Here is a 144,179-nt window from a genome sequence, read left to right on the forward strand (position 1 = left end):
CTTCTTCTTCCTATCCAAATGTCTGGTAAAAAAAAGGGTTTCATGAGCTGGGGAAGAAGGGACTAAGCCTCATCTCCCAGAATTAATGGAGGGCTAGCATTACCACTGCTGTCTAAGATCAAATTAGGACATGTCCCTTTACCATAACAGAACATGCAAATGTTCCTAAGATCTTGGGAGTTGTAGGTCTTTCCAAACTTCCCCAAATATTGGTGATCCTTCAGTGGCAATCTGCCATAGAGAAAAACGTTTTTCTGTGGAAGATTTGCAAGGCCACGTGCAAGGGGCTATGCCTAGGCACTGAGGCCCTTCCAAAGGCCCATATATCTTTGGGGAAATGAGCTGGCAAAGAAGGTAGCTGGCTGTTCTTGCGACAAGAGCTGTGAGAGATGCAAGGGGCAGTTCTAGTCTACCAGCCGTGATGATTCATCTGCCCGTGCCAAGTGGGGTGGTGAGGTCCTGGAACGTGACAGCCACATGCTTCTCCTGAATCAAGGGCAGAGCGCTTACGTACATTTTCCACTCTCACAGCTGCAGTGAGAAACTCTAACAAAGTGTGATTTTGGCATTCTGAAGTTTAGGTGTGAAATACTAGGTTGAGGTGATCAGCACTGCCCTGAGCTTCTTTTTCACATTCATCTCTGAATTTCTGCCCTTTCCTCCCTACTGTGCCTTTCTGCCAACACTTGCATATTCTCTGTCTCCTTTTCCCCTCCATGTCATTGCTGCTTTTCAGGTTTTGTTAGTATGTCCACAGTATATGTAAAACATATACTCTTTAGACATACAAAAATAGTTTTGTAGAAAGAGCTTGCAAACTCTTCTGCAAATATTGTTACATATCTTAATTTTTCTGTAATTACATGTGAAAATGTTTGTAGAATTGGATCAAAAAAAAAAAGATAGCAGTAGGGTTTGTTTGGTTTTTTAGTGTTTTAATATCCATATATTTCACACCCTGTTTTGGACTGCAGCTTTTCCTGTTGTGCTGTATTGTTTTGGTTCTCCACAGCTTCCCCCTGAAAGTCACCTGATACTGGTTACCAGTACATGGCCTGAGGAAGACTTTGATAGGCCCAGCTGCACTAGAAAACTTGAACAAGATGTTTAGGTCTCATAGGTAACTTGTTTTTGTCCCCAGAATATTTTTTTTGACAATATTGAAACAGGAAGACGCAGGGGGATTCCCCCACCCTGCTGCCCTAAAAACTGAAACCTCTAACTGGGGGCACTACAGTTCAGGGTAACATCCACAGCCTATCAGCAAGACAAAGTTGGAGAGAGAGAGAAAATATGAATCCAGCTGCTATATACATTTTCAAAAGATGTACATGCCAGTAAGCTTGCTTTTTGCCACCTCCCCTGGCTCCATTAATTGGTCTAACTACCAACTCCCTGTTGTAAACCACCTCTGTTTACAAACTTTGCCTCACTCACAGCCTTACACCGTCCTGGCTTTGTAAGAAGCTTTGTCAGTGATGGTTTGACGGTGCTTGTGCCATCTGGTGGTGAAAGGTTATTTTTCATCCTAAACATGCAAAGAAAGGCTCCTAGAAATAAATGGAGAAAACTTTTACAAATCATTCCATTGATGCCTCTGCAAAAACAGGACACAAACTAAACCGGTTCCACTCTGACTGCAGGTTAAAAAGTCATGCAAAGTATTTGCTCTGTGTTGTGCTTGGTTCCACTGAAGATTTAGTATCTCATTTGCCTCTTGCCTCCAGACAACGCAAGTGCATGGATTTTTGGCATTATTTCATTCAGTTGGTATCACAGGAGCCCAATATATATCACTCCTACATTTAGAAATATTCTTTCTAGCTGAAGTAGCTTTTATTCTGTGTATTTTCTTGGCAGTTTCTTCTGCCTTTCTTGTGTACCTGGACAGATACATAGGCATTGCGCTGACTTCTGACCCATCCTAATTATCTTAAAACTGTGTTGCTCAGATATGAGTCAAGGCCAGAGAGAACACAGCATGGTAGGAGACTTTTACTCTCCAGGGAAAATTCCAAAATCCACCTCTATGGCTCTGTAAGATATTGCTGCATCGTGACTTATTTGGCTCAGCAGACAGGCTACAGTTTCCTCACATAAGTAAAACAAGCCTCACACAAACATATCCAGAAATGTGAGATATCTGAGAGCACAGGTCTTCTGGCTTTTAACACTGAGGGTTTGAAGAAGATTCATGAGAACATTTGCTCCTCCAATTTCTATTGAAGAAGGACTGGTAAAATACAGACCATCCCTTTTGGAGGATACTTGCCTAACCTGATCTTTAACACTTTCAGTTCAGGAGATGCCACAATATCTCATCTTTCTTACCAGATAGGATGTAGATAAAGCTGTAGAGCATCATTGACTTGGGCCTATCTTACTCTTCCTGACCGCTAGTCAGGTAGATCATCTACTGTATCTGCTCTGCTCTAGGAAACCTATCAGTGATAGGACTCATTCAGCTGCACAGCCACACTAAAACTGTTTTGTTTAATGGTCAAATAGCAAGGTTTCAACATGTATTTCTTCAGTGTGCATGCCATTTCAGAGATCTGTTCCCATCCTCTTACTGCCCCTTCTGTTGTACTGGCACAGCTATTTATGCAGCCATAGCATAAACTGGATAGAGGGATCTGACACACCTGAAAAATAATGCATTTTTTCTGCAGGTTATTTTTCAACAAAATTAGTTCCCCAAGCTAATCCTGAGTAGCTATGCAGTGACTGGGCCAGGACACCCCTGGGATGGTGGCATACAGGTAGAAAGGGGAAAAGACGGGATCTGCTTCAGCTGGCTTAGGCAGAGGTGCTACTGAAGGTGATGTTTACAGAAAGCTTGGCTGATTGCACAGCTCACAACTGCCAAGAGAGATGCCACATTCCCATTCTCCTTTTATCTCCACTGCTGGCTGCAAGCTCTGGTAGCCTTACCAGGTGAGAGCTCTTTTGGAAGCAGTTGGGTGCTAGACAGACCCAGCCATCTTGCATAGTTAGGTGATGCAGCCGAGCCCATCAAATTCTGAAAAGAATGATGTGAGCCCATCTAATGTCCTAATGAAGCAATGGTCTTACCATGAGTTGTGCATTCCCAGCCAAGTATCCTGACCTTCCTTTGAGCTGGCTTTGGCTCATTTGACCACAGATTTAGCCAGCTCAGTAGCAGGATGTTTTCCTTTATTTGCTGCTAGCAAGTCAGCTTGGTTTATCATAGTCAGATGAGCACAGGAGACATCACAAGGGAAGCAGCAGGAACACACAGCTGGGAGCAGAGAGTTGGAGATGGAAATGGGGCCCAGAAATAACCTCTTTTGAAGGGAGGCTGCTGTTCAGTGGTCTCTCCCTCACCTCCTAACCACACCCTGAATGTCCTACGATTACCTTTGGTACCAGTCACCTGGGCTGATAAACCCTGCAGGACCTCCTGTAATAGCATCTCACTAGAAAATTATGTTCTGCTCATAACTAGGTCCACATTTCCAGAAGTTAGAATTAAAGACTACACATTACCACTGATACTTACTTTAGTTAGCCCTATCCAACTTTCCTTGTGTTGCAAGGGAGCTGAAGACTCTCTTTGCAAGGCAAGTTGGGTTGATTCTACCAATGAAGACACTTCTGATGGTAATTTGCAGAGCCGTTCTGTTTTATAGCTCATTTACTCTGTACTTAAAGCTGAACCTGTTCTCTTCTGTGAAAGCTTCTTTGGAAATGCACATCTTGATATCTGCAGAGGGCACACCTCAGCTGTGTTCCACTTGCACAGCTGCTTAACGGAATTTTCTTTGTGATAAATACACACATTTTACTGCAGCAACTCTTTTTCTCCTTGTACAAGACCAACAAGAAGGAAGACCCCCTTTCATCTCGCAGCTAATCTTTGCATCACTTTCAAAGCTTTCTCCCACACAATTCCAAAACTATGATCTTGATATTCCTTTGCCTATTAGCATCCATGATTTGCTATTGCTATCAGAACTTTGATCGAGCAAATAATGTTGCTCCAGTTCAAGACATCACTTCCCTCAGCTGCTGGCTCTAATTTCTGGCAGCCAAAAGTGACTGCCCCTGTACCACAATAAGCAGGAGAGATCACCTGCCCACATCTCAGGAGGTTCAGTTCACAGCCTGGCCTGTTAAACTGCTGCTTAAGTGGTTGCATCCAAGGGAGAGCATGGCATGGGCACACATTCCTCTTTGCTTACACAGACTGGAAAGGACTATAGTCTCTGGAAGAGGAGAAGCCACAAGTAGCTCGGGAACAGTACAGTTTCACATCATTGTCTGTGTGCACACTGAATGTGAGTCAGTGTCCTTTTGATCCATGCAGCCGTAAAATTATTTTATGCAAGTCTAAAATGATTACTACAATAAAACTAAGGAAGCTTTATAGTTTAATTTACATTTTAGACATATCAGCTCTCCATTTTTACTAGGTTTTCTCAGTTTCCCGTTTTCAATGCAAGCAATCCCTCTTTAGGGTCCATTGTCTCCAGCAGCTGCACCACAGTCCCGGCAAGTTACTTTTGCAGAAAAGTCTTTCCAGAAATTTGTTTCATTCCATGCATTCCTAGCCCCCAAATCCTAAATCGTGCCAGTCAATAAGGATGTCACATCCTAGCATAATTTCTTTAGATGTTTTGTGCATATTGACTTATGTAAATTTTTAAAAGGAAATTCCTGACAGCAGGGGACTGCTTATCTCACATTTACACAGTTATGAAAACACTGAGAATACTTAATTATGAGATATTTAAATACTGGCTTGGTCAGGGACAAGCAACAGCAATTAGAAAATTATCCAGCCTTTAAAAAAAAATCCCAAAGATTTCCCATTTGTATGACACACTGTGAATTACTATCAGCTCTCAGATGAGTAAAGCTCTCTTTCAGGGAGCAGAAACAGCTATCTAGCACAGACTGCTGGTTCAGCAAAACGGAGCAGGTTGAAAAATGGGACCAACATACAAACTTTCCAAAGATCTTCCCTTTATACAGGGGATAGGGGGAATAGATATTTGCTGGACGCAGGCAACAACCCACTAAGGGTGAGAGCCAGCCATTCCCCCCAGACTTCAAGACCACTTACAGGCACATACCTATGTTGTGGAGTGCTTTAGAAACTCTTTGAGGACTTCCATTTGAGAGGTTTGTAGCTGTAAATGAAAATAGGACTTTCTCACCATTTCGTTTGTGTGTTTGTGAAACCTGCCCCTTCGAAAACTGCTTTTTGAGGCTGGGCATATAGAAGGCAGGCAGATATTACATCTGAATTGGTCTATCAGCTTACTGCCACTGAAAAAGGTACCCCCTCTGTTTCCCATTCCTGTTTCAAGCCATGTGGTGTCACTCTTCCCCCTTGTGCCAGCTCTGAAACTTGCCTGCCTGCACAATAGGGCAATCAACTTGCTAACTGAAGCAGAAAGTGCTCTACTATTGAGCCCAGCAGAGGGTCAGATGGCTGTCTGAGCTCGCACAAATCAAGGGGCAGGAGCATGTGCCAAAAGTGTGTGTGTGGAGGCAGGAGGAGCAGCACATCACCCTTTCAGCAGTATTGTGCTGTTCAGCTGACTCTGCCATCTCATATAACAGCACGCTATGCATGTCTTTCACCTAAATCAATGTTAGTTTCACAAAATTTGTGTTTCATGCTACCTGTATTTAAATTTCTATCTTCATCATCCAAGATGATGTTTGAATAACATGCAAGTACAGGTAGTTATGCAATATTGCATCTAGTTCTATAAAAACAACTTACTGTGGGTACCAAATGCCTCCAGCTCGTTGTCATCCTCCCAAGTGTCTATCCACTATGCTGTGGCTTGGACATCATGGGGTTGCAGGCTGAACCACCACCCTGCCTTTGGTGTAGAGTTAGAAGAATTAAGGTGTACACCTCCACCCCAAAGGCAAATGCATAAATCCATAAATTGAAATACCCTCTTTCAGGAGGTTTGCTTGGGCTTTGTTTCAGAAAGTCTGCTGCCTCTCTCCCTTTCTTTTTTCTTTTTTTTTTTTTTTTTTTTTTTACCTGCAGACCAAAGTCGTATGCAAACTGCACCTGAAGAAAAGCTTAAGAAGTGGGTCTCTGGGGAATGATACTTGCTAAAAAAAGCATGGGTACACTATTAATTGTGGTTACAACAGTTTTCTCACACTGAGGAAAATGAGATCATGTGTTTTCAGAAATAAATCAGAATTGCCTAAAGGACGTATGACCACCGTTGTCGATTCCTCCTTCTAACTGGATTAACATATAGCAAACCAAGTTTTGACTAAACACAAGAAATGCATTTAACAAGTAAACCAGTCTCGATCCCAGAATACCTTAGCATCATCTTTGCACTCCCTGAAGAGCAGCTTGTTGCTAAATTATTTCTGATAGACTGTTTAATTTATGACAAATTTTGTGCTTTTTATTTTGTAACAGTTGATATTCTGTAATATGAGGGGCTTTTTCCATTCAGCTCAAGGATAGAAACCTGCATGGAATCAACACATACACATGTAGATAAGCTACAAGATCTTAATGAAAGTTTTTAATATGCAACTCCAATGTATTGCAAGACAAAAACCAAGTCAGTCACTGTAGTTAGATACACAACAAAAAACTCTCTTTTTCCCCAGAGGTTAAGGATAAAAACATTAGGGAAGGAAGCAGAATAAGGGTGCTCTGTTTCTTTGTTAAACAGCATATCTAATTTATTTTGGAGACCAAAAAGATTTAAAACTTGTCAGCCCAAACTAAGGTATCTTACTCCAAAGCTATCTAAACTATGCATCTTTATTTCTGGAAATGCTGAGCACATGCCATTCTCCATTAGCTGTAACAGAAAGGGAAGAAGTTCACCACTGACAAATCTGGACCTGTTCTTCAGATACCTAATTGTGGAGTTAAACATGTAAACTTAGACCTTCTATTTAAAATTCTGCCTAGATGTATATGTGCTGTATATTACTCTGTTTTCCCCAATTCACTGTCTCACTTTTTATTTATTTAACCTACACAGCCACCTCTGTTCTGGGAGTCCCAGGAGTCATGATGATTCCATGGGCTTTGCCCAGTGAGAACACATCTCTACTTTCTTATGAAGCAGAGGCTGAGAAGCAAACTTGTTTAAAATACAACTGTTTTCTGTGCCAAGCTCCTTAAAAATTACATTCTTACACTGGGCTTCAACCAGAAACCTCCTCCCTGCACTTCCTGGATGTGATAGAGCCACTACAGTTCTAAAAATAATCCTGGTCATTTATGACACACTGCTAGTGCATCCTGCATGTGTTAGTTACCCAGAAGGCTGTGGTAGGACTTTTAGGGAGCTTGTTAAATATAATCATGTGGCTTCAAATGAAAGACTTATATTCACATTCCAATGAAGTCACTAACAAATGAGAATGTATCTTTGCAATACTAATTCTCAAGCAACCTTCGATCCATCCCACTACTCACTTCTAAATATGGAGTTTATTTGCATTGCACTATGTTTAATTTGTCCATGTCCATTCCTGCCTTTCCATTATAAAAACAACATATTGTGCCTATTAGGTACTGAGCTACTACAGCAGGGAAGGCACACGCAACTCCAGAGCTGGAAAATTACCTCTTAATTCAGGTTAACTTGACTCCTCCTATATTTTAAGCATTTACTTTTTTTTTTTTTTTCCTAGATAGGACAGTTAAGAGAACCTAAGTAAAAAAAAAAAAACAAGCAACATTCAGGTCAATATATTCATGTGAGCTGTGGATACAATTTCTGTCTCAATTCCAGAATTCCCTAAAATATGGCATAATTATACTTTATATAGAAGGGGCAGACTGAAACAGGAAAAGGAGCCTTCCTATGCACCTACTGAAGGGAAGTGCCAAAGACTATGTTATGAGAGCAACAGTAGTTTGCAACTAGAAACAAAGAGGGATTGCATTTCCCCTTGCATTAGTTGTTGTTGAACCACAGATTGTAACTATGACCCTCTGGGCTTAGGTTGGATGCCCTAGAGCAGGGCTGACTGGACGCTGCAGTTGTACAGGGTGATGGAATATGCTTTACTTTAAAACCATGCATTAGACCTTTCAGCCACTGAAGGAAGATATAAGCATTATCCAATTAAGTCAGACCAAAACATAGACGGTATCTTCAGTGAGACAAGGACTGTAGGGAGAGGTGGTATGTTTTTATTAGACCAACTGATATAGTTGAAAAAAACAGACCAGCTTTGAGGCACACAAACCCTCCTTCACTAGTTGCAGCATCACTGGGTGACCGGGAGGCAGAACAACAGCTCCCTTCTCCCAGGAAGGTTAAACCATCTCTGGGGAACCGAGGCTCACAGAGATTTTTAGAATGTCTGAATCCAGCTATTTACTTTTCTTGCATGGCATTTATATTACCAAGTATTATTGAAAGCTAACTGAAACTAAATTTGTCAACTACTACAGCACAGTAAGAATTCATACAGTTCAGCTCTTGCATTCTTTGCAATACCTGTTTGGAGATAAACCTCTCCCCTGTGCTAAGCCTGCCTTTTGTTTGTTTTTTTTTTTAATGCATCTGTTTTAGAATGGGATCTCTTATTACCCAAGATTATATCAGCTCCTGCTGATGATTTTTCACTTCATATTATTAATCTTCTGTAGTTGACACCCCAGTCATCTTCACAGCAACTGAGTGAGCTTTCAAACAGAAGGCTGAACCTGCTATCAGGGAGATAGCAAGCAGCAGGAAGAAAATGAATTTGTATGGAGCAGAGACCTGGTGCTTGTGCACATGTACCTGATTATAACAGTAAAAGAGAAACAAGCAGAAATAACTGCATCTTTACAGTTAGAAGAATGAAGTTCTTCTGCAAGAGAAACCACAACCTCAACACTTAGCCATTTGTTTTGTTTACTCAGCACCCCTCTTCTTTGTGTTCTCACTAAACAGGGAAGCTGGGTTGGGAATGGTTACTGAAATTTTTTTTAAAAGCAAACAGAACTCGTATGTCTGCAGTCCCAAATCTGCCACTTTTAAAATCTAGGTAAGACACTGACTGTGTAATGGGGAGCAGAAGAGACATCTTGGGAGAAAATTCTGTCATGAAAGGCAAACTGAGGAATAGCAAGTAAGGCCTCTGAACTCCAGCAAACTGCAGGTCTTGCATTTGTTGCTAAAAACAAGGAGATAAAAAGCTCTCTTGCCTATCAAAGTGAGCCACCTTTTCCCCTTCCTCAGTATGCTAATGAATTTCAGGAGCATGGCACTGGATGTTTCTGCATCATTGCTAAACACTAGCAGTGTGCCAGCGTTTAGCAGCACAGCATTGCTCAAGAGCAAGTCCCTTCTCGAGAGCCCAACTGTATAAATATATAAAGCCAGCTAAGAAATACTTACACCATTTCCTTTTGGTAGATTTTACAGAAGATATGCGACAAACTAGATTTGGGGTAGAAACTAGCTGTACTCCAAAATGCTTTAAAAACACTCTTCTGAAGCTCCTCCTGCATAAGGCACTATCGAATTTCAGATTTTTATCTTAAAAGTTTGACAAATACCTTACCAGCATTGACTGCCACTAACATTTTCAAATAAATTAAATAAAAACTATGGATAGCCCAAACAAGGCTTTAATGTTGCTTTAGCCCAGGGCCACCACTGGGCATTCATTTCATGGAATGAGACAGAGACAGGATATATTCCTGCTGAACTGAAACTCTGTCTTGAAGGTAGACTTCTTGGAAGACAAACAGCCTTTTCATATATTTAAAAGCAGCAAACTACTATCCTTCAACCTCAAGCCTGAGAGAGTAACTGTTCACCGACAGAAAAACTCCTCTGGCACAGCGTTCCCAGAGCCTGTAGTAACTTAGCGAATCGTACAAAAACAGATACAACATCTGTCAAACATGTGCTGAGTTACTAATGCTAGAGCAAACAAAAAGCCTTGAATGGCTGAGTATCTGTGTGTAGAAGTGAAGGCATACTTCCTATTTCTTCTGGGAAAATAAGAAAACCTGGTCAAACCAGCTAAAGTATCTCCAGGGACAGGGTTAACAAAGGTAACTTCCTACTACCCACTCATATTTTAATCAGAATCATCTGCATTTGCTCTGATTGTTAAATGTCACCCTAGTATCTAACACTAGCATTTCCAGGGGAAATTAATGGTGCATTAATGGTACCATTTTAAAGACAACAATGCTAACAAACAGCAAACCACCTGATAACAGAATAGAGCCTAGGTCCAGCTTGTCACCACAATGAAGTGAAAATGAAGTGAAAACAAAGCAGAAACTATATGCCATGGTTTGTACAGTTTTGCTCCAGCTGTGATGGCACACACAGGATGATGACTACACAGTGTTAAAGATGCCAAGTCTCTCATTTTTCTTTCATAAATGCCAAAACTTAATGAAACAGATAATTAGCAGGAAAACATACATTAAAGTGACACAGTAAACATCAGAACAAGCAAATTTCTATGGGATAAGTAGCATTAATTTTTATAAAACACAGGATTTAAAAGTTCGGCAAAGTACATTACTACAGTGCTTGCAGTAAACACAAACAGTCCAAACAAAGTCTCTCTCACCCCTTCCTCCTCTTGATCTACTGAAGAAAGATTAAATCCCACTAACTCTCCATATACTTGTCTGTAAAGGAAGCAGCTGGCTGGTGCCAGTTACCCTGTTCCAATGTACTACTTGTAACTCCGTTTTGCTCCCATCCTCCTCCCCACCGTCCAAAAAGCATTGGGACTTCTAAGAGTGGTGAGTGGGAAGGGAAGCATGCAGCATAAGGGAAAAAACAGACAGAATAGCAGAGAAAATAGAAACAGCATAAGGAATAACACAGAATAGAAAAAAGGAATAGCATAAGGCTATAAGGCTATAAGGCTAAAGCATAACCTCTAACCCAGGGCCCTTTGTATAGGGCAGAGATGGAAATGGAGAACATGCAGAGACTGGAGCATTCAGGAAGGATTTAGGTGAGAGAAAGAAGGTAGTGAAGGAAAGCACACAGGCAGCTTACAAGCATGCATGCGCACCCATAGGTGTGTGCATGTATTTGCACAGTGAAAGAGAAGTCGGACCATGCAGCCTTCCTCATCTGTATCAAGAATTCAGCCTCAAAGCAAACTCCTTGAAATTACATTTATGTAAGCAAAAACGGAAGTGGCACCATTTTGTATAGTAAATGCCTAGACCATTAAAGTGTAGACAATTCAATCAGAAGAAAAAGACAAGAACAACCGTTCTCCCATTCAATAAGCAGAGATTAGTCAAGTGATTAAAACTGAATTTCCACCCAATATACGGTATCCAAAGAAACAATCGGTACAAAGAGATCTATTTATCCCATGATTATACAAGTCTTCTGCATTTAGTATTTTGAACCATACGACACAGAAAAAGTTCAAGATATTTTATTTGTTAGACACAACAGGTATATCTCAAAGGAGAGCTATTGAACATACGGAAAATCATGTCACTCAAGTGACCTTCAGGACTTGCACATTCCAGCAACAGACTATTTATAATACATCGTCTTACATCATTTTCTTAGTTTTCTCTTGCAGATCTGCTCCTCTCCTTAAGGAGTCTTGTGCATTATCAGACATTTCTGTTCTGTTCATTCTGCCACTCTATATTTACATCAGTCCCACCTCAAGTCTTGTTGTCATACAGGCTTCTGTCATTTTACTTCTAACTGTAAGAATGTCTTCACGGTATGTCTACATTTTAGAAGAACTTGTGCACAGCACAAATTAGTGCAAATGTCTTTCTCAGTGCACATACTGAAGGATATGCATCCAGAGATTGTCCTGTTCTGACCATATCTTTTGGCAGTCCAGGCTGTATTTTTAAACTAATTATAGATTTATAAAAATGCATAAAAAAAATCCTTGAACCTGTACAATGTCTAAGACACAGCTGGTAAAGACGTAAAATTATTCAGATATTTCTTACTCTGAAAAGATATAGAGTATTACAGTGTAAACTTAGTTTGCACAGAGAAATAACTTGTTTTAAAACCAAGAATTCTGTAACAGAATAAATAATTTACAAGCTTGAAAAGATCTGCATTGTTTCTTACACATCAAAGACTTACTGTTTCCATTGTAGAAAAGTTTAGAGGAACTAAATATCTTACCATTCCTGTTGGTGTTTGGAAAATCCAAACACCTGTTTTTATTCAGGTAATTCCCCTCTTTAAATCTGCTAAAGGTAAATGAAGATAAAATAAACCCAAAATGTAAGGATTAAGATACTGCAAATGAATTCTAACCTTGTCAATCTAGTGAACATACACTTTCACCTGATTTACTGAAAGCAGAGTGAGTGAGTGAGTGTGTGTGTGTTTTAAACAGACCAGTACTCCTCCCTCCTTCCATGTTGTCAAAATCAGTGCTTGATACTGGCATAAATTAGTTTTGCAAAGTATTCCCAAATTAAGGCAGAAGTAGCTGCCACCTCACATACTTTAGTCACTTTGAGAAGGTCCTAAGAGGACTATCTGTTGAATAAACATTGCCTACCCAGAACTGTCTGGACAACCCTGCCTTCCCTCCAGAATGATGATGACCGTCAAATCTGCAGATCTCATGGAATGAAACCCTTGGGAAAGGATGTGGGAGCGAGGTGGGGTTGAATACAGGAGAGAGAAGACTGTAACACTGAGATCACCCTTCACATCCATTACAGATGGTGAGCTTTCTGAAGATTTCTCTGAGAATAGCTTCAGAATGGGTGTCTGCATATGTTGGCTGCAAAATATTGGCAATTACCACAAATTCAGAGATTTTATTAGGCTCACAAGTACTTACAAGATCTCATGAAAATCCTTGGTTTTGGCATAAAGAAAATTATAAAGCAATAACAAGTTTTTTAAATACTAATGACTTCATTAATGTCCTGACAGATCAAAAGAAGAATTTACAATGAACTGTTTAGACCTGATTTTCTGCTTTTCCACAGCTTGGCCTGTGGCTTCAAGTTTTCCAATGTATCCTCTAGTCTCACTCCGCTAGTAATTTTATCTAATACCTTCAGCTGAAATTTATAAATGTATTTAAGCCAAACATGTACATAAGAAAGCATACAAGAATTAGGAATGAGTTTGGTGGCCCTTTTTAAAACAACTAAACAAAGCATGTTTCCTCTTCATCATTCACCAGACAAAAAGGAGCAAGCATCTTTACATACCAGAATATCTGCATAAAAGTGTCTCCAAGTTTCTTCATAACAGTAATACTGGCATGAGCACAAGGGCAAGATTCCCTCTCTCTATTATAAGAGTAGCCATAATGTTCTCATTTAATATGCAAATATTGTAGCTACTTCTGCAAAATTTCCATAGCAATTTTAAGTGTGCCATTTTCTTTAAGTTAACCTTTAATGAAAACATTCGGATGGACCGAGATGGCAAAACCCCAGCATCTTACATAATTCAATTTGCTGTGTTTAGTTATAGAATAATGGTCCTGGCAGTTAAACCAAAAACAGTTCTAACTGAATGAAGCAATTTTGTGCATTCTAAAATCAATGCATTTAAATGTTTGCTCTCCCTCACAATGTTATTAATCTCCAGAAAACCTTGCTTTATGGACGCTGAACCAATTTACTCTTACTGCCTTCCTGCTCACTAAGCTTGAAGTGGGTATAAGCTAAAATACCTAACAATGTGCACAGAATTCCAAAGCCTTGATTTACAGACAATGGATCCTTAAATAAGAGGCACCCTCCCAGGAGGGTGATGCAGAACTTGAAATGTCCAAACATGTTGTATCTAGACATCTGTTAAGGATAATAGCAAGTATAACATTTTGTAAATAGGAACACTTTGGAACTTCACTAATTATGTCCAAAGCATGCAATGTTATGTCACATTCATGCAACTTTCTAGTATCTCCGCAGCTCTGAGAATTAGCCTCCATGTGAAACTTTCCACCCATCATGCACTCTCCATCATGCACTACAAACTAACTGACACCAACACTTCCTCAAGGCAGCCAAAGTATGGGTGAACATTCTTTATAGGTATGAAGGTCATGTTAGTAAGCTAGCTGTACTTCTTTATACAAACCATAAGCAGAGAAACAAAATATGCCAAGACAGGAACATGCTTTTCCAGTTTCAATATATAAGATAAATCAGGTAGGTAACCAACTAATTTTCCCACAGTAAATCAGTCAGAATGAACGCTAACATAATTCATCTGGAAACGAGAAGCAACTAATATTACAAAGGATACGTGACAGGTGACGTATTTCCAATGATCCAGTAAATGGACAAGTTTACCATAAAGGCTATTATACCAGACAGCAGTACCATTATCTGTGGATTAATGGACACTGTCAGTAATCCAACATACTTTTGGCCGTCTGTAGATACATTCCAAGTTATTTATTTTGGTTCCTTTACCTTCATCAAAGGCAAAACATCATCCAAGAAAAACAAATTGAGAACAAAAGCAAGTTTCAAATCACTGCAAACACAGGTGATATCTATGAGCAGCTCAGGGTATGATGTCCATAAATATATACTGATAGAACTACAACCTTCTCTCTCTTACCATCTATGTACATTTAAGAGTGGCTTGAAAAATTTAGCTACGCATTCACATGCAGAAGGTGTATTCTTTACCTTTCAGGCAAAATCTTATTTATGGTCACAAAAAACCCTCTGTATCAGAAAAGATATCTAATTTTATTATTGTAAATACTTGCTATTCTGTTCATAAACTTCAGCACTACTAGAAATGACCTTGCACCCATCACTGACTGGCATGATCAGCAGTGGTTGAGAATATGCCACTGGCTCGTTTTTGGTGACATCAAGGACGGAAAGATAAGGAGAGAAATTACAGCCCTCTTAGTTAAAGTAAACTAGTAATTCTGGAGAATAATCAATGTTAGCATCTTCCCAAAGAAGAGAAGCTGAGAGTATCAGAAGCGAGCATGCTTATCTCTTTTCTGAGTGGACAGAAAGAGCTGGAACCTGGGCATTTATATATTTTTAATTTAATATACTAGGACAAGCTTCTGGGTTTTGTCAAGTTTTCCTGTTGTTCAGATGCCCTCTAAACAGAAACAAAAATAAGGACATATATCAGTTGACAGAAACTCGTCTAAGAGAAGGGGGGACAAAAATAAGGAGTTTTTTCTCTTTCCACGTACCCTTCTCATCTCATTATAGTCAATGCTTGTACAAAGAATCTGTTTTGCAAAGAAACAAGATTTAATATCAAATATTAAATGTAAATTCATCAATAATAATGATCAAAAAAACCAAAACAAAACAATAGAAGTCTTACCACAGCAGAAATCGTCCAGGGCCCAAATACGCCCCCTTCTCCAAAGACTGGCTCAAAGAAGGGTATGATGCAGAACAACATAGCAGAGGACATTGGTGCCTGATAGTACAGCAACTGCATAGAGTTTACCTGCAACTCATGCTGCTTAGCTCCTACCCACTAAAATCAAAAGAGAAAGTTGTTAAACATGAGGGAAAAAATACCCCCCCCCAACCTCTTGAGCAAAATCAAACTGGTCACTAATATATCACGTGTGCAATATTACATGACAAAAGGACTGTTGAGCCTTATCTTCCGCCTTTGCCTAACCAGAGGCCTATGTGTTTGTTCGACTTCGGTGAGCACCCAAGTAGTGAAGTGCAGTCATGTAAGGTGGAAAGAGAATGCAGTTAAGACTTCCTTCCAGCTAAATGCCTAGCACCTAAACCTTCTTTTTTTCCTATAGTCTGGGAATAAGGACCAAAAAAAAAAAAAAAAAAAAATAGAACTGGGAAAAAATGACAGCTCCCTTTTATTCTTGCAGCAAATTCTGGGTCTTATCTACCATAAAGCTGAATACATTTGCATAAGCAGAGCAAGCAATATTGCAGGGACTACCCTTCATCCAATCTTCTTTATATGTTGCATTATTAATAAGCATGCTATTTATTTCATATTATGATTGAACGTATCAATTTAAGAGATATTAAACCAGCACATATTTGAACACAGCATAATTCATGCTGCTTTTCAAAGTAATAAATTTACTTTCACAAAACTTTGCAATTTATTCTTAGGAATACTTCCAGAGCTATATTAAAAAAAAAGAAAAAAGACTATGAAACATGGTGACTTTTGTTTCTCTCTTCTTGTATTTCCTCCACACAGAAGCTAACAAAAACAGTAACCATTTGTCTTACTTTTCAGTTCATTCCAAAGTTACTGAATTTCATTTCAGTATTGATTATAACTTGGATTTCCAGTATAGCACACTTTAAGAGTAAGCATTAGTTATGTATAGTTATGAGATAACTGTTACAAGCAAAAAGGATGCATCTTAGTATTCCACTGCAGAATAAGCCTAACATTAATATTTCACAAACTATCAGTACAAATTTATGAGTAACAGGGCATCCAGTGTACACAACATAAATCTGCTAAGTTTTCTGAACGCTTACAGGTAAATTTCACTCAAGTGCCAACATTTCTACAGTACACATGCTATTCCATCATCTGAAGTTATTCTGCAGCCTCTCTCTCCTCCTTAGCCCCAAAACAGGACAAGAGGCACCTTGCATACTACAGGTCAAAGAGCCTTGCTTCTTTCAGAGGCACAGTATATCTATTGCAAAGAAATTCAGGCTAAATTTGATGACGACTGTCACATCAACATGAAAGGGGGCTCTAACCTGGGAAGCTTTTAAAGTCAGGGTAGCTAATGAGCTGCACATGGCAGTACAATGCTGGGCTAAGGTAACCTTTGAACATACCTAGCTTTCTTTTAACTGTAACCAAACAGAAAGGTTATATCAGGTCTGTATTTGGCACTGGTGCAGCCGCTATAGAAATACCTCAGACTGTCGAGTTTGAAACAGAAGAAGGATGGAAACACCTCAAGGATAAGCCATGAGAAATACTGAAGGGCTGGAAAAACATGCTTGACAGGGATAGGTCCAACCAAACAGAAAGGTTGTACTGCATCTATAGGTGGCACTTGGTTTCCTCTATGGAAACACCCGACTGCTGCGTCCCAAATTGAAGGGGGATGCCGATAAAATGGCAATAGCCGGTGCCCGTCGGATCCCCGTCCCCCCCAGGGGAAGGGAGGGAGCCGTTACCCACCACTTGGTAGAGCGACGTGACGAGGACGCCGAGGGCGGCGAACACCATCCCCAGGAGGCTGAACTTCACGTCGTAGTACGAGTTGAGGAAGACGCCCAGGGTGATGGGGAGCTGCAAAGCCGAGGCGGCGTCAGGCCCCGAGGGCCCCCACGGCCGGGCCCCCCCCGGCGCCCCCCGGGCCCCCCCGGCGCCCTCCTCACCAGCGTGAGCTTGATGCGCAGGGGGAAGGTCTTGCCGTAGGCCAGGCTCTGGATGAGCACGATGACCGGCGTGGTCATGGCCTTGGCCAGCTGGTAGGTGCCGACGGTGTTGCTCTGCAGGGAGAGGTTGGTGAAGACCACAAAGCCGCAGAAGCTGAGCGCCAGCGGCAGCACCTGGCGCGGCCGCAGGCTCTTGGGGGCGAAGGCGCCGAGCGCCTGGCACAGGTAGAGGCCGAGCCAGGTGACGGCGAAGTGCACCAGCGTGAGGCTGAGGTTGGGGAAGCCCAGCCGCACGTACAGCCACTTGTTCAGGAAGACGATGCAGATGGAGGCGGCCAGGTTCACCAGCAGCCCCGCCGCCAGCCGGCCCTGCGCCCCCGCCCAGCCCATGGCGCCGCCGCCGCCGCCGCCTGCCCGCGCAGGGCAGCGGCCACCCGCGCCGCCGCCGCCCGCTCGCCGAGGCCCCGCCGCCGCCGCGCACGCACGCGCGGGAGCGCGCACGCAGCGTTTGACGGCCGCCGCGCGCCCCGCCCAGGGGCGGAGCGCGGGGCAGCCCCGCCTCGGGAAGCCAACGCGGAGGCCCCGCCCCCGGGCCCCGCCGCGGCGGCCCGCACGCGCGCAGCCGCCGCCCCGCGGCGCCCCGCGCCTCTGTGCACGCGCACGGAAACTTTCCGAAGGAAACGCGGCACGTCGAAGGCGCGAGCGTCAGGGTACGACCCCCCCTTTTTCCACGTTCAGGACGACACCATCATCTGTTTCCATGTAAGAACAGTCGCACAAAGGGTGCTTTCAAGAGCCCTTTTTGAGCAGCTGCTGGGAGCCCTCGGTTTTTGTTCTTCCTTGGATTCTGCTTTTCTGCAGCCCCTTGTGCCCGCGCTCTTCTCCCCCCCTTTCCATGCATGTCCTCCGGCAGCCTCACCTCATGGTACCCTTGCACCTTCTCTGCTGAATGCGTCCAGGCTCCAGGCAGCACTTGGGGATGTAACAGAGATTAAGGAGGTTCATACGAGCACCACATTCATCTAATGACACAAGGCTGCTGTTTGCAGAGCACTTTTATTAGAAAAAGAACATTAGGGAAAGGCTGTATAACAAATATCCTCTCTCAAGTTTCAGTCAGAATTCTTCAAAAGTGAAATGTGAGGGTGTTTTTTGTTTTGTTTTACAAACATCCAAACATTTTTAACTGATTTACATTTATTTTTATTCTTTTTAGAGCCAGAACGTCAGGACTTCATGTTCTGAAGATTCTGTCACTATCTAGAATGAAATTCTATGATTGAATTTCATATCCTAAAGGATCAAGATCCTGGTCCAGGAGCATCAGAGAAGATTCCCTCAGCTTCTGTAGAAGCTTTCGGAGTTCTTCTTTTGAAAATACCTGAGAATAAAAATACATAACAAAAGGTATAGTTATTTGCAATGTATAGCACCAATTTAAAAAGTAAATGGTGGTTAATTAAGTTACTCGGTGTTTTGGATTTTTTTTTGTTTTCTTTTAAGACAGTGTCAGTAACCTGACATTTCAGAATGGCTTTCAGTAAGGACTGGAAGCTAGTGGTGGTACTCAAAACCTGCAAGTAGTTCTCAATAACTACTAGAAGAATCATTGGGAATCATCCAAGTTTTATTTTCTGGTTATTACTGTCAGGAATCTTAAGCCAATCCATGCAAATGCATCACAGTCTTTTTCTTAGCCTTGGTGGATTTTTTTTTCAGATTTCTAATCCTTGGGTTTTTTTTTTTTTAATTAAATATTACTACTTTAAGTGATTTTGTTTTGGGTTGTTTTTCAGGTGTTTGGGCAGAGGGGAGGTTAGATAAACCAACTGCTCAGAAACACAACCTGCTTATAAAGTTTTCTGACATGTAATGAAAAAAAACAATTACAATTCAACTTATTTCAATTCAATAGCCCCCTCCAAAAATCAGTAACTGCAATACTCAGAACTACTTGTCACAAATTTATCAACTTCAAGAGGGCAGCAGCGTCAGAGTTAACTCTGATTCTGTAAGTCAGTGTACAAGAAAATCCTTTGCTACTACAGGGATGGGGACAGATTAAGACATTTAAGTTTAGGAACATACAGTGTCTTCCTCTCTATATAATTTTTTTTTCCTCCAGAGTCCAGCCACAGAACTTTTAATTTGAACTTAAGCTGTCTAGAGTTCTCAGTAACTCACCATATAAAGCTTGTGTCGCTCAGAAGAGACTGTGTCAGCCAGCCTTAGGCACTCCTGGTATTGTCCAGTACTATGTAACACTGTATGCAGTAAAAAGCACATCATTGGCAGACACAGCTTTCGCAGCAAAATCATCTGATGTGTTCGTTCAGGGTCGTCCTCAGCATCCTTATCATAGTAAAATATATATTAGTGTATGAACATTTCCTTCAAAAAGCAACACAGTATTATCTCCACATAGCAGTAGTGTCAGAGGCAAAAATTGGACTAGCAAGCCTATAGATCTGATTGATACAGCAACTAAAGGGGAAGAAACCTGTAAGGGGTCACAGCAAGACAGAGTGAATTACAGTTGAACAGACAGCAGCACACTGAACTAGAAGACGACCACAAAGGTACAACTGCATAAAATCCAGCTCTTTGTGGTCTATGCTGTGATATAAAAATTCATTTACCTCTCTAACATCAACCATCCATCCTCCATCAACAAACAGCAACACATTGTACATTTTCTCTTTCACATCAGCTGTAAGAGCATCCAAGAGACCTTTCCAAATACCATAGTCCATCTGGCAAAGAAACAAAAAAATTATGTACTGCAGAACAGGATAATTTCCAAGATCTGTTTTAACATAGTATTTTCACCCTAGCGTACACCAGTTTGGCACAACTCTAGTTCAAAAGAAAATCTTCAGCCAATGGCTAAAACCTAAAAGCCAACTGCTAACAGCCATTTACATGCTTGCTTAATTCCCTGTAAAAAGTGTGTCAAACAGGTTGTTCAGAAGCAAAGCCATTAGAGCATTAGCCATTTTAAATGACTTATTCTGCCATGGTTATAAAACAAATACTTGTCTAAACTGAATACAGCATATTTATACTAACCAGATATATAAAAAGAACTTTTTTGGGGGGGGGGGGTAGGGGTGGTAGTGGGGTGGGGGAAGAGGGAGGAGCATTTAATTTCTTTTTAGAAAGGAAAAATAAGACTGCCTCTTAATCGCAAATGATTTATAATAGACAACAGCGTGAAATTTTACCTACCTCATACTTCTTTTCTTTATGTTCATGGGCCACTTTCTCAGTGAAACTTGCTTGAGGTAACAAAGAAGGCTTCTGTGGAGCTGAGTTCATGTGTTTAAACCAGTCATTGAAGGTTTCATGGGCTTCCTGGATTGCATTAGAAAAAGTGTTTGGATGTTTTGGACTCATTTATGTAACTATAAGAATTTCATTAAATGCACAGAAGCCCATGTCCTTTCAAATATAGAAAGAACCTCACTATTTTGTAAAAATCTCAACTACAGGGCATCCAGCAATCAGAAGTTAAATCAAACGGATAAGGCTTAAAATTTCACCATTAAGGCAAAGCCAGCATTATTTCTAAGTAATAACTTGGAATACAGCATGTTTGAAACTCACCAGATATGCCCGAATACATAAGTGTTCTCTTATAGCATTGTCATCTTCAGCTGGAAGCGGAGTATCCATTCCCTGTTCTTCCCATTGGTTATATATTTCTGCTATAGAGTCTTGGGGAATCTTCACAAACACATCTTTTGCAGCTTCATGTTTCTTGGATGCTATAAGAACATGAGTTGAGTATCAACGGCTTTGCAATTTCCATAGTTTATTTATAAAAACTGACAAACTATCACAATTAAGCCATTATGAGGTTAAAAAAAAAAAAAAAAGATAGATCATACCCTGCTCTCTTTACTATATTACCCATACTTTTTAATGGACTAGATTCAAAATTAATTCATATCTAATGCCAAGAGTCAATGAGAACAAAACCAGCATTTAAAAAGTTTACAAAATAGTATCTATGAAGTTTAGTACCCAAGAACTTCCTCATGATTGCATTGCTTTGTTTAAGTGCTTCTGCCCTCTGTGCAGGATCAAATACAAGCCAGTCAATTACATCTATTTTCAAACGATCCGCCTGTAAAAGCCAACATATTTATTAGATTCAGTAACACTTCAAGCATACAGCTGATGTTAAATACACTAAATCTGGTCATTGAAATACATGAGTTCGAGATCTTTGCATAGTATTATGAAACACTAATAAGAGACAGCTTTAATCACAACTTTAGTATGAAAAGATTAGGAAAAAATCTCTCCAGTCTAGATTCATCTAAAAATCCATTTTTAAGTATACCCAATATTTTCAGACCAAGGGACCAGTATCAACTCTCAAGAATTTTTATGGATTACTGTGCATCTGCCTCAAACTCTACTATGAATACGTTGTAAAAAACCCATAGTTTAATAGAAAGCTTACTACAATCTCAGGAGTACCATCAGTCTGTAACCACAGTTTGCTAACTGTTGCACTACATAAACTGCCTATTTGGCTTAGAAAGGCTGAAAGAGTTTGACTTTTCACTGAACAGGGAAAAAAAAAATTCAAGTTTGCAAACTATCCCTTCCTTTTTAAACAGTACTTTGGAGAAGAAATGCTAACTGCTAACAATCTCTCATCACTGAAATACTGAATTGCATCCAACTGACATTCAACGGTGACAATTCGTCAATTAAGGCAACAAAAGTAGTAGCTAGAGTGTGTGCCTCAAGCATGTAATAAGGTACATCTGAGATCCAAAAGACTAATCCTCATTGTAATTAGAAGCTACAATAATATCCTACTCTCAGCTGCAACATATTTTTGTCATGGTCATCTCATGCGCATCATCTCTACTTATTGTTTGCCTACAGACACACTGCAGTGTGACACAGTACAGCCCAGAAGGCCAAGGAGATGTAGAAACAGAAGCTATGAATTCATTCCTGGTCACTTGGTCACACAGAAAGGGTGTTTCCTTGGCACATAATAAAAATAACAATAATAATAAAAAATACACAGAAAAAAAAATCACTTATGGTAAAGGAATCTGTACTCACAATCCTGCCAGCTGCAGTATCTGCCCTACAAGATGTACTCACCTCTGTTGTTCCCGTATCTAACATATGATCATGGTGACTGAATTCACCAGCATCCTTCTTGCGGATGTTTTCAACAACAGTTTTTGTAATGGTTGCAACATCCAGACCTAGGTTAAGAGAGAATTACGTAACAGTGATCATGAATTTAAACTTGCCACAAAGTGAATTTCAGAGTTCGGTTGTTGATCATATTTCTTACTGCTAGCAATTCTTACAGGTCTGTTCATACTCACATTGCCAGACTGAATTATAGGCTTTTGATATACATAATTTATTGCAGGCATTTAGAAGAGTGATATCTAAGATTTTAAAGAGAATATCAAACATGGGGAAGAGTAATAAAAAATAACTAATAAGCTTTTCAGTCTGTGCCAGGGGACCAGTATGTATGTATGTTTGTATACACATACACACACACACACACACATAGACATATACATATGCATTTGCTAAGCCCACTAATTCCTATAATCTTCAAGTAAAAGGAAAGAATGTTGGCTATAACAAAGACGTATCAGAAGTTCAGAACAGTCTTTTAAAGATTCTGAAACACTAACTTATACCTCTGAAATCTTAGCTAAGTTTTTACAAGGAAATGGCTAAAAATAACTGAAGAAAAGCTAGACGGTGAAGGCTGCAGTAACAATTTCTTTGTGAGTTTTGAGTGGCAGAGAGGCCTTGTCAAACAAGGGCAAAGTGAGCTACTTCATTAGGAGTCCCTTTGAATTTGATGTATAGGCCTGGAAGGGAGATTACAAGTAATGCAAACCACCACAGTGCCTGAGAAAGAACACCGTAAACATGCCAAAAAAATTAACACATTCATAATTTTATCAAATCCAAAAAAAAGTGCATATTTTTGCCATTAGTTCCCTGAACTAAATAATATGGTTATGTAAAACTTCAGAGCACACATTTGAGACAGGTAGCTGGCTTTTACTTCCTGTTCTGTTTCGACATGGTGCAGAGGCAAAAGTAATATTTACTTTAATTTAAAAATAAGAATTGCAACTCCAGGTTGTAGTTAGAAAACATAATACACCTACTCAAAAAAAGTGATCCGCAAACTAATTTTATTTAATTGAAAAGTGAAGAGAGACAGGATGGAAACAATTCAGTATCATCCTCAGAGCTAGTTTTGCGTTAAAGACTACTGAATGACAACATAACCCAGGATAAATAATTGACACTTAGAATATCAGCATATCTCACCTGCTTCTTTTGCTAATTCAAGACAGTGGTGGCGCTGATCGCTTTCAGTAACATCTTCTAAAAATAAAGCATATTGAGCAACAGCTAGCTCTGGGGGCAAGTGGCTAACATAAAATGCTATTAAATCTGTGTGCTTCTCTGATATCATTCGCTGCAGAATAAAAAGCAAGTATTAAAAATCCATACTACATCCCCGTATGTAATCACGTAAGTTATGAATATTAAGCAACATGTAACAAACATTTCTGATTATTTTGTTCTCATATAAAAAAGATTCCACTGAATTCTCAGCTTCTAAACAGGGATCAATAAAACTGGCTCTTATTTAAGCATTGCTAACAGAAACTCTCTATATGCAGGCAAACTTCCAGGCATCTCTTAAGACGACAGCATTAACTACATCATAGCTCTGTCAATCTTCTAGTTTTTAAAGTGTCCTTTTCTTCCCCCTTCCTCCCCCTTTAAAGTACCTCAGAGAAAGCAAAATACACTTGAAATCTTACCTGAATGTAGGTCTTTAGGACTTCAACAGAAACTTCCTCCTTATCACAAACAAACAAAAATTCATTTTTAAATGAGATTGTTTTTGGCAAACTATCATACTTTGCAGATTATCACTACTACACAGGCACAAGGTTTTCTGCTCATCCATGCTTCAGTAATCAACAAATTCAAACAGCCTCAGCTGGGAAAACTGCTTTTCTTGAAGAACAATTTAGGAAAAAAAAAAAAAAAAAAAGAGAGAGATGTCTTCTGATTAAAATAGTTAGTGTTCCAAGGATTTTATTTTTCAGCAACTAGATGTAGTTCTTACTCTACAGTCTAACTGGAAAGTTAGTTTTTGTGCCATATAGTTGCTAACAGATAAACTTATGATGGCTTTTTTGTTAATCCTTCCAGCTTACCGTATTTTTTTTTTCACTTGAGAAATCAAGAGTCAGGAGAACAGATGACTACTGCAGTGTGCTACGTGCCCTATTTTATCACACAAAATTTTTATGTTCCTATATACAGGAGTGATGGGGAGAGACTCCTGATACCGTCTGGCTCACCTGTTACTGCCAAGTATAGTCCAAGCAACTGAGACTGCTTTAGCTAAGAATCAAGCATTTGTTACTGTGAAGAACTATTATTTTAGCTTGATATGGATATCTTGCATCTATGCAGACTTGTATTTATGCCAGGGCAAGTGGTGAGAGCGATACCACTCCTGCTAAGTTCTAAAAATTAAAAACAACATTAAATGAAGTCTATTTAGAGCCCTTGTTCAGCCTACAAGATGGTATCCCTTGCTGCAGTTAACAGTCAGCTGAGAATCTAAAGCCATTGTCAGACGCTGCAATGTATGAGTCATAGTTCACAAAATAAGCAAGGTTCCAGCCCATCTTAAGACTTTTAACTGATGTAACAACTGCTGACTTTCAGTCCTATAAGTTTATGTACTGCTTTCATATTCCCTAAAGAGGTTATTTAGAAATAGAATGGAACATGTTCAGCAACAGCCAACTTTGATTTTCATCCGCAATTTGGTTTCAGTCCTGATCTACTGTAATCAGCCATACTCAGTCTATAAGCTGAACAGTGCTAAAACCATCCAAGTGGATTTTTGCCAAATTCCCATAACCATCCCTAATACCAAGTGTTTTAAACATTCAATAAAAACAAGCTCACATTCTGAGATCTACTGGTAAATTCACCTATTCTCAAGGTTACAGAGGCAGTAATCAACAGCTACGCATCTTCCCACAGTGGAATTCATCTAGGAGATTCCACCTTTTTTGCCCACCCCCCACCCCAACATATGCTAACAACTAACAACTCGTTCTACGCTTCTCCAGCTTGAAGACCTACTCTATCCAATTGTGATTCTGGCTAAAAAAGGCCCCCCTAATTAGCTAAATGAGAAGTGACTGAGAGAAGTTCAAACAAGGGAGCAAAGCAATGATTTTAGACATGGAGAAAGAGCGTAATACCTTTGAGCTGTGCTCTCATCAGTTAATGCAAACACACACTTGCTTTTGGCAGAAACAGGTTATGTTCAGAAACTCATTTGATATATAACTGCTTCTAAATCTGAAGGTAGCAGAAATGGAGATCATCTAATTATCTGTGATTGCCTCAGAAAGGAGTTATTGCAGCTACATGACCCATCTGCTTACTTATCACAAAGAGGCTAGGTAGCCAATTAACTGTACTTAGGATATATTTGGAGAAAATTTGAAAGCTTCAGCTGGCACCGAAAGGAGCCAGTTACCTCAAACTGAAGCATTTATGAGCTCACAGCAATAGGTACAACTCCAAGAACTGTGTCTAAGATCAGGTTATATACAAAGCATCTTGGCTGCTATGAATGCCTAACCTTGAATTCTGAGTCCTTCTCAATAGAGAGCTTATGACTGGAATACACCGTCCTTGGAAAAAAAATTTCAGTCAGTACAAGCCGAATTGGAGAGGAGGATGAGGCTCTTTTCTAATTTTGTCTGTTGCTTTTAGGCTTCAAGATCAGCAAATACACTATTTAAGCATACAGCTCCTCATCAGCCTAGTAGTAGTTTAGCATCATTGAATGCAGTTTATTTTATTTATTTACATGCATGCATTTCTAATCCAATGAGTGGATACTGCTATGGCAGCAAATCAAATACAACTGAACTTACTTTAGTCTGCAGGCCCAAAGTGCGGAAAAACAGAATAAGATGTGTCATGAAACGAAAGAGGTGTCCCGGGAGCACACTTCTGTCTTTTGAAAGCCATCTGTTGAATTCTTCCATCAAACCTGTAGTCAGCAAGTAAATGTTTATATTAGCCACCTCATGGGAAAGGCAGAAAAATGCCTAAGAAATTTTTCAAAACTATATGTCTATTCAACAAATGTATTTTAGCCTTAAAAGTCCAATAAAGCAAAACAGCATCAGTTTTGGAAAGATTTTGCTGTTTGGTTTAAACATCTGCAGCGCGTATTTTGTCACTTCTCAGAAGAAGTTACAGCGATGTTCTCACATACATTCCAACACATTTGCATGGTTTCACAACTGCTTTGAGAACTACTTTGTATGTCAAACTGCAGAAAGTCACTGTAATTCTTGAATAAAGTAGTAAGCAGTTTAGTTTTTAGGTGGAGTTTGCCTACTTTGCACTCCTAAAACCCTTTCACTTTTAAGCTTCTGGAAAGGTCACTAGAAATAATGTAGTCAGTTGACATTTAAAGATCACTTAAGAAAAAGCTCACCATCTACATCTCCTAGTATAATGAATTTCTGAATTACATGGTAGTGTTCTTGATTCTCCTCTATCACTCTCTGCAGAGGGAAAAAGAAAGTTCAAACTTTGAATAAAAATCTTGTAGTTTAATGTATAAAGAAAGAAAATTTACAAATAAAGCAAAACTTCGTTAGGGAAAAAAGCTATATTATTTCAAAGGGTATTCTGCACAAAGCACAGGAGAAAATGAACCTGCTATCCGACTGTCAAATTACAAGAAGAATATTGACAAACTGAAAGAAAGAACCAGAATACAGATCTACGGAGTTAGTACTACCATGTAAGAAATCTAAAGCTAATGACTTTTTTGCTTTGGAGAATAAATAATGTTGTTACAGAAAATGGATTCTATAAAGTCACAGAAGAAGCAACATGTGTATAAATCCTTGAAGACAAGCCCTGTGAAATTTCTTTAAGGTGGAAGAGAAGTTTTTCTGTAGAGGAATTAATGCATGAAATACGATACAAATGCACCTTTAAATTTCCTACATGGTGAGGATAGCACTAGAAAGGCAGCTGGGTGTATCAGTGGCTAACTGCACTGGTCTGTAAGTTGCCTGTCAAATTAACAATATGAAGAATGCTATTTGTCTCTTTTGTCAAATAAAAATCAAGCTTCAATTTAATCATTACAGAATTATCAGATGAGTCACATATATTCCATCTTAAATGTGTTAAAAGTAATGCAGAAACACAGTCTGCTTAACCAAATAGTCTCCTAAATGCTCAGAGAATTGAAATATACTCACAAACCTCCTATAAAGAAAATTGCATACAATCAATCTTTAAACATTTTTATTTAAGTGTTAAATAGAGGATTTATTTTTTCTGCTTTGTATGTCTGACAGCACTTCATAGTCAGCTATTTCTTTAGCACAGCCAGCTAGTTTGGCAGATCCAGGACAAGACAAGATCTGTGCCTTTTCATCATTAAAAGGTGGCAGCATATGGAAAAGTCAGTTATAATTAAGAAAGTACACATTACAGAAAACCTCCAACAGATCCTTCCCTGTGCGTATTTGCATGATCATTCCATTAAATACTGGAGTAAAAAGTACAACCTAACGGATAGTTAAAAATTGTGAACACTGAGGAGAAACACTGTAATTAACATATACCTTTTTGTCTGTTGCCTGAAGTTCTTCAAAAACCTTTTCTGAAGTCCAACTTCAAAATAAGAGAGAAAGAAGAAGGAACAAAAAAATTTAGCTTGAATATCATGAAAAGGTCACATGGATATTTCCTTGAATATAGGAACATAAATGTTACTTAAAACTTACTTTGTTTCTAAATAATCTCTAGGGAGTTCTTCCATCTCCTCTACAGTTATTACCGAAGTAAGGATTTCCTGCTCTACGAGGGTGTCCACCATGACTCTGAAATATGCCCAAACAGTATCTTCCCACGTATCACAAACTGGAAGAAGCTACATATTTAAAAGAGCAAAAATTAATCAGAGATAGAGAAATATCAGAATTTGAACACAGCAATTGTAATTTAGGATCAGATTTCCAGGCCTCAAAAGAGGCTAATACCTTGAACAGCAGCCTTTGCTTTTTTAACCCAGGATGCCAAAAATCTGTTCACTGCATAATGCTCTAGTTCCTTGGTTATTTTAAAGTCAAAGGTAGTCAAAAGAAATAGCCCTATGTTCCTTACACATGTGGCACCATTCTGACCCCATACCCAGTCTGACACCACTTACCAGCTTAGAAAACCCATCCAGATGAGACCTATTCACTTTTCTGCCAGGTCATTTTTCAACAGGATCGCTTTGCCTTATTGGTTAATGTCATGGCTGCACAAGTCACAGTGCAATGGGGAATGGTGAAGGGTAGCAGCACCACCTTGAAGTTTTTGAATGATCTTATTGTATTCAGAAACTAAAAGCATACCAACACAATGAAACCGTTTGTTTGGATGTTTAATTCTCATTGTACCTCTAAAATAGAAAACAGGAGGTTTGAAAATCTCAGTTTGAAAGATAACTGATCAAGCTCCCAAGACAGCCTATATATAATGTAATTAGTAACTCCCTTTGAAAAAAAATCTAAACCTTTACATACACTTCTCTGAATTGGGCTAGACTCTTTCAGCAGTGAAACCCTGGGACAAGAAGTTCCAGGGACAACACTACAGTTCGTGAAAAGTTTCTCTTACAGTAATTTTAAATTGGATAAACTTCTTTTGACAGAACAGAGGGACATTTAATGAAGGTAAACTTCTTCTCTATTCCATATTTCTGTATAATTTTACTAAGCCTTCTTTTCTTCTATAAAAGAACTACCACATTTTAGACTTCAATGAACAAAACTGAAAGTGTTCCCTATCCCCCACCTTCCTATTTTCAGAATTAACTTTACTTCTACTGTATCATTCCAAGATAGAAAAAAAACCCAAAAACAAACACACAAAAAACCCCCAAACAAGCTCCTCATGTAGGAGCTTACCACTGACAAATATAAAAGCACAGAAATGTTTCCAATATTATTGTATGGAATTTTCCTCATGCTTCTTAATAAAAATCCCTAGGTAGGAATGGGAGACCTCAAAACACATTTGGAGAATTAGTAGTAGTAAAAAGAGATAACTACTTAAAGATATTTGACAGAAAAATAAAACCTACTGACAGTGAAATCTGGTTACAGAATAATCTTTGCATACGCCAACTGGTCTAACACTTGAGACTTAAAACTAGACAAAACACTGACAAATAAAAATACTCTGCATAGGCAGGAAAGTGACTATAGGAGCTCTTAAATAATACTGAAATAGGGAAGAACTAAAACAACAAAATTTGAAATGGTTTTACTGACAGCTAGCAATAATAACAAAGGTCTATCAAGTATATTTAATTAAGGTGTGACAATCCTATAGAGATAATGCCTGCTAAAGAAATATTGTTTACTAGATTTTTTTTAAAAGTACATTAATTGCAATATTTCTGCTATTACTGTCACATACAAGAAAGAAAACGCACGACTACCAAATATCACTAATAGGAGGCTTGACATACCTGTTTGAGATTTCCACTGAGTGCTGCATAGATTGCTCTCTCATATCTATTGAACTGCTCCTAAAATAAACATTTAAAAATAAAACTTCGAGTGAAAAAAAAAAAAAGCTTTTTTTTTTTTTCTATTCACTTTAAATTTTATTAGACATTAATCCACAACAAAGTGTTCCATCTAACAGTTTCCAAGAACTGGAAAACCACAGCAACAGTGGCATACATCAGGAGCCAACATAAGAATAGCAAATGGCTTCCCCTTCAACAACATCCCCTTACAGCTCATCTGAAAATTTTGTACTGACCTGGAAAGAAAGCAACGTTTTTCCTTCCTCATTCAATTAAGTCAAGATGAAAGTCAAATACTTAGTGTCAGCAGTTTCAATTTCACCCCCCCCCCCAAAAAAAAGTCAGCTTTAAGACATTTCCTAAGCCTTAAAAATTGGTGCTGATTATGCAGATTTTTCACTTCAATACATAAATATATTTATTTCAAGAGAAGTCCTCTTAAAAAACACTGATAGCAAATCCTATATGCAGCAAACACAAAGGATAGGTTTACTTAAAAGCATGCTACTTAAGTTTAAAAAAAGCTAAATTTGTACATTAATACCAAGCAATTCAACATTATTTTACCTCTTCAGCCATACGCCAACAACTTATTTTCCAAATGCACCTGTATGGATTCCCTTGAACAGGTTCCAGCTCTTTTCCTACATGCAAAGGATATTTTAAAAAGCAGCTGCTATTTAAAAAAAGAGAAATCACTAAGTAGTTAAAGCCTGTTTCCTGTTATTAACCCAATCTTCAATCCCTTTGGAAGTCTTCCCAAAGGATCTCGATACTTCTGACTAGATTACAAGGTGTCTTTTCAAGGAAGTTTGGGAAAAACACATTTTAAATTATGGTATTTTAAAGCTTAGCTGCTATTTAGCCTTGAAAAAAATCCATGTTTTTGACCACAACGCACCTACAACATTCACATTTAGAAAACCCAATGTTAGCAAGTACAAGATTCTTAATAGGTGTATGAGCTTCTAATAAATGCCAGATCATTGCTTCAGTGCTGCTATTTTCCATGCCTCTGTACAAGGGCATGCGCCACAGAAAAAAAGGCATGACAGCAGGTTAAGTAGGCATATGCAAAGCAAGGCTAGGACACTTGCAAAGCATTCAGGTAAAATAAAAGGATGTAGCAAAGCATTATGCCCTCCAACCCCAACTGTGCATAGCATTTAGACAAGTTTTTAAATTCTTTGCCAAATCCTGCAAAGTCAGAAGCAATGTACTGTGTTACAAATAGGACTGTGGGCAAGAAACCTTGGAACCAAGGAAGAAAGGTAATTTAACACTTTCCAAGTAGCTTGAAAGTATACCTTTTTCTTGCATTTAAATTTGCTAAACTTTAGTCCTACTACACCTTTCTCAAGTTCTCTGATACTAGATAAAGAGTTCAACTTTTGTAAGTCTAAGCAACAAAATGTTTGCTAGGTGGTACAAGTCAAATGTGGAAAAAATACATAATGAAACATTATATGGAGACGGAGAAGATCGTCTGGAATTCCCCGACATTTATTTCCTAGTCACTATACTTGCTTCTCAAAAAGAAAGCGTGAAGTTGCATGTTAGGCGGATTCAGTGAACGCACACCCTCAACTAAAACTTTTTCATATTAGTTTTTACATATGTTGATCAGATATGATAAAAATATTTAGACACATAAAAGGCCTTTCAGATGCAAAGAATTATTCCTCTTTGCCAGAGCCAGCTATCAAGAGAAAGCTGTCTGTCCTATTCTTACATCTACTTCAAAGTGCACTTGCGACAGATACCTCCATTTATGTTAGGATCATGATACAATTTCCATCCTTCCAAAGTTGCAGCTCTCCAGGCCTGACCACATCGTTTGCACAAGCGCTGTGCCTGAAAAATAATGGATTTTCTCACCAACCGATTTCAAGGTAGCAAAAGCACCATCTTTTCTTTTAATAATTTAAACACTATTGAAACAGTTAATGTATGCAGAGACACTATTATGCAAAAAAATAAGCATACAAAGAATCCAAAAATAACTAAAAAGTTTCAAAGTAAATAAAATTTCAGTGTTTTCTTCACTAAATGTTTTCGTTTCTCAGTCAATAGGTACTGTAGTATGTTTCTCATATTGCTATCATCTCTGCTAGTTTAAACAGCTGTTCCGCATCCTTCTGATAAGTTTAGTTTAAGACATCACCTTGCTGTTTAGATGTATAATCCATCTTTTCATGCAGCCATCTATTCTTCCAGTTGACATAGGTTTCCAAATCCCTCATGTATTTCTAAAAATCCCCTTTTCCATAATGGTGTTCAATAGTCTACTCACTAGCACAAATGGGTTTATTCAAAGCTATTTTGAATAGTATAGATTGCAGAACAGAAACCATACAAGAAAAAAAAAAAGGCTTGCTTACAAAGTTCTCTCAATCCAACACTCCTGCGAAAAGAAATCAGGTAAATATTATCTAATTAGTCTGACTGGTATCATTCCAGCACTGACAAAACAGTATGAACAATGAGAGAAACTAAAATATGTGATCTTCACTTGTTTAGTCAAACTGCGCTCTCTTCATACTGGAAAGGTTGCAGACATTCAGACATTTTGGGAGTAGTGACAAAAAGTGAATTTAAAGTACCGACAAGCAAGTTGATCTAGTTTACGTGCCGTGTATTACTTACTGCAAGGTAAATGAACTGAGATTCCTCCTTAGTTCAGAGCAAACACTAATCACCTTACCTTACTCTTTCAGTAGTGAGTAAACCACACCTCCAGACATGCCATTATAACTGTTTGTACAATAAAGTGATAAAAATAAACATGTCTTTTTTGCCCCCAATGTGATTAGCTCCCTTCAGATCACATACCTAAGGGGACATTAGAGGAGCAGAACAAGTTGCTCAAACTAACACTATTCCTAAGGAAAGCGTACATCAAACATCTCTTTCCAGTTAAAATTCCAAGCATGTTCCATTCTAATATATCAAGAAAAAAGTCTGTATGATAATCAATTGATTATTAGAGATGCAATTAGGAAGTTCTTTGAAACATCCCATGTGTTTGTCTGGCAGTACTTTTAGTGTCTAGCCACTACAGTAAGAAGTTACATTGTCAAAGTAGTAAAATAAAAGTGCTAATTTTTTACTGTAACATCTGTTTTACACTTGAAGTTACTTAACTGAAGGCAGAATATTTTTACTGATATAGCTGGCCAGCATTGTCAGTACTGATAAGAAATTGAAAACCACAAGCCAAATTTAAATAGAAATTTTAGTGCACAGCTTGGCTTTAATAGCAAGATCTAAATAAGCTAAACTAGTTAACTAAGATACTATAACTTTCTGTGACTTACCTCATCTGTCATTCCTGCTCTGATCAGAGTGAAGAGATACTTCAATAGCCTCCCATCATCTTCTCGATCCAAATCATCGAGTGGCAGTTTCTGTCTTATAGGAGCATCTGGATCCTCCAAGTAAAAAAAAAAAATAATAATAATAATAAAAAATAAAAATAAAATAATAATAATAAAATCACCATTCACCCACAGGATACATACCTGTCTTTTCAGTGATCTCCTGCCCTGCTTTATAATTTGGAGTCATTTTTTCAGGTTGGCAAACAATCTGTAAGCCCTACATTATGTCTAGCATGACACTTCCCTGTCTTTCCTCTTTCATTTCTTTTATGCCTCTTCTGTCACTGCTCCATCAGAGGGAGCAATTCCAGTCCCTCACTTATTTCACTACCTTGTCTTTGCCCAAAACTTCTCATCTTCCAGCTCTTTTGACCTTTAAACATCCTTTCCCCTTCTGCCTCTCCAGCTACCAAACTGAGAAGCCTATTCACAACAGCTGTCATACTGGACAGTCCTTTCTTTCCTTCACTTCCCTCCTATTAGCTTTTACTATAGTAGCTCTCAGAGGACCTCAAGAGGATTTGGTTTCATTGTACTGCTTACTGTACAAAGACAGCATGCCCTTACCTTCAAGGGCTTCCAATCAGTATTATAAGCGTTTCTGCTTAGCGATAGAGTCTGTTTCAGATATAAAAAGTACCAACGAAGCCATTTACTTCACTGTGGTGAATACACCACAGGTACTTGTGCTAGTGAAAATTAGTGACTGCTGAAAGAAAAGAGAAGTCTACATATCCCAAAAGGAACTTCAGAGGTTTCCTGGTTCCTTAAGTTTAATCCACTGCTAATTCCTTCATAACATGTTCAAGCTTCCAATTAAAACCAGTTTCTTTCTTTCATCATCATAATAAAAAGGCAGTTCTAGAATCTCATTCACCTGGAAGATTTAATAATTACAAAATTAACTATAATTATTCTGAAACTTCCACCTTCAGCATTCTCACTGACTGACATCATCTTGCCAGCTAGTTCCTCATGGCCTCACAATTTCTGTACTAATTTTCATCTTTTTGCAACAGAGTATTTTGTAATTTTTAGACATTATTAATAAATTTGGTTGAAGGCTGTGGAAATAATATATATGCTCTCTCTAATCCAATTTATACCTGTTTTGAAACCAAACCTGATTTTTAAATAATACTTACCAACTCTGTTACCAGAGCCCGAGAACTTCCAATGTATGTACTTAACTGTCTCTGCTTTAGGATATGTAATGTGTTCTCCCTAAAAGCAGCAAAATATTTTTGAGTAAAGACATTTTTATTTAAAAAGGATCTTTTAATAAGACACAATATTAAGAGATATTTTTGGCTGAGTAGAATAAGGTTTCAGAAGAGAGATGCTTTGGTTTATACTGCAAACAACAGGCTGTGATACTGTTGTGTAAATGTAAAATTCCAGTAGAAGCAGAATATTGGAGTCAATTCACATAGCTTTTGTTTTCTTTCAAAAGCATCCATTATTTCAATCATTATATATTTAAACTATGAATTGATTTTTCATGAACAAAATTTCCCATTAACATTCACTGTACAGTCAGTCTAGGACAGTGAATTCAACTTAGGATGAACACGATTCCAGAAACCTACATTCACTGGCCCTTAAAACTGGGTTTATTGTAGGCCTCTAGAATCAAAGGTGGGCTTTAGTCTTTTCTGCCTTGAAACCCACCACTGATAACAAAGGTGATAATAATGGTTACTAGTGAAGGATCAATGACACAAAGTAATGACGACAACTTGAACAGGCAAGAATTAAAGCCAGACAAAGAACTGACCACCTTAGAAACATGTAAGATGAATGGTTTACCCAGTGTAAATAACAGGCTGATTAGCACGTGACCATCTATCATCTTTCATTATGCCTTATTAAGAAAACCAAACCTGCACCCAAGTTAGAGATTAAATTAAGTTGCTTTGTTGTTTTTTTCCCCTCTGTCCTCTCCTCCCAAAAGCTATAATTGACTTTTGAGAAGAGCCACTTCAGCAGATGGGGGGGGGGGAAACCACTCAATTTTTACATCTAAGAATTTAAAGAAACAGAAATGAATGAACTGTCTGACTTCTAAAAAGCCACTTTTTAAAGAGTGATTCTGTGAATAGGTCTGAGAATTTTACACTTGAAGGAAGCACATATATAATCAAAGAAAGCCTGAACTCACCAATATACAGATTTTGCATAAAACTCAATATTATCAGAGAAGTCCCCAATTTCATCCTTGGCAATGCTCTCTAGCCAATCTACCACCAGCTGGAATAAAATTAAATTGCATTTTTAAAACAAACCTATAACAAGTAATATTTTAACTGCCTTCCTCCCATCTCTGAATCTACGTGTTAACTACGTGACCAAAGATGTACACATCTTGAGACCATGCCACTCATTTTAAGTATCCAGTACGAATGTTGTTTAGGTGCTTAATCTCTATTTCTCACTAGATGCTGCAGTTACTACAGTGCTACTTATCAGCTTTTTAATCACCCATCATCAGTAACAAAGCTCCCAGTGACAATAACTTTCAGCCTTCTGTCCTCTCCAAGTCAGCCTGAAAAACGTATCTGATCTTTAGAAACTGAAGAGCATTACTTTTATGCATAAGCAGAGTAACATGCTTAGGTGAATACAAAGAAATAAGTATTAGAAACAGCTTAATAAAGTGCACAGAGCTCATATTTGCTATGACTTACATAGCACAGAAGTGTTACAAACATTAAGTGTCTACTTATCTACTTCCATCCTTTTTTAAAAAAATTTTAGTCATACCTGGCTTTGTCGAACAAGTGAATCTTTCTGAAACAAGTTGCCTACAGTTGTCTTTTCACTAGCATTTAAAACCTATTTGAGAAAAAGCTGATTATTACTTCACGGAAAAGAAAACTTTCTACAAAAACATGAATGACAAACTGGACACATACTAACTAATGAATTTTCTACAAGTTCAGAATGCTGCCTTTCACCCTCCCCCTCGTCCCTTTTTTTAAACCGATGACATTATACATCTGTTACATTTGGATGTTCTTTTACAGCATGTGAAACTAAAAACTGTGAGACAGACTGAGAATATAATTCAAATGAATGGCCACAGACAGATTCTACATAGCATATTCATTGATTCCACTGACTGTACTCATATTACTTCAAATCTCATTTATTCTTGTATACTTAAGAAAAAAATAAAAGAAAAAAGGCATTTTCCAAGACCTTAATGCACCCTTAACATGAACAATTGAAAACAAACACCCCCCCCCATCCTTCTATCTGCTCTCCCACATTAAGTTAGTTCTCATTAAAGTTGCAACAAAAAGAACAGACAATGCATTTTCAAAACAAACAAAAAAATCCCAAACCACCCCCTGGCAATTTAGCAGCAGGAATCCTAGTGAAAGCTATTTTGTGACTGAGAAGAAAACAACCACAATCACAAATTTTACAAAGGCAGAGTGACTTGCCTTATTGTTTTATCTTCCTAAACATACTCTGGCAGCAAATGTTGGAAGCACTATTGGCATAGACAAGAAGACTACTGCTAAACCAAGAATACAAAATTTCAGGTTTCTCTCAAGATAAATCATAATCAGGATTGCTAAGTGCTAGACAGCTTGAGATCAAATGTACTTCTTTTAGGAAGAGCAAAATTATGTCTGTCCCATGAAAATATTATCACTATTGATACTTTCTTTTTTTTTAAAGTGGTTACTTCCAGTGGATCTTCCAGGTGTATGGAGAAAGCTTAAGGAGATATAAACAATACTTTTTAAAAAATTTCACACTAATATTTTCCATTTAGAACTGAATATTTAGGTAAACTAACTTCTCACAATATATACAGTTGTTTAATGTTTACCTCAATAGAAATCAAATCAGTCTTATTTTTGTTTACATTCTTTTACCTTTAAATTTTGAAAGCTTGAAAGATTGGAATTGTAGAATAAAATGCAAGCATTAGCTTTAAAATAGATTGCTTAAGAAAAACTTTAGTTTTTCCTGCCCCCAAAGCTTACTGTAATTTCACATGCTGTTTCATCTTCCAGTGCAGATTGTATTCTGTCTCTAGAAATAAAATTGCAAACCATAATGGTTAAAACAAAGCTAGTAAAATCCAGCAGAATGCATAATATTCATTATTTCAATCTGACATGCAAGTGAAGTGCTTAAAGATACCTTTACATTATTACTTTTTTTAACTTTTGCATTTTCATAGAAGTAGGATTGTTTGCAACTTTCATTTCCATAAACAGATAATAAATAGGCATGATTATCAGCACCTAGTTCCATAAACAAATAATAAACAGGTATTTAATTGCTTTGCTCAAGATTCATAATTTCATAAACAATAAATCCAAGAAGAAAGCTCAGTGCAAAAATATAGCATGTGCTTTTCAAAGGATTTACCTATAAAGTGAGGACAACAGTCTCCATGTTACCATCTCCTGCTTGAGAAGCCACAGGACACTGGCAGTTTTTGAAAACTTTTGCTGTCCAGGAGTTGCTCGATAAACTATTTTCCCCAGTATATTCACCTGATGCAAGTAAATTTACACATGGTTAGCATTGCCCACCATCATTTTTTTCTAAGCTGTCACAGTAATCTTTTCATTATCCTGAATGTTCCCTCAACACCCAAGTTCAATTTCTGTCTTTTCGCAATAGGCAGGTGATACTCCAAACCATAAATTCCCTTAAGAACTAAAAATATTGTAACACAGCTAGAGGCCATAAAAAAAGACTGCACCTTTGTTTTGCAAGGCACTGTTCAAGCTCAGGACAAAAACAGCTTATACTGATCAACTGGAGGAAAAAAAAAAATAGGAGGGGGAGTGAAGGCAACCAGTGAAAAAAGTATGTGTTTCCATACACATCAATATCAAATGCAAAGTGAGTCCTACTGCTATTTGTGACAGCATCAGTGCTGTGAGGCACATTATCAGTGCCAGAAAAATGCCCTTTCTTTCCTTTTTAGCTCTGGTAAATGAGGAAATCCAGCTGTTAGTTACCGTTTCTTTTTGGTGAAGCTGTAAATAGTGTGATGTCACCTTTTCTAACTTTTATTATGAAGAAAACTTAGGCAATATGGTCATCTCAACCAGTAGCTAGTTCCAGAGCTCCTACTACTTCCAAAAACAGTCCCAGACTCTTGCATGTTAGGGATAGCCAATTTGTCAGGCATCAATTCACTCACCAGTTCTCAAGTGGAAGGTGAGGAACAGATCAGGGGGAGAGGGGGTATACTATCAAAGCCTTATGAGCAGAGGTAAAAATGCTTCTGTTCGCTTCTTCTATCTCCCTGAAAATACGAAAGAGTTCATGTCTGTTAGGAGCTTCTGGACTGACCTCAGTGCACAGCTGAGAGGCAGCATGAGCGCTCAGGGCTATCCTCAACCCCTTCCCAGAGCCCCTTTAGCACCACCTAAGCCAGTCCTTGGGGCAGTATCCCTCACTCTACTTCTAGCAGGTCCTTGGTAACACATATTCAACCCTCCCTGACCCCACCAAATATTCCAGATGACTTAAAACAATCACTCTATATTCCATGATCTTGTAGATGGTATTCTTCTCAATATTCACAAACAAGAGGAATCACAGAAACCTCCTGTTCCCTTTCAGCTTTGAAGTTCCACCATTTCACATAATAATTGAATTCACATTTACATTCCTTCTCTTTTCTCCTTCCCACTTGGGAACAGGACTATGGTACGCACTTCATTAAAGACCTCAGCATTCTCCACCTCAGCCCCCAAATCAGACAAATTTGTACAGAACACAGCTCACAGCCTTCTACCCAGAATTCATTTTCTCAACATGGACACAGGTGCAAAGTCTCTTAACAGCAACAAAAAAAAATTATCTGCCCTCCTCTCTCTTTTGTGATCAACGCTGTTATTGATAGAAGCATATTAACTCCTTTTCAAACTGCCAACTCCTGTCACTAACAATCAACAGCACATCAAATCAAAAAGTGTGTCTAAAAGCGGAGATGCCTGAAATCTCCTGTTGAAGCCTCTATGGCCAGCTTATTCGGTATGTATTATGGTGGTTTTATTGCTTTCTAGTACAACGACTATATTTATTTATACCTGAGAGAAATGTAAGTACTTTTTATCCAATTCACCTCTATCAACAAAAATATCTGTACTTCTGCTCATGTTTATCATCACTTAGCACTTGCAGCACAAGGGCAGCCTAACTACGCTTCAGAATTTAGCAAGCTACACAATGGGCACTTCTGTGCCAAAGGAGCACATGAGGAAAGACGGATGCTTTTCAATTCTAGCATTCAATGACTCACAAGACTGCAACCAGCTGGAAGATTTAAAGTATCTATGTTTAGCACTGTGACTTCTCAGCTTAAAGAAAAACAGCAATACAACTTAAAGAAGGCAATGAAAATTAAAAAAAGGCAAACGATTTACCTGGTTGTTACAAATACTTTCATACTCATCCACAAGTTCAAAAATGGTAGTTGATGTATGCTTCAAGAAGGAATGCAGAAAATCTGAGTACATACTCATAGTAGCTAGAATATATTTAAGCAGAAAGAAATTTAAGCCATGTTGGTAAAAAACAAAACAAAACACCCTCCCCAAAACAACAAGAAAAAAACACTACACTACAAAAACCCCTTCTGATGACAAAATAGCTTGTCATCAATAAAACTAAATGCAGACAATGAGGATATGAACTATTTATATCCAATTAAGCCATAAGCACTTACCAGCTAAGAAAGTAAGTTACGCAGAAGCTACATGGCAAGCTTTGTGCAAGTCAAATAATCATACAATTTTTGCTATAAAACTGTCCTCTGAGAAAGTTTTAAAAGATAAACTCCTTTATGTATCTCCATGAAACTAATGAAGTGTCTTACATTACCAAAGCATCTATCGACATCTATTGATTGTCTATTGACATCAGGTTCCCCAGAACACACCAACTGGAAAAACTCCAGTAACTGGAAGAAATACTTCCTGAACTTTTGCAAGTACACTGTTCTTGTCATAGAAGTATATCAGCAAAATAATACATAAAAATAAGAAAATAATTATATACGTTTATATATTCTACAAATAAAAGATGTGGTTAATTATTGTGAAAACTTCAAACCATCTTACCAGCTTCCCCAGGATCGTCCTCACGCAACAGTACAGCACTCATAGTTACATCTTCTGTCATATTAGACAGGTCCAGATTTGTAAACATTCCTGTCTGCTGAGGTGACAGCGCCATTGTCCAGTTACTTTCATCCAACTAAAAGCATAACAACAACATAAGGAAAATAAACAGCAATCTCAGACTCCTATAAGCCTCACTCCATTTTTTTTCATTCTATAAACAACTATTTTTGGTATAGAGTTTAAAAAACTCTGAAATGAATAAAGAACTGCCCTGAAATAAGACATAACTGTCTTTAACAAACACCTCTGAAAATGTCAGTTTGAAAATTGACAGGAAAAGGAAATTCTCAATTAATTTATTCAGGAAGTAATTAACCTAGAAGTTAATTCAGTAAAACCTTGAATTTTAAAACACGGTGTATCACTTTTTACTTCAAAACAAATGCATCACTCTATCCTTTCACATTCTATTCTGTGAAACCTTTACTAATTAATGTTGTCCAAAGTGAAAGGAGGCCAAATAATGCTGACTAGGTTGTAAAGCATCTGTGAAAAATTAAACAAAATAGTTAAAATCTGAATCAGAATCATTCACTACAGGCTTTCAATATTCTTGGTGAATTGCCTTAAAACTATTTTATTAAACAAAGCAATACATCTTTAAAATAAGAGAAGGTGTTCAGGAATATTAAATGGGGAAGTACAGACATACCTATACTTTCTTTGGCTATTTCAGGGGAGGTATCTGCTAACATATCTGACATCAAAGCAGCACACTGGCCAAGACAGGAGAGACTGCACAGACAGGGCAGCTTCCTATAGCTGTTGCCATGGCAGCAATTAATACCATATAGAAGGACCTAGAATTGTGCCACTAGTGGATTCTTTTTTCTGACTGTTAAGACAGTCCTGCCCAAACTGGTAAGAACAGGGAACTCGACAATGTTGCTGTAGCAGTGGCTTAAATATACCCCCCAAAATGCGGGCATGCACCTATTATTCTTCTTTTTGTGGCACAGTTTCTACCCACAGTATTCCCCTAGCCTGATTATTGCCCTCTAGCCCACCAGAACAGAATGCTGTAGCACTCTGAACTGCCCAGAACACAAGGCTAAAAGTAACGAGAAACTCAATTCCAGTAAAATCGCATCAGGGCTCTGTGGGAAATACAAAAAGGTCTGACGAGTGTTCTTATCTGCCAGCAGGTAAACTCCCATAAGGCATAATTTTAAGTCCTTTTTCCATCACTCTCCTGTGAAAATGGTTGCCTAGTCCTCAGTTTCTCCCTGATAATCCAAACAGGATTCTTTATACCCAAATCAGAGCACTAAACGCTAAGCTAATACAACCACCACTCACAAAACACTAGTTACAAAATATCAAGAGGCTCTGAAGCAGAAGAAAATCCCCACTACTAAGAGGTGTATACATGGTGATCATGGGTCTCTAGGTCCCAAAACCTTACAATTTAAAGAAACTAATAGGCTGTAAATAAACTTCTCCAGAAGGGAGAAGGAATTAGGATGCAGGCCCAAAACCACATCTTAACTTGTTTTGAGTCAGTTTAAAAATAAACGGAGATAAAACATTTTAGAAGTTCCTCCTGATGATTTCTCTAATCAATGTTTTTCCAAAGATGTTACAGTAAGAAGATAAATAATGCCATCTGAAAAGCCATCAGAGGAGCTTGCTCTTTGCAGTTCATATTTTGACACGAAGCCTAGTACTGGAGAGCGCTAAAATGAGAAAAATTCTAAAGATTTAATTTGCTGATATAAAACACTTCTGTGTTTGAGGAATCTGTAAACAAGCAAAGTCAAGATTTTTGCAGTCACAATCTGATGTGACAGGACTAGCTTAACATATATGGTATATTTAAGAAGTCCTTAAAATCCTGTTTATACCTCATTGCATCATCTTGAAGAACAGAGAGAACACCACAGTAATACAGCAAGCCTGAACCACCCAGTTTCTTTTTGGTGCAAACAACACTGAAACACTGTAGACTTGTAACTTCTTACAAGTTTTACATGAGCAAAAGAGAAAAACATGCTCTAACCATCTTACCATTGACAGACTGCCAAAAAGTCCAGGAGTCTGTAGAATTTGAGGAGATCTCCCTTCTGTTCCCAGGACAGCAGACATATCTGGCAGCTTTGCGGAGCTTCGAGTTAGTGCGGTAACTGAAAGAGAGAGACCTTTTTCTGAAAAGAAAATGTACTTAAGGCAACTGCGCTCTATCAAGGCACTCCAAAAGAAATCTTTTAACTGAGATTGAAGTATTTATGAAATCCTGCTCATAGCCACAGAAGAAACAGACAAACCAATCTGATGGAGAAGTAGGCCTGTTCCTGTCCATCATTATTTCACTCCATCCCAAGGCTTGTACCAAACCCACAAGTGCTAATTATAAAGGAAAAACAAGTCTTAACACCAACGACAATTAAAAATAAGGAGATTCATTATCAGTAATGTAACTTCATAGTCTACAGATCTATTTATGCTAGGGGTATACAAACACCCTATTAACCAAGTCTGCAGCATACTCAAGCTCCAATTTTCCAACTAGGGTACATATTTATATAAAGGCAGATTGCAACCACTGTCATTTCAGTTCTTCCTCAAGTGCAGCAGCATTCCAGGTATAAGTCTGAAGCACAGGGAACACCAAGTTGGACATGAATGTATATACAGACAGCATATCTCAAATACCTTTGGTTATTTAAGAGTTCCTTGGTACATTCACATCATGAGTTTGCACAGTACTATATCTCCAGTCACTCTTGGAAATTGGTCTCCAAACCCTTAAAGCAAATGGCAAACCACAAGTCTGCTCTATCAAGCACTACATCTGTTCCAGATACTCCTGCACAATGACACTGTGGCTAGTGCTCCCAGGGATATTTGGCAGATGTTAAAAATGGAGATGCTTCTTGGAAAGATGACAGATCCACCATCCTACGACAACAGGGAAACTCCAACATCAAAGACATTCACACAGCCCAAAGACCACAGAATCTGCTTCAAGAGTAGTTCCTTTGGATCTCTTATCAACACAAACAGCCTGGGGAGCCATCTAAAAGAAATGGCTGTATCAAGACAGTGACAATCATATCAGGAGCCATGTCCACTGTGGCAAAGAGGGAATGACAGAGCCTCAAAGTGTGAGGAATGGGCATGTCTCTTCGCTTCAGCCATGACTAGTGAGGAAGGTACTAAGAGGACAGAAGATCTTTTCCCATGTTTAGTGTCAAGTCAATGTGAAGAACTTGCAGTTCCATTGTCAGAGCTGTCAATGCTGACACACAAGAAGCCCGTGCTTGTGAAGAAGGCTGATGCTAACAGCATTCATCTTTGCTACTGGCCAGCAGAACTGAAGTCACCAGATATTACAATAAACGAAGACACACAGGGGCTACACAGAACTTGCCAGGCAGGAACCATGAGACATCAAGAAGAATCAATCTCTCTGGAAGAGAGAAACTTATCTCTTTGCACCAGCACAAGTTCAGGAACAATGCCTAACACACTCCCAAAACATGTCAGCTAATGCAGAACAGTGGCGTTGAGATGGTCAGATTTCAGGGTAATCCACCCCTAGCCACCATGTGTGGTTCCACAGCCTTTGCATGAAGCGAATCTTGTAATTTTTTCTCCTGCTAAGAGAGACGGAGGTCTGAATGACCTGATGCAACCAATAAATACACCTGGTAGAAGGCTCAGTCAACAGAATTAACCTGCCACAAAAAGAATGAAGATGGAAAAGCATCTGTAGCGACACTACAAAACAGTGAATCTTGAAGAATTAAAAGCTATTACAAAAACAAAAGGCGGCTGCGAAGACAAGGGAAATGGCACAAACTAATCCATTGACTAGCAAAGCAAGAATCAGACGGTTTCAATGTGACATTTGAGAGAAACTGAAATGGTATTTCACATACTCTTGTGCTAAACAAAAAAAAGTGAAGCCCCAATGCATTCTAAAAATTGAAAGGCAAAAATCCATTGGCATTATGCAACAGCATGCATGTATAGTGTATGAACAGGTACGCTGACTGTTACTAGGTGTTTTGTACACCACAAAACAGTTGAGGTTGGAAGGGACTTCTGGAGATTGTCTAGTCCAACCCCTTGCTCAAAGCAGGGTCAATCAGAGCAGGTTGCTCAGGACCTTGTCAAGTGGGGTTCTGAATATTTCCAAGGATGGAGACTCCACAACCTGCCTGGGCAACTTGTTCCAGTATTCAATTGTCCTTACAGCAAAAAGTTTTTTTTATGTTTAAACAGAATTACCTGTATCATAGTTTGTGCCCATTGTCTTTCTACTGGAGACCACTAAGAAGAGTCTTGATCTATCTTCTTTACTTCCTCCCATCAGGTATTTATACACATTGATAAGGCTTCAGGACGAACAATCCCAGCTCCCTCAGCCTCTCCTTGTATGCCAGATGCTCCAATCCCTTAATCATCTTCATAGCTCTTCACTGGACCCACTCCAGTATACCCATGTCTTTTTTGTTATGAATTATTATCAATTATGAAGTCCAAGCATATTATTCATTTAACTAAATGTTAAAGAAAAGGAAATCTTACATGGCTGGCGAAGCAATGAACCAGGAGTTCGGGAAATGAACTGGCCTCTGGGTGTCATGTTTCCAATAGTGTCATCCAGGGATGTAAGAACTGATTAATAAAACAGGTTAAGAAACACTCCTAAACACACTTCCAGCTCTACCCAGAATGATTGTGAATACTTGGAGAGAAACAGTCTTTGTTGTAGCAAAAACACTATAAGGAATACACACCTTGTCCTTCAAGCTTAGCAAGGCTAAAGCAGAAAGTTCCATTCAATAAGCCCAAATTAGGTCATGAAATATTTCACCAGAAACTTAAAAGCTAGAGAGCTAGTAGGGATACACCAAAGCAAAGTTCAGAAACAAGAGCATGACTGGTCTAGGACACCTTGCTTCTCATAGCTGCTTGGTTCAAGGAGACTATCTCCCCTTGCAAGGAGCTGCTGTATCCTACATAACTCATAACCAGCAAATCTGAGACTGTATACATAAAACAACAAGAACAAAAAAAGCTCTCTTGCTCTGTATTCCAGGATACTGATGACTTCAACAAAAAGGTCTCTGTTGCTCTACTTTGCCTCTTCCTCTCAGTTAACTAATTTCAATGTCCTATGCATGGTTTACTAAGAAGTAGTGCAAACGTTTCATTGCCCTAAGTTATGTCAGTGTCCAAGAGCATCATGATTCTGAAGGACAACAATAATCATGGCCAATATCTTGCTAGTTTTATTCTGCTTACAAAAAGCAGAAGCATGAGAAGATTTACTGGATTCCTTTGCTATCATAATCAGAAAAAAATCATTACATTAGCTGCCAAACTGTACAATATTTTTTACTATTATAAATAAGTTTAAAAAATTTCTGTACAAAATTTATATCTATGCATATGCACTTCTCTTTATATTACTGCGGATGGGAAGCTAAGATACACCAAACAAACAAAATACACATAAAAAAAAAATACAGGTTAAAGAGCATAAGAATGTAAAATTAAGATATAATGGAGCGAAGAAAGCTCAAGAATGGAGTCAGCTATAGCTTACATAGATCTCTACACTGAGCTCAACCCAAGTTCATAAGTCTATGAAAACAGTAAAACACCATGCTACGTAAATATGCCAGCATAGATTTAGAAGGGAGGTAATGCACATGCACCTGTATTTAGCCCACAACCCAAATAATCAATGCAAATACAGTCAAAAATCAATTGTATGTGTCAGTCAATGTACCTGTATATTGTGAACATTAGCAAGCAAAAATTAAACATAAGAAGATAAAAAAAGCCTATACAGAAAAAGGATACTAGAAACTCTTTTCTGGGAGCTTTGTTTTCGACCGAGTCTGGCCATCTCTGTATCACGGGGGGATGACATGTCTCCAAAATCATTTCTATAAAACAGCAATATAGACACAAAGTAAACAAATGGATCCAAGCAAAACAAAATAAGATTATGATGTTACTTTCTTCTGGCTAACCCTTTCTTTCAAATACTAGTAACTTCATATCTTGATTCAAAAGTCCAGCTGACAAGGAAACAACATTCTCAAAAACAGACGTTTGAACTGGAAGGCCTATACCTACCCAGTACAAAAAAACCCAACCAACCAACCAACCAAAAAAAAAAAAAAAAAAAAAAAAAACCCTTTACCCTTTACAAAACAAACAAACAAGCAAACATAAGACACACTTTCTGAGCACTTGCTTCTTATTCTGCCGGAGAAAGAGACAACTAAAGATATAAAGCAATTAATCCTTTAGTACTGAAAACATTGCGCAAAAGGCACAAAAGCGCTGTAAATCTTCATCCAAATCTTATGTAAACATAGCCTAATACTATTCCACTATTAACTCTGAGACATCAGGAAAAACAAGTTGCTTCAGATTATTCCATCTTTAAAGATGGATTAAGATATTTTTTGTGCAACTCCACAACTGACAAACTGAAAACAAAGCTATATTAAGTCATTGCTGCTTTTAGTATAGCTATCCAATTTCTTATACAGAACATCTAGTATTGCTCATCAGCTCAGGAAAATTAGATTAGTTGGCCTGAAAATCCATACTTCACTCCTCCTACACCACAGTAGAGCCCTTCTTTAAATAGAAATTTAAAAAAAGCAAGAAAGATCCACAACAGTATGAAATTCACAATTTAAACTGAAAGAATAAGACGATCCCACTACTTTTTTTTCTTCAGACACACCAAATCACCACAGATTGAGAAAGTCCACATGCATTACAGAATGGAAAGAATTTAGTTAACAATAATTAAAATGCAAATGAGAAGCTGTGATGAGTGGTTTTTAAAGAGCGCAGCTGTGGCTGTCTAAGCAGACCTATCTGTAGAACACCTTGCAAAGGCCCCACTCAATAGTTTCTGTCTAAATAACAATTTCAGTTTAAGCCATACTTCAGAAAAAAAAAAAAAAAAGCTGGATTTAAAACTCTCAAGTGATATAAAAATCTTCCATAGCCCTAAAAAGCTGTTCCACTAGTTGATAATAACTACACCCCCTCCAGCTGATGTTAGATGGACATGCATTTCCAACACACCTACTCCGCTATATTAAAATCTTTCCTACACTGCAAGTCTTCCTCATACATTTCTCACTATACTGTGAACAAATCCCATCTATCTTTTCTAGTATATGAGAACACATTCCTCGATACTATAGGGGGGTATAATATATTGCTTAAATGCAGCCTGCTTCTGTAGTCTTAAAAAAGTTTCCCAATCTGTCTACAGCTTTCTTACTACGTAAATTAGGTTTCCGGGCGGGACACGCCACTCCTGTAGTTGTCTTACTCCCAGGACCCCGAGCAGGCTCGGTCACAGCCCCGCTCTTGCCGCGATTTCCGCAGAGGGCCCGGCGGCCGGCGGGGAGCAAACGCCGCCCCGGCGGCGCCCGGCAGACACGGACGGGAAAGAGAGGCCGCGGCAGCTCCGCCTGAGGCGGCGCGCGGCCGGCGCCCCCCGCGTGCCCCCCGCCACCCACCTCTCCATAACGGCCGCCGGCGCGAGCCGACTCGAGCGCTCCCGCCGCCGCGGCCCGGAAGGGAAAAGCGGCACTTCCGCCCCAGCCAAGCGGCGCTGGCGGGCTGCGCATGCGTCACGCGGGGCGGGTCGGCCGGGCTGCGCAGGCGCGGCCCCGGGGGGGGGGGGGCGGCAGCCCCGCTGGCTGGGGGGCGGCCGGGCCGGGCAGGGACCGGCGCTGCCGCCCGCGGGGCGCCCCCGAGCTGCGGTGAGGCTGCCTTGCCGCTAGCTCACCGGGCCGCGGCATCCTGGATAAGCAGGGCGGGGGAGGGGGGTGTCAAAACAAAACACGACACGTTTCATGCCACCTAAGTTATCTCCTTCCGTAGAGCCATGGCTAATGAGAGATTCCTAAAACAACGTTTGTCTCCCAGGCTTTGCGTTATCGTGGGCGGCCTAAGTGACAACTGCGTGAAGACAAGGCTGCCTGTTTCCCCTTCCTCTCCCTGCCTAACTTGGACTATTAGGCCAACTTTGAGAGGCAAAGATGTAACTGCCCTTAGGGATGGTTCAGACCTTACCTCTGTGGGTAGGTTAACGAAGCTGTGAGGTCAGCTGTGCATAACCACTTCTCCTCCTCAGCATGGCTTCACAAACTTTATAAAGACAAGTATTTTTTTTTCTACTACGGTAATACAAATGCCTGGATGCTGCGGGTAATAGTTCATTTAAATGTGCTCTAGTACAACAAAAACTACTCAACTGACATTGCTAGCATGGACAGACAGTGCCCCAAAATCCTTGTGAGTACTCAACTGTACGTGGAACTACAATTACAAGGGATTTTGAACAAATCAGGCATTTAAATTCCTCATACAGTAACTAGCGAGTGATGCATCTGAAAACAAGAGCAGCAGGCCTGTTAAGACGGCTTGCACAGTTAAGCTACTTATAAAACGCAGCGGCCAGTCTTGGTTTCTCCCCAAAGGCACTGGAGAGCCTAACCTAAGGAGGCCCCTCAGGAAGAAGGAAGCTGACAGTCCAGGCGAAGATCAGCTGTCCTGGGACAGAGGCAGCCTGCAGACCCTTAGAGAGTAATGAGTCACCCAGGAACTGGAGTTTTGGATAGGTTAAAAAAAAAAAAAGCAAGCCTCACTGAAGTTGTATCATGTAGACTCTCATATCAGGCAACACCCTTTGCTACAGTGCAAGACCTACAGAATATTAAGGAACTATTACTGCAGTTTGATACTACTAGACATGTAATACATTTTACTTCCCAAGAGCTCTTCGCAGGACAGGGTAGCATTACTATGTCCATACTGCAGTGGGAGACTCAGAGCAGAGCAGAGCACAAATTCATACCTGGTCCAATTCTCTGCGTTGCCACCAGCTCAAACTCTCAGGCCAGCCCTTTCTCAAGGCAGAAGGGACAAGAGAGAATGAGCAAACCTGCGGCAGCACATAAAGGAAGCAAAGCAACACAGAACCTAAGAGATGGGAACAAAGCAAAAGAAGCAAGACTCGGGCTGAAGGGGGCAGGTTTCTTTGTTTTAAAACAACAGTGAAAGAAAATAAAAGATTTGGAGGCCTTGAGAAAACTTGTCTTAGTATACAACTTCTTTAATGCAGGCTGGGGGAACCAGCTTAATCTTCAACTTGGCTCCAGAAAGAATAATACCTCCCCCCGCTCCCCCAAACCAAGGAACTATTGTCATGCTTCATGTATATGCAACAGGAGGAAAAGAAAAAAAGACAGGGAGAAAATAAAGCAAAAACAGTCTCTCATGCAAGCATCTCACACTCCCAAGGAGTGGAAGGGAATGTGAATTTACCAGTCCGTTCTTACCTATAACGTTCCTTTAGCCTGATATATACAGAAGACCCTGAATTTGTTATATTTATTATTAATATTAAAATTTATAAATCCATCTTGAATTTCACATATTTACATCAACACTGATCCTAACTGCAGCCATGTAGTCCAATTCTCAAGAGGGGTGGTAATGCTCCACAGTTAAAGGCAGGACTAAGGAAAAAAACCTCAGTAGCCAGCACTGCTAACAGAATCATACCAGGTTTATCACCAATGCCCAAGTGGCCTCTCTGCCTGAACACTATAAGGGTATTAGAATACTAGCTTTAAAAAAAACACTTAATAGGGTTTACTAGATATACTAGGTTAAAGTTGACTAACTTAAAGCTCAAATTACCCTTTATAAAGTATGTTTCAATATAGTCACTTCATTGAAAAGAATTACCACAATGTATTGCAAAGATGCAAACATGACATTTGCATATACAAAATTCAACAGCCTTAACTCATAACTATCAAAAGTAATAACATAAAAAAAATTGTGTAAAGTATGATGGCAAAAATTGTACATTAGCTGAGCTTTCTTAAGTACAAAGAAAACCATGGAACCTACATTATGTCTTGTTTCATCTTATGAGAATGAAAGAAATCTCATGTTTTAACCCATCTTCTCCTAGTTCAAACATTCCTGGAAGTGTCAAATTCTTCACAATTTCTTTTTTACGCATAAACTTTTTTTTTCTCCCAATCTCAAGGTTGAAAGTGTGCATATGCTTGCTTGTATTAAAATGCAATGTTGACTCTCAATGAAGGCTGTCTGGGGGACTCATGCTAAATGGATTCTGACTCCTTTGCCTACTCCTTTCAATGGAGCTCGGTTGAATAAAACTTTATTAAAAAGGCAAAAATAATAGACAAGTGTCGTTTTATTTGTGTCTGAAAATCATGACAGCAGTGCCAAGGGACTTTGCTTTATTTGGCACTTCACAGGCAGTGAGCCCCACTTAGCAGAGCTGGGATTTCCGATGTAAATTTTTATACTCAGAATGTGACTGAAGTTACCAAATCCTCCCTGCTAGGTCTAAAAATAAAAGGTAAAAATACCAATTATTATGAAAAGAAAGTACACTGACCAAAGGAGGAATGAGAATTTCCACTGTAATTGCAGTCTGAATTCAAGATTGGAGAAAACATCCCAAAGGTTTACGGTAGCAAAACAAACAAACAAACAAAACAAAAAACCCACCAAACTCAAAACATTTTAATGAATTACAATTTCTTTCAAATGAGATAGTCTACCCCAGCCACAATGCTGAAGGGGTAAAAAAAACAAACAAACAACCCCCCCCCCCAAAAAAAAAAAAAAACAAAAAAAACTGGTGGCAGTGAACTTTCTTGAAACATTAAAGCTGTAGAACTTACTGTTAGACACGACTAATATTTTTTGAGGCTGAAGTGACTGAGTACTGATTAAAGTGCTTTCTTTTGTTGCGTACAGTGGAATTATGAAGGCATTCCTCTCTCCATTCACCCTCTGCTTGATGATTCAAAATTCTGAAGATGTTTGTTTTACCCTTCCTTTTTTAAACTCTCTGAAAATATTTATGTTTGAAGTCCAAATATTGCAACACTGAGAACAAAATAAGAATACAAAACATAACACTGCTTATACTTTCAGACTGAGAATAATATAAAGAAAAAAAGAAAAGAAAAAAAGAAGTTGAGTACCATTCCAGAGTTTTACTTTGTATAACAGAAGTTAAATTAGGTTTTAAGAATCAAGTTGTTCACAAAACTCTCAAAAATGAAAGCATAGGGTGCTTGAGACTCAGAAATAAGATTAAGATTTGATTAAGAGTTCTGCTTGTCTAACATTGCTTTAGAGAATTACAGACAGCTGTACTTCATTACATATTTGAACAACTTCTGCTTTATTTTTTATTCTCCTTCCCATACACAGGCTAAATAAAAAAGCTATAGATTAAAGTATAGCTTGATGCTGCTGAGGCAGAAGCTTTACCCTGGACAAAAAGCTTCTTGTCTACACTGATGCTTAGCTGCATCTTCATATTACAACTCAAAAATTAAGAAAAGTTACAGATAACTGCACTACTACTATTGACAACTTAGGTCTAGAAATAACTTTCTCTTGTTAAGTTTAAACTGAAGCCTACCTAGAAATAGTTCACTGTTGTGGCAGAATTTCTCCCCCGCCTTAAATTATTCTCCAAATTGGCAAGGACTAGAAAACTTTGGAAAAATCCATCGTTTACTTCACCCACAGTTCATTTAACTTTTTTAAAAAAGAAGAAAATCCTTATCTCTAGTCTTCACCCATGAGGAAACAGCAATTCTAATTACACCAGAACCAAGGAGAAATGCACAGCTTTAATCAAAACTTCAGCAGTATTCTCCTCCCACCTCCCCCTTCTAGCATCACAATATCACAGTACATGTTATAAAACAAACTTAGTATCTAACTCTACAGTACTTTTCCACAAGTTATGTTCTCTTATGCAGAGAATAGTAGTAGTTTGAGTTTACAGTGCCATTCATTTGGGCATCTGAAAACATCTTGCAATTCTCAAGTATTGCTTTAAGATAAGCAAGTAGACATTCATTTTACAGAATAATTTGAGAATGAAAAAAGGCATTAATAACAATGTAAGGGATAATAAATTTGTACTTAAAGGAAGAAGTCCTAATAGCAATTCACTTAAATAATACTTCTGTATTTCAGGGAATAAACATAACTTTTTCCACAGAAAGCTCAGACATTGGAGATATTGACAAATACCAATTTCAGATTAGGGTGGAAGTAAAACAGTCACAAACTTTGTGTGCACTGTAAGCATAAACTAACTTTACAAGCAGTAAGCAGCAATACATAAGTATAGCACTGAATTTGGAAAATTACTGCATTAGTTTTCTGATAAAATATGAATTATGCATGTTTTCATCCAAAGCTTTGTAAGTAGAACCGTGTCTTTTTGAAGGACCAAAGTAAACTAATCACTCTAAGAGGAGGCATGTTTACTAATAAAGAACATTTCTCCCCTACTCATTTAAATATAAGTAGGTCTGTCTGCATTCTTCAGTTGTTCTTGCTTCAGTATGGAAAGTGTTCTGTTTCTATTGAAGTAGAGCAAGTGTAAACTTCTTAAGCTTTGTACACAAAGCACTTATCCTCAAGACATTTAAAAATGTGTTCAAAAGTTTCAGCGGACAGGATTCTTTTCTGTAAGTGGTTACTGTTTACATAGTTCCAATTACTGAGAGGAACTAGATGTTCACTTCCTCAGAGGGAGCAGCTCCTCATGCCATAACTACTCAGAAATGAAGAAAATTCTTTCATGAGTTTTTCCTCACTCTTCATGTCCAGCACCTCCTCAGCATCATTTTGTCAGACATCTTCCCTTTAACTGTTGGGACACTACTTCCTTGAAGCCTGCCTAAGTTTTCCTAGGAGAAAAATCCTGCATTTTAGGTATTACCTGGGTTACAATTTGTTAATATTGCAAATCTGGTCTAGTTCTAAATGGGGGGGGGGCAAAAACCAAACAACAACAAACAACAACAATACCTGTATTTCCCCTTTTTAGCAGTATCTTGAGATGATAAAGACTAAAGTTTGAGAATTTCACTCTCCTGGAGCTTGTTCAAAACTTACCACCTCTATTGCTGAGAAATTATACATTTACTATTCCACAGCGCGACCAGGAATAGTCCAGTAAAGCTTCCAGGACAAAGCTGATGTTCCCTGTAATTAATACTCTTTGGCTGGACACAGAGACCAAGCCAGTACACCCTGTCATGTTATCAGAAAATTCTTTTCTCCCTCTCACATCCTGCCATCTGTACAGCTACTTGGAAGAGAAACACACTGAAAAGAACACAGAGAAAATGACTGGGACATAAAAGTGTTAAAAGATCTGAATAAGCAGAGGTTGGAAGTCAAAGGAGGAAAGGTACTGACTGGGCCAGCAAGGAGGAGAGGATCTAGTGCAAAAGAACTAGGTCAGGCTGGAGCACTGGATGCTCTATTCTGGAAACCGATCAGTATGCAGAGCGTACCAAAACAGATATTTATGGGGATCATCAACTACATAGTCTGTTTTCTAATGATAAACGAAAAGAGATATCAACCTTAATTCTGACTCTGTACAGTGAAGGGGTGCGTTACCTCCATTAAATGGCTGTGGTCACTGAAGAAATTGCCAAGTCTACCAGCAGGAAGGATCGTCTGAGCTCCTTAATTCATTTTGGGCAAAGTAAGCTAGCTCAGTGTTTACTGGTACGAGCCAGCCTAATCTGATTGATTTTGCAGGAATGCATTAGAGCATGCTCTGATAATTTTGTGCCAGAGAAACAGGAGGTACCAAGTATTTGGGTGTGACATTAATTTTCAACAGCACAACTAAGATCAGATCATCCACAGTCCAAGTACTCCACTTCACAGTCCAACAGTGTTAACAGGTATCTACAGTCTGCAAAATTCTACACTTAATACTGCAAGAATGCTCTTCTGCAGATTTCCTTGAAACCAAACAAGTATGCTTTAATCATCCAGAAGAAAACCATATACAGTGTTTTATCCTAAGAGAATATTTTAGCTACACTATGTAAGTTTTAGCAATGACTTCTTCCTGGAAAGGAGGAAAATAGCCACAGGCAACATATCCTCAAGTTCTGGAAACAGCCACTGATAGTCTAATCTTTGAAGACAGATATTTTCCTGTAAGATTTTTTTTCTCCCTTACAAAAGAACTTTAGCACTTCAAATATTCCAAGTCCAAAACTGTAAGTGGAGTTTCATCCAGTCAGAAGTTCATCCACCCTAGCACATGGGATGCTAGTAGAAGAAATATCTATGGCATGTATTTGTCAGGAGACAAAGTCATAATGGTTCCTTTTGGTCCTAAAATGTATGAATTTGCACTGTGCAAGTGACATTGAAATCAATATTTACTAGCACTACTAAAACACAAAACATTCAAGTGGTATATAACTGTAATGCAAGCCCTTGCATGGCAATCCAAATTTATTGAACTACTGATGCTAAGTCATACAAAATTGCACCACTTTAATTAAGGCTTTTAGTTTACATTTGGCCACCTCAAAGCAGTTGTAACATTAGGTTGGTCAATTTAAATACTGTGGCTCCCTGTTGGATATACACACAATCTTTACACCCAAACGTTAATGCATACAAAGCAACAAGGCATTGTTAAATAAATCAGCAAAAGTTAATTACTGCAACTTAGGCCCTGTGACCAATTACACATGATTAAAATTACTTCCCACATTCACATCCACAGTACTCTTCCACCATTTAACATCTCAACCAAAACGTTACACATGTAAAACAATCACTAACAGGCAAAAGTACTAAACCTGTATATTTGGTATTGCAAATACACTTATGCATGAGCAAGCAAGGGAATTCACAGTGAGAATCTACAGCTGCAGAAGCCCGAAAATGATTTACAAAAAATTGTTAAATCATTAAAAAATTGTTTTAAAATATACACTTCTTGTTGTAGACCCCCACTGTACACACAACTATAAACATTGTTCCCTATGTAAACAAGGAAAAGGAAACATACAATAAAAGGTTGAAAAGTCTGGACATTTCCTTCCCAACAGATATTAAAGGCCATGTCTTTAGTCAGACATTATACTGAAAGGACTCTTAAAGACTAGATCACTGTCTCCACAGGTTTTTCCTAAAATTAAAAAACTATATAGCTGTTGTGTTAATCAAAGCGCTTTTGTACAATACGATGATGATGATGATCCTGTATTTCTTTAAAAAAGTTACAATAAGCTACAAATACCGATGAAGCAAAGTTATCTGGAGTAGTCTATATAGGAGCTCTTTGGACTTTCTTTTATTATGCTAAAATAGTGGTGCTTTTAGGATTTACATTATTGTACTCTCCAATAGAAAGTGGGGATTGTTGAAGTATACAGTACACAGTTTTCATACATGTACAACATTGGTGGATGAACAATGTCTCTTATCAGTAATACTGGATGTAGGCTCTGGTTTTACCAGTTGCATACACTTAGAATATTTATAAGTAAAAATCTCTTGTGATACTGGAAAGTGATTAGAATGTGCAAACTGATGTAGTAGCTTTCATCCGTTTCTTAAAGGGTACCACCACAGGAAAGTCCATTTAAGATGTTGGTAGGTTTAATAAAGTTGGAATGCTGGCACTGTTGAATTGGGCAACAGTTCTTCAGACCTGTAACGACGAAACAACGTGTTAGCATCAGTAGCAGCTATTTTCATTGCTCAATTCTTTATTTAATGCAACTAGATAGTCCTTAGAAAACAGACTTGGAAAATAACCGCCTTATCACTTCTCCTCCACTGATATCACTTCTCCTCCACACACACAAATAACAGATTTTCTCAGTAAGTAAAGCTGAACTGGGATACATATGGTAATCCAGAACAAACTGTGGAAGTGATATTTGATGGATGGGACCAGTTCTGCTTATAGCATGATAGATAGTGGAGGAAAAAAAAGGGGGGGGGAAATATCAATGATCCTAAATTGAATGCCCTGTTTAAAAGAAAAAAAAAGAGAGCGAAAGAAAGAGAAAGAGAGAGTGAGTGAGCACTCAATCACTTCTGTGATCCTCAGCTGATACTTTTGGAACCCTCTCAGTTTTCTTCAGTTTGAGCTACCTGAATCCGTTCAAAAGTTTCATACGGATACCAAAGAACTAAACATAGCATTAACTGAATTTTAACACAAGCCTGCAAGTTATTGCAATATTAACTGCAGTGAAATCTCCTACGAGGATCTTCTAGTATGTCAGGTAAGCAGATGACAAAATAAAGCATCACAGTACTGATAAAGAATTGAACCACCAAGTACAATTCTACTCCTTGAACAGCTACAATACACAGCAGATATACAAACACCATATGACCAGTAAAACTGAAGGTTGAAACCAAACTTGAAGTAATCAAGATGGACAGATAATATTTGCATTATGTCAGGTCAATCAAAAAGAGAGACCTCTGCTTGTCCTAAGGCTGGAGGTGTGGGAGGGGGAACCCTACCCAAGAACAAGAAAGCCACAGGCAAAATTCACGCCTGCTGACTGGCTTCTGAAAAAACTTGCTAAAGAGCAGGCTGGAGCTTGCTTGAACCTTCAACAGTATTCTTAAAGCAAGGATTTAGTCAGGTAAAACATTAGCCAACTGTCACTATGTACAAAATTGATCCAGTAACCAATAGCTGCAGGTCAAATATTTGGAGTGTTATAATGATCACTTCACAATTATCTTCCAAAACCACTAACTGCAATGCAGCCTATAAAATATCCATATAATTCAAAGAAAGCAAGCTTAAATTCCTATGATCCAATACAAATATGTGCAGAAGTTCAAAGAAGGAAGTGACATTTTAGCACGCAAACTACAATACTTTACAGTGTGCATTCCTGATGATTGAGCTCTTACAATATATTCTACCAGCCTTTAAAAAGAAAATCCTGTTTCCAAAAGCTGAAATTTGGAAGTATCAGAACAAGTATTGTTCATCTGAACTTTCCAAACACCTTAAGGCTGGATGAAATTTCAATACCAATGCGAACAGTATACCTTGCACATATTTTGTAGTTCTGACTTCAGAATGGCAAAAATCATCATCATACACATTTCTATGTCAATGTAAATCACTAATTTTCAATGCAGTTCTGCATTAGCAGCTACCATAACTAAGGATTTTTAATAACCATGTAACAGAAAATCCTGAAAATTTTAAAGGGTTTACCTGGCTCAGAGCTACAGTACAGCTATGTATTAAAGTAGCTGACATGATGACTTTTTGCGTGCTTTTCCAGGCACTGGAGTTTTTCTGTTAATTTGCCGCACAAGGTCATAAAAGATCTGTGAATATAAAAATCAATTGCTTATTGGAATTAAGAGGCTTCTCTTGTAACTTTTACCCTTGAACCTTCACATGCAACACATTCACATACTCAAGAACCACTGTAAACATGTAGTTATCACAAAGCCAGAAAGTTAAACTGTATACTTAACACCTGCGTATTTTCTGCTTTCTAATATGATTGTTTGTCAAGGGTTTTCCAGTTTCTTTGAAGCAAACCATAAGGGCATCTATAATCTACAACTATTTAATCTGTGGGTCAAATTTGTTTGAAAATGTACAATGTATACCACAGATGTCAACTGCTACATGCTACTACTTTGCAATTTAGCACTTATGCCAAGAAACAAGCCACAGGTTTCTTTTTACTCGAGGCACTCTAATAATATTCTTTTAAGAATGTTCTAGTAAGTTTTAACTGACAATTTTCATAGTAACTCAAGTACACTGCATATTTAGTAGTATTGTCTAGTATTCAAAGGGTATCATGCTTTTTCAGATATCTTAGTACTTTTTTTTTATTATTATTATTATTATTATTATTTAAAAACAAGTCTAGGCAATTAATTCAGCAGCCTCTCCAGGACTACAAAAGCCTAACATTTCCTAGAAAAGTAACTAAAGGATGAGACATTTTCACACTCGTTCTAATTAGAATTCTAAGAGACTAAGAGTTCTGGGGAAATGCTAATTTAAGACAAATCTAAATACTACAATTAAACAACATCTGCTTTGTTTATTGTTGACATTTTTCCAATTATTTCTCCATCTCTTAAATATTTTAAAACAAGGAAGTCCTCATGCTAAAGCCATCGTGGCAGTTTCCTAAGCACTATCCACAAAGAAGCAAACATTCCAACAAGGGCTTTTAGTGTTTGAAATAAGTTCTGGTTTATTAAACATATGACTTTTATATAGTTAAGCTGATAAATTTTTATTTCAGAAAAACTGAGTAGTCTCCAGAAATTCCCAACTAATTCAACACACATTACTTTTTTTTTTTTTTTTTTAATCAGATGTGCTTAAAACCAGCACACTCATTTGATTACATGTAACTCTTGCATAGAGGCCCTTTCAGCTTGACTGACACTGCCAACAATGTTTTCCACAAGACACGATGACTGCAGGATACATCATAAAAGTCAAGCTGTTACAGAAATGCAAATACTAACACAGCTTGATTTTCTGTATGCTGGCATCCCAACCAGACAAGAACACGTGCACTGTGGCAAGTCCAAAAATGCATGCGCTTGATCAATCGCCTAGCCCCTGCTAAACAGAGAGATAGATAGATAGTAGAGAAGGTCTGCCTGCCTCTCTCTTTGCAGCACACCTGTTTAGGTCTCTTCTCTAACCAGCTGTTAATTCTGACAAAACCAATAGAGATGAAAGGACAGAATTTCTAACAATTTATTACTGAGTAACTTGAATCCATTAGCAAGTTTTAAGGATGTAAAAGGTAACCTACCAGTGCATTCTCAGTGGCTACAGATCACATCAACTAGGGAATGCAACATAAAAAAAACACTGAACCAAATAGAAGCATTTATCCCAAATTTGTATGAAAATAACTTGAAAACTAGTTTTAAGTCAAAGCTTACATTATATCCCGTAAAATGAACATCTGAGGAAATATCACATCGTTAGGATAATGGTTTTGTCCACTATGATCAATGTTTGCTAGTTTTTCTTGACAAACAGTAATGCTTGCTTACCAGAACACTGTTCCCACCCCCCACTGCCCCCAGTATTTTGCCTTACCTCATTAACATTTATCTTTGATTTTGCAGAAGACTCTAAGAATGCACAATTATTCCATTGCCTTGCTAGGTTCTGACCTTGTTCCTTTCCCACAACTCTTTCATCTTCCAAATCACACTTGTTGCCAACCAGAATCATAGGCACCTAAAAACAAACAGTTCACACATGAGCTAATACCAACAAAGGGATCATTACAATTTTGGGAAGAGACAATGTTAGACACCTGAAATCCAGTCTGAATCCCCAAACATTTTCCCCCCCAACCCTGCTGAACACCAGGAAAAAAAATACAGTCACTTTGATTTGAAGATGAATGTCTTACAGAACTGTAAACTCAACACTGAGCTGTATCAGAGCTTGATTATTCTGGAAATCAGGACCCACTGAAAAAAGGTTTATGAAAGTGTTACAAAACAGTTTGCTTATTGAAGCTGGCAAACATACCAAGGAGGTCCTCTTAATTAGTTACAACCTGAGCCAGCTGGCCTACATACCCTACCTGGGTGTTCTCTCTTGCTCATCTCAAATCCCAATTTTAGAAGGATATGTGAAAATGTAAGAAAATTAAGTAGATGCCATATTGTCTACAATCATATTCTGATTATAATGCATGCTTCCCTTTCTCTCCTTGCTTCGTGCCCAAGCCATTGTACAAACTCCACTGCCCATGAAATTTGTCCATGCTATTAAATATGGTCTGCTCTAATCTGGGCACATACTGGGAAAAAAAAAAAAAAAAAAGAAAATCAGTTTCTATAGTTCAAGCATGTGACACTTGTAAGTTTGACTGGAAAGTAGCCATTTATGAGGTTTATTGCTTACTGAACCACCAGTCACCTAAAGTTCTCCTACAGGCAGGAGTGCAAAACACTGATTACAGATTATTCCATCTTCTGTTGGAGTTTTCAGTCAAGAACAAAAAACCCACACAAATTTAAATATTCTAAATTTGTATTACTGAAAGACTTTGTATTCTATTCTGAAAGATCACCTTTACCTGAAAGACTGCCAATAGAGCCCATTTTGTGTGACACTAGTATTCTATCACAGCACAAGTTAATTATCCTCCAAATTACACAATTACTATTCCATTTGCAGAGACAGCATGAACATGGCCCAGCATTACCCATCAGTTAACATTCAATAGTTTGCCACTCAGCCAGTTTATACTACCAAGCTTAACAGCACTATTTAGCATTCCAGTTGGTAGCTTAAAATTTACATGTTATGAAATGTTAAGTGAATGTCACTGAAAGAATAAAGCCAAGTTGTCTAACTAAATCACTGTTTTTCATGAAAAAGAAAAAAAATTATGAGAAGGAAGGAATTACTAACTTTTTCCATTCATGCTCATACAGTACAGTTTGTATTCATTCTGCCTCTAAAGTAATCATAGATGTATATGTCTTTCATAGGCTGAAAGTATATGAATGGATCCTACTGCAACAATAACCTACTTCAAGGACAAACACAAGGGGGGGGGGCTGTGAAAGGGAGGAGATATCCTTGCATTGCTGAAGTACTTACCTTACCAGCATGAGGATATCAAACAGTTCTGAGCAAGACTATTCTCCCCGCACCCTTCAACATCATTGAAAAAAAACCACTCCACAGAAAGTGGAGGGAGATTCAAAGTGCACTCTGAACGTTTAAGTTGTATACATTGAACCGCACGCACCTCTGTCAGAGGAATTCACATGGGCAGCAAGAAACTGGCAATACTATGAACACTGCGTTCATGATTCCTTCTGCGCCTCCAGAATGGATAATAGATTTTTTTTAATTTTTTTTTTAAAGCAGCACTGGTTTCATCTCCCTCCTTCAGGAAATAACTGTCAAACTTACTTGCACTCATGGCCCAAAATTAAGAAAAAGATTTTACAAGGCAGCTTATAAGAAAAAGAACAAGATTCCTCCCTACTTTTCTTGCAGTACAAGGTAACTATAAAACTAAATTCCTGTCTGCTGAATAAAGATCTCACCTATCAGTAATTTAGCTGCTTGCAAAATTCAGCAGCAGAACAGGAAAGGAGTTAAGGTATCAGCACAGGTCTGCAATACATATTTTACATGTTGAATTCACTTACTGTTACCTATTCACATAATAAATAACGTTAACTACAGTACAAAGCAGGATTTGCTACAGGGTAGTGAGATAACATGCCTTAACTTTGTAAAATGGCAGCTATTACAACAAATATCCCCCGTCAACTGAAGCAGAATTTACGTATTTTACACTGGAGAAAGGGACAAAGCAGCAGTACAGCTAAATAATTCTACTGCAGCAGAAACCCATAGCTACTCCTAACAGTGACCTGCAGTTACTTTTCTTCACCTGACTTAAGTGTCCTCAACAAAAGGGCCTGGACAGCACAAGAAATGTGAGAATGTATTTAATACAATACTTTGGCAGCAGTACACAGACGTGGATTAGGAAAAGTGGGTACTCTATAGCTAATGGCCTTCTGGGAGACTTCACAAAAAAGGCTACGCAAGCTACTGTTAGTCTCTTGCCAAGTTCTTATGGCCTTATCAAGCAAAGTTTACTTCAGCACTGCTCTATCTTCCCATCAGTGTATTTCTCCAGACTTCTCAATTACTGTACAATGAGGCAGGCAAAATTCCTTATTTACAGCCTTAGCAAAGCAATTGATTTATTATACAAACTTCTGAAGTGAAACCAGGATTCCATAACACTATTTTTCTGATTAGGAATCACTAAAAATAGTTATCTATAATTGATTCTTTTGCAGTGGAAAACATCCACAAAACCTACTTTTTGAACCAGTGCATGTTGCTGACAGAATGAGAAGCTGCTAGAAATTATATCCCTGGAAAGTCTAACGTAAATGTATATATACACCACTCCATACATTATGCGTAAACACATGGGACATATTTCCTCTTTAGATTAACCATTTGTCAGATAAGTAATAATCTAAAGCAACTGAGAGGTGTCTGGTAGATAGATGGATTTGTTACGATTATTGGAAGATGGAGATCCCTAAATGAATAAGCAACCGTACCTCTATGAAGCCACTATTCTTCCCTTCTTCCCTTGCCCCCCCCCTTTTTTTTTTTTTAAGTAGTACCATGCTGCAGGGATTCAAAGCTTACTAAGTTAAGAAATTAAAACAGAAGTTTTCTGTTGTTGCTTTGGGTTTTGTTTGGTTTTTTTGAAGTGATTAGTCTAATCCTATGATTTTCAAAATAAGTCAATTTCCAAGATACTCTATAATACTTCCGGCAGAAAACATTAGTTCACTAGAAATGAGTTTCTGTTATAAAAAAAAAGTCTAATGAAACTTTCTAGTCCCACTAAACTAAGCCAACTGACTCAGCAAAACCACTTTTACTTGTCTAATCATACAGTGCTAGAGCTAAGTTCTATCCCTCCTAGAGCCTAAGAGATGGGGTACAGTTTGAATAGTAAGGCTACTCAAATCCTTTAAGAACCGGCAAGAACAGGACAGGCAGCAGCAATTTCCTTTTTTTGAAGGAAAGGGTGGGAGAGCAAAACAGCAAAGCAACACCAATGCAGCTACGGCTGTATGACAACACGAGAACACATGTATTAGGCTCTCACTTCAATCTGGAAGCAGGACAAAAGTGCAGGCATCACGCGGAACGTGTGGGCAGTAGGTTGTGTCAAAGGTGCACTGGACATATATGCCGCCAATTCAGCAAGTTTCACATGTTCTAGATTACCTCAGATTTGGGTTTTACATGCACAGCTGTCACTTGTAAAAGTTAAAGATACCACGTAGTCTACTGAAGAATCTATTACAACATTCTCACATGTCTGGAAAAATCATGGAAAAAGTGGGCTGTACTGGGTGGTCTGATGATGGGTGCTTAAGCTCTCTTTGCCACTCCTCTCCTAGTAAATTTGTGCTTCTTTCAAGAGCGATTTGCTCACACAGTCCTTATTAGTAGTAAGCTGATGCAAACAGATGCTAAATTGACCTTTCATGACAAAAAAAAGCAATTATACAAAGTTGTTGTTTTTTTAATTAAGTCAATATCTATTCCAAATAGAAATTCCCCCAAATTCAAGCTTTAAACAAAGGATTATGACATTTTGATCTTTGAGTATTCCCCTGCTGAGAAAGCAAGCCATGCCTTAGCACGAGCAAGGGAAAAATTTTAACGGAAATTTTGGTGAGGAGAACTGAAGTGGCAACTTGAAACTCCTTATTTTTCTCCTGTTACTATGGAATGGCTTTCCAGATTGGAGGGAATTTTCTAAAAAGAAGATACAGGAAATACAATTCCAAAAGACACTACCAAAGAAGTATGCCAGGCAGAATAAATATATCATGTAAACTAAGGCTTCAAATATCCCCCCACTTATCTTGCTTTTACTTCAACTCTGATGCTAAACAAAGCTGTAACTTGGTAGGTTCTGGATGCAAAAGGTGCATGTGACCTAGCAATACTATCTTTTCTAGACACATCTGTGATACTGGGTAATAAATCACTTCTAGCGCTCTTCCAGAAGAAAGCTTCTGAACATACACAAGACCTGGAAATGCCTGCAGTTAGGAAAAAGCAAAGGGCTTTATATTGTAAGAGTCACAGTGAACTTCCCTGAAAGTGAAAAATTCAATAAATCCTGGGACTGCTGACAGCAGATATGTAGATGCATGCAGTAAGGAAGGGATCATCAAAACATCCATGCACACAGTTTAAATGCCACAGCCAGAGCTGGAAGCTAAAATATTTAATAAAATACTCATTGCTTACATGGCTTTTTTCCAAGAAGGAAGTTTTCTGGCTAGTGGCTACAACCTGCAAGGTGTTTCTGTTTAAAAATACTTTTGCTGCTGTTTTGCTCTAGAAATATCTTACTTGCTTTTGTAAAAGGACAGTCTTACTTACAAGTTTATGCAACAGTCAAGTCTGTTTTGAGAATTACTGCTTAACTAACAAACACTAAATATTCACTTTCTACAACTGTAGTAAGTTTTATGACCCGGAATTTCTCAACCTCATTTTATAACCTTAATAACACAAGAAAAGGAGTGCATATTAAAACTGTGTAGAAATAATTTGAAATAGTTCGACCAAACTAAGCTGTAGGTACATACACAAAATATGAAAACTACATAACCTAAGTTTAAAGGCCACAGGACAATCTTCTGAAAAAAATTTTTGATTTTGTGCTTTTTAATACCATGAAGGGAAAACATATTACAGAAAATTTGAACTGTACCTTTTTTTAAGCCTTCATTAAATAGCAATAGAGGATAAGATAGAGCTGCTTTAGAAATGTTTTCTGCAGTACTACTGAATAAGGTTATATACAGTTTCAAATAGAGTACTTTAAAGGAAGAGATTTAAACAGATAATTCTCTTTACATACCACGTGACAGGTTACAACTTCCCCAGTTTCCCTGTTTTTATCAAGAGTTATATTTCAGTACTATGCATGCGCTGGTTGATCTGACTTTTAAATTAAAGCTTGGCACATATCTAATCAAACCATATACATTATAATATCTGGAATGAGAATGCTAAGTCTTAGGCATTTTTGAAGCTGCTTACATCATCAGTGTCTTTGACTCGAAGAATCTGTTCTCTTAGATCCTGTAAATCATTAAACGTGGACTGTGCTGTGATGGAATATACTAATGCAAAACCTTGTCCATTTTTCATGTATAGGTCTCTCATTGCTGTAAACTGTTCCTGTAATCAAAAAAAAGTTTTTTTTACAGATGTTGCTTTCAATTTGCACTTCCCTTACAGAAACTGTCATATACTTCAGGTCACACAGGGATCACAAGTGTGAAGCCTCCTCCCATTCCTTCCCCCTGCTCCCCCTCCCCCCCCTTTTTTTTTTTAACTGACCAATATTTTCCTGTTTGGCCATACATTTTACAGTAAACTGAACAGCTCTTAAATAAAACAGAAGTTTGGAACGTTATCTGGGGTGCTGAATAACATCCAGAGACTGCCAAGGGCTACCAGCCTTGAAAAACTCAGCAGAAAAACCAAAGCAATTTCAAGAGAACAGGTACAGTAGAAGTTACAGAAATCCCATTCCTCCCTAATCCCTCTGACATACCAACTCTTTCTTGTCTCCTGCTTGTTCTTTAAGACACGTTGGAGAGCAGCTGCATCCCTTCTCAGCCCCCAATTTTATAGTCTAGGCACTTTCCTATGTTAAATTCTAGTTTACTCTTCAAGAAGATTGAATAGAGGATGGAGAACCTCAATAGACTTGTCACATTTCCGAGATGCTGGTGACAGCTATGTAAAATATTATATATGAAGACTCATCGGTGCACTGCACTGCAGCATTACGACTTCTTCCTGCTTGAAAACTCTCACTCGTGACTATGGAACAGCATTCGCCTTTCTTGCATTAGTAGCTCAGCCATCTTGTGATTGATCGGTCACTCACCAAGTCTCTCCTCTTACTTTATTATTACATTTCAGGAGCTAGAAGTTCATCAGCCAGAAGTTTGCTAAGTCTATGATCTTGAACTAAAATTTTATCCCACTTCCACTATTCCATGTGATGCAATTCTTCCTAGGGGAGTATGCTTGGGGCATGTTATTTTAACTCAAGTCATCATTGTATCTTAGCTTTTGTGATTAGAGGCAAATTCTTAATACCAAATAGCATCAATGTTTTCAGAATGATATTTGACATTTCAGAAGCAGTTTTACAACTGTAATGACAATGTTATTTTTTAAGGTTTCGACTGTATGCCAAATATCCACACACTGAGATTTTACATGTTTGCACCCATGTAGTAGACAATGTTGATATGAAACTTGAGACAACTGTACCAAATACTGTATGACAAATGAAAAGCATAATATATTCTGAGAAAACAGTCATTCCATCTTTCTATAGTTTTACATGGCATTACTGAAATATGGAGTTTAAATTAATGGTTATTGGACCAGATTACTATTATAGATCAGAGAAAACATGCTATGTTCCAAGGGTCTTGAGCCAATGCTTACTCAAATCAATGAGGGAAACAACCAATTTCAGTAGATTTTGAATCACTCTGAGGCAGGGGGGCACAACTCACCAGTATGTAAAAAGTCAACATGTGCTCTGAGTTCACATAAGCCGACTAAAGCAATGCTATATTTATCCCAATGTCAGAATTCATTTCGCGCACACAAGGAAAAGGAGAGAAGAAAGCATGGATTCTCTGCAGCAATGGAAGTCAAAACCATTCAATTTAGTAACCATTAGGCCTAAATTTGCCTGTAGGCAATGTAAACAGCAGTATAATCAGCTTTGTAATGCTCAGTCCTGCGTTTCCCCTTTCACAGCATAAGGGATCATAGGAAACCTGCAATTCTTTTGCTGCTGTAATACTTCTAAGTTTTGTTTAAATACGATATGTTGAAGAACAATGTTTATCCAATACACTGATCCGAGTTACTCTTTACAGAACAAGGAAACACCTGTCATGTCACATTTACATTCCCCACAACTTTTGATGGCTTTAACACTATACATCAACACTTAGGAAAGTTCATTTTACATACCGTTCCTGCAGTATCTAATATTTCAAGCATACACTGTTGTGCATCTACTTCAACTTGCTGCCAAAAGAGAGAGATCCAGTTAGAGCATTTCCTAGACATTAGGAACTGTGTAATTTTATAAGCAAATATATAATGCATAAGGCAACATAATGGCATAAGAAGTTTATATCGGTATACACTTTGAAAACAGCAGGAGGATGCTCTCCAAAGAGTCCTAGTGACATTTGCAAAAGAAGCTTCAGCAGTCAAGTACCACTTCCCAAAGTGATTAGGCATTTTTGTTTATTAAAAAGCAGGTTGCTAGATTTGTAATAATAGTTATCAGCAACTAGCACAACTAATTTCTACTTGTTTGTGATTGCTCACAGACTGAAAAGTAGAGGTGAGACCTAGACAGTCGGACTGGCACACCAATGACCATTTAAGAGTAATTTAGATCAATGACAGAATGAGAGGTTCATAATGTACAGTACACTGAGCAAGCCAATAAGACTGGTTTTCCAAAACCAAGCCTTTAGTGATACTAATTAGGAAGCTTATCCAGCTTAAAAAAAAACTTCCATAAATAGAAGGTTTAAGAAGTCAGATCGGTCCCTCTATCTAGTTCACAGTTCCTCTATCTAGTTTTGACCTCCAGAAAAATGGTTGTGAGGGCAGCACAGAACATGGAAGTACGCTGAGGCTGGTTCAGGAGAGAATCTTTAGCAGAAGTAACAACACAGGCTGCCCACATTTTTTTCCTTTTAGGCTATCAGCACACATCACCTGTTTGCACTTGCATGTAAAATTCCTAGCTGGCAGGTCAACACTCAGGAAGAGCTTTGTTTTCTTCCTCCCCAATATATGCATTATCACCAGCTTACCTTTGGGCTTTACTTTTGTAACTAGATTTAAGTTTCGGGAGGAAAAAAGATAATTTCCCCTCCCTTCACTTCTTTTCCTCTCTCTCTCTCTCACATCCCCTTGGGATGGGAATTCCTTCACTAGCCACTATTTTACCATATATTGCTGACAAAAGGTATTCAGCCAATTAAGCAGCATTTATTCTCTTCAGGGAGAAATATTTGGGGAGTAAACCAAGGCTTCAATTTTCAAGACATTATGCTCAATTATGGTGCTCAATTTGTCTGAAACTGGATTCTAAAGCTAACTTTTAATATTTAAAGTCACATCTTTTCAACTTCGAACATTTTAAAATTAGATTTAACCAGTACAGAACTGCAACTGCCAAAACAATATGCTTTAAAACACCCAAGTCAAGAAGCAACTTAGAATACTAACTAGCAGTGTGGGGAAAAAGCAACTGCACGAAGCATTGTCCAGACTTAAGTAAGACTCCAACAGTCTGACTGATTTGAAAATAAAGCTACAAAGAGATATTCATAGTCATTTCAGGACCAAACCTGAAATGAATATTTTAAGATCTTCTCTTAAAAAAATTTATTTATATATATATATATATATATATATATAAAAAAAAACAAAAAGCAGAATTGCTTGAGATAGCCTCACTTTTTTCAGGGTCCATGGGAGCTTCTTGGAATTTTCTTTTGAAAATTCATCCAACAAACATCACAAATCTAACATGATCTGAAGAATGTAAATATATAATAAAAGAAACATTTCAGTTTAGTACAGCTTGCAATTTTCAGAGTCATTTATTGCAGGCCTTTGCTGGGTCAAGCCCACCAAACATCTGGATAGGGGCCAAAATTCCTGCTCCTCTAACATAATGTACTTAAAAGCAGTAAGCTGCCAGATAAATCTGTTGTTGCTGTTGTCTCTTTAATATGACAGCTCTAGCTCTTGCTGAATCCCCACACGCTTAAAACAGACTAGGATTTTCCAGCACACAGATTTCCATCAGCTCTCAGTAATTCCTCTTCTGTTCAGAAGAGATTCTGAAAACCATAGACTGCAAAAGTTGCTAATGCAGCCTCTCTACTTCAATATAAATGCAGGCTACTACTGCCAAAAGAGGAGGTCCTGCAATTTCTCCCCATCCCCAGATAGGCTGGTGCATCTTGCCTCCCTTGCACAGACACTGGCATTTTTGTGACCACATGATGAGCTGCATCAGAGAATCAATACATCTGAAAAGTAATTAAGTTAAAAAAAAGAAAAAAAAGAAAAAAATAAACCAATACAGCTGAAAACTAATTCTGCTTCACCACAAGGTTAACTCTTTTGGTAGCAGCCCAGGTGTAAGCCACCTCAGCCTGGAATATTAGTCATGGTCTCAGCTGAAACAAACAAGTGAGCAGTATGGAGATTCAAGACGATGCAAGTGAAGAGTCAGACCTTGCAGCCTCTCACACTGAAGATGGGAAGACCATCAGATGGCCACTGTAAGTTTTGGTCCATTTATGATAGGTTTGTGTCAACTTAAATAATAAGGCAACAACCCACCCCAATGGAAGCATATCAAGCTATCACTGAAATTATTAAGAATACAGTATGTTGCCTCCAGCATTCAGTAGAGCCTGAGTTTGTCTGGAGTGGATTTTACTAGTAGCAAAGAGATTTAGAAACTGAAATTCAACTACAAATTTACCTGTACTAGCTCAAATACATAGCCACTGGAGTACTTAGCACAGGAAAATATAATTTTCTTTTTTAGAATTCAGTGTCTCCAATTCTGAGTATAAAGATACCATTTTAACTTGCTAGCTAGTGAGACAGTATTAAAAAGCTAGTCTTGAATTATTCCTTTTAGATAAACTTTTCAACAGACAAACACCACTAACAGCAAGCATAACAAAGCATTAGTGAGCATCTTTCCATTTCAAACTTGTTATCAGATATTATGTGGCATTTACCAGGCATACCCTTTTCTCAACCAATGACTCCAGTGTTTGACAACATCTCCTGGAGTTTTAATCAAATTCTTAAATTTTTGTAACAGTAGAGAGATCTGTTGCATATACCTTTCTGTAGGAGTCTTCTATCGTAGGATCGTATTTTTCAACAAATATTCCTTGAACAAACTGTACAGTCTGCAACACAAAAGTTCCAATAAGATCTTTCTTGTATAGTGATATTTTGTAAACATTATATCCAAATTACTTTTCTAGGTGTATACTCAGCTGCCAGTTACATTTCTGAAGACAAATTAAGTGATTGACTTAACTATAAATTACAAGAAATGACAGGAAGTTAGAGGTATATGCCCATTTAACTAAGTACTGTTAAATAAAGCAACACTACACCTTTTATCCACCTTCACTTGGAGCATAAGAATTAAAACATGCATTTATTTTAAAAGTTTGTCTAACTGTTGGTGTCATGATTAGTTTTTAGTTGAATAGGATACTGTACAGCTGCATGGCTTTTACATTTGCATTTATAACTACTGCATTTTCTGCTACTCATTTACCAGCACAGAAATTAGTGAAAAATGACTGCCAGTATTTACTAGTCTTAACTAGCCTCTGTAGGATATTCCTGTATACCTAGCACATAGGACATTTTTAGCACAAGCCAAGTGGAACTTTAAGAGTCAATGGCCAAGTCAGAGTGGACAGGTTCAACTCCAGAAATGCTGCAGTAAGATAAAGAATTCAGAGGTGAAGGAAAAAGTTCTTTCACAATCTAAGATGATTTGTCAAGAAAGTTTTCCTTTAGAAACTGCTTTGCAAGAGAAGAGTTCTTACCTGATTACAGCAGACCTCTAGACCTTGTAAGATGCACAATTACATTGAAAGATCTAAAGTTCAGATAATACGATGTTCTCAGCCCATCTAAAAGTTTTGTGAAGTGCTAGTCTAGGTCAGAGTAACTAAATTTTTCTCTAAGTTTAACTAAAATGCACAGGTTCTTTGGTCTACAATTGTCTATCTGCTACAACTACACAACTACTTACAGAGAAATACATAGAAAACACGCTAACCTATCTAGAGATATGCAAATGGATAGAAGTATCAGCATAAAACAATTAGTGCTTCTGGGACTGCCATCAAAGGTGAAGCAAACAGCACCCCAAACTTTCTAGAGGCAGAAGTTAATATGGACAGACAGTGACAAACCCTATTCATACTGCCAATTTCACAAAACAACTTGATTTCCCACAAACTTAAAGCACGGTTATCCAGTAAAGCCAGAGACCTTTGTAACACTTTGGTTGTATGCTTCACTGCATAAGACAGGCAAAGACCTGACCAAGCATCATCAACCAACCCAGTCCAAAAACACCCGCATGCATGTAACAAGCACCAATGAATGCAGACACTACCACGCGTATCTGTCAATGCTTTCTGGATAAGGAAATATCTATATTAGCCAGGAACCCTCAGCAGTCATTACTTGCATTTGTAAACATTTGCACACACTTCCATAAAAGAAATATAGTAGAGAGAGCGTAGAAGAGAAAAAGCAAGTTATGAGAAGCCTAAGAAAACATGCTTGAATTGGCTTACAGAATACTTACCAGAGCAGACTTTCCAACACCTCCAGAACCAAGAACCACTAGCTTGTATTCACGCATGATGCAAGAGAGAAATCACCTCCAATATCTAAAATGCACAATAAATTATTCAACAGTTTTGTTCAATAGGACTGTTTTAGCATTACTACAGACACTGTCAGCTTACTTATACATCAAGCCATGAACCTTTAAATACCGACATTAACTGATCAATGCAGGATAGATACCATTATATGCCCTAAGCAGGCATAATCTGAGCAGGATGTCGCTTTAATTATTACACAATACAGAAACAGAAACCATGGACACTTACTCAAGATATAGTATTCTTTCAGGATTATTGTTAATAACTACTGCACGATGCTACTTCTTCATCTAGCACATATAAAGTACCTCCAAGATTTTCTTGTTACCAGGACTCTATGACTCAAAAAAGAACTGTTCTTCATGCATTATCTAGCATAACTTCATAGCCAAGACAGTATGGATTTGGAAAAGTTTTTCTAGTGGAGATTTCTGTATCTTATGGAACAGTAATTTAGAGAAAAAAGGAAAAACAGATTAAGACTATGTAATAATTAGAGCTCAGTATCATGATCTTGCCAAAATATCACAGGCAATTTAAAAAAGCCAGTTCACAAGGATCTGGAAGATCTGCTCACACCTACATGCATTTATCAGTTTCTCAGAGTCCTCTAGATGGATTCATAGCCTTTAAAGTAAGCAGAAATTTGGCAAAGAAATTCATTTACTCCTATGAGTAGGCCAATTACTTGTAGCACTATAGCACGCCATCAAGTGAGATGCCGTCATCTCATGCATTTCCCAGAAACCTACAATGCCTTTTCTAGCCATGCAAACAAATCTCCCAGTAATAGTCACGCCAAGCACTAAGGTATTTCACAGAGGTCTCAATCTCTTTCACTCAAAGTTACTTGCATTATACGCTTTGGGACACCACCCCCCCACCCAAAAAAAAAATCTCCTAGAAGGCACACGGATGCCTAACGGCCTTGCAGTTTCACAGCCATATTTACAGTCTATTGAATAGGTTTATCAGGTAAACTACTACTAATATTCATTACCTATGGTATTGATACAACGTTCTAAGAACAATTCTTAAATTTCACAGCTATTACATTCTCTCCTCAATCTCCCAAACTTTTTTCAGACTGCACAAGTTTTGTTTTATATATATATGTGTGTGTCTGTGTGTAAATATGATATCTGACATGTATGAAACATCTCCACAGTTTCCTCTGAAGACCCACACCACTAAGGCATGAATGTGCTGACAAAAAACAAACAGGATGGGATTTATTTTTAAAGACAACAGCATCTCTTTGTTTGTATATTTAGTATTGTCATTTATTTGAAATAACATACAAAGCTTGTAAATAAAACTTGGGTCAGTAGACACACCTAGAAAGCAGAATTAGGATAACGCAATCCAGTTCACTAAGCACAGTTTGATATAAAGGCTCCCCCCCCCCTTTTTAAACAAAATATACAACAGCCATTTTCAAATGACCTACTCCTAATGAAGCTACAAGAACATGTTGCAAACCATCAGTAAATAGTATCTCTTCTACCACATTACTGTTCTCCCATAAAAGAAATTCTGAATAAACTTCCTTTATTAAAGTTAACAGTGACTACTGATAAGCAACAACTATCTACAAGGAGATAACACGCACTTTCTTTCTGAAAGACTTAAATGCTAAACAAGGAATCATTCACAGAAAGGCTTGCATAAGAATGTTAAACCAACCTCTTCCCAGCAAGTGCACATTTCTCAAAAAGTACAGCAGGATCCCAGAAGTCAGTTAGAAAAAAAAATACCCGCTTAAATGTGAAAGCTGATTAATGTTTTGCAGTTTTGACTTAAATGCAGTTATACCAATTGTAGCTTTGCGAATAACTTGAGGCCGTCCAAAATGCTACTGAGACCATTCCTCTCTTACAAGCTAGATGTATCTCCCAGCTCTACACTACCTTAGGTGGCCACACTGTCCACTGGATCAGCTTGCTTGTCTCTGTTGAAAACTAACTTGACAAAAACAAAACAAGGCCTCAAATCACAGGTTTTAATGACATGACTAGGCCCAGGACCACTTTTTTGGGATAAGTTTGATTTATACTGCTCAAGAAACTGCACCTTTTAGTTACAGTTCTGTTAGCAACTGAGTTAACAGAATTGCTTCTACTGCAAAGGGAGGCAGGTCTCAGCTCCTTTCCCGCACTGGCTCTGGCACTTAGCAGATTGAGTTACCTGTTCTTTCTTTTCCAGCAGAAAGGTGATTCCCCTCCCCAGAAGAAAAAGTTGGGAAGGGGAGCCAACACAGGTACTGGTACAAGGTAAGCAGCAGGAGCAAGGTGAGAACTCCCCTCTCAGCAGTCATCTCGCATCGCTTGGGACCATGCCATCCGTTAGGTGCTTAGCACACACCCTCATCTTTAAGATCATTTACATAAAAGTTAGAGCACCTCCATGTTAACATCCATCTACGCCATCACTGATGAACACCACATTATCCACAGACTGGGAAATCAAGAAGTCAGGTACTATTTAATTCTCTTCTTGTAAACACATTGTGAGCAACTTTTTACTTACTGAAACCTTATACTGCACCTTGAATAAGCAACAGGGATGCAAGGAGAAAGCAGTAATGAAATAACATTGACCCAACATCCAACAGTACAGAAGGTCTCTCCCCAGACTTCTGTTACCAAAAAACCACCAGAACTCTTTGGCGAGTTTCACACCTAACAAAACCATCTTTCCAGTCCTCTCATTATAATTTAATAATTTTCCTCCCTACACAGATTTTTTGCAACCATGGACTACTAGGAACCATTTCACACCACAGATCTAATGTATTTGGCACCATTTTAAATGTTCAATTAGATCCACAAAACTGTAAATCATCCAAGCCTTTCTACAAACTGTAAGAAAAAGGATTATCTCTAACTGTACTGAAATGTGCCTTTCAAACTCATGACAAGTTAAGCCTTTAACTACTCTACCTGCCATTTTTGTAAAACAAACATTCAGTTACGCCTTTATTTTTGGAAAGGTGTCACTAGAATGACATAAAACTTGGTGGGTGTAGGGGAAATCCCAGCATAGATTTAAGTAATCTGGGCGAACTGCAGCAGTTTCACTGTGTTAGAAAGAATGGTTTAAGCAACATTTTTCAAACTTCAGTCTCAAGTCAGCAACTAAATATGGAGATGTCAATAATGACAGGGATTTACAAATAATAGAACTGATGCAGCAGCCACCAAATGTCTCTGTTTACCTCCTGGTTTGAGTCACTTGTGACAACTTTTCTTACTGAATGATCTAATTCCTTAAAGGAAATTCCAAAACCTAAAATAAGAAGCTAGCAACCCTGTTTCAGTGAAATACTGAAAATTCCATTTTGGCTCTCTTAAACAGGGATTCAGGAGAATTTAATGCAAGTCCAGGCTTCTTTTGGGGTCTAGGTTTGAAAGTCCAGCCCTAAATATTCAATTGCTATGCAACACTCTGGAGCCCATTTCACTTTCTTAAGCAGTGGTACATAATTGAAGTATATATATACTGTTCCAGCTTGGTTAGCCAGTCTGCACCATCTTTGAAACATCTAAGCACAAGGCTTTTCTAGCATTTTTGAACTCCTGAAAAAGTCATGCTGCAGTACACTTAAACGTCTCCCTGACCCTGCTCCCAACTCAGGCAACGAGCAATGAAAGTACTAACTTCCTCCCTCCTTGCAACAGCTCTGCTTTGTCACTTGCACAGTTACTATCTAAGAGCACGCCGTAATCCTTTACACGTACCCCTAAAGAGCATATACAGAGCTAGTCTGGCATCCCTGCACCATTCTGCTGTCAGTTATTGTCATGTTAGTCATGACGTCTTGGAATGCAACACAAAACAATGTACTTCACTTTCCAGAATGCTTGCTTAGCTTGGCCATCTCTGTAACACAGCATGCAGAAGCACCACCATGTATTGTCTGCTCCCACTCAGGTCTACCACTCTATTTCACATAGCTGTCCTGACGTCACTTCACCTTCCTCTTACTGTTTTCTAATAGACAAGAAGTTCAATTCATAGTTAAGTAAACTTTCCTAAGCAAGGAAAATTTTCCTGATTACAGTTCTTCACCTCCTTCTCAACTAAGGAACCAGCAGCCTAGGAAGCTAGAAGCTGGTTTAGGACACTGTTGGTCTGCCCCACTATTTGGTATAAGAAAATCCTAGCACTTGTTTTTTTCCTGATCAGTACGCCTGGTGATTACAGGTGTACCCCAGACTGATTTAGGACTCTGATCCTGCCTGAGCTTGACTTTCCAGCAATTCCTGAATAGCCTGGCCTGACTGCGCTAGCTCAACCCCATTTTCCCAGATCACACATTGTACAGGCAGGCTGCTTGTGTTCCAAACCTCATTCTTACTCTTACTTTGCTTTTCAGACTGCTACAGCACTTGAGTGTGGAACCAATATGGTATTCAGCTCCATCCAGTGCCAACATGATTTCCCTTTTGACTCAGTTATGACAAATAGTGGAAGCAGAGGAGGAAGACAGAAGACAAAGCATAAGAAAGGAGGGTCAAGCCATAAGGCACCCAATCTTTCAGTTACTTTCTGGAATTTGAAGCAATAGAAACCATCAAGCTTCAAACATGACATTAAAGCAAAGAGTTTGACTGCTGGAAGATACACACATTATAAAACCTGAGATACAAGCCAAAACTTCTGGTGGCTGGCCTTTTCTGCCTTAAAATATTTCCCTAGTCATTCTCAAACAGATAATGGACTAACTGAAATATATGTTTATCAGTCCTTCCCCTGCATTTCACGTGTTCCCTCCTCCCTCCCCTGAATAGGAATTAAAAAATATATTACTGAAAGAACTTTGGAAGAATGTGTAATTATGAAACCACTTGTACAGTCAATAAGACAGAGCTCAGAGTAGCACATTAAGAATAATTTTCAGTAGTTCACACTAACCATGACATCCTTTTAATTCTAAAGCTATCAGAAAGCAATTGCACTACTTAACTGGAAGACGTGAACAGATCATTAGATCACTAGATCTCAGTCCTTCAAATGAGAAGACAGTTACGTGTTTCCTCATCTAGAATTCAGCATTCTAAAGCTACAGCTATATCACAGCATGACTGCAATTTCTATAATAAGATAGGGCTAAGTCCAAGAACAATGTTTGTGTGAACTCCGAGTACAGGATATGCTTAGCCTCAGTTCACCCAAACTCAGGAAAAAGACCAGAAAAAGGATATACTCAAAGGGGCACAATAGAAGGGAAGAGACTATGATAGCCAGCTGAGTAAAAGATGAGGAAAAAAAAAAACCCAACTTAATTGGACACTAGCTGATGAACAGAATCACTCAACAATTAGAAACTAAGAATTTAAAACATATTCTTAACAATAAAGTGAGTAACTCGCTTAAATCCCTACCTTCCCTCTTCTTTTAGTGGAGACTTTATCTCAACAGAGACATTTACACTGCCTTGAAGGCTGGCTGCCTTCAAGGTGAGACACCTCCAAAGTGAGAGCAATGACAACTTCCTTTCCTTTGCACTGTTCTGCTCCTCCATCTTTAGGCAGAAAAATGCTGTCAACTGTGGTCTCTATGCAGGCACTACAGAATAGGGAGATGGGAGGTATGTAAAGAGTAAGGCTTTTTTCCCCCCTCTAATTACTACTCATTTTGAACAGCTTAGACAAGTATTTGTATGCTCAGATATTTAGCATAACTGTGAACTCGAAAATGTCTAATGCAAGATTTAGCTGGAAACAGAAAAATGACAGAAGATACTCTTCAAGAAATAGCACTTTCACATGAACGGTATTCCAATGCTGTCTCAAACGTACATTCTCTCAAACATCGAGAGCTCACTTTCAAATTGTCTCCATTAACTACAAGTGGTACTTTAAGAACTACCTTGCATAGTTCCTGAAACATAATAGCCCATAAGGCTACCAAGGCTGTGCCGCCTCTCTGGTCAGTTTGTCCAGATTACTTTCTCTCTCCAATTAACACAGGCAACGGAAAGAACAGTGCTTATTGTTAATAATGGTGCACTCTCCTCTGCCATCTCATACATTGGAATCGATCTCTCACCTTCATTTATCCTCTTTGGAATTCACAGCAGAAATAACAGATCAGATACTCATTTTTTTGGTTTTCCCAGTTTCAATAGAGAGAACTCAAAGGTGGTAAGTAAACTGAACAGTTGATGATAAACAAGGGACTTCTTCAGAGAAGAATTCTTCCTAAAGCAGAATGATTGCCTGCTTAATTCTACATCTGAATGGTGCACTTCTTAAAATAAGAGTACTTTATAAAAGTAAAATAAACAAAAGGAGCAAGAGCTTTTTACGCACATTGATGTCTTAACCAATACAGACTCTCTTTGAAGGATGATGAAGTCTTTGAATAAGCACCATCTGAACAGAAATTTAAGCAAGGCAATTCACTAGAAAGGAAATATCTGAAAAGGCTCACATCTTGCAAGGACTCTCAACATGAAACTTGCTTTCAGCTTCTGCCTTAATCAGATAAAGTGGGAAAAAGTTCCTCTGACATTTTGTTCACATCTCCAGACCAAGTTGAAGCAAAGTGATGATGCTAAGAAAGTTAATAAAAAACACTACTTTAGCAGTGAATGAAGAAACTGCACAGTTACTTCTTGTAAAGCTTTCCTAGAAAGCAACAACCTAAAGAGCTGAATGAGGAATTCAAAAAGTCCTAATACCATTTGAGGCTTCTGACGGGAATTGGGCTTGATATGATAGCAATAGAAGTGCTGGGGATTTTTTGTTTTGTTTTGTTTGTTTGGGTAGAATTGAGTTTGCTAGCTTTCTCATGACTCTTTCAGCTTCAAATTTTGGTATCTGATTCAACTTAGGTATTTGTCTGAAGAAAGGTAAAGCTAATCATCCAATCTTTCCACATGAAATTACACCAGACAAAGCTGTAACCAGAGCTCACCTCCAGGCCAAAAGACAAGAACTAAACACAGAAAAAGTTATCCCTGAGACTTGCTGATATGAACTAGTTGTTCAGGTCCAGAATTAAACAAATAGTCCCTCCCCAAAGCATTATCATTTCCAGAAGGGATTATGATTATTCATTACTTTACAAAACGCTATGATTCTTGTTCAGATCCTGACATTCTGGTTCTCTTGAGAAGATACGGTGTACTCACTATAATTTTCATAATGCTTCTGTCCCCGCACATTTACTGCTCTGGAAAAGTTATTTTGTTAGAACCATCCCAAACTTGGCAATGGCACCCCCAAATTCATTGTAATTGTTTGCATGAGGGAAAAAAAGTTTTAAACTTTAGAATGAGAAATCAACCGACCCGGTTTACCTGCTTATAATTAGCAGTGGAGAAATTCACCTCGGGAAAGAATCTTACTTCTCAGAGAGGGGACAGGAGCCCTGAGCTGGAATGGGAAAACAATGGTCAGGCATTTGGGCAAAAAGCTCTAGTTCACCTGCAGAACCAGCCAGGGTCAGAGGATTAAGTCTTCTCAGACAGCTGGCTTCTGACTTCTGGTCCTGAGGCAGTCTCAGACTGCCAAACCTAAATTTTTCTAGTTTTCTGTACAACCAGATTCCACGAAGTTGAGAGTCTCTTGGTTTAGAGCCTGTTCGTCAGGGAAACGACGGGTTAGAGAGAATTAAAGTTGTGTGCTGTTCTCAATATTCCCCTTCAGAGGATCTTCAAAAAAAAATTGCCTGGATGATTAAGTATATCCAGTAACATGAAATCTTACCAACTACCTGAGAAAATAAAGGTAGAGACACAGGAACAAGTTACTGCAGCACAAGCAAGTCACAGAAGTTTAAGTTACTCCTTGAACTGCCCACAGGGACATTTATCCAATAGAGACTGCTTAACTAAGCTTAACTCCTTTCACTGAGGGGAACCAGCTTGATTAACACTGCACATATGGGCAATTTCTGCAGAGCAGCTAATACGTGCTAATGTCAGACATGAGCTTATCTTGTGGGACTAGTTCCAGTGTCCATACTTAGTAAAACTGAGTAAAACCTTTTCTTCTAAAAAATAAACTTGGCTCTCAACTAGATCTTAAGTCTGAACACAAAGTTAATGCAAGATGATCTAAGAAAGAAAACTGGCCTACTGGAAGCCACTGATACATTAAGAAGGTTTTATCTTGAGATAAGAGACTAACAAGCATTTGCAACTTGCAGTAGTTTCATACAAAATGTAAAGTAAGCTTGTCACTGTTTCCAAAACAAGTGATGCAATAAGGATTTTTAAGCATACTCATAAAACACACTATCCTTCAATACCTACTGAAGTTGCAGCTTCCTGCAGACTCAAATATTTCAATTAAATTTGCAGTCCTTACAAAGAGTAAATTATATTGAGTCTGTTCAAGCCTCAACAGGAGTTTGTAACATTTATTAGATTTATCCTTATTATTTTGGTGACTGTTTGCCTTGGTTTTATGTTTTCTCTTTATTTCTGTAAAATAGTCACCATTCCCTGTGAAAGCTGTTTTGTTTGTGCATGCTCTACCAGTCAGACTTCTTGCTAAAATGATGATTGCAGAATTCCTGCAGAAACTGAATTATGAATGTTTTGATGCATGCAAAGAAAATCCAGACAGATAGTAACTAAAGAGAAGAACATACAGATTTTAAACATATTGAAATTATTACTAGATTCAGAGAATGCACAGTTACTGAACGTAATATCTTGCTAAGCATAAGTGTTCAACTATACATCAAGTTTTGATAACTGAAAGAATCTTTGGGCTGGAGTTGAGGTTGTTAGAATTATGCAGCACTGCTGTAAATTTAGCTCTACTGTCATTGCAGAAAAGGGTCAATGTTTAGCTCTAAAATTTTTCTCAGTTAACTAGAACATGGGTTGCCACCTCATGGTGTACTGGCCATGCTTTACCTGATACACCTCCCAGGGCATCCTTCTGATTACAAGCAGATGCAAACATTTCTTTTTCCGGAAAACAGTTACAGTAAATTCTATCTTTCAGGTTACAGAAGTGGTACAAAATAGCAGGACTACAACTAAGGCATGCAAATTTTCAGAGTCAACATACTTCCCCTGTAAAAATGCACTTATGGGCGATTTGAAAGTTAGCTCAAGAATAAACTCGTCAGTTGACTTAAGGTACTCCTCTTTGGAAAAAGGTAACTAAATTTTTGTTGCAGAAACAAGACCTAGCCTCAGAACTTTACATGGTATCAGTTTAGTATCTGGCAATTCTAGGTCTACTCTGATTGTGACACTGGCTGCCGAACCAATAAGGCCTTGTATCAGGTTTTCTTTTATTGACATAAGGCAATGCTCAGTCCCACTGCAATTTCAATCCTACCTGAATCTTTGTTCCTCTTGCCTATTTTTCCTTTATAGTCAACACATCGTGAACATCTCTGCCAAGTATCAGAACTTGTATTTTTGCATACTGAAGTATCACTATTTGCACCGTCTTCGATATTAAAAAGTTTGCTTTCAATTCTTTTTTGTTTAGATTACTAACACGTCATCAATACACAGATATATGGATTCCCTTCATCTTTTTACAAGCTTTTGTTAGTGGCCTTTTAAGACTGGCTGGTATAGGTCCCTTACATACAGTTGTTAAACCATCACTTGAAAATTTTGTAACCCATTGATGAGGTGCCTTCTAATGAATAGTGAACTACTGGAAAAAATCACATCTTTTTCCAAAGCGCAACTTACGATGACGTATCCTTACACAGTAATTCTAATGCAAGAGAGGTTAGTAGCCTGAGAACAGTCTTAAAAAAGTAAAATATGGAAATTTGTAACAACATTAAAGGTTTTGTCTGTTGAAAAGGACGCCTGATTCTGTACAAATTGAGAATACTGGGACCTGGCATTCATTAACAGGAATAAGATTAGTTCTTCCATGATAAATGAACCATACCAGAACAGTCCCAAGTAACTGTCGCTCGTGTCTATTTTGAACTCTCAAACATTCCTTTCCTTGGGAGAAACATGGTACTTGAACGTGAGCAGCAAATATGTCACCCAAATTTAGGTCACTCAAATTATATATAATTTCATAAGCAGATCCTTTGTCAAAACCTGAGAGTCCTGTCCTGAGGTTAAGTTCTAAATAGCCATACACCAACACCTAGCCGTAACTACATCTTCTGCTGCATAGTTTTGCTATCTCCACAATAATAGAGGTGCACCCTAACTGCTTCTTTTCACAGCTAACTTTATTAGCCAAATCCCCTGATGAAGGTGGGTTTGTGTAAGACATAATACACTTACAGGAAGTGGCTAAAACTTGGGCAGAGCATCCTGTTCTGTTCTGGCAACCTCCAGCAACAAGGCAATAACATCTTGAATCTAGGGATGGTAGTTCATCAGCGGATGTCTGACTCATGAACACAGCTTCATTGGAAGAAGTCAACGGTAGGGGTCAACTCCCACAGCCCATGTACAGATGCACAAACAACTCAGTTGTTTCTGAGGCAACTGCTAAGTTGTTACAAGCTTTAGAGGGTATTAAAAAAAAAAAAATCACTAAAATAAATACTGGTTTACCTTAACATGCCAAGTTCCAAACTGCAGTAGTTCCGCATCTGCTTTATGAGCAGCTGATGCATCTGAGACAGCCCCCAAAAGCTTCTTTTAATGGGTCAGAAATCTCCAAGAGAAGGGGAAAAGCCTGACAGTTATGAGCAGGAACCCAAAAGGTAAGCCATTCATGCTTGCAAGTCTGAGCTCACAGACACAACAGCACCTACACAAAAAGCTGAATAATTTTAACCAAAAGAACTTCAATCTCACTCATCCCCACACCACTATCTATTACACAGACTAGATCTTAAACATTTTAGTGAGTCACCAAATCAGTGAGGGTTAAATGTGTTTAATCAAGTCTCCACAACCATCTATCTGAATCTTCTTAAAATCAGTCTAGCCCTTGTTTAAACCACACTTTTTGGCTCCTCTGGATCTCCAAAGCCAGTCATTTACTGGAGAAACCTGTCATACCTTAAGTAATACTCACTTTGTCATTAAGTCAAATCAAACCCACACTTTGATAGGGGCAGCAGCAGATGTCCAAAGCATACTGTAATTTAAAATCAGCTCCAGGTTTGGATGGTAAGTCCTTTCTAAATACAAACCAGCGTGCCTGTGTCTTCCTTAGCAAATGCAGCAAGGGTCAACTGTTATTTTGAACAAGTGCTCTCCGCAAGTGTTATTACTATATGCTAAATTTGTTACTCAAGGAGAGTGTTACTTCCAGCAAACATATATATCAAAACAATCTACATTTTGGGAAAAGCTTGAGTGGAAGAATGACTTTTCAGTCAACTCTAACTGTTCCAGTGAAGCAAATTTATCCCTCATGAACTCACACTGCTGTATTTCTGCATTGCTCAGGGGGCTCACAGTATACACTATGCCTCCTCTTTTTAGGTTCCGGAGATCTATGACTTCAATTTTCCATAGGTAAGGCTGTGAAATTTTTATTTTTTTTTTCAACTTCTACTATCACAGCAGATTTGGCATTCAACTCAGGAAAGGAGCTTCAACTTTCCTTTATAAAACTTACAGCACCGAATTAAAAAAAAAAAAAGTACTCTGCAATAAAACTAACAGAAGGATTATTTACCTGAAAATACTTGTATTTTCAATGTGACACAATTGTTTCTGAAAAAAATATTTGCAAACTGGGTCTTAAGATCTTGCCTCTGACTAGATGCAGGATGTATTTCCAGTTAGCAATATTCCACTTTGAACAAAGTACTGGTTACTGTAGTCAAATAAATCCAAAATAATGTGCATTTTTTGTTGCCTCTTCATTAGTTTCCTGGCTAGACAGGACCGATTTCTAGTGGAAAGGGAAGAGGTAGCATCATGACTTCTTTGTGCATCAAGAACAAAACTGTACAATGTACTTATTTTTCTTCAAGGCTTCAATTCTTATTTTCTCACTCTAATTTGTACTCACATTGACAGGGCATTTTTGCCTTCAGAAATTATTTTTAGGAATCTGATGAAAAAACACAACACAAAGATCAAAAGAATGCCAACACCAGCACATATAGCGGCCTAAAGCACTTAACTATAAAACCCTGCTTTTCAGTTTTTGCAGAACTTCAGCTATCACACTGAAAATTTCTACGCAAGATCTCTGGCTGAACCTCAATTTAGCTTAGGGCATCTCCTCAAATAAAAGATTTAGGGAGATCAGAAAAGGAAAGAGCATCGGGGGGGGGGGGGCAATGGACTAGCTCAAACATAAAGAAAGGTGAAAAGGTAATAAACTGGAAGAACAATGATCAGAAATAGGTATCATTCAGAAATGCTTGTTTCTCTCCTGTATTCAGATATAAAGAGCAAGCGGAAAATTTACATCAAAGTAAGAGCGTTTCAAGATCAAGCATGTAGTTACAGTTATAAATGCAAATATTTATTACAGGATCACAGATTTTCCTTTATTGACCTCCAAACTTATTCAATGCCTAGGATGACCTATATAAAGTAAAAGAGCAGCTCTCCCCTCTTCTTCCACAAGCACCCACCTAACCCACGGCAGAAATCAAAAAGATTTATGAGAAAAAACAGAAGACTGATGCTCCAGGATGATGATTAGCTATTCTTGCCTGTTCCAGTGTTCCTCTTGGATGCCACAGGACTACCACACATAGTCTCTTATGTTCCACCAAGTGTTCAGGTGACAGTTTGGCATCAATTTCTAGAAGCATGGCGTATTCTCAAATCACTAAAGTCAGCAGAAGTTGGGTTTTGAACACATTTCATAGTACACTAAGAACACAAGTCCAAGGCATCTCAAGTGGTGTACTTAGATTCAGTGAATACTGCTGACATTAAACCATCTTGGACATGCATCTATGGACAGGTGTAATATGTACAAGAACTCTGAAGGTGAATTCACATTGAGGAAGAACTTTAATTTCTGCTGCTGCTCATCATAAAATCCATAAAAAACACATAGCGTTTTTCATACACTTGTATTGATATAAACAATAGGTAGCAAACAACAGAAGGACCAAGCCCTGAATCGGAATAAGAGCATCATACTCGCAGAATACCTAGTCATGCTCAGTTCTACATGCTAAACGAGTCAGAAGGGTCACAGAAAGCCAGTATATATACTCAGGATATATCTTACTAACTATATACCTCCAGAAGCATAAGAGTCAAGACTTTGCAAGTAGTAGTAATAATTTACACACTTTTCCAACCTTAAAAAGATCCTTTCTACAATTTCATATGCAATAAGCAATCATGAGATGCCAAGCAGGCTATGCTTTATGGGTTACCTTGTCTAAGGACATCAAGTTTTCCAAACATTATTTTGTAAGTAGCTTCATAATGAAAGATCAGAGCTGGGCTGCTGCCTGCATCTTAAAGTGTCTAACAATCCACTGTAACTACTCTACATTTATAAGGTTAATGTAAGCAAGAGGTTCTTGCACAGTATTTTTGTCACTGGGCTGCCCTCAGACATAACTAACCACATAAGCCTGGCCACTTGGGGAAGCACAGCTCAGTCTCAACTGCGTCACCTTACAAACAATTAAATTCAGTCCTATAAACTGTGTTGTGGAGAATAAGATTCTGAAATATCTTCAGCTTAAATACCTTCAGCTTCAGCAATGTGGAATTGTTTCCATTCCACATTTCAGTTTACCTTTCTCTGCATTTAGGGGGAGGGAAAAAAAAGTAATGTTTTGCAACTTTCCACTAGTCTACCAATGAACCACCTTCTGGAGAAGTATCAGACCAGATCTTACAGAAGTTTGATTAGCTGCAAGCAAGGATTGTACAATTGCACAACTTAATCATCAGCATTGTCCCAGGTTCTGAGGCAGCCCAAGTACTGTTCTGCATATTAGCAGAATCTTGAATAAGAAAAGTTTGATTATTCACTAAATCTTTGGGGGGGGGGGGGGAACCAATGGTCTGGCTCTGCAACTACTGAACATACTTTGATTTTAGCAGTACTGAAGCACACAAGAGCCACACCATAAAGTTCAGGTCCCCCTTCTGTCTCCTGTCCCTCCCCTCTCAAACTCCACACAGGTATCTGATAGGTATCTGCAGCTCATCTTTGAGATAAATGCGGGGGTATCTTTTTTGCTTCTTCCTGATATATGAAGAAAGCTTTAAGGAAATTCACTGTAGACTTGAAAAATCAAGGCACAACTGGTTAGGCTGCAAAAACTGGGACTACCAGTGAATAATAAGATGACATCTAAAGCTAAGATAACTAACACACAGCAATGGAAAGAATAGTTCCAGGGAACATCTAAGTTGGGAAGTTATTTTAGATTAACTAAGGAGGGGGCTAGCCAACATATATTATTTGGGCAACTGACAGCAGACTCACTTGAGGGGGGAAAAAAAACAAAACAACAACTCTGACCAATTCATCTCACAAAGGTACTAAAGTAAACCACACTAAAGGAAATTATGTTGTTAAACTACATCTTTTCCTTTAATCCAAAATACCTACTGAAATTAAGACTTAACAAAAACTTACAAATAAAGCACGCAAAATTAACATTCTCCTCAGAATGCTGAAGAAATCTGAAACAAAGAGCACATTCTCTTGAAAGTTTCTATGAAAAAAGACAAGAATTATAATTACAGATATTTTCTCTAAGGTCTATGTTCAGTTATGAAGATAAACTGTCCTCCTATTCCAGTTCTCCTTCAATACTGTCTAGAAATTCAATGATGCAGAAAGCTTCTCTTGCCTTTCTAAGATTAGGGTTATATTCAAAATTATTCCATTAATTAATAACACTGGCATACAACAGCATTTTTGCAGAAAGCCTGGTCAAATAATTAAGATTTAGATCACCTTCGTCTGCTATAACACCTGCAGGAATCGTATGAAGTGATCTAAGTAACTAAAAATTCCCTGAGGAGAATCACGAGATGCCGTTTTTGTGCCACAGGATGCAAACATGAGTCAATTAGAAGGGCTAGGCTATCCTGCTCGGCCTGGCACTATGGTCTGGCCTTTCTCCCTTGGCCAAGAAAGGACTAACCATGGGTACTGTAATTGGCAGTCTCTTTTCATAGTTGCATAGCAGGGACTTCAAATAATATTAGCTCCTTAGATTAATAACTAGAAAGCTGAATAGGACAATGTACAAAATATTGCTGAATGCTTCCTCCTTCTTCCTAGTTCAACTTAAGAAGTTCCTTTAACTTTGCTACATACATTTCTGTAGGGTCTCATAATAACCTTCATTCTAGTGCTCCAATAATAAAAATTACTCTAAAAGCACTGTTCTTGAGAAAAGCGCATCCTGGAAAACTAGATCAAAATCATTTTATCCTTCAAAAGTTACTTAAGAGGTAGATTTCCAACATAGTTTTTACAGTCCTCCTCTTCCTTGTAGCAGAAGAAAAGAACACGTCATGTGCTAGGAGTTCACAACAGTGTGCATGTACAGGCATACACAATTAAAAAAGCATTTTCACTTTCGGTTGTCAAACGTTATTTAGGCATTCTGTAGCACTGGGATGAGAGCTTCAAGCTAGAACCTGCCGTCACTTTTGAAGGCAGCCTCATTCAAAGCTCTACGAAGAAACAATTTGTAGCCACTAGACAAGGTCTGACTTTCTCCAACTAGTGCTTGCCTACTACCAGGAAACCATCATAGCTTCATCAGAATATTGTTTTTACTATACCTATCCCAGTCAGTTTTCCCATGTTTGACAAGCCCTAAGGAAAAAGGGATACATTCGATGCTTTAAGCAAGATACTAAAGCTCAACAGCAGTCAGTTGCCGAACAACTTTGAAAATACATTCAGCTTGGAAACAAGTCTCCTATTAATGGCATTCAGGAAACAATAAACCTCCCTTTTTTTCCTACCTTATTTAAGAATAAAACCAGACAGTCTCAGCCATGTCTGAGCAGGAAAACAAGTTTGCCTTTAAATAAGAAGGTGCAGTTACTTTAGATATTACTTCAGTCTCTCAGAACGAGGAGGCTGTCTAAAATATCCCTTTCTCTGACCTAGATGCAACAGCACAGAGCAGAAGCCTGCCCCAACTCAGCAGGGATTCAACACGCTAATATTACACAGTGTACTTCAATCTGCTTTTGTATGTGTTCTGAGGCAAAAGAGTGGCAGTGTTTGCAACCACAGGCTAAATATAAACTTGTGTTGCACAGGGTATACTTAGTGATCTGTTCACCGAGAGAGTAATTTTGATTAAAAGTCACAACAGCTTAAGTGAAATTGCAGAGCTTACCTTGAAGTGTTATAGAGCACTCTCAAAAGTTAGGTAGCTGAAAAACATCTAAGCATTACTGGCCAATTCATAAAGGACACACCTACCCTCTTATGATATCCAAGGGTAACAGAATGCCTGCTTTCATTTATAAGATTCTTACCTTAAAGATCACCTTCTCTGTACCTAACACAGAATAGCAAGCAGAGCTCTGTGGATCACAGCATTGGCATGACAGCAGTAAGCACCAGGACACTCAATACTTCTGTGACTCTCACACTTCTCACATTCCAGATGATAGGCGGACAATTGTTTATTTTAGCTCCCAGTCATGCTTACTAACTGTTAGATCACAAGCTAGGTAGACTTCAGCACACTTCCTTCCTCAGCCACGCAGTATTTTTTTTTCCGCTCCTTTTGTAAGCTCTCACCTAGATTCGCATCTGTTTGCTCCTGTTCCAGAAAGGCTCTCAATTAGAAATACAGCCAGTTTCACTCAGTAGAACTGGCACAGCACAAAGAAAATCGTTATGGCTCACCTCAGTTTTATTTTTGATGAAGTGTCCTACAGCAGAGTTTCAGAACAAGATAGCACAATTTTAATCCCACTCAGAAAACTTATCTGGTACACAGATGGAACATGTATGTAGCAACAGAAACAAGACCCTCAGCTACAGACACAGCAAAGGACTATTGCTTTTTTCAGATACGAGTTTTGTTTTTATACTTGTAGTCTTTCAACTCTGTTTTGCAGATTATTCCACCTTCAGGCAGATAGGTGCTCTAAGTATGATCAGCTTTGCTGCAAAAAGATATGTGACATTCACATTATATAGAGTAACTCAAAACTCAATTACTTAACTACGGATAATCACAAAACCTTACACTATAGTTACAAGTTCAACTTGAAGTAGTTCATACCAGTATGAGAAATATGTCTGCAAATACGCAGGTAGCAAGGAATAAAATATTGCATATAATTAGTTAGTTGTTTATTTGCAAAGCCTTTGATGTAGCAAAAAAACAGCCAAGGTACCCTTTACTGTTCACTCAGCTCATTTTTAGCTAGAATGAAGTCTACAGGGTAGACTTTGGCAGGCATGAGAGTAAAAAAAGACATAATGAACAAAGAAAATGAAAACACTTGACTGTACTAAAAATAAAAGTTTTTTCAAAAGCTTGTGATTTTAACACAGGGGCAAGTAATCCAGAAGCAGATCATCTGATTCATTTTTAAAGTTTTCTGTAGAGTCTCTTTCCAAAGTGAAGTAGATATACTTTTGAATGATTAATTTATAGAACAATATGATTGTTTCTTCACAGTTTTAATTATAATTTATAAAAAGGAGAGTACTTGATATCTTCTCTTTTATAACAGTAATTTCGGTGTATTCAGTGTACTATGATGAACGCTGAAAAGTCTTTGTTGTACACCATCTAGGTATTTTATATTGGGTTAAGATGTAGCTGTTATGTGCTGGAAATAACAAATTACACTAACCAAAACATCTGAATGCAAGAACACACACACATACACACAACCTTTCCAATTCTCAAGCTGGGCATCTCCGAAATATTATCAAGCACTCTCTCTTGGAGCCATACTACCTCACTAGCGTACCCCACAGCAGCATAGGAAAAGGCTGTTTTTCCTAAACAGCACAACTCATCCCTTTCTGATGGGAAAGGGAGTAAAAGTGTATTAATATTTCTGCAGAAACCTCTCGGTTTATTATGCTCTTTTTGTAACCCGAGGCCGGCGCTGGATACTCAAAAACCTCGTTTTATTCTTCCACAAACTTCGCTTTGCTTCTAGCGCTTGTGGGGAAATACATTTAGAAGGGTATGCGACGACTGGGGGTTACACGGGTTTGATGCAGGAAGCGTCAGTCAAGTTCTTCCATTTGCTTCTGCACCGGAGTTAACTGTCCCTTCCGGCCCTCGCGCCTATTAATCCCTGTCATCCCGCTTCCTCTTTCTCTTGTTACAAGGGAGGGAACCGGCCGCCGCAGCCGGGACAAGCGCTGCCCCCCGCCCGCGGCGGCGCGGCGCAGGCCGCCGGCCACCAGCCACCAGCCACCGGTCCCCGGCCGAGCGCGGCCCCGCGCGCCGGGCGGAAGCGGCTCCGCCGCGGCCGGACTAGGTGGGGCGGCGGCTCGGACTTCCCGCTGAAAACGGCGGCGGCTCCCGGGGGCGCCGCCGCCCGCCGTCGCCGGGACCGAGCCAGGCGTCGCCGCCTGCCCCCCCACACCCCGCGGCGCCCGGCCGGGCCCCACGTCGCGGCCCCGAGCCGCCAGATCACAACTTTCCGCTTCCGCTCCAACTTCTGCCCCGCGGACCGGCGGGAGGGGGCGGTGGCGGGCAGGGCAGGGCCGGCCCAGCCGTTGCCCCGCGTCCCCCGCGCCCCCCGGCGGCCCCCGCCCCCTCGGTGCCCCCGCGCCGTAGGCCGGACGCGGCGGCGGCTCTCGGTTCCTCCTCCGCCATGTTCCAGGCTCCTGCCCCTTCCCTCACGCCGCGCGGCTCCCCCCGCCGCCGCCGCCGCCGCCGCCGCCCCCCTCGCCCCGCCGGCCCGTCCCCGCCCCGCCGCGCCACCTGTACCAGACACGCTGCCAACCGCCGCCGCCCCGGCCGCGGCCCCAGCCCCGGCCCGCGCCCCCCGCCGCGACCTACCGGACAGCGTCTCCGCGCCTCGCCGGCCGAGCCCGCTCGCGCTCCGCTCCGCGCCGCGCCGCGCCGCTCCGCCCGCCGCTCGCTCGCTACCGCTGCCGGGGCGAGGCTTGGGGCCGTCGCCGTGACGCCGCACGCCCAGCCTCGCTCTGGCGCGGCGGGGGCGGCGCAGCGCAGCGCGGCGGAGCGGAGCGGCGGGGAGGGGAGGGGTGACCCGGGCCGTGCGCAGGCGCAGGCGCGGCCCCGCCACCCCCCCCTTTTTCCCCCGCGCCCCATCTTGGGGCGCCTCCGCCTGCGGCCGCCGCGCCGCGGGGCTGCCCGGGGCGGCGGGACCCCCCCCCCTACCTTCCCCCGGCCCGGCGCCCCCTCTCCGCCCCGCTATGCCCGGAGAGGGCTTTACTCGGGGATGGGTGACACGCAGCGGGCTGTTCCCGCGGCCCCGCGCTGGTGAGGGGCGTTAGAGCTGGAGCTGGGGGTGACCTGGTGGCCGCCGGCCTGCGAGCTGCCCCCCGCCTCCAGCCGTGAGGGGCGTCCTGCGGTGCGGGGTGCCTCATCCCCCCCCCGCTGACGGGGACAGCCCGGTCCCTCCCCCAAAGTTCCCGCTGTAACCCGAAAAGGAGCTGCAGCTTAGCTACAGCTCAGAGGTGGGTCGAAATTCCAGTCCCAGCAGATAATGGTTGCTTTAGATTAGTTTGGCACACCGAGAGCAGGAAACATAAAGGCTGGGGGCAGTGTTTCTTACACTTCTATAAGGGTTTTGAGATCCACTGCTGAAGGGTGTTTCATAAATGCAAAATACTACTGTTTTTTGCATGCATTAGTCTGCCTCTGGATGTGAACAGCCTATCATTAGGCCTGCTGATACAAAGCAGGATATCTATTACCTGCAAGTAATTATATTTTTCAGCCCTTCTTGCTCTCTTATTTTAGTATTAAATAGTGCAAGTTGCATTTTTTTTCTGAGCATCGCTAATACTTTCCAGATAAAGTGGGTTTAACTGCTAAGTGTTAAAAATAAATGATCATTTATGATCTGGGAAACACTTAGTAAGCAAATAGTTAACATGGCATGTTCAGATAAAACTCTTGCTCACACAAAGGAAGTCCACAGCCTAGTGTGTAAAACTGACAGGAAGTTGCAGTGAGGCTTCTGGCACAGAGAGTGGGTGTGGAGGAAGCACTGGCTTTCTGTCTGTAGCACAGAGATAGAAAAGGAAAAAAAGAAAAGATTACATTTTCCCAAGTTGCGTGATGGAGAGTTCTTTGCTATAACTACAGTTCGGTGTTCATAGAGCTCACACAATGAGCATGTGGCAGTCAACTAGAGCTCAGAGCAAAGGCAATCAAAAGCCGACCAGTGAAATGAACTGTCCTTGGCAAGAGATGCTTGGTGCAAACTCACGATATCAAGAAAGTGTCACATTTTAAAAATATTTTCTTTGCAATGTTGCTCCCAAATCCTGAATGCCATGAAATCTCTTCCAAAGTTCAGGCAAATCTGTTGGTGTTTCATAGCTTAAACCCTTGTGCAGTATGTTGATAATGAATCCCTGTAAATGACGGATAATGCAACAGCTCAGGTTGTGAGGAATCAGGTACATAGACAGCAGTCCTTTTTTCAGCATCCTCTGGAGGGCCAAAATAATCTGAGAGATGTCAAAATAGATAAAATAGTGTATCTTAAGTAAAAATTTCAAGAACATCTCTTGCACTACAATACTATTAGCTTTATAGTACGTTTACTAACAAAATAGGAAAACATTTCTGTTTCTTTAGTCTTTTCTGCCAGTGGATATTGTCAGCTCCCAGAAAAATTCATTATACAGATTAAAAGAACAAACAGAAAGACATATTGTCTGCCCTCACAGCTTTCTTTAGTGAAGTAGGTTAATCACAAATAACAAGCAATGTTCTGAGAACTGATGTGTGTGTCATTACTCTACCATAATATTTTACCATGTACCTTTATAATTGCACAGTGTTTCACAGACAGTGGGCAAATACTATTCTTTGCTATACAACAAGAAAACAGGAAGGGACCTTTGGGAGTTTGAATGAGTCTCCTGTGACCAGGTCTTGGTGTTTGAGTTTCACACAGGGGAATCTGAAACTCAGTATTTTAAAAGTATGTATACACATATATACATACATAGTTTACTTAATACAGACATTCTTGAAAATTGATCACTGTGGCTAGAAGAAATAGGCAATAAGGATCCATTCTGCAGAAAGAGATTGAGCATTCCCTTTTCCCAACTCCCTCAATCGCATACTTTGAATGTAAATTGGGCCCTTTAGTTTGGATTTTTCTATGAATCACCCAGTTTATCCTCAGCCCAATTCTTAAGCCAGCTTTACTCCTAACAGTGTGACTGGCAAATAGAAATTGGCAATGCTTTTAAAGCATGTTCACCTGGTACTCCATACAACTTGTTCTGCTCAGCTTATTAAACGTTTCAGATGTGCCTGAGACACTGGTGGTTACTCAAGCAACTGTGCCAGTGCAGAGGTAACCCCATGACATAGCAACTCCCAAAAAAACCCCCAGGAATACAGGAAAAATGGGGGGGGACAGGGTAAAAGTGCAGTTATATTGAATAGGAATAACACAGATACATCAGCCTTCCTTCCTAGCTGGGCTGCCTGCTTGTTTTCAATTGCTTGTCCTCAAAGCAACTCATTGTGGAGTTTTTAAATTAAGCAGTTTAAAACCCTATGCCTCTTACCCACCAAACAAAAGCCAGAAGAGACCTTCTTATGCCAGTAAACCTTGCTGACAAATAGACCTTTCCAACCCAATGTGCCACTCCTCCTCTGGGCTCTAACTTCTTCTCCCAGTTCCCCAGTTGCCTGTCTGTACTTTGAAAAGCTCTTACTTCACAAACCAGTGCTTGGCCAGAGCTAATGGGCCACTCAACCCGCTCATTATCAACACAGTGAACTGTCTGATAATATCATGGCTGTTGTGAGGAACAGCTGCAAGGGAACATCAAAAATCCTCTCTGATGGAAAAGAGATACCTGGAGGAAAATCAGAGATGACAGGAATGAAAAGATTGGTGGATTTGAGTCTGAGAAGAATGAAAATGGTTAATCCTGATAAATAAATCTGTGAGATTATTATAGGGGTGAAATGGAGTTGGTAGATTACTTGGGGGAAATGAGAGAATAGTTTTGAAATAATGCCTTAATAAAAGATTGACAGGATGGCCTTTGGTTACATCCATGTAATTTTTCCAACTTTGCCAGCTTTGTTTTCACTGGGGCTGCATGGGTATTAGAGGGAAGAATGTAGCTCTGTGTGTGTATTTCGGTTTCATTACTGCTGAAATACAGCCATCTCTGGGACAGAATGCAGAGCCTTTTTGTGCCAGCAACTCTGAAGTTTAATGGGCATGTGGTGCCAGAGAATGTTATGCTGGCTGCATGCCAATTAGCTGTGAACTTTTCTAGAAATTTGTCCTAAAGGGAAAAGAAATGTCATTTGGTTAATCTAGGAGGATGCTTTGCTTTCAGAGAGGAAATGAAGTTCTCTTTTCTGGTGAGTGGACTGAAGAGGTTGAATTCTTAGCTTGAAGACTCTGTTGTTCCAGTTTTTACCAGAGTGCTTACCAGATGCGAGTGTGCTTTGGACTGTGAGAGCAATAAGGAGACAACACCTCCAATACTTGAGAAAATGGCTGTGATCTTTGAGACATAGATGTATATCTTTATCATTCTTTATCATTTGATATAATTTTCATTTGGTGTTTCTCCATACACAAAAGGTTTAGTCATATAGTGTGGTAAAACCTTTCTGCCTGCCTGTGTAACTCCTCCAGATATTTCAAGGCTGTCTCTTCCTCTATAAACAATCACAGAATCGCTGAGGTTGGAAGGGACCTCTGGAGATCATCTAGTCCAACCCCCCTGCTCAAGCAGGGTCACCTAGAGCACATTGTACAGGATCGCATCCAGGTGGGTTTTGAATATCTCCAGAGAAGGTATCTCTATGCAGTTTCTCTCTATTTTCTCTGTTTATACAACTTCAACCTGCGTTTTTTACTTGGATAGTTATCATTTCTACCACTTCATCATCTTTACTTCTATTATGTGGTTCTGCATGTTAACTTCTCTTCATTGCATCTTCTTGATGTATTGCCACTAACTTGTTTAAACTGGAATTTAATCACAAACTTGACTGAAACTTAACTCCAGGTTTTTCCTGAATCCTTTTCACTTTCTACATGTCTTTCTCATTGTCAACAAAACTCTCAGTCACTTCTCTGCTCTGCTTCCACCTCCAAACTATACTGAATTGATGCTTTTCCCTATCTCTTAGGGATGACCTATGACTCTCTTCTTGCTCATCCACCAGTGTCCCTTGCTGGGCTAACTCTCTTCCCCTCTGTCTACCCAAATTGTACTGTTCATTCATATAATATAGCCCTACCTTTCTTTTTTTATTTGTCTTTTAGAGATATCTGCCTTCAGGATCAAAATCTGCCTTTGTTTTTCTGAGCTGGGGAAGAACATGCCATGGACACTACTTCAATCTAAATAGTAAAAATGCCTAAATAGTAAATTTACTTACTGGGGTCTCATTTTTTAGTGTTTTCCCCTGTCTTTGAGGGATTACTTTTTATATCACTGCAGTTATTTTGGATAAAGCAGGGAATAGTTGTTTCACAATATGGCTGCTGTGAAAGCACAATACTCTGAATTGCAGAGAGATTGAAGAAGAAGCCCTGAGTTCTGGAATTTAAACTCTTAAAAATAAGGATTAATTAAGTAAAAGGAAAGCCTACTTTATTTTATTCTTTGTCGAAAAGATCTTTCAAATTGCATTGGACAACCAGCTGGTCAGATAAGGAACAAGATTGTCACAGCAACAGCAGTGTTTTAAAAGAGGAAATGAAGAATAATGTATCCAATTGGAACTAGAGGGGGGAATGCAATTACCTGAAGCAGAATACGTCCAGGATATGGGCTAACAGTTCTTCTCTTGAATAAAAAAGAATTCTTATGTGTTTTAACAGTTTCAAGGCTTCAGAAGTTTTGTTTCCCTCTTTTCCCAGCAGAGCACTTTCAACAGCCCATGATGCAGAAAGGTTACTACCTGCTGAATCACCAGCTCCACTTCCTGTGATACTTGGATAGTTCTTCAAAGTCTTCCATAAAAGGACTGGGTGCAATGTCAGTTAAGTGATGACGGCTGATAAACTCACAATTTAGATAGTATGACAGCAACGAGTTCTAAACTGCTGCTCCATTTCCCCCTTTATAATTCTGCACTCTTGCTGAGAAAGTCCTTCTTCATGCTGTTCTCAGGTTCTTTAGAATAGTGCACTGAGCAGAAAACCTGAATAGTCCGAGCAAAGGCAGCGCTTGGACCAAACTGGTAGTCCTGCTCAAGTAAACACAAGTTTTGCTTGAATAAAAGCTAAGAACTGCGAATGGGCAAGGTTGAGCCTGCCAGGACAGTCTAGTATGGAGAGAAGGTCCTTTTGACCCTGTTTTACCAGACCACAAAAGTACAGAGTTTTGCCTTGGGAAAACAGTGTTTATTATTACAACTGGATGTCAGTACCAACATTTTAACTATCATACCTTGCTTTTGTTCTTTGATTTTTCTTTTTCATTATTATTCTTTTTTAGAATACTCATTTATATCTAGATTCAGATTCTACTGAAGACAGAGGAAAAGTTACTGTTGATTTTTATAAGCTTTATACCAGGACTTAAATCCAGCCCTTGAGGGATATGCAACATTTAGCAATACTTGCATTAAAAAATATATTCACTTCTGGTTTACATCAATATTAAGACAGGAGCAACTATATTTAATGATGACAGGTCTAAAAATACTCAGTATTTTTTTGCCCTGCTTCCCCCAGCAGCAGAATTATATCCCAATTAACATAGTGATTTACATTGAAATATAAATATGATTTTTCTTTGCTTCCTTTATTTTTGTCCACTTTGGAATCAAGCCTTAATTAACACAATGGGCCTAAAGCATTCAAAGGAACCTCTTGAAATCATTAGCATTACATTAGCAGTTCATTAGTTTTGGTGACTTGGTTTGGTCAGCAGAACAAAATGTACAGCACAGAAAGAAGAATTTATTTCATAACTTCATTAGGTCATTTTCTCCTTAGCTTTCCTTATAGACATGGCCTTGTACTGCCGCATCTTTCCTCTGGCTATGGAAGCTGCTGCTGAAACTACAATCCAGGAGAGAGGTCTGAATGAGGATTGTTAGAGCAATCTACACCAAGGAATACGCATATTCCTTTTAATGCTAGCCAAAAAACAGGGTAATTTTTTCATGAATCTTTTAGTAAAAAGAATGCATTACGTGCTTGTTAGTTGATCAAAATTTCAACATTTTACTTCTTTCTTAAAAAGTTCATAAAAGGGCTAACCCCTCAAATGACTATTTCATTAAGGTGTTTGCCAAGAATCTGTGTATTTTAGTTGGATGGCAATGTTTTAGTGAAATGTTTTATCCCCAAAATAGCCAATGTAAAAGTGGGAAAATGTTGTCAAGCTTTATGTTTTTGGTTCAATGTATATATTCAAACCTTCTCCAAATGACATTGCTACATTTGCCACAGACTATGGCTCACAGTCTGATCTGGAGAAGTTTTGACATATTTTTGTGTCATATGGGCTTTATTATAAATGATGGAATGAGACATTTTGATGTCCCTCTGCCACCATTCATTCCCTCTTTCCATGCTCTTTGCAGCTTTGTTTATTTTTGCTGTCATTGCATTCTGTTCTCCTTTTGCTGCAGACTTACAGCCCTTCTTTCAGGATGGTTTAGCAGCTAGCAGGCCTACAGCATATTTGCCCCTTTCTGACATCACTTGCAGAAAGACTCTGGGGCCAAATCTCTGCTGTTCCTTAACCTGCACGAGGTTCTGAATAGATTATTCACATGATAGATTTATGGATTTTTTTTTGTTTTCTTACTGATACACTGTGCAGTTCTCATGAACTTTGAATTTAAGATTTGTTAATATCTTCTTCCTGAGATATCTGTTTTGTTAAATTCCTTGAAGTTATATCAATAAAAAATACTGATTTGAAATGTAAATGCTGTCTTCAACCTTGCTTCAAGTTCAGAATTGCTTCAAGGTCCCAAGCCTTTTAACTACCTCTGCAATACACAGAATCTTCTATTACAACTTTGAACAGCACAAAATGCATTCTAATTTGTGCTCTAGACACTATTTTAACATTCAGAGATGGCTGGGGTGAAGAGGAGCCCTGTGAATCACTTCCAAAGATAGGGATGGAATAGAAACTGTTGCCCTGGTGTTATGTTTCCTCGTGTTAAGGTGATACTCCTGTTGCCCTGGTGCTGTGTTTCATATGCTAAGGTGATACTATGCTAGCTGTGCAGCTGGTTTGTATGCGCAGTGTGGCATAGAGGAATTCAAATGAAAAAAGACTCAGGGCCATGATTTTAATGATGTAGCACAAAAGAAAACTAGTTTTTAAATTGGTATTGCTGTTTGAGTTGTTAGTTTTGCTTCCTGCTTTTCTTACTCTTGTTGTTTTCTGCATTCTTCCTTTTCCTTAAAAAAGTAACAAATGAAAGGAGTTTCAGACTCCAGCGAGGACACGGTGAATTGCAGCAATGGCTTTCATTCAGTCTTTCTAACACATATAATGTAGTCTTTATTTTATTATATATCATTCCATTATTTTATAAGACAGCAAATTCCCCCCTCCCCCTTTCTTCCTCTCTTTTATCTTCTCTCCCTTTTTATTCTAACACAGCAGTTTAAAGTTTTCAAGTTAGTTCTGGGGTGGGGTTGTGTGATACAATCAACTCAAGATAGTCTTTACATTTCCTTTCCAGGACTGCAATACTGAAACTTCTGCTTGGAGATCAGCAGTTATTCTTACTTTATTTCTTTATTTCTCCTTTAAAAAGAGAGGGCTTGTACTTTTTCTCAAAAAACACTCTTAGATTAGCACCACGTTATTTCACAATTTTGATTGATACATAACAGTAGATTCAGAGAAAGAGCAGTGCCTTGGAGATAACAGTTGTATTATAGCCAGTTCTTGTCAATAGCTTTTTAATGTTTAACTGAATTTTTTTGTCTGTCTTTGGGCACTCGGTAATGGAGGAAAGGCCCTCAGGATGGACTCTTTCCATTTACAGAGCAAGTTCAGAGGCAGTTCAAGCATCCACAGGTTGGCCCACAGCCTGCTCTCACCGCATCTGCCTTATTCCAGGCATAAAAACATGTTTTAGTTCTCAGGAACATTGTGTCCATGCTTTCGGCTATTCACGAGCACTGCATGTGCAGCGTTTGCCGTATACGGGCACACGCTCTCCAGAAAGTGAACAGAGCCACCCACATTACTGCATGTGCAGAGAACAACGGCTGCCATCAATTCACCAGGCCAGCAGTTCTCAGCGTTTTCCATGCTGGGGATTTCTGCTCACTAGGCCAGGACTTAGTGAGATGTCTCTCAGACAGCGATGTAGGGAGGACAGTCAGTCATGCCTCCTTGCCACATGCATGCATTCGTTACAGCTCATTGCTGGTTTATCTGTATGTTTCCTCGTACAAGAGGGGCTTGGACCATAATTAGGAATCCTAAGCACCCCCGTAGCACAACTAATAAATCACAGCCCCATTTTATTTCAGAGTACGTCGGTGGCCAAAAGCTTGTCAGCAGAACTTAAGTGGAAGCTGTCATTTCTCTAAAGGACAGTTAAAAATATATTATAGACCCTGTGTCCTGTGTGGTAGGGTATCATTAACACATAAAGTATGTTTCATATGTTTATATTGAAATATTTTTCATTCTTTTTTAAATATTGACAGATTAACTATAATTCTGCCCTCCTATATATACAGTCATATAATAGATAAACAATGAATATGAAATTTTTCATAATTTGTTTTTAAATACATGTCCAAAGTGAAATTCAACTAAGTGGTCTTCTGCTTACCCACACACTTCATAAAGATATACATAGAGGCAACTAAATGAATAAGCAATTTTTGAGACATCAATCTCCTTATAATTTCTCCACATTTCTAATAGATTTTGAGTGACAGCAGTAATAATATTGGGAAAATCCACTATACCTGCGTACGTGTAAACATACAGTTAGGACTGCTCAGGGAATCCTGTTTTTGAATTTCCACACTTCTTTTGCAATGAAATATTTGACCTTCATGATGTATTAACATACAGATTTTTTTTTAATTTAATATACTGATGAAATTGGGGCACAGAACACGGCTGACTGCCTGGGAGCCCTGAGGCTCCTGATTATCTCAGGATAACTGTGCCTTCCTGGAGTTGCTCAACTGCTGCATTAACAGTCTTCACTGTGAAGAAAGCAGCGTTAGATAAACATCATTCAGAAGGATATCTCTGATTGTTTGAGCCTACAGAAATCATTTGCCTCAAGCATCAGCAGCAGATAGGTGCGGTTTTCAGATCATCAAGAAACATCTTTGGCTAGTATAAACTCAGTGCTGTGTCATCCTCTTGTTTTAATTGACACTGCGGTGTCACCTACTCATTCAAATGTATTTGCAAATCTTGATTAAGTCACAATGGTTAAATGTCAGTATATTCATGGAGGGTTTATATGCTAGGGGGATACCTGCCGCTTTTGTGTTCGAGTCCTTCATGCAGAGCCAATAAAGGGCATTTAGTCATAGGCAGGCGTTGGCTGGTGCCAGCCAAGGCTGCCAGCAGCGGAGGGTGGATGGGGAAGGAGCAGGGTAGTGGGAGCCGCCGGCCCAGGAGGTGTCTTTGCTCCCCCCACCCGATGAAGTGGCCTTTGGAAACAAGCAGTCACCCTCTTGCTCACTACCCTGAGCACCACCAGGTTGAGGGAGCCAGGAGCTGCTGGTCGCCCCCAGGCCCCCTCAGAGGTTCAAAACTGGCCAAAACTCAACAGGAGCAGAAGACTTTGCAGTTTTCCTCCCTTTCCATGTGCTGGTGACAAGCCACACTGGAGGAGCTGCCTCTCAACTCTCATTGCTTTAGTGTGTGCCTCCTCTTTTTTACGCATTTTCCATTTTGTCCTCCTGCATAAATCACCCCGAATCCTCCTGTAAATGTCCTGTGGTTTCCCCTCTCTGTGCAAGCGTGGAGGCTGTGTGCACTGTGTCAGTGCATCTGCAGTTCACAGCTCCTGTAATGGCCGGGCCGGCCCAGAAAATACATCCCCTCCAAGGAGCTTGGCGAAGTAGAAGGTTTAGGGTGCTTGGAAACACCACCTGGAAGGACTGTCCCACGTAGTCGGGTAAATGACAGCTATTTCTGCTATGTAAAACTAGGGAAAGATTGTTTTCTCAGGACCTCACCGTATTTCCAGATTAATTGCATCCAAATGAAATAGAAGGTACTGATACTATACTGGCAATATCAAATGTTCCTATTTCATATAATAAAAGACAAGTTCTGTTATGTTTCCTCATGAATAATAAGTGGCCTGCTGGAAAGTCTTGGATATTGGGAGCTATTTGAGTATGGTAAAAATCAGAGTCATTCTCTGAGGGAAAGAAAATATAATTGGATTGTTGATTACTTTTTTCTTTTGGGGTACTTTTATATTAATCTGTCCTCAAAAATACTCTTATCAGTAACAATTTGGATATCGATAGGATATCCATAGCACTGACTTTCCATCATAATCTATTGCTAACCTACACATTATATACTACTTTTATTTAGATATTCTCTCCTGTTTTATCTCCAAGGAATTTAGTTTGAACTAGCATAGCTCATTTTCCTGTTTTTTATTTTTCAAAATTTTATTCGTATATGACTTAAAATATTATATTCTATGTCAAAGTATCTGTTTCTCCTTCATGCATGTATGCATTTGTATAAAAACATATACACATTCACTAGTATGTCCTGGTTATTTATATAATATGCATTACCTATACTATATAAAACATATACTTATTATACAGGATTATGTAATAATAATTATTATAATTACATTTAAATGTAATATATATGATGTGAAAGACAGTAACAGGATATTCCAACATGCTAGCTATAACTAATAGTACTTACTTGCAGAGAGAAAATTAACCAAGATAACTGCAGCAGATTAAGTGTGCCTTAAAAAGTAGCTGGTCTGGAATTGTCGCTATACTTAAAATTCATACCTCATTTTAATCCAGAGAAAACCGAGATACAGAAACCCCATAATTATTACTAACTGATTCCTCGCCAGTTCAGAGATGCATATGATGAACATGTATTTGTAGTCAGAAGTTATTGTACTTTTACAAAGACAATGCACATTGCCACAGAAAGGCATTAATGCTTTTGCTGTAACATTGTGGTTTGTGAACACTGACAACTTCTCAAGTCTCTCCTCTCTCCAGAACGAACACTCACAAATCTACTGTGGGAAGAGATAAATAGCTTTACTGAATAGCTATTCAACCCCAGCCTGCTTCCATTCGTCTGAACAAATCATTCAGAAGCACTAAGCTGCCCAGAAAAGTTATCCTGAGGCTTTTATCACTGAAGGGGACATGAAGTGGGGACATGACTTCCCTCTTCCCACTGGAGGCTCCCCAGGTGGGGATGGGCCTACTGCCACATGAGGCTTTTCCAGCAGCAAACAAGAAACCGGCCGTAGTTACAACACACACAGAAATAGGAATAATAATTACCTCGGCTGTTCTCAAACTGAGATCCATGAAGTGCTACTGGTATTTTGGTTGCAAGCTGATGGTATGTGAATTTGTTTAAATGATACGAAGCAATCCATTATCATTATACTAACTAAAATGAGAAAAATGGCTGGCCAAGTACTTTTGCATCATAGATATTGGCTGTGAGGTTTTAAAGTTTGAAAATCATTTGCACTGTCTTTAAAAAATGTTTATATCAGTACAAAGTTTATCAGTGTAATAGTACCTACATTGTATGCAACACATACTCCCACCTATAAACAAACTCAGGGTCTGATCTCATATTCATGATGAAGCTAAAACTCACAGAGTTGGGAGTGTGCAAAGAATGCATAATCAGATTTTAAGAGATTCAAATCTTCACTTCACAGCTGCCTCCAATATCACTTAACAACATCCATTCCTAAGGCTGCCTTCCAGCTCTGGGGTAGAGGAAAAATTATTAATTAAAGGTGCCTTGCCAGTTCATATCAGCCAGAGAGCCAGCCTAATGGTTACGGTCCACAATAGAAAGAAGCACCTTGATGGAGATCTCCAGGATATGTAGGTAAATTATTCCAGAGATAATTACTGGGTGCAATGGGAGGAGATGATGAGTACCCTTTACTCACACTGCAACTGGTGGGCCAAGTGTAAAATGGTGCAGCTTCATACTAGCAGGTAAAGTATTAGCATGAGAACCAAAGATACTCAGCAGCTCTTGGGAAAAAGCTCTTTATGAAAAGTACATATATATTAGCTAGTAACTCTTTTTAACAGCATAGGAATTTCCAGGTTTGTACTGGTATGCCAAAAGGGGTACAAGAAACTGGCTTTTGGATTTTCAGTAATGAAAACCTTTATTGCTTTCTCCTGTCCTATCACACTAATCCAATGTTTGTTTTGGGTTTCTCCAGTCTACATCTGTCTTGTGCCCATGTGTTTTTTTCCTGCAATCTCTTTGATACATTGATGTGCTGAAAGGATTCCTCTGGACCAGAAGGCCACTTTGGCAACATAGCTGTTGGGACAACTCTGCAAATTTTGTGTCTAAATGAAAGATTACTGCATCATCTAATACAACATTTCTGAAAGGAGATAAGAGCATGAGCGCATAAGAAATGCCCTATGGGGTCAGACCGACGATCCATCTGATCCCATATTGTGTCTTTGACACTGGCGATGGGAGACATTGTTTAAGGAGAGCAGGTGATCCTGGACACTTGCTGTGGTCCATTCCTCTTATACTGCCCCAACACCAAGGACTGTTGTATTAGGGGTGTTGGAGGGTACAGCCCTACCTGGTCCTTTTGATATTCATTTATGGGCCTGTTGTCTGTGGATGTGTTGGCAGTGTGTTACATTTTCGCTATTTCCTTTCTGCTTCTTGTATTCTTATTTCCTTTCACATGACGCCTCCGTCTTGTAAAGCGAATGGCTTAATGTCACCTACCTCATTATAGCACATTTATTTCACAAAGGTTTTTCAAACTAGTTCTCAGAGAAAAAATCTGTGACCCTTCATGTTTAAACTACATGTCACATGTGGTTTCTCACGTGGTTTTCTCAACTGAAAGGGGTGGGAAAGCTTTTGTGAACAAATAGCTGTGGCTTCTAACACAGGGGGCTGTCAAGACAGATGTGTACCAGCCTGTGTTTCTGTTACAGTTATCAGTGGAAACTGAAAAAAGTGTAAGGTATACATTTATAGGGAGAGGCACGGCCAAAATTCAGAAGTGCTATATTGATCTGGCACTGTAGTCTCTCTTGGACTTTTAAAAGTTAATAAGTCCCAGTGGCCAAGTCAGCATTTCCCTTGCCTGAGCAGACTGAGACCTGACCCGGTGCGGAATGCAGTGCCCAGATTTAGTGCCGCGCATCCATCCCTCACCGCAAGCTCAGCCTGGCTGCGCCTTCACCCCTTCTCTCTTGCTATCGACCTCTCCAAGGAGGACTAGGGCAACGCTGCGTGCTTGTCTGGAGGCTCTGCAGGCGCAGGCTGCCGATGCCCATCTGTGCCGGCCGCCCTCCTCCGCACCCTTGGAAGTGCCAGGCACTCCATCCGGCAGATTTCCCGGCCCGGGTGCTTGGAGCTGGCGTAAGGACGTGTAGTAGCCAAACCGGCTCGGAGCCAGCAGCTACATGGCATGACTCTTCAACGGCATTGCTGCCTGCCTGGCCTTGTGGTTGCTCCTGCTCTGCTGTTGATATGTAGTCAGTAGTTTTAAAGCTGCTTTAAAGCTGACTCTTAGTAATTTTGAGGAGCGGGCAACACTCAGCTTTCACTCCCCAGCCCCCTTCATGTTTTCCACCAACTAGAGTCTTGCCATATCTACAAGCCGCAACCTTTTGTAACAAATGTCCACATAAATCAGAACCTTAATTTATTAAATGAGTTGCCAAAAACGTCTCTTTCTCTACCATGCACATTTAAAGAGTTCTGCCAATAAATTAAAAATCACCTCCAAAATATTTTTCATTCCCCAAAGGCCGTACAGCACCTCCAAAGTCTGTCTTCATATCACTCTCCTAATCTGTTTTGCACTGCTGTTGAGCAGAGCTCATACATAGCAGCAATTTTCCTGGACTGCTAAGTGTAAGCTGTAGGTCCTTCCAGGGATGGCACCTATTGCTCTTGAATTTAGTCCTCCAGAGGCCTAAGCAGATTTGTCATTAAGAAGTAGATGGAGTATTAGGTGATATCAGTACAACAGTAGGAAATTGGAAAAATAAATACACCTGCACTGTAAAACAAACAAATGAAGCACTTAATTATTCAGAATTCATCACCTGTGTGGGGCAATGTACCTTTATGATTCTTTAAGAGCTTCATTTTATCTCGGATTTTTTTTTTTCAATTTAGTACAGTTATATCAACCTTCCTTGTATACCTTTTAAAACTACAATCTGGAAGCAGCTGTGCCCTCCAGACACAGTGTTAGGAAGAGCCACAATCCCTTTATAAGCTAAATATTGTTGAAAGGTAAGGTTACACTTTGGGAGCTATTCTTCCCTAGCTATTCTTCCCTTTGCTACGTGAGGGAAATCTGCAGGTTGTCTCCGCTTTTCAGTATCTGCTCCAGTGCAAAGGGAAGTTGAACCTGAATTCCTGTTTCATTCGCAGTGAGGGGCAGACTTGGTGCTTCATGCAGTAAAAAGAAATACAGTTGTCTCTACTCCCTGTGCAAGACCTTCCTTTAATTTTTTACTCAGGCATCACGGGAAGGTCAGACAAAATCTGGCCCTAGAGCATTTAATCTGACTCATCTTTTGTACAGCTTCTTTCATGTAAACAGTACGGTAAAGCACTTTACAGAACAAAGGAGTTTTTGAGAAGCCCACGAAAGATGTTGAGTTCATTAGATTCACATAAGGCCAAATTCTGTCCTTCAGGACACACCTTTCATTGGGAGTTAGATCATACATCTGGGTAATGGAAATTATGCTCTAAAATAGTTATATCAAAGAGATTCCATTTGACAGTTTTCTCATTTCTTTCCATAATTAAAAATGCCAGCAAAAGCCCTGGAACAATGGTTGTTTTTTCCTTTGAGTTAGTCCATGTCTCAGGCTTGCTGCTTACATTTTTTAAATTCTATATAGCCATAAGAGAGCCCTGTTTCTGATGGTAGCATGCAAAGGGCTAGCTTTCCTCTTTTGCCTTTGCTTTCCCGCAGACGCCAGCGATTCAGTTTCAAACTGTTTCTTGGAGCCTGTAGAATGGGAAGGGAAACATTGCTCCTTGCTGGGCCAGCGAAGGAGCCACCTGTTGAAGCTCATGAGTCAAGGCCGGGGCTCTCTGGGTCAGATGGCCCTTCCTTGTGAAGAGGCAGATCCAGGCGTAGCTGCCTTGCACAAGTGGTGATAACAGTAATGCAGGAGGTTGGGGAGGCAGGCGCTATCAGCAGGACCAAAAAGAGATGAGACAAATTTGCAGACAAAAAGGAGTCAATAAACGTGCTAACAGGAGTCGGCAGCAAAGTACCCTTTAACATCCCTAATATAGCACTTCTTTTTGGGACACTATGAGAGGAATGGGCAGAAATTGCCTAGATGCACATGCTCCCCTAAACAACGTCTCCCATTGCCAGTGTGGGAGACAGGCTACTGGATCAGATGGATCATTGGTCTCACCTAGGAGGACATTTCTGCTGCTCTTCATTAGGACCTGATATTTAAAACTACTATTGTTTCTTGGTGAAATTGTCGTAGCACTTTGATTGTAATAGCAATCATGAATCACATTAAATAAGCAGAAATTATGTCTGGCCCAAATTTTATTGCCACAGGACACTTTTGTATCTCATAGGTGTTCTTTCTGACTGTCCGTGTGCAGCTTGTCATATAATACTATTGTTGCCTCAGTCTGTATTACTAAGGAGAAGCATCTAAAAGCCAATGCCTAAAGGGAGAGGGGGAGGGAGAGTAAAAGAGTTGGGAACAGATAATATATCACATGTGGGTTCATTATTTTTAAATGCAAAATGTCTGTTCTAATTTTAAAAAACCTTAGTTTTTATTCCAAGGAGGAGGGTGATCCAGTCTGACATAGAGAATTTTATCAGATTCATATTCTGTTATCAATCTGATCTAACTTACTTAATCCCTTTGAAAACTGTAGCTGACCTAATTTTTCCAGCAGTGACTCTTATGGCAAGAACAAATAATAGGGGTGACCCTGTGCATTCCTGCCATATCTCTTTCTCTGTAATGTGATTGTTCTAGTTTTAGGCCACTTTCATCTGTGAGGAGACAAAGTCAAGGACTGGTTCAAAACAGCCAATACATTTCTGCAAGTTCACATTTGGCAGCACTGTAAGTGGATAAATATTGCCAATATATATTGATCGCTTTTTTTGCTTCAACCAACAGACCCAAAGTTATTTGCCAGATATTCATATCTGTACATGACACCCCATGTCATCTGGTGTTGTATAAGCTGTGTCAGCTCATTGCAAACCTTACCTGCTCTGAGAGTGTTACCAGCTTTTTTGGAGATTCTGCTCTTTTTAACAACAGATTTTGTGAAAACCTCTATTCCAAATTTAGCAGAAGAATAGACTGCTAACAGTGAGACTTCCCATTATGGCCATTTGTCATGTTTTAGGGAATTGTCTGTCTCTTAATGTGCTGTGGCACTATGAGGTGGGAACCTTATAAATTGCTTTCTCTCTCTTCGGCCATTATTATTTCTTTGTGTGTGCATACATCTGGATCTGTGTGTGAGTGAGTGTGTAACCTGATAGGAAGCCTCACAGTCTGCCCTGTTAGTAAGTCTGGTGTATTGCTTCTGCTGCGGACAGCAGCCATGCTGCCTGCGCCATTTGTGGTGGGTGATGCAGAATGCTCAGAATTCAACAAGTGTCCGCTGCCTCAGCTGCTTTCTACTCCCTTACAAAGGAAGGCCTGCAGTGCAGCTGAAAGCACTCTGTACTCCAAGTGGCAGTAATCCGGTTCGCTGGTGGTCTTGAGGGAGAGGCAGACAGAAAAAAATTGTTTCCCAAAAAGAAGTTTTTCCCCTTTGCCAGAAGCAGGCCTGTTTTATGAAAAGAACTATGGAGCTGGATGCTGTTACATCAACTAAATATAGATGCAGAAAAAAGGAAATCTTTTATGAAGTTATACTGTTCTTACAAGAATTATTGTATTATTAGCACTCCTACTATGATGAGGCCTAATAGCCCCAATAGCAAGGTGCTAGGCACTACAGAAACATGTAGCAGGGAGACGTACCCTGCTTTAAGAAAGACATACCCTATTCCAAGAAGATGTGGAAATCCATTATGGCTGCTTTTGACATGACATTGGCTGTTATAGTAGGGACCTGTATGAATAAACAAAATCAATAACACAAGATGAATGCCTCCCTTTAACGGCAACCGCTGCATGAAGCCGTTCATTTAAGAATCCCATTCCTTTCGAGGACTGGAAGGTATACAATGACTTATAAAGGTTTTCACTATTTGTTCTTCTTCAGCCATGGCCATTAATCAACTCAAACTTTCATTTAGTTTACCGTTATGAAGAAAACCATGCTTTTTGTATTGCATAGCTGCAGTACAATGGCAAGACTTCAGACCTTTCCTCCTCTTACCTAACTCTTCCTCAGTGCCTCTGTTTGGTGGCAGCATAGTAAATGAGCTTTTAATAGTTCCTGGCTTCTCTAATATTACCTACATTAGCTGTTGGTGCTCAGAATAGCCCGTGTGGGAGAGCAGCCAGATGAGACCTGAAAAACAACCCTTCTCACCTCACAATTGTTGTGTTCCCCATCCCAAACAAGGGCTTGAACTAGTTGTGATTTAACTCCATAATGAGATCCCCATTGACTTGATCATCCCTCAGATGTATGAGAAGAAATTATCATCTTTATTTTCAAAGTATTTTTGGTACTAAAATCCTCTGTCTTTTCTTTTTTTCTTTTTTTTTTTTTTAACGAAGGGGAACTGAGGCACAAAGGAGCAGTTGCATGAAGGCAGAGTTTCTGGGCTTCAGCAGAGTTTTCTTCCTCCTTTCCTATTCAGAGGGGTATGGAGGTCCTCATGTGGGGTCCTTGGGACAGGACGGATGGTGCAAGCTGCTGATTAACTACTTTGAACAAGCTTACAATTTTGCAGTTGGAGTGCTAATAGGTAAGGAATTACTGCTCTTGGAGCTCAGTTACAGTCTTTGTCTCTGGTCAGTCTATGAAGTAGGGAAATTAAAGCAGAAATGAAATTTATTAGCAGGCCAGTTGTATTATGAAAGTGGTAAATGCTGATGTCTTACTGCAAATGAGGTATTTGCTAAATAGAAATGCTTTTAAAACAATGTAATCCTTCACTGTCCCTCCAGGACAAACAACTGGAGAGCAGTGATTACAGAAATCATTTAGGTCATGCAAATCAAGCTCCAGCAGCAGTGCTTCATGCGGTGAGAAGAAAAGGCTAGACTGTCCTATTAAGGAGCCTTGTAATGATAAAACATGATTAAAATGACTTAGAAGAAATTACCAAGTGGGGGTCAAGAAGGGCTAAGAGAGGGAGGCTGATCATGGAAATGTGCTTTTAAATGGACTAATTCCAAGGGAGTATGTTTATCAAAGTCACACATGAATGGCTGAACAATAATCACACCAAAATTATGTGAAAATTAGAGCCCTTAGAGGAGCTGAGGGTACTTTAGTTGCTTCATATATACGGAGCTGATTTATATCAACTGACAGAGATCTAAAATTCTCATGTAAAGTTTTCACAGAAAAAGACAATCAGCTTTCTTCTTGACTTAAATTTAAATGTCACTCAGAGAAATATCAAGTTACACAATATTGTACAGTGTAAGCAAAATGTAACAAAAGGTACTGCAGCTAATGCTGCTGCAGTAAGCTTTATTGTACAGAGAAGCAAGCTCTGTCATTTGCAGATCCTGGAGATGAATTTCCTTTACAGTGATGCTGGCCTGCCAGTCCAATTGAATGAAGACTGTATAATTGCTTTCTTTAATGGAGCTACACAATCTGGGGTATTTTTTGTGTATGGCAATACCTGGAGGAAAAATAGCAAACGTACTGTTTGGTTACAATGAGCAGTGTATAGGCCCTTCACAACTTGAAGAGCATTGACTCTTCAGTATTATTGCACAACAGAGCTGAGAAGTACCTCTTTATAAGCTAATGGTTATAAACCAGATTGAACAGCAAGCTGTCTCTTGGCAAACACCGAGAAGCATGTCTGTTCCTCCTCCCCCCTCTTTCCCAGCCACCCCTTGCTTTAATTTTCAGAATTATTTCTATTTCCATCTTTCTAAGATTTTGGTATTGAGGGGCCAAAGGCAGTTCTGGCATCTGCAACTCCCTAAAATCAGTAACCTCAGCCTGAAATAATTTGCTCATCCAACTGCTGAAGCTTGGCTTCAGACTTGCCAGTTCCAGATTTGTTTTTGATGAATGCTGATTTTTGACAAGCTACGAGAACAGGGAGGTTGATGGCTCTGGGGTTACATCACCTGTTTCCCAGCCTTCCTACCAAGGGGAAAATGGAATGATAATGGTGAAGAAAGGCTCAGGAGGACAACGGTGACTGCTAGCAGGAAGGGGAAGGGACAACCAAGGCTGTCTTTGGCCTGGCCTTAGAGTTGTAGTGGGGAAAACTCACAGTCCAATTAGATCTCCATCTCACAGTATGCTAAAGAACACAGTAGCTAATTATGTACGAGGTGTTACTGTGACAACCCAAGAGGCAGTAGCACACTGAAATCAAAGTACAGAAATTTAAGCTAAAACCAGAGGAGAAGAAAAGAGAAAATACAGAAAAAAGAAACAAAATAAAAAAACAAAGCTGAAAAGAAGTATGACAGAATCAAGAGCAAATGAAAAGGTCAAAATACAACTTGAAAAGATGGGGAGAGAAAAGGAGTACATAGTGAGGGGACACCAAGATAGACCCATGATCAACAATGTTTGATAACCTGAAAAATGCTTAAACAAGTTATTAGGGTGTGGTGCCTTCATGCCACAGACCCATAGATATTTTGGGTTAAGTTTTTTAATCTGACTTTAACCACTTAACAGTTAGATGTTCAGTCTGAGGATGTCCTCTAGGCTCTGTCTGCAGTCAGCAGAGAGGGGCAGACACTGCTGGAGGGCTGGCTCAGTCGTCCTGCAGTTGGTGTGTAACGTGGTGGCTCCTGAGAGATTTCTTCTTGTGTCAGCGGTGGCTTTAGGTAAATTCCAGCTCCTTTTGTGCCCTTGCCATCTTGTTCTTCTGCACTGGCCTATGAACAATGTTAGTGAAATTGTTGGTGGGGTGGCACAGCAGATTGCAGTAGGAAATCCAAGAAACATCTTTTAAGTCCATATTGATCACTTCATCTGGTTCACAGAGTGGCCACACAGAGCTTTGCTGAAGGGAGGGGAGTCTTATGGGAGCAAAAATGAATGGCTGGAGGAAACTGTGGGACCTGATTAACTGGTGGTGCCAATGGAAAAACTGCCCGTTTGCTATGCTGCAGAATAGGCAAGCGACTTGTCCACTGGAGGTGTCCTGCAGTAGAGAGAGCTTTGATGGTTAGCCTAGACTGGGCACCTCATTTCTTGAGGGCAAAAATCAGGTGAGATGAACCCTGCTCTTTGTAACTAGCATTTAGTGTCAACTAATTGCCACAGTCCATGGTGTATTTAGGTGGCTAAGTGCATAGCAGCAAGGTTAATTTTGTGACAGAGCAGTGCAGGACAGTGCAAGGAAGCTGCTGGTGAGGAGCATCGGCTGTGGTTGGGTGGTGCACGCCGCATGGTCTCTCAACAGCTCTGAGACATTTTACTACATGAAACGACACACCACACGGCAGGAATTCACTTTTGTAAATTTTTCATATACTACTAATTTTCCTGCTGGCCTAATTGGTTTAGCAGCGTAAACAGCACCAGTGTGAGTTACCTTTTGTATTTTAAAACTGTTCATATATAAAAATTTTGCAATAACTAATTACAGAAAGGAAGTTCTGATACAGCAGCTGTCAGAGGACAATGAAAATTAATAGCAACCAGTTTAATGAAAACAGTGTTCATTTGAAATAGCTAAAATGCATGGCTGATTTAACTATCTGGCCAGCTTGGGTTAAGAAGTAATCTACACTGGGCGCAGAACTCCAACAGTAGCTGCAATGCTAATGAGTCAAACAATTCTCTTATTATAAAGTCATTATCAGTCAATACAGCGAGCTCAAAACCGCATAATAGGAACAAGGTTCAAGGATCTGGGATTATAGTTTAACTCCATCACTGAAAATGTCAGGAAATTAAAAGTAGCTCTATGTAAGTCACCGCACAGCGGAACCCAACACGCACGAACAATCCCTGCGTGTCATGACGACATTCATGGACTTTTCTGAAACAAAATGCTGTTCCTGGGGTGAAAGAATGGGACCTTAAGGCTTGCTGCCAGCTCTCCATGCCCACCTCCTCCCAAGCAGGGTTCACACAGCTTCTAATTATCTAGAAAAAATGCAGGCATGGAAGACAGAGGTGAACACTCTGTTTTAAGAAAAAAAAAATGGAGTAATCTTACTTAAATTAGGCTATAAAGATGTGCAATGAGAAGAGAACATAGTGAGCTAGCACTGTGCATACCAAGCAGGGGCCCACACTGTTTCTAGACTTGAGCTGGGCTTGCACAGAGTGATCTTAGGGGTTATCGAGAGCAGGATGGATAATCAGTGATGACTAATTGACAGCTGACTGTATCTGAAGTTGACAGTGGAATTAACTGGTGATTTTTCTCAACAAACGCCATATCAGAAGAAGTTTGTTACATGACACTTTTCATTTGGCCTGGCTCGACTCCTTGCGTCTTGGCTCTGCTGATGTTTGTTCAGCGCCTTTTTCCCTTCCATTTGTTGTAAGGAAAGAAGCAGCTTTTAGCTGGCTTCAGCAGCTCAGCCCTGCGACTTGGCAGATCTCAGCTTCCCGGCTGGTCTTGGACTGCCTGGTTCTGCCTCCTGCATTTAGGGCTTTCTGCCATAAGAGCTGCAAACCGCATCTGCAACACCCTACTACCTTCCTTAACAGTTCAAGGAAGAGTCGCTTAATCCAATTAATTCGCTCCTAGCAGGCTGAATAAAGGGCAGCTCCACAGAGGTCTTGGTAGGGCACCAAAAGAGATAAAAGTGTTGGAGAGAGGAGATTGTATCAAAGTAAAATATTCTATGGAAAAAAAAAGCACTACCTGTTTTTTTCTTAAACAAGTTTTAGACCCTAACCACAGAGTCACAGAGTATGTATGGTCACCTGGAATATGAACAGGCAGTTTATTGCTCTAAACTCAGACAGTTTGCCACCTTGGGAAGACATTGCTGCACTGGCTGATGATGCTGTCAGAGTTTCAAGGTTACGTTTGCCACCCCAAAGGAGAGGAGCAGGTGCCATGACAATTTAGGTTCTAGAGCACAGTCCCGAAGAAAGAGTGAATCCTTTCAAATTCTAGAGCATGAAATCAGAAAATATTGAGAGTTATGTTTATGGGTTTTTAAAAAAGATATCTATATAAACAGCTACTAAAAAGAAAGCAAATCTATGACTCGCAAAATACAGATACACCAATTTAAAACACAGCAATAGTTACTTAGGATAATAGTACTTAGCTCTGTTAACCAATGATTTTATTTGTAGATCTTAAAACTCTTTACGGAAATGAAGGAAATACCCTTTTGTTTTCCATGTGACAGATATCAAGTGGATTGAATCACCAAGAAGCCTAATGACTAACCCATGGAGACTCACTGGATCATTGTCATTCTGGGTCTAGCCTGGACCTTTCCATGTGCCAAATATGATTTTAATGTGTAGGTTTTGTTGGAAACCAGTACGTATCAGACTCTCTTGTGAGAAACCTTTGGATTTCTGGCATGTGGCCAAGGCTATAGTTTCAGGCCTAACATATTTATGATACCTCACAAATGGGCTAACCTTGCAGTGTATGCTTATGAACTGCGTAACTAGGCAACTAAATAACCCCCCCCCCCATGCTGGTTATCAAATTTGTCTTAGGAAACCCTTGTCCCGCTGTGCAACTTAAATCAAGAGATGGTGTTGTAACAGATTAATATTCCAACTTAAATTATATGGTCTCAGTTTGTAATGTACCTAGGAGTTTTATGTAATTTATGCAGCTGTATTATCCTGGTTTTATTCTGAACCACCAGTCTGCAGCATATCTTCCACATCAGAGAGGCAACATGTTAATTTTTATAGGATTTTACCTCTTGTTATTAGACAAGTCTGTTAGAAAAATAGTAAAGCATCCTTGTTTAAGTACACACATTTTATTTTACTGCATCTGGCTTCTTTATTGTTAATCAATAAAAAGTAAAGGAGGAAGCATGGCTCTGGGCTTTTTCTGTTCCTCTTTATGTATCCCAGTTTGTGGGCCCTGCACTAGAGAGCCACTTGGGACTTTTGCTTTTGAATATCCACGTAAATATACAGATCACTGTAGTGATCATGGCACTTGACAGAAAGATTCTGCCGAAGCTGAACCTTCACGTACCTTCACCAGCCAAGCTAACCCCCAGTAACTACTTGCTCTTCTGTGTCCCAGGAAACTTCAAGGAGATTACATGAAACAGATGTTTTAATGCAACACAGTGCATGAGCTTTCTCAGAAGAGTCAAGAAATCCAAAGCCAGACTTCTTACAGATCCTTGTAAATATGCCACATTAAGGCACAAAATAGTACGTTATCCAAATTAACACTCTATATCCCAATATTAAAAAAAAAAAAAAATTATTAGGAGGAGGCTGTCAGAATGATGACTTTGAAGAATGTACAGAACAGTGAGTTTTATCTGAAGTATAATTTAATACTCTGAAGTGAGCTGAAGGTGATAAAGGCTATAAATACCGTGATTATCTGACATAGTAGATGTATTATCAATTTTGATGATGCCTATAAAACCTCTCATTAAAAAAAAGCCAAATGTAGGGTAAAAACACCCTTCACAAATATTGTCAGGCAATGTGGCAGCTTTTACATAGACTCATCTGTTTCTATAGAGGATTCAAATGCCTCCTCAGGGAACAGTGATTCCTAGGCAGAACTGCCAGTTTGAAATGTTCTCTGTGCGTGGAGCCAAGAAGAAAAATCAGGCTTTTCATTCTGGATGTATCTGAAGTCATCTGCGAACAGCTCAGAAATCTATACGTCTTTCCAGAAAGAGATTAATGATTGCCCACTTTCCAGTTATCTGTTTGTAGCAGCCTGGCTGTGTGGAAAGATGCTTGTGCACCATATCCTGAAAGGTTTGCTATTTGCAAAATATTTTACCATTTTCCACTTTAGAAGGCTCTAAATTTAGCATTGGTACACAGCGCAGCCTCCCTGGGGGCCTCCAGTTCAAAAGTCCAGCTCTGTTTTGAATGTAAGTTTGCAGCAAACAGCACTGTGTAACACAGTCGCGGCTGAGCAACAACCTAAATCTTTATTCACTCAATCCGTGGGCACAGGAGCCCAGTGGGATCCTTGAGGGTCCAGCAAGTGAAGGCCTTTCCTCTCATCCTCTCAGTGTGTGGTTCACAGCAACATGGGTTGGTTCAGGTCCCCCTCCAGGCCACCGCGGCCCCGTGGCCATTTGCAGGTCCCACCTCATGTTTCCTTGCTGAGGAGCAGCTGGTCAGTTGAACTACAGCTGCTTTGATTAGTTGCCCACCTTTCCTCTGCAAAATCCTGCTTGCTGACCCAGAGCAAGATATGGGGCCGTCCTGCCACCTCTCCTGCTGACACCACTGCAGTTCACCGTCCCACTGCTCTTAGGCCCTCTAAGTCTTCAGAGGGAAGCAGTAAGCAGATTTCATCCTCCCTGAACTGCTTAATCAGAATTTATTCATCACTACAGCAAATAGCAGTACACTGAAAAGAAGGACTTTTATATGGGGGAAGATATTTGTGGAAGATACTGGCTCATATTAGACTCAAAGCATGAGTCTTTGAGCCTTTGATTTATTATTGATGATATTTCTTGACCGACATCTTCAGAGAAGGCACTTGGGGTTTATAAAGAATTCTGGATTCCTTCCCAACCACTTTCTCTTCTTAGTTAGTCCTGTGCTAGGTTTATCATACTGAATGTCTCCCATTGTACTAGTTCTCTTCTCTCCCAACTCCTCTTCTAGTGTTTCTGTTAGAAGCTCTTTCTTTCCCTCTTCTAAGTCTGGTCCTTCCCTGCTCTCCTCCCTTTCCATCTTAGGCCCAAGGTAATCTTGTCCACAAACACAAAATCAGGTGACATTGCCTTGTGGGTAATTTGCACTTCTACCTCTATGCCAGAGCTGTGGCTTTCTGCCCAGATCTCAGCACCTCTCTGTGACAATTCCCAGCTGATGTAACCATCAATTCAAACTCAGGCCAGGTCAGGTCAAACTGGGTGAGCCGGCAGCATGTAGCGGCTATTGCCTGCCAGGCTGACCAAAGTCATCTCATTGTTTTGGTGTTTCCCTTCTTTCTGTCTCTATTAGTATGACTGAGACTTGTAAGCACTTTGTTAACACTTTTTTTTTCTTCTTCTTCTCAGCAGTACTAGTAACAACAGTAAAACAATTTCCATTGGAACAAATTATTGAGTTATGAACTCTAGATTCAGACAAGAAAGTGCCTATATTGTGTGGAAAAGAAGGCTTTTTTCAAACACAACAACCGGGCACGAAGAAAACACAGAAGTACATATAGCCAAATTTTTCAGTTTCCATTTATGTCAGTAAGATAGTGGTAACAGAACAGAATTTGTCTAACTGAGCTTAATGCATGTGCTGTATTATTTTAGACATGCTCCATTACCTTATGGCACAAAGGATCTGTTTTTTCTCAGTATACAATAGACCTATGTTGTGAATTTGTTTGCATGCTGTCGGAAATTGCACATGGAAGTCTCTCCTGCACATCTTTGGCAAGAAGGAATGGTAGAAAACAGAGGATGTTGGTTTTAAAACTACATGGGAGTGAATCTGACCGGCCACACTGCAGCATAGATTCATTTCAATACATATCAAAAAACAATTTATCTGCACTGTTCTATTATGCAGCCAAGTTTTGATTACTTCTTGAGAACTTTTCTAATGGGTTCAACTGTGCATGACGAAAGGCTTGTACCTGAAACCAGACTCAACTACTTTTGCTGCAGAAAGATATATGTTACTGTTGTGCTCCTTTTTTTTTTTTTTTCCTCGGTTCAAAGGTACTGGTACATTTATTTAGTGTTCTGGAGGAGAATTGCTTCTTCTCTCTTCATTTCAAGGTCAAAGATCATCCCTAGTTTGTCAGTTCTTGCTGAAATAATTCCTTTGATATCAAAAAGAAGATTCTTAAGCAGGTACATGGAAGACAGATTACCTACGATATGAATTGCCTTACCACAAAATGCTGTAGATGATAAAAATTAACATGGGTTCCAAAGTGACTAGACAATTTAATGAAAGATAAATCCATTGGGGGCTATTAAATACAAAGTCACCAAATTTGGTTCAGGAATTCTCTGAACCACAAATTACTGTGTACTGAAAAAATATTCTGGGAATAATGTTATGCACTTGCTCTATTCCTATATTCTTTCCTAGGTATTTACTATTGCCCACTGCTGGAGACAGGATACTGAGCTGTGCTGGCATTGCTCTGACTTGGTGACCCTGTTTTTATCTTTTTAACCATGTCTATAGGATATTTCACATTCCTTTTTTGGAAAAGCTGGAGGAAGGCTGGAGTTGTCAAATGACAACTCGTAGAGGAATGCAAATAGAGGGCACCAAGGGGAAAATTGAAAGAGAGAAAGTTCCAAATATTGTCAGTTCTCTAAGTATGTGCTCACTCTCCAACACATTTATGGTCTGAGGAGAGGCTAAGCCATTTTTTGGATACATTATTTGAGAACTTGATACTTAGGAGCAGAATTTTCTCATAATCCAAGCCACCATCTTCCCCAGATTCTGCATTTACGTTCCACAATTCTTGTTAGGGCTGAGGTCTGCCAGCCCTGCCCACAGCTGTCCCTGCTCCCTTCTCATTCCCCGAGGAGAGCACTTCTGTGGCAAAACAAGGTGAAGCTTTTGTTGGTTATCAAAACATTGAACATCTACTCTTCTCTCCTTCCATGGAGATAATAGTAGGGGAAAAATGCAAGCCCCAGGGGAACTAACCTGATGAATCTTTAAAGAGTAAAGAACTTCTCGCAAGTTCTGATCCACTTCCAGTGTAAAGAGTCTGCCTCAGAGTCAAAAGAAAACAATATGGTCTGTCTTTCTCACTGTCTTCATATTGTTAGTGGTGATAAAAGTATAATTAAAAAATGTCACATGTAATTCTAATCAGTCATGCTTTAGATAACCCATTTCGGTATAAAGTACTTGTCTCCAGCTTTCTAACTTCCAAACAGGTTTATTTTCCATATTGTTTTTTGCGGTATTCCTATGTGGCCACGAAAGCTGAAAGTTTTGGTCCCTGTTAACTCAGTCCTGTTATTTCCATGCTCCATCTGCTGAACTATCTTCAGTTACCAGTTCAGAGCATCCATTCACAAGTTAGCAATTCCTGACACGGCAATTGGGGAAGGTAAGGAAATAGAGTCCAGTCTAGCTTTCACAGAGTAGCCTGGACTAAGACCTGAGGCTTGGGAAACAGGTCAGACAATTGGCAGTTTTGGACTTATCATTGACATGCAATGAGGCTTTGAGTAAATTTCTTATCTTTTGTGTTTCCCAGATGATCTGTCTTTAAAGCAGTCCATTCTCCGTAATTTGTGGATTCAGGCTTAATTGTGTTATGGATACAGAGTCAGTTTGGATCTGGCCAAGCATGGTAGTTCATACAGCGTTGCATAAACAGCTATACCGTATCTAGGGTAAGTTTGTCTCACAGGAAGTTCAGCCGCTTTTGTGTGCCAAAGTCTGAACTAAATAATCCTGCTGGACTCAGGCTGGCTCTGCACCGAGACAACTTGGGGCTCCAAGCACACTGTGGTTCAAGGTGGCTCTGTATGAAGCCAGCCTCAGTTCAACAAGTCTGGCACTGAGCTTGAGGTGGTAAGTCCAGCTGGACCTGAGCTTAGCCCTGCAGAGCCCTGAATAACGTCTGCACTGTGCTCCTCAGCCAGCTCTGAGCACCCCAGGAACATGGAGTGTGGATGAATTTCTACACTTGGGTGGTCCCAAAGGGATCAGCACAATCCGGAAGGGCCTATTAATGCTAATGCTGCACCAGCCATCCTGCCTCATTTCACAGCAAACCATTCAAATGCCTTGGCACCAAGTTGCTCAGTACCATATTGACCACAATTTTCCATTAGCTAGGTTATTTCAGGCCTTTATTCCTCCCCTCCTCTCCCATAGCTCAAGATAATGGCAATTTGGCCACATCATGAAAGCAATGATTTTGCCATAACTATATCTCTTATCAGACCCTGCAACATTTATGGTTATTTAATGCAGTCTCTCAGTCTTTGTCCACCCTTTTTTGGCGAGGCAGCCTGCATTTCAGGATCATAGCCACTGAACACCGTGAAATTACTGGTTAACTAGTCCCCTGTAATAAGCTGTGCTTAAGAGTCTTGTCTGTGGGATATGCGGAAGGGATGGGCCAGAGTACTGGAAATAGGACTTTGTCGCATACAAAGAACCACAATAACAGTGCAATGTAACTGCCTAGACAGTTAAACTCGGTAGCATGCAGACAAAAGAAAAAACAGAAGTCACAAATCTTGGTAAAACTGTTTGCTGCCAAAATGACTTTTTTCCCCCAAAATTACCAAGGCTAAATATGAAAGCATTTTCAGATAAAAGATATAATTGTAAATTATTACATTAAAAATAAAATTAGTGAAATGAGTAAAGAGGACTTTGAAATTTTGTCTTCCTTTGTCTATTCTCAGTCAGATTTGAAAAGTTTCCAGCACTGTGTTCTTCCTTTTAGATGGTGCAGTACCTTGGCAGCATTTCCTGAAGGCTTTTCGTGACCTCCTACCATAATTGCTTTGAAACCTACAGTGATCTCTGTAGAGTCTTCTTTAAAAGAATATTACAAAAATTAGTAATGTAACTACTTTTCCAGAGACTTAAAAAAGGAAGGATCAAAATTTCTGATGTTTTTTACTGTCAGAAATCTGTTTTTTAGATCTACCATGCTTTTCCTCGTCTCTTTGCATTAAAAAAAAATCTTGCTTAAAAATGTAAGTGCACCAACTTGCACAACTATATCAATATTTTATAAGCTACCAAATCTTACACATGCAAGAAAGGAAGCTTAACAATCTTTGCTAGTCTCTAATGCAAGATATATCCATTATTTATGAAGGTAGCAGACAAAGGGGGAACTGCTCTTGAATGGAATCTAAATACTACACAATAGAAGCCGTAGGCAGCTACGCAGCACAGGTTTCTTGTTATTAAAGCTACCGACCAGTCTCTCAGGAGATTGACTGTGAAAGTGAGTCTCCAGCAGGAGTTTATACTTACTACGTGTGAGGTGGATTAAGTTTTAAAAAAGCAGGAAAGGATGAAGATACGATCCTGCTATTGAAGCATCATTTTGTACCAACACCGATCGAATTACAACAGATAGCACATTCTCCCTCTCATCTCAGAAGATTTTCTGCATCTATTTATTTATTTATTTATTTATGTATTTTTGGTGGAATGTAAATAACTTCTCATAGTGAGATGCTGTGGTGGAAGCTTTTACATGGCAGTTAGGAAAGCTCCAGGTCTGGATCCAACAGCAGCCATAACTTCTCTTCCCTCTGTATGCATATTCACTTGTACCACTGTATGTGTACTAGCCTTAATGCCCACTAATGCTTGCAAATGACACAATGAGGCCAAATTGCAATTTCCTGAAAGCTGAGCTTAATAGATCCTTAAATACTATTTGTTTCTATTATGGCTGATGAAGCTTTTCCATATTAATATGCCATACTGATTTGCAGAGGCAGGGTCTGAGAAGGGTGGCATCTTTATCTCATCCATACAGAACATCCCACTTCAAGAAAAATGGGGACTAATGACAGAGTTTCATGAGGAAAGCCACGAGAATGACCAGAGTTCAAGAAAACACAATCATGAGAGAGCAGGCTCTGAGGAAAGGCAGAAGGAACTGTGGTTATTTAGTCTGGAGAGAAGAAGACAGAGGAGTGACATGCTGTCAGCCTTCAAGCATGCTTTTTCAGACACGTCAGGGTGTGCCAGAAAGAGGACAGGAAATAGCCTGAGCTCTGTGTTTGTGTCGGATAGGACCCCCAAAAATGTGTTATGGGGGATGAGGCAAGTACAACATGCAGTTTGGGTATTGGTGAAGATTTTTAATGGTAAGGCTAGTGAAGCACTGGAATAGATGTCCTAGGAAGATTGAGCAGATCTCTAAGATCTGGAAACCTTTAAGAGTAAGCTGGAGAAACACCTGTGAGAAGTGGCATAGGTAAAATCAATCCTACTGTCGGTAGTAGGATGAACTAGAAGACTTCCTGAGGTCCCTTCCCGCCTGTTTTTTTGTGTCTCTATTGCTATATATAAAAATTTCTAGGATATTTTATATGGGAATAAAATTATGGGACATAATTGAAACTACTCTTAGTTCTTTTTTTTTTGCTCAATTTTCTTTCTTAACACTCAGCATAAAACACCTACAAAAACCTGAAACAGTTGAATAAGGGCCCAGACAGCAAAAGATAACCTGCCACAGTAGTGAAAGTGGTGGGAAACCTTTTAAAACATTGTGAAAAGGAAGAGACTGGCGTCAGCTAAAGCAAGAGCTGGCTTATGAATCTGAATGATCTGTTTTTTTTTCTTGCTGTGCTACGTTCTGTAAACATAATTTAAAAAAACAAGCAGAAAAGCACAAATGTGATGGAAAATGCTTTAATCTCCCTAAGGTTTAGATATGTTCAAACTTTTTAATAACTGGGGAATAGTTTTCCTCAGGGATAAAGTGTTTTTACCATTTTCCCCTTGTCTCATTTACTAAAAAGCCCAGTGTTTTGAACTTAAAAGGAGTCACACAGAAATGACGATTTTATGAACATGACGAGGAGAATAATGTTTGACTTTTTTTTTTCATGAGAAGTATGTTCAGGTTTTTTGGTTTCAAATTTAGACATGCAAAACTCTCCATCCTTTGTTTTAACCACATACAGAAAATGCTGTCTTTATAGACTACATCTACATGAAATATCAAGCAGAGTGATTCTGTATGTCAGAGCTTTACAAGGAGTTCAACTTCAGGCGAGCAAAATCATAAAGGTGAACTACAAAGCACAGAGAAATTATATTTGCATGGCCTTCACTGCGCTGAAGGGGGGAACGGTTGGATGTAGAATATATTCGGGAAGGGGACTTTAGAAACCACAGACCATTCTGTAAACCTTCACTTCTTCCCTTGTGCGTTCTTCACTCTTTCCGCCTCCTTCCTGCCCGTACTTTCTCCCCTCTCTATAACCCCCATGAGGGGTGTAACATTTGCTTTGAGGCAATGAAAACAGGGAGGAGAGCTGAGCAGAGGGAAAGGCTTCAGCTCAGGCTGGGCTTTGCTCTGTGCACGTGCTGCTTGGTTGGGCTGGGGTTTTTACCCTGATAGAGCAGTTCACCTTCAAACAGTTCTTGAAAGAGAGTTTCAAAGGGCCTTGGGTGTTTTGGTTTGAAATTTAGAATACATTTTAAAAAAGTGAGTATATTAGCTTCATTGCTAAGCTCAATTATGTTTTCAAATACACTGGACTTTCCTTCAGGGTTTTCTGTTGTTGTTTGTTATTTGCATATCTCTGTCTATACCTTTAGACTGCGAGACTGAAAATGCCATGAAGGCTTAGAATCATAAAGCAACTGAAGATGATGTTTGGTACATTCACTTTTTTTTTTTTTTGCACCTTAGGTTGATAACACTACATCAGCTCAGTGTCTTACTTAATATTGTGTGAAAAATTCAAATTAAAGAAATCAGACAGTTGTAAATTACTGGCATATGTAGTAGTAAATTAGAGAGCAGACATCAACAGAAATAAAAACCCGAAATGAATTGGAGTTCTGAAGATGCACTGGGAAGCTGAAGAAAGACATCAAAGCCAGCAGAAAAAAAATTAACAGCTTACCAAGGAAAACTGGCTTTTAAGAAAAAACACTGGATCCAGCAAAGTGATGCATGGTCCGTAGAGGATAAAAATAATGAAGAAGAACAGCAGGGACTGCAATAAAAGTGGTTGGAAATGAATACACCATGAAAAGAAGTTAGTACAGTCTTCGCCAGCAATAGTGATGGCAATTAACAATAATAAATGCTCAGGAATTGTCTGAAGATGAGCTGATTTGCTGTTTAATGTTGTTATACCGTTGCTTACATGTCAGGAACAACTTGCCTTTTAAGCTAGTCAGATCACAAGATTCATGAACCAGCTTTTAGAGCTAAATCACAAAGAATCCCCTGGTAGTTTTTAATACTTAGTTATGTGACAGCCTAGAGGGTCAGGAAAAAAAGAGTGTAAGGCATTAGTAAAATTGTATCAGGGATTATCCTGTAACCCTTACTTATGCTTTTAGTCTCATTAGCATTATGGAATGCAAGTATCAAGTGTGTGTTTGAAAGACTCTCATACGTCACACGGTAAAAGAAAACCTGCTTCCCAAGCTGTGTATCACACTGCAGCGTGCAGATTTGGAGTCCTGTTCAGCTTCAAGAACTGTTATTGCCACTGTGAGAGTGATGAACTAGAAACCCCAATAACCCCCAAATACATGTATCACTAGCAGCAGCTGTAATATTCCTTGCACAAGCTTGTGTGCCTGATTCTGATCCTGCTTAGCCTAGTTTTATTCCAGTGAACTTCAGCAGAGTTACTCCTGGTTTGCTGCCATATAAGGGAGATCAAACCCAGTATGACTCAGCCCATAGCCTGCCAGTCTATTCTAAGTAAGACTATAATAAGAACTTCCACAAAGGAAGCTTATTTTGCTAATACACAAGAAAGAGGAGTAGGAAAAGTGCTTCGCTGTAGACACTTGTTCCACTTTTTTTGGCTTTCAAACTGGATACGTCTACACAGAATACAAACATTTGCTTCAGACAGATTTGACATACCTGAGTTGCATGCCTGTGTTAATTTTAATATACTTAATATGCGTAACAGTAGCAGTAAAGATATGACAGCACAAACTAGCAACTAGAATACAAGCCATACACAGAGCCTGAGCACATGTAACAGCTGTTTGCCATTCCACCAAATTTTGCTACACTTGCTAAATAGCTTAATGCTAGTCTGGATGTGTCTACCTGTTGTAAAATCACTTTGCCTTAAAGGAAACATGGCTCGTAGAAACACACATGGAGAGTATGCTCTGGTGTGAGGGCTGCAGTTTGTTTCCTGGAGTCACTGGAAACCCTAGTTTCTGATACACTCCCCTCATCAGGAGAGTGAATGACTTCTTGCTCAAAGAAAGCTTTCTCAGTGCAGTTACCCTCACATTATACCTCAGAGAAGAATTATTTTGTTACTCTAAATTTGATAGCAAAGACACATTGTCTGTAGTATTTTATTCTTGGAAAAGCTTATAAATTCTGTTAGGAAGACAGGTTACACAACAACTTCCACAGTAGCTGCAACTATGGAGCTATACCCAGCAAATGCCTTAGGCACACAGCTTTATCCATATGGGAAAGGGCTGCTCATGTGACCACTCATGTTGCATGCATTTCACAGCAGTACGTCCTGTAACGGGAGTATACTCTACAAGGTCAAGCTATTTGCCTTGCACACTGCTTTTGACACTAAAAAGACTCTTTGAACACTAGAGGATGCTCAGCTATTCAGATAAGAGGTCGTTCTAAAAGTAATATATTATCCTGCAGAATATTAATCAAGTTATATGTATGTATATTTTCTCTTCCGGGATGATTATTGCAGCTATTGCCTGAAGAAGTCACTAAGGCAGTGAGCTGGGTTCTCTTCACTCAAATTTCTCATTGAAACTTATGTCTTTTATGAGGCCAGTAAGAAACTAGTTGAGTCATAATAGGTAAGTAAAGGAGATTTGGGGAATACAGAGAGGACCAACCGTCTACATGTATCATAAGCTTATACTTTTTCACTTTTCCTCTGTTACTTTTTGTTTTGAGCTAAGGGACTATGAGTAAAATCTTGGCCTCACTGAATGAAGAATTGAAATAATTTAAAAAAGATGTGGGCAGTTTCATATGGATCTTTTTGGTCAGCCATAGGAAAAATGGCAAAAGCACCATGATGATTACTTAAAACTTGGACAAGAATGTCATGCACTCGTAGCCCAAGGCTGCCTAAATGCTGAGCCATGGGTCAAATGAAGGGTACAGTTTTATAGTGTTGCCTTTAGAGACCTTATTTCTGCTGTGCTTCTGTGACTTTTTAATACACTTTGTGGACAAGCAAAAATTTCAGAACTATGTTCTCCTCATTCAGCAGTTGCAATCTGTTCTGTTTTTGCTTAAGTTCTTCTGTGTGTTTCACCAGAGGGTCTCTGAGTGAGACTCCTGGGGCGAAAGTGTAAAAACTTAATCTATTGTTAATTCCTCCTGCAGGACTTCCATGTTCTTCCCTAGACAAAATGTAGGATTGAGAACTTGCCTGGGTTCCCCCTACCCAGTCCCACTGGGTCTTCTGTAAGTGGCTCCCCTGTCTAATAGCTGCTTGTCAGAGTGACACTGGTAATAACTATCTTTCTGCTGTTCTGATGCCTCCGGCATGGATGTGATGGGTGAGAAGGACTGTAGAAAGCAGCAAAAGTGTGAGGAGTTTGTGAGGAAAAGGGAGTGACCCTGAAGGCTGGAGCCATCTCCAACCTTTATGGTTCCTTGGGTCACCTCCCCTGACCAGTGATGAAGTTACTGGGAACCCTGAATGTAATACACGGCCTGATTAGTCAAGTTCATTGTATAACCGTATCTGGAAAGCGGTAAGCAATAGTTCACCAAAGACTGTACAGAGGTATGGAGTAATTCCTGGTGTGAATTTTCCAAATGAACATCTCTAAGTGAGGAATAATGAAGTCTGAAGAGGTTTTGACATCTAAGCAAAATTTAGGAACTCTGCCTTGGAATTTTGTCCCTTCTTCCTGTCCTTAAGTTTACAGGGTCTGGGGATGACTGAGCTATAGCTGATTGTGTTCAGCACAGATTTCTTTTAAGAAAGGTCTTTGCAGACCTCCTTGAGCCGTCTCCAAAGCCAGCTACCTAGTAGGCCCAAAGGTATGACGGGCTAAGAGACTGCTGGAGGGTAGGCACAGACTTATAGGCCATCGGAAGTGTTTCAGGTGATAAATTCTTTTCCCTCGGACTTTCCTATTGAAAGGTGGATTGTTGTGTATTATTCTGACCAAGTCTGCTGTCTGAATAACCTAAGCACCTGCATCTTTATTTGGGGGCTTAGCTGGAAGGAGGGAATGGGGTTGTGTTTTCTCTTATGAGAGAGATCCCTATAACAGGGTCGGAAACAAAGTGACGGAAGTAGCTGCTGGAGGCACTGTGGGTGGTGACGGGAGATTGGTGTTTCTCCTCCTTATGGTCACAGGGTGGTAGCAGGCAAGTGGAGTGTGGGATAACTACTGTCTGGGCTTTGGTCGTCGAGCTGAAGGGCTGCTGGGAGAGATGAAGTTTCTGAGGATACTCCAGACAGTGCAGGTAGACCGGGAGGGGTCAGAGCCCATACAGAGGATGTGGGGCAGGAGCTGACTGCAACAGCCTACCAGAGCACTGTCCTACGCATTTGTCACCAGCTATTCCTGAGCTAAATAAAGATCGCATTTGTGTCACCTGACATGGTATTTATATTTCAGGAGACAGAGCTTAAATTTTCATTAACGAGTAAAGAATTAAAATTGTCCCCAACACTTTAAGGGAAAATTATAAAATTAACTCGGTGTATGGAAACAAGATTCAGTTAAAAAATGTGGATCTATTTATGTGAATCACCATTTGCTGCTACCAAGCCATTACCTTGCCTGTCCCTTGTTAACTGAAGGGATATTTTTCCTCCTTCTAAGTCTGTATAGTTTTATGTTTATTACCTCTTGTTACCTTGTGGCACATCCAGCTACATTTGCTAGAATTAGATGTTGATATTAATAATGACTTGTCTGAGCTAAATGAAAGTGCTAATGAAGTCAAGGCCCCTCTGGGGGTAGTGTCTGGGCTTCCATTCCTGTATAGGCATATCTGAATTTTTGTGAAGAAAACTAACATTATCTCCACAAAAACACTTCTCTTGAGTGATAATACACCATCTCATCTTCCTTAGCAAATAGTAACAAGTGCTACAAAGTAGCAAGCAATTTGTGAAACGCTGAGGAAGAAAAATAAAATTGCTGCAAACTACTCAAAGGCTACAGAGCTTAACTCAGCGTGTGGCTGGACTGAAGGCAGCGCTGTTTTAAATAATTGATAGTGCTGTAAATGTACATGATGTGGTACAGGAAGAGGTCAGTGCCTAGCACATAATAAGCCCTTGCCCTGAAGGGCTGATGGTCTGACAGGGCAAATGGAGGAGAGCCTCCGTACCTCCTCAGAGGGAACAGACACGGACTGTGGCGTGGCCTTTGCAGCACAGATGCCTTGAGGAGTGTTGGGGTGCAAATTCGGAGAAGAGGCCCACAGCTAGAAAGGAGTGAACTGGATTGGCCAAAGATCAGATGCAATTTGAAGGAAGAGACTAGACAATTCAGAGCTGTGCCATTTTAAGCAGGCTGACTAAGGCACTTCAGTGAATCAGCGGTGATGCTGGCATGCCGGCGGAGCTTGGGGAGCTCGTGTGAAACAAAATCGGATGTGCTGAACCCAAGGTTTGGCGTGATTGGTGCGGATGGAGAATTGGCAGCTGAGACTTCCTTAACTCAGATGTAGGGAGGTGAAGGCAGTGGGTGTAAGGCTCTGAAAATGACAGCAGTCATCTGGAGTATTAGGATGTTTGGAGTATTATGCTACGGGAGCAATCAGCTTTGTTGATATTTCCTACCACATTTCCCCAGGATGCTGTTCGGTTACCTGTGTGACTTAGTTGAGAGGGAAATGGTGCCACTCAGAAAGCCTCTGTCAAATAGTTCCCTCCTTCTGGAGCAGGATGGATGCAGTCCCTGTTACTGCCTTTACCCCATGAATGGGTTGCCCTTGGGCACTTTGTGATCAGTGTCACATTTCTGTATCTGAGCGCAAGAATTTGGCCCAAAGCGTGCTGAATCTGAACCAGAGAGACATCTTTCCTCCTGATTCTCTCTCCTCCCTCTGATCTCTCTTTTGCTGGCTCTCACAGCATGGGACACCTACTGACTGCATCAAAACCTCAGGGGGCAGGGAGTTTGGTGCCAGCAAGACAGCTGGTTGCCATTACATTATTTACTCCTTACCCTGAAACATAAAAATAATAATGAAATAAATGTTATTTGGAAGATGGAGAAAACCAGCAAGCAAAGAAGATTTTTTGAGACAGGTTCTTCTCTAATGTATTTGCATCTTAAACATCTGTCTGTGTATAAAGAGTTTTCATATGTTTAGATGCACAGAATCAAATCCTAGATACAATACTTAACAATTGGCATAAATGTTTTCTAATACAACCAACTCATACTGTGTTAAGTAATTTATCAGTATTTTAAGAAGATGCACTTTTGGTAAAAAAATAAATAAATCTTGTCCATTTCCCCATTTAGAAGAGATTTTTTTGAGGATAACTCTTACTACCAATTCTTAAACGGAATTCCCCATTGCTCTCCATAGCTCTCCAGTTCTGAAAAGTGGCATGATATTGCCATATGTTAGCTTCTCAAAAGTGTTGTATTTAACTAAGCAACAAGAAGTCAGTTTTGTGATACAGAACAAATGTAAAGACATATGGTGAGTAGACCTGTCTGGGGAAAACCAAACTTTATGGCTTACAGAACAAAAATTTCTCAGTATTTTCATTGCCTACTCCAGACTCTGCTTCCAAGAGAGCCTGCAAAATCAAGAAGACATATGGGCCAGAATTCATCTCACCTAACTTTAGACATCTACAATTTTAACATCTACATCTGAGCTAGTCACCTTGGGCTACCTTTACAGTCAACAGAGAGAAAAGGGCAGTTTAAGGGGGCTTGATTCATCAGAGCTGCTCTAGATGCCTCATTTGGGATAAGATTAATCACTTTAAAAAAGTGTCTATTTCTCCCTGTTGGCTATGCAAAAAGCTTGGATGACTAATTCAGATGAAAACATCCACAATGTAGACACATATGTTTGTTAAGAAGAATGTCACCCATGGGTAAGATTTCTGGACCTAGAAGATGCTGAGATGTCCAACAACATAGATGTGGGGTGTCAATTCTACAGAGATCTTTGAACTTTCATTCTGGTGGAAAAGAAAGCCCTGATCATCCAAAATCTCTGTGAAAATATCATCTGAAAAGCTAATTCTGATTGAAATACTTCATTTAGTTTTTGCTTTAAGACAATTTTCTCAGCTTTTTTTTATCCAACATAGTATTGGTGAAACAGTTTTACACTGTTTGCTAGAACCTGGTGCTCTGATGGAATATAGTCCCCTGCAGGTTTCTCTAACACTCTTCAGGCCTTTCCACTTCAGAAATATTCATATTACTGCTTGAGCTTTGCAAGATAGTGCAAACAAGATGAACCCCCTAACGACAAGATGAAATATGTGTAGCATAAGCTAAGTGGGGGAAAGCTTGGAAAATGTATTGCAAAGTATGTTATATCTTTGCCAATAAAACATTTTATGACATAAACACAGTTGCTAAATTAGAAACCCTCTTAATTCTGTTAAAACATCACAACAATTTCTATACTTGAGCTTCATTCTTTCTAGCACACACACACACACACACACACACAGAGTGTTTTGCTGCTGTTGTTCTTATGATGATGACAGCAGTCTAGTATTCTTGGTAAAGAGGTATGAAGGACTGTTCTGTAGCCCAAAATAATTCATGAGGAAGCAAGGAGGAGATTGATAGTACTTTCCCCTATGGGGAACCATCACAGGCACAACACTGGCTTAAGCTGAGTCCTTTGCTTCAGACAGCTGCTTAGCTCTACAAGCTCCCCTTGGCCTCTCTTCTTTAAGGTCTACCAACTTAGATTTTACTCTTTCAGACAATGGGGAAATGATCGGTACTCTCGGTCTTCCCTCATCTAACCTTTGATGTGCTCTGTGTTTCTAAAACTCTGTTTCAGCAAATCAGGGAAGAAGAAGCCACAATATTGATTTGGAAAACTGCATTACATTAATGGCAGCTGGTCTCTTTTTGGTTTAATTATAAAAAGCAGTCATGAATGCAGATCTGTTTTCATGTCTGTTGAAAGCTAAAACTGTGCTGAAAGCAGAATCAAGGCCCTGATTGCTTAGGAAGTCAATGCAATAGCCATTTAAAACCATATTTCCTGTACTGAGAGTAAGAAATTTTATAAAATAGATACAAATACAAAATGTTACACTTTAGAATAGGGTATGTTTCAACAAATACTAATAGTTCAGTAGAAAAATTCAGAGAGACAAAAGCATTTTCTATTGGGAAAGCAGTTCACGTGCTAAAGGCACCAAGATAAGGCTCACACCTGCTATTTTTTTCTGCACAGAAATGTGCCACTACCTCAGTAGGATTTCAGTATGAGGTCTGTGGAGAGAGGTGCTTAGACTGTGTGTGTGTGTCCCCTGAACTGCACTTTTTTGTAGCTAACTTTATATAAATGGATTACGCAGCTTACTTTTCTGCTTTCATCAGATCACTGTGAGCATCAAGAAACAATTCATTTTCACAGCATTAGCAGCGGCTTGTCTAATGATTTTTGCATTTACTTGGAGTCAGAAGAATGACGCTCAGGACTGATTCAATATCAGTAAAGAAATTTTAACATTCCCTTTTCATTTCAAGGTGAAACTGCAGGGTTTCAAAGTCAGGAAACAATCCACAATCTATCTAGAAACTGCATATGCTAACATATAATCTAAACAAATACAAGGAAATGACAAGGCAACACCCCTTGAACATATGGGCAGAACGATTATCTAGGAGGTTATTTTTAAGTATGAAAAACCTTTATCTGTCCTTAAAGTTCCAAGTTTTTAGAGGAACATTTTCTGAAGCTGCTGGCTTGATAGTCTATGCTTTCTTCTGGAGGATCCATGTGATATGCTGAAATGTATACTCATGACTAATTAAGTTGCCTGATGACTACTTCTGACACACATGATCCTTCAACATAACAAATTCAGCAATAAAAATATAGCAAAACAAGTAAAAATTACACAATGAACTCTTTAGCTCCAAATATGAATCATTCAGATTTAGTTGAGAAAAGAACCCATGTAATTGTTTCCCATAGTATAAAATATGAGTAAAAAATAAATATAAATATTTAGTCAAAAAACAGTGGCTCTGCTAGCAGCTAATTCAAGGCACTCTCAAAAGCAGGGGAAATTTTGATCTCAGTTTGCAGTGAAATTATTGCTGAAGTCAGTGGGATTACTCCAGGGGAAAAAATTTGCCCTTCTCTTTATTAAACAAATGCTATGGTTAATGTTGCACCTCCAGCATTACTGAAGCTGGAGGGCAGAGACAGAGAACTTAAACTATAGTAGCTTCTACCAAAAAAAAAAAAAAAAAAAAAGCCAGCAAGTTATCACCTACAAGGAAGGCCCATATTAAAGCCCGAGTGAGGCCTATTGGATAATACTTTTGGAAGAGAAATATGTTTGACAAATGATAACCCTCTCCCAGCCCAGCAACAAAGTGCTAGAAACAGGGGAAAAAAGCAAGAACAGAGACTGAACAAGCCCTGAGGAGAGCCCAGCACGGAGATCTGTTCTTTGACCCATGGGCAGTGAAATGGTGACCTGTTTGATAATCCTCTAAAAAAAGAGTCTTTTTAAGGTCTTTGGAAGTAAAGAGAGACCTAGGAACCTCTTTAAGGTTTCTTGTTAAAATCAGCAAAGAAGACTTCCAACTCTGGGTAACTACTTAGTTCAAAAAGTCATAAGACTAATCAATCAGATCATTGCTTAGTATTTCGGTGACGATAGCCTCAGACCCCATGGGCCAGTAACACTGCAATGCGTGCTCATAGCTCCTGTCATCCAAGGATCTAACCTAATTTCTCAGAGATAATTCAAGCTTCTCAGCAGATGAACATTATTATTTAATAGCTGGACATGACAATGTGCATGTATGTTAAGTGAATTACACAGCCTCATAAATAGCTGTTTTAAAGACAGAGCTAGAACAGAATCCAGCAGTTCTGACTCCCAGTCCCAGGTTGATACCAGCTGGACTATTTTTGTTTTCTTCCTTTGTAACAAATAATTCAGCTGTTTGTTGGTCTTGTACAGCAGCGTTTTCCAAAATGTGTAGGTAAGATGCTGTGCTGCACTCCAGGAGATGATACTACCTAGATGTCATAGGCCTGGGGGTGCACTACTGATTTTACATGATCAGTGGCATATACTAGATAGTTCCCAGGACTTTTCAAAGGTATTGCAGCTTAAACCCAATTCACTTACAGACCACGACACAACCCAGAGCCACCCTTGTCCCTGGTGCTTTTCATTTCCTCATCAGTCCCTTCCTAGCATTCCCCTATGGCAGCATTAGCACAGGTGTTACAGGTCCAGTTTTTTTCAGCAGTGTTTGTACCAAAGCAATATTTACTGCTGTCAATTTTATGTCCCTCTTTTGTAGTGCTCTTCATACTGTATTCAGCGTAAAGGGATGAAAACGGGGTGAAGGATCTTGCTGTCACCTACTTTTGAATCCTGAGTTTTCTCCTTTAGTGAATCTGTGGGTTATACATAAAACAAAATCAACAGGTCAAAAAAAAAGATGCAGTGATTAAGCCATTTTCTAATGCTATTCTTTGAAATTTTCTGTAGTTAAAGGAATGTTAGCTAAATATGAACACCTAGACACAGAACTATGGGAATGGACTTCCTTATGAGCCATTAGATGTGCACTTCCCAGACAGTTCATAAAACCTATTATATCATGAACTAACTGTATAGGGCTAGTAGCTGCCAACCTTTCTCCCTCATGACCTACCACAATGCCCTTGACTTCTGAGGGTTATGTCACCATGGTTATAGAACAGGAAATTAAGAAAAGGGAGGTATGGAAGTTTTAATCTACATAATAAAATTTTAATGGAAGGCAAACACAGAGTTGATGTAGGTGACTTATCACAGATACTCACATTGCATGTGGTTGACCCAAATGGCACAATTTCAGATCCTGACTGAAATATAGTAAAATGCATGTTTCTGGCACATCACTATATTTTACAATAGCTAAAAATACCCATGCACAGCACAGATGGTAGAGATCAGTTAGTCCAAAAAGAGCCACAAAGAGACAAGTTTTAACAATAATTTGGGTGGTTTTTTTTTTTTGCTTGCATGTTCCACTAGTCTTTTAAGGTGAACAGAAGAATGAAGAGGAAAAAAAGGGCCAACAATCTTCCAGTGGAAGGTAGAACGCTGCACTCAGTACAGTGATAGATCTTCTTTTAGATCCATCTGTGCCTGAACTTCAACACAACTCTTTTCAGGACATCATCCTGCCTGTAGTCTCACCCCCACACGGCACCTCCTCAGAGCTATCACAGACCTTGGCAATGTCAGGTAAAAATTTCTCCTGTTTCTGGGAAAGGAGTGGAAATACTTACTGAACATGGTGTTCCTAAAGCAAAAAGCTAACGTTCTCTCTTCTTTGTAATTCCAGTTCTCTCCTACTTCTGATGGTCTGGACGCCTGACAAAGGCACTGATACCCAGGCTAGCAGAGTCAAATCTGGGAATCCGTCAGGTCTGACTTGAGGGTTATTTCTGGAGCTAGATACTGCTGAATAGTAGTGACTCCTTGCACAAGTTTTGCTTTATAAAGGACAATAGAAATAAGCGTCAGAACAATAATGCAAAACTCACTAAAACTTCCAGGAATTTACAAGTAGGTACTGGGAAATACTAAAGTAGCAATTGGTGGCATTGCAATTGCCAGTCCTTCTCTTTTAATCTAACCAAAGCAAAGAACAAACATCAAGAAGCTATGAGAAAAGTGGTTACACTGATACAAAAAAGTGCAGCTAAAGCAAGAAGTGGATACTAGATGTCAGCAAATGCAGTGTGGTAAGGAAGACAACTGGAATAGCTATAAAAATAAGTACAAACAAGTCAAAAGATAAGTGGAGGAATAAGACTTGACTCTCAAATTGTAGATAATTCTTTATTAACATCAGTAGGTAGCTCCTTTATCCTCTTATTGAATTGTAGCCAAAGAAAAACCAGTTCAAAAAACAGTGCGTGCAGGTTTTAGTGTTCTTACCAAATCCTTTTCCTCCACAGTTAGCTATCCATCTGTTTTCATTTCAGCTTTAGGCTAAATCTGATTCATGGCAGGTCAAAAAGAAGGGGGCTTTCTGGTTGTTGACAGGCAATATTTGTAATGCTCTAAGGGAGTGCTTGGTGGCCACTGCTGCTGCCTCAATATCTGGCTGAGTATGGAGGGGAGAAGCAGTCAGCAGAAGTTCCCATGCCTCAAAGAACATGTGTTTTTGTCCTGCTGGAGTGTAACTCTAGTGAATCACCTTCTTTGTGTGCCTTGGTTCACCATTTGCAAAATAAAACTGGCAATTCCCTGCTTCATGGAGGTGCAGGAAGGAAAAATCTATGAAGGATTGGAAGGCAATTCAGTATTGGGAGCTATATAAGATAAAAGATAAAGACATTATGATGTTTACAAATTAATTAGCATGCAAAAGAACGATAGCAAGGAGGATTTATTTAGTTTTGATTACAAAATGTAGAAGAATTGACTATTAGTGTCAGATGGGAGCTTCATGGTTAAGATCCCAATGGATCCATGTTAGAGAGAAAACAGAGCCAAGTCCGTGACTCACCTTGCAGGTCACTCACCAACAGGCCAGTTCCCAACAGCACTTCCTTCTCTGCAGAATGTGTTCCCTTCTATTTATTTTCATGTTACTGTATTCCAGGCAAAGTCATTGCCAATAACTAAGCCCCAGTGAACTTCAACTTCTTTTTCCTCTTTTTTGTTGCGATGAGATGCTAAGGGCACATTTTTTGTTTTAAGCCTGCTACAAATTTCCACCTTTTAAAGGTAGTGTTTTTTCATGGCCTTCATTTTTAAATGCTGTTTTGGATAAAGAAGGCTGTCAGACCTCAGAGCAGTAATCTCATGTCAGAAAGCCCTTTTTGAACAGGAAAGCTCGTCTTGGTGACTTCGACAGGCTCAAGGTTCACCTGCTCAGCTCTGACAGTTTGTTCCTTAGTGGGATAAGTTCTTCAAATATTTATGATGTGCAGACGAAATCCTACCCATCAGGGCCAATGGAACAAATGAACTGCCCATGCCTCTGGCACCCTTCTCTGTGGAGTAACAACAGGGTCAGAGCAGAGATGGGCTGATGGCCTCTGAAATCCCATGTGACAGGAGTGTCACAGCAGTTGATCAGGGCTGAGCGAGACTTCTGAGGAGAGAAGTAGGAAAAATAGAGCTTGAGTAAGCCTAACCTTCTACCTGGCCGTGCTGGACCTAGGGATCTATTTTCCTATGAAATACACACATGCTTCTGCTCTTGAACTGCTTACTCCTGATGTTTTGCCAGTCTGCCCCCTCAAAAACACCAGCTGAAGACCCATCTGGCCCTAAAGCAAGCATGCTCCATCACCATCTCTCACAGTCTTCATTCTGGACACTGTCATCTTTCTTGTGCCAGTCCCTGTCATTTCACAGACATTTCTTCCTGCTCCCTTTTCCCCATGTGCATTTTCTCTAGGCAAGCTCAATGTCATCTACCAGCAGATGTACATGGAAGTCTAGCTGTCAGTTCAGTCACAACATGGGTGATGCAGAGTTTGTAATCCATGCCAAAGCCCTTCTGCACTTGGTTGATTATTATGGACAACACACCTGGCCTGACTCTCACTTAAGCTCCTAACCCCACATATCATCATCTTCAACTTGGATTTCTCTGTGTCCTGTACTTAGATCTAAATCCTGCAGATTCTCTCATGCAGCAGCTGCAGGTTATGACCCTCCCTGGTCCTTCTCACAGCCAAAATGCTTGTCCACACTCTCATCATCTCATGTCTCTGTTGCTGTAACCATTTTCTGACTGGCCTTGGCACGTGCAGTCCCATCCAGCTCAAATCCATCCAGAGCACTGCTGCAACAATTAGCCTGGTCAGTTACTCTGGCTACAGTTTTTGCATCCCTCCATGGCTCCTGCTTCTCTATCACATCTGGCATACTTGTCTTCACTTTCAGAGCTTTACAATAGCTGCAGAAGCTGTGACACTTTGTTGGAGGAAGACAACAGTGAAACAAAACTTTGGGTGGGGGTGGATGGGAGATAGGAGCAGGATGTGATCATTGGGAAAAGGCTAAGACCTCACTAAGTACTGAAAAAGCAGAACAAGTTTTGGTTGAAGGACAGTGTTTCTGTCAACACCACAGGCTCTAATCTTATTATCCACACTGCTTATCACATATTGCACACTTTTATATAATATAGTCATCTATAGATCAAACACACACAGATGAGTGTCTTCAGTAAAAAAAAAAAAAAAAAAGGTCCAACTGGAGCAGTTTCCTTCTGAATTACAGCTGTGGCAGGGAACAGCTTCAGACGTTTTTAATGAGAGAAGTTGTGAATCTCTACCCTAGCAATCCATCTACTAACAAGGACATAACCGATCCATGAAATTACTTCAATTAAAATATATCAGCCATATTTATTGACCTGCCTGATCAGGTCGCTGAGAATCACATTAGAGGCACTGCACGCACTGCTTAGGCCACAAGGAGCACCTGCAGCCAAGCCATGCCAAGTACAGAACTGGTGGGTCAGATTTCCCAGGTAAAAACAAAGATGTTCCAGATTACCAAGCCACTTGCAGAGCTAATATTGTCTTTCTTTTTTTGTGCACAAATTCACCACTGAAACTTGACCCTTGAAATGTTACTTTTTATTAGTACCTGAGGGGCCCGGTGTAATGCAAACAGAAATAAGACAGTACCTGAGACTGCCTGGATGTTGTTAATATTTTTCTGGATTGGATTAAACATTGTGGGCATATCAGCTACTTTCCATTCAGGATAAACCTAAAATGAGCAATCAGTTCATCTGAAAAACCAACAGAGATGCAACTAGAGAGGCTCCTTCCCATACCAAAGTCATAACGAAGCTGAAGTGGGAATGTCCAGGGATACTCCAATCCAACGAACGTAGAGGCAGGAGATAACCTTAGTTGTGCCTGTATGTGTGTATAGAGATTGCAGCAAGAAAAATCACAGAAACAGTATCATGGAAAGACAGGGAAGGCATGAAGACCATAGGAAAGGCTGTGGATCCTTAAAAACAGCATAGTAAGCAAACTTTTTTGACTAAGTGTCTCAGTGTCCTGAGAGCACTAACAGGCCTTACTGTCCCTGCCCACTGCCCTCACTTCCTGGCATGGCCTTGGACTGGCCTTGTCACCACGAACCTTCCTGATGATCCTGACTCTTCGTTGTACCTGGCCACCATCTCTGGGCCTGCCCTGGTCCCTCATGGGTGGTGGGATGGGCCCTGGCTGGAGGCCTGTCCCTGCCACCCTCAGGAGCCCCCACCACCACCGGCCCCTGGCAAAGTGCTGGTGGGTGGCGTGAAGCTATGACTGCTGCCTGCTTCCAGCTGTGCTTGGGGAAACAGGGCTGCGAAGGGTCTTTGCATGCAGAGAGCTCTCGTACCCATGAACGTCTGGTTTTGTCAGACCATGCACAGGACCCTCTCTGAATTTCGTCTAATTCTCTGAGTCAGAGAAGCTACACAGGGCACGTGAGGCAGATTTCATCAAGGTGCCACACGCTCACGTTGACGGGAAAGAGAGAGGTGCCCTTTTTGATGGGACCCCCCTGGTCTTTGTCTCAAAAAGCCCTTGTTTTGTACAGCCTCTCTCTCCGAAGGGTTTTTTCCTCTCTTGCAATCTGATCCTTAGTGAGTAGCTTGGCATTGAACCCTCCGGCACCCGCACAGCAGCACAGGATTGCTAAGCACTGGCCGGGCCAGAACAATGAAGCTTTGTTATCAATCCCTCTGTGACCGACAAACAAAAAACTCAACTCTTCTACCTTAAATGGCTAATTTAATAGCTCTTGACATAATGAAGTGGGTCCTGTTGCCCAGTATGGTCAATGAAACACAGGCAGTGGCCAAGCTTGAAGCCAGTCCCTCATGGTCCCCCCCCGCCCAGTCGTGGCCCCATCTCAGCCCAGCCCAAGACCATCAGTCACTTCCCCAGGATGCCGCACTGCCACCAGCTCCAATTCCGCCATGGCCTGGCCCCTCTCCGGCCACAGGCTCCCCATCCCCATCCCTGTCCCTGCAGTGGTGCCCGACACCCACCCCAGGGCTGGGACTGCCCCGGCTGCCCCCAGGACCCTGCTCCCTTGGGGTGGGGGGACGGGCCCTGCCCCCTGCAGAAAAAAATCCTCTTTTCTTACTGGATGAAGCCTTAAATATATATTATTTGTTTCAGTAAGGTTCACCAGAGGTGAGTTATTCATCATTCGAGAGTAAAAAGTATCCCAGGCTGGTCTTCCCCTAGCACTTTAGCTTAGTAGACGCACTTCTTCTAAATCACATAATGGGTGTTTTTTAAAAAAAAACAGCTGGGAGCTGGGCAAACGAGTGGCTCGGTAGTAGGGAGGAGCAGTGGAAATCACAACACTTGTCCATACTATTGCTGTGCAGTTCTGAGATACAGACTGGAAGCAGCAGATGCAGCTGCCCCTGACGCTCGCAGCTGGAGAGGGAGAAGTTAAGAGGAAGAGGGAAAGGCTGGTAAAGGATGAAAGAGCTAGTCAAAACGGTTCAGTCAGTCACTAACATCAGAGCAAAAGGGAATGTTATCACTTCACCACTGCTGTCTAGAGTGGGTATGAAGGCAAGGGAGCCTGCAGGGCTCTGAGCCTCTGGCTGAGCAATTCGTGGTATTTATTTAGCGGGCAACACCTTAGCTTTATTAAGGCATTTGGACACTTTGCATGGTGCAGTGTCAGAAGGCTTTTTAAAAAATTCATTGAAATACCAACTCCAGAGGAACTGATACTGACTCCGGAGGAATTGGTTTCTGCAATATTTGTTCAGCCCAAATGGCCATGATTCTCCGTGGGAATTCTGCCCACTGCCTTAGGCCAGATTTTCAAGGGTATTTAGGTGCTGAAAGAGATAGACCGCTACTAAGATCTTCAGAAATGTTGTCAGCTTCATAAAATCATTCTTGGCACATGTCGAATTTGTTTGGCACTTAAATATTTGGAAATCTGGCGCTGCGTGAGTAATAAAGACATGAAAATAATGAGAGTTCAGATTAAAAAATCCTGACATTGGTTTTTACAGTATCAAGTTTGGCATGCTGTTAAACTGTTATTGCAACAAAGTCAGAATCTCTCACAAGGGGCATGGAAATAAAAAGGAGAAACAAAAAAAGGCCATTTAAAAAAAAGAAACTCAAGAAAATGCAGAAGGTCTACTTTTTAAAGCCCCTGTCACATAAATTCAGATAATTTACTGATTTACTTTTAGCTTCCTTTTTTAACTTTTTCTCTAGAGAATTATTAAATGAATGTACAATTGTAAATTGAGTATATAGATCTTTCTACACATTTGTAGAATGAGATATGTGAAATAACAAAGCCGACATTCTTAAAAATGGTAAGGACAGTCACTTGTTTGGAGAAGTTAAATTTATCCTGCAAAACTGAGCAAAGCAAACTGCCCAAAGAGGGGTGTCAGGAGACTGTAACGTGTCCTAATCATGAGTATGAGCCTCTAGTTTTTTCTTTTTTTTTCCAAGGGTGAGAAATAGAATGGTTCTTGAATATGTAGATCAGTATAATTTAATTAGCTTTTATGACCAGGACTCCTCAGAGATAACCATAAAACTCAATTAGACTGTATTAAAATGCAGCCATTTCCCTGAAGCTTCTGTGAAACAGCCTTTACTTCTCCAAGAAAATGGCAAAAATCTAGATATCTAATCTAATAAAAAGAATAGCCATGTAGAAAGAATGCTGTTGTCTTTTTTAATATAACAGATTTCCTGCTGTACTTTCCCAGTGTCCGAAATACATGCAGGTCATACCTTGAGTTTATGCATTTATATGCTCTACCGGTCAGTCAGTGTTACAAGATGATCTTGCAGGCCATTTAAAATTGGATTTGAAGAAGGTGGTTAGCAGAGTGTAGTGCTTCAGGGCAAAAACTGATTATCTGCAGGAATCAGGAAAGAACTGTGTCCCGGCTTTACTCTCCCTCCTAATTCCAGATGTTACATATGCACAGCTGGCTTAGCACGCAGGAAGATGTGCCAATACCTAACCATGCGGCCAGATGATTACATCTTTACTGAGGCTTTCTGTCCTCACCCTTGCCTCTTTGTTTTGTCATCAAATTGTCTACATCTGTGCTCCATTTTAAGAGCAGCTCTGAGACGATATCTGCACTTACCTTCTTGGGCTGCTGTCTCCACCCAGCTTACCACACGGTCACAGTTGGGCCAGACTCGCTGGTCCCATGTCCCTCCTTGAGAGGAGATTGCTGTTACCACTACAAGCTCGTTTTCCAGCACATCCTGAATTTCAGGCTGCTTCTGGGACCAGCCAGGTAAGGTAAAGCAAAGAAGCAGCCATGCTTGGTCGTATGCTTGAACTGGAAGCTTTTTAGGGCAGGAATCACTAGTACTCTTTTTGGTATCTCTAATGAATAAATATTACAGATGCATCTGATTACATTACAGAATATTCAACATTTAGTTTTTTGTTTTGCTCTTTTTCCACTGAACAACATGTTCTGGCCATTACTAAGAGCAGGATGCTAATTTTAATTGGCCTGATCAAGTATGCACTCCCTTAAGTATTAGTAAGTCATGCCTATTAATGCCAGGAATGGCTTATATCATTCCTACAGATACGGACTTAGCCAGAGCAGAGGCGGAGAGGGGTCAGCAGCCTGACCCCTAGCCCGCTAGCTCCGGGCAGCTTGGCACACGCGTTACAAGCCTTGAGACAAGGAGTGGCAGAGCAGCTGGGCAATTTCCCCCTCACCACTGCATGCATCCGGCCCTGGATTCCAGCAGAGCCTTATTTATTTCAATTAGCTCATTAGGCCTTTCAAGCCTCCATGCTTATCTCAAAAATAAATATTTGCTGTACGGTGCGTCACATTGCTTGGCGTTATGTTCTCTGTGCAAAGAAAGTCCTTCTTGCAAAACATGCCCCAAAGAGTTTGTTGTAGATTTGTTGTGGGAATCCTCATTCTGGCTTTACCTGATTTTTGTAGGATTAAAGTCTCAGAATTGATACTGCATTAGTGTGACAATTCTGTGGAAAATATTGCATTTCATAATACTGTACTCATATTCTAAAAGAGAGAGAGAGAAGTATGAAGCAAACAGAATGCAGATATCAAATTTATAGTATATAAAAACATGTATGGTCTTAAAATCTCAAGTTCTTCTCTTCTTTTTTATGGCATAATGAGAAATATTTCAGTGTTAGCAACTGGGGCACTGAGGTGATGCCCTTTGCATTGACGTAGTTAATCTCTCAGCAATTCCATCAGCAAACCTGTTTTTCAGACATGTTAACTGAAGTCTGAAAATCAATTCCAGACCTAATCATGGGCAAAGGGGTGTATTCCACCACTCTGTATGCCAGTAATAGGCATATATCGTTTGGGATAATAGATCTCAAGGTCTCGGGCCATGAGCAATTTTATGCTTATAATATTTATGACAGACTATCACTGTTGTGCTACAGAGCGCAGAAAAATAGACATAATAAGTGATTCAGATGCAAAATAGTTTGATCCTCTGGTGAAATCCTTGGCCTTTGGCCTTATAATGCAATCTGAGGCATGTAAAAATTGTGCTGGAATTTGCCACTTGTCATATCTCATTGCTTAATTATTAAACATGTTTGGTATGGCACAGTTGCTCTATAATAAGGTCTGTCATTACCTGAGCAAACAAAATTCCTTGTGCTATTGTCCTCCTAGATAGTCAATACTTGATAAGGGCCATGGCTCCAGCTGCTGGCTGAAGCAGGGCTGCGTGGCTCTGCAATATGAAACAGGATAATCTCGGGGTCATGCCTGCACTGCGGCACCCTGAGAGCAACCAGGCACTGCATTTCAGACATTGATTTTTTTCCCTGATGAAGGAATTAATCCTACCCCCTTCCCTCTAGCCGGAGGCACCTGCGGGAGGAGGCAGGACTGTGACAGTCCAGGTGTGGCAGCTCCCCTTTGGCACTGACGAATGCCGAAGTCTCCCTGTGCCATTGAGGCAGGGGTGTGGAGGTGAAACTGCCGAGCTCTCACGCCAGGACACCAGAATTACAGAGGCTCTGCAGCTCTTTTCAATACACAGAGGAGAGCTGGGCTGGGAAACGCGGTTCAGAGCATCTGCTGGGCAGTACAGGTCCTTCCTCCCTTGCCCCTGCTGGTCCAAATCCAGTTTCTCAGGACAGATATCAGACAGGAGAGTCCTCCAAGGCATATAGGTGAAGCACTTCTTCACCTGTTGATTTTTAGGCTTCACAATTAAGTGTAACCAAGAGTCCCAAATTGCAATTAGTGCCCCCAAACTGGTAGTTGCTGGGCTCTGTAACCTTCAGTGTATCGCAAAGTGCTGGGGTTAGGATCAGTGCAGCTCTCAGCAGACACAGCCTCCTTCAGTTTTACAATGACCACTGATTTTTGGTTCTCAGTTTGAATAATTTGCCTATTTTTCCAGGTAAGGTTTGCAAGGAGCCACCGTTCCACTGACGCTCATTGGAAGAGCAGCTGCTCACAACCATGATTATCAGGCACAATTCAATGTCTCCCCTGAGGCACCCAAAAATTGAGACGTGATACATCCAAACTAGTGGCTTTTCATTCTGTTGGTGAAATCATTTATTAGCATTTTCTGTGCAAGTGTGAAACACTCCCTTGGGTCAGAAAGGGAGCAATAACGAGGCGTGAGGCTCACATACCAAACTAGACGCAAGTTTTCTACCCACCGCCTTCATCCCACTCCTAAGGTCTGAGCACTCCCCCGTGAACAGGCAGCCCAACGCTGGGCTGGGCAGAGATACCGGCAGCAGCTCTGAAGCAGCACGACGAAACGCCTTGAATACGTAGTAACCCCAGGTCCTGGTGGTGCGTAGCAGCTTCGCCAAGGTACCTTCTGCTGCTGGGCTACTCACCCCCAGCGGGGCTCTGCTGCGACATGGGCACGGGCCAGCTCAGTGAGGAGCAGGGGTCTGTTCCTGACCACCTCTGTTGCAGTGGTGGCGAATTTTGGCAGAGGGCAAGACGGAGAGCTGGAGGGGGTACTTACTGCCCGGGCCCTTTCTGATGGGGGCACAGTTTTTCTAAGGCAGTGAAAAATCTTATACAAGCATATGTATCGTCTCCAGTGCATGTGGTGCAGAGTGCTGCCGCTGCTTTATAGCTGTATAATAAAGCTATATTTTCTAAAAAATAGACTGGGATTATCTAAAAGGAAAAAGCCTGGAAGGTCATTTCTTTTAAGCGCTTGCCAGCCCAACTTTATAAAAAGAACTCTGTGCTGAAGCCTGGGCCATCCCGCGCCGCAAAGCTTTTCAGTGAACTGGCGATGATTTCCCTCTGACGTCTCGACCTCAGGGCTCAAAGGGGATCCTGCAGCAGCCCCACGCGAAAGCCCAGGTGGGACCTGCTCCTTTTGCAGAGAGTTACTCTGTTGGTGCATGCAAAGAGGAAGAGCTTCAGGCAGCACAAGGTGAATTTCATGGGTCATGAGGCAGAACTGGCCTGGCTCTTCCCTGCCAAACTAGGGGTGAGGTATAAACAAGTAAGTAAGTAAATAAATACGTCCTCTGTCATTCAGCAGCTGGAAGGCACTGTGGACAAAAATAATGATCCTGTAGGAAAAAGCTGATGCAGAAGCCTGGATGAAGAGGTCCTTTAATGTTTAATTTTAGTGTAGAATCTCTTGTCCAAATAGTGGAGCTCTGTGTAAGGCCTGAATATATTTGCTGTGTATAGGAGATCTGTTTGCAATGGGAGGAGAAAATCTAATCTACATAGCCTGGAGTAGGAGCACAGTCATTGCTGTAGTTCACAGCCTGATATATTCTCCTGCCTCCCTGTGCAGACAGATTATCTCTTGGATACATGTGTGACCTCTCAAGGTATTCTCTTTTTGCCACTTAGGGCTTTCCCTGACCCTCTCTCAGGAGGGGAGCAGGAGTTTTCCCCTTTGTGAATTAAATGAGAAAAGCATCAAGGGAAACTGGCTATTCTTTGGCTGATTACCTTTAGTTATCCTACTAGCCTTGTTGGGGTTCAGCATTACTGCAAGAATGCACAATAATCTAATTAATATGCTTATTGTAGTATAATAGCATCTAAAGGCATATTTCAGCTTGTCGCAGCATGCTCTTCTAATTTTTTAACTCTGCAGTAACATTAAAACAGTCAGACTTTCAGCCCTGCAAACTGTGGATAATGAATTTCTTTCATCCCAAACAATTTACTCCCCTGTGTATTAAAACA

At 39.8% G+C, this 144,179-nt stretch overlaps 3 protein-coding genes across 9 annotated transcripts; all 3 read right to left on the reverse strand.

Annotated features, from left to right (window-relative positions):
* Positions 1–11,387: 11,387 nt before the first annotated feature.
* SLC35E3 (solute carrier family 35 member E3) lies at positions 11,388–17,740 on the reverse strand. Of its 4 annotated transcripts, none has more exons than XM_067313684.1 (5): positions 17,315–17,740; positions 17,115–17,225; positions 15,294–15,452; positions 14,232–14,314; positions 11,388–13,766 (listed from the first exon to the last, which is right to left on the reverse strand). In XM_067313684.1, the coding sequence occupies exons 1-5, from the start codon at positions 17,702–17,704 to the stop codon at positions 13,580–13,582; spliced, it is 930 nt and encodes a 309-aa protein (XP_067169785.1). In that variant the 5' UTR covers positions 17,705–17,740; the 3' UTR covers positions 11,388–13,579. The 4 variants fall into 4 exon arrangements, with proteins under 4 accessions (XP_067169785.1, XP_067169796.1, XP_067169817.1 ...); XM_067313695.1 differs by having other exon boundaries at positions 13,606–13,774; XM_067313716.1 differs by lacking the exons at positions 11,388–13,766; positions 14,232–14,314 and adding exons at positions 14,321–15,059; positions 15,157–15,195.
* Positions 17,741–18,351: 611 nt separating this feature from the next.
* Positions 18,352–48,106, reverse strand: NUP107 (nucleoporin 107). 3 transcript variants are annotated; one of them, XM_067313732.1, is made up of 28 exons: positions 48,060–48,106; positions 46,366–46,451; positions 45,082–45,171; positions 42,556–42,671; positions 40,486–40,621; positions 39,790–39,893; positions 37,772–37,899; positions 37,381–37,429; positions 36,143–36,214; positions 35,541–35,629; positions 34,525–34,603; positions 33,317–33,430; positions 31,763–31,853; positions 30,567–30,643; positions 29,937–29,996; positions 28,201–28,346; positions 28,039–28,087; positions 26,889–26,958; positions 26,317–26,435; positions 24,163–24,201; positions 23,660–23,810; positions 22,448–22,554; positions 21,341–21,443; positions 20,921–21,081; positions 20,543–20,668; positions 19,954–20,067; positions 19,499–19,666; positions 18,352–18,695 (listed from the first exon to the last, which is right to left on the reverse strand). In XM_067313732.1, the coding sequence occupies exons 1-28, from the start codon at positions 48,065–48,067 to the stop codon at positions 18,588–18,590; spliced, it is 2,760 nt and encodes a 919-aa protein (XP_067169833.1). In that variant the 5' UTR covers positions 48,068–48,106; the 3' UTR covers positions 18,352–18,587. The 3 variants fall into 3 exon arrangements, with proteins under 3 accessions (XP_067169833.1, XP_067169844.1, XP_067169854.1); XM_067313743.1 differs by lacking the exon at positions 48,060–48,106 and adding an exon at positions 47,819–47,835; XM_067313753.1 differs by lacking the exon at positions 19,954–20,067.
* A 6,756-nt stretch (positions 48,107–54,862) lies between these two features.
* On the reverse strand, positions 54,863–90,551 carry RAP1B (RAP1B, member of RAS oncogene family). Of its 2 annotated transcripts, none has more exons than XM_067313767.1 (8): positions 90,427–90,551; positions 71,472–71,556; positions 69,973–70,041; positions 67,046–67,102; positions 65,075–65,215; positions 59,528–59,671; positions 57,650–57,765; positions 54,863–56,104 (listed from the first exon to the last, which is right to left on the reverse strand). In XM_067313767.1, the coding sequence occupies exons 2-7, from the start codon at positions 71,526–71,528 to the stop codon at positions 57,679–57,681; spliced, it is 555 nt and encodes a 184-aa protein (XP_067169868.1). In that variant the 5' UTR covers positions 71,529–71,556; positions 90,427–90,551; the 3' UTR covers positions 54,863–56,104; positions 57,650–57,678. The 2 variants fall into 2 exon arrangements, with proteins under 2 accessions (XP_067169868.1, XP_067169873.1); XM_067313772.1 differs by lacking the exon at positions 90,427–90,551 and adding an exon at positions 78,863–78,883.
* Positions 90,552–144,179: the final 53,628 nt, after the last annotated feature.

Source organism: Apteryx mantelli, chromosome 1, assembly GCF_036417845.1.
Source record: "Apteryx mantelli isolate bAptMan1 chromosome 1, bAptMan1.hap1, whole genome shotgun sequence".
Lineage (NCBI taxonomy): Eukaryota > Metazoa > Chordata > Aves > Apterygiformes > Apterygidae > Apteryx > Apteryx mantelli.

Bases quoted from the DNA above. Each gene is read 5' to 3' on its own strand.
- SLC35E3 (XM_067313684.1), bottom strand. From the start codon at position 17,704: ATGGGCTGGGCGGGGGCGCAGGGCCGGCTGGCGGCGGGGCTGCTGGTG. The intron at 15,453-17,114 runs GTGGGTAACGGC...TTTTGATTTTAG, and splicing joins TCACGTCGCTCTACCAAGTG to TGGGTAGGAGCTAAGCAGCA. The intron at 14,315-15,293 runs GTAAGACTTCTA...ATTAATCCACAG, and splicing joins CCTGGACGATTTCTGCTGTG to ATAATGGTACTGCTGTCTGG.
- NUP107 (XM_067313732.1), bottom strand. The intron at 28,088-28,200 runs GTAAGTTTTAAG...CTTATTTTGAAG, and splicing joins AGAGATTATTTAGAAACAAA to TTGGACTTCAGAAAAGGTTT. The intron at 23,811-24,162 runs GTAAGATTTCAA...TTTATTCTGCAG, and splicing joins TCCTAAAGACCTACATTCAG to CGAATGATATCAGAGAAGCA.
- RAP1B (XM_067313767.1), bottom strand. From the start codon at position 71,528: ATGCGTGAATACAAGCTAGTGGTTCTTGGTTCTGGAGGTGTTGGAAAG. The intron at 70,042-71,471 runs GTAAGTATTCTG...TTTGTGTTGCAG, and splicing joins GTGTTGGAAAGTCTGCTCTG to ACTGTACAGTTTGTTCAAGG. The intron at 67,103-69,972 runs GTATATGCAACA...CTCTTTTGGCAG, and splicing joins TAGAAGACTCCTACAGAAAG to CAAGTTGAAGTAGATGCACA.